The following is a 108204-nucleotide window of genomic DNA, read 5'->3' as shown; positions in this document are numbered from 1 at the left end:
TTGTGTCGCTGGACTTTGAGAATTGTTCTGTAATATAAAAGGGAACCCGTTCTTTAATACAGGCTGAAGGATTTAAGGGTAAAGCCACATAATGTCTTCAACTAAAATCATTCTGGGAAAAAAAAAACGTGCGTAGGAGAAAGAATGATAAGGTGCCACGAGTGAATCGGTGTAAAAGGACATACAGGGATTCTTTGTGCTATGTTAGGGGCAATTTTTCTGTAAGTTCAAAATCAAAAATCATCGTCCTACTGCTGAGCAGGCTTCTGGGCCTCTGCATGTTGAGGCCTGCTCGTGGGGCAGTTAAGATCCCAGCTGGCCAGCCCCTGGGCCACACTTGCACCAGCACCTCTCAGAGCCTGGGACCACTGAAATGCTTCCATTGGGATCACTTACGCTAAGCCCTACATCACCACAGGGGAACTTAACCACAGTCTCAGCTCTCCCAGAGATGGAATTTCAAACCAGTTCATCAGGAATGACCTGATCATCCCTGGTTAGGCCACCTGTCTGATAGACCCCTGCCGTCCCCTGAAGGAAAGTGACCCTGCCATAACCCATCTGCTTTTCTGCCTCATAGAACGTCCTCATTCCTGCTCCCTCTGCCTATAAAAGCCTTTCATTCTGTACAGCAACTCAGAGCTCCTTTCTGTCTGTTACATGGGATGCTGCCTGATTAGAACTGATTTTTGCTCACAGAAACTTTTACAATTTTTAATGTGTCTCAGTTTATCTTTTCACATGACCCAAACCAGACCTCGTGGGATTTTTGTTGAAATCTTCGGCTTGTCGCTCTGGGAGGCCCTGGGAGGATGTAAGCCTGGAGCTACTGCTGTGGGCCATGTGAGGAGACTCTGCCTGATGATAAAGCCAGCGCGAGGGAGAGAGGGCAGAAGGATGGAAAAACACGGAGCCCAGGCTGATGTCACTTGAATCCCTGGACCCAGCCCAGGAGGCAGGAGATGCCTTTCTAATTTTTTTGCTGTTCGGCTTCTGCTTTGGTTACTTACAACCAGAGGATCCTGGTGCAGAGCTCCCACTGCAGAGAGCCGCAGTCCCCTGGCCCCATGCCACCCCCAGCCCTGCTTCTCCAGCTCCTCTCCCTGCAGTCTCACTGCGGAGATGTGTCCTCCCTCCAGAAAGCCCCTGAACCTGGCTCTATTAGCCGTCCCCTGCACCCCCCACAGCCCCACAGCCTCTGCTTACCACTTTCCAAGTGGGACTGAGGAAGCCCATGACTTCATCAAAACCCAAACCCCATGTAGCTGCTTTTCCTGTGGGAGGAGCAATGAGCCACGTATAATTTTATCCGTAGAGAAATAGATCTTCATGCGGGGAGGTGAGCCTGGAGCTGGCTAGCAGCCCAGCTGAGGCCTCTGCAAATGGAAAGGGGCCTGCAGTTGAGGTTAGTTAGCATCAAAGGCTGGAGGGAGTCAAATTGTTCCAAGAAAGCGGGAGGCAAAATGCCGGTGAAAAGGCCTGGGGCCGGGGGTGAGCCACGTGGCTGCTGATGGCAGAGCTGGTAGAAGTGGGGAATGGAATAGTCGGTCTTCACTGGTGTGTGGCTGTGAGATACACCCCCTCCGGCCTCCCGAAGCCTTCTGGAAGGTTGGCTCTGTGTCCTGACACCGTGTGCAGGTGTTCTGTGGTGAGTGGGGAAGAGTTCCACCTTGAACTTGGCAGGAACAGAGGGAGAGGAAGGTTCTGGGAAGGCAGGAGACAGGTGTGGAGGGCTGGCAGGGGTGCGGTCAGGGTCCCCTGTGGCCGTGGGACCAGAAGCCCCGTGAGGGGGCAGACGTCTTGGGGAAGCACGTGCAGTGGGCTTCAGCTGACATCTGTGTTACAGCAGCTTTTGTCGCACTGAAGAGTGTTGATGTGTCTGCCCAGTGTCAGCTCTCTGAGGGCAGGACCGGGGTGGGTTGTACCCTTTCCTCCCCTGCCCCAGAGCCCCCAGGAACCGCAGTGTGGCTTGAGCGGCCTTTTGATTTCACAGCTTCCTGCCTTCAGAAATGGTCAGTCACAATGATGTCCACTCTCAGCTTCTTACCTTCAGATATGGTCAGTCACAATGACGTCCACAATAAGGACGTCTCTACGTGCATTATTCACTACACGCATTGTTGTAAACCCTTCCCGCATGTCACCTTGTTTAATGCTCCTGCTGCTCTCCCCCTTGTACAGGTCTGGACACTGAGGCGCAGAGAGGCAAAGAGGTCACCCATGCTCACACAGGGAGGGCTTCCACTGGGGTTTTGACCCAGGCAGGCTGACTCCAAGCCGAAGCCCTTTGCCACTTTCTAGATTGCTTTCCCTTTGGCTAATCCTGCTGGTCCGTGGGTTTTGTTCAGATGGACAGCGGTGGGGAGGCCTGCCCTGCCCTCCTGTTTGATGTCCCTCTCCCTCACTAGACGGGAAGTTGCACAAAGGCAGGACCCTCCCTGCCTGGTTCATCTCTGTGTTCCCTGCTACCTGCCTTGTGCCACATTCACTAGTCGAATGTAGCAAACACATTAACGAACGGAAAACTGTCCTGACGTTTGTTCCTCCAGCCTGCTTTCCTGAGCATTTGGCACCAGCCTGTGAGGCCCACCCTGCTGTCCTGTTAGTGGCAGGCATCTGAGTCTTGGCTGGTGGCATTGGGCACCTTGGAGTTGCTGCTTCCCAAGCAGAATTTGAGCTCAGCTGGTGAGCTCCCACAATTCAGAGCTGTCCACAGTGGAAAAAGCTTTATAAGAGGCTCAGCTGCTGCCAGCGTGGCCATGAGTCACCTCTAATTGAGCAGCTCAATAGGGATTGGGACAATGAAGGTGCTGGGACTAAAAATGAAAACTAAACACCCTGGGCCTGCTCTTGGACTCAAGTCCCAGCTCCCCCACTTCATGCTGAGTGACCTGGTGATCAGTTCCCCTCTCTGAGCCTTGGTTCCCCACTTGCCAAAGGGGGGTGATGACCCGTCCCTCCCTCTGATGGAACAGCTGATGAGGGGGCACATCCCTGCCTGATGCATCTGGCTTCCACCCTGGAGCCTTGCTGAAACAGCTCATGCCAGTCACATCCTACTGCAAAGTCCTGTGGGCCCTTTCCATAACGTTCTTCAGGTCATAGGACCTCCAGGTCATGAGGGATGCTGGGGAACACACTCCTCTTGACACTGCCTGGTGTTCCTTCTGCTCCCAGCTGCTCCTATTCAGTTTGTGCCTTAAATGTTGGTGTGAGCAAGGGTGCGAAGCCGGAGGAGCAGTGAGCAGGGAGGTGGAGATGGGGCGCCTAAGGCTTTGAAAACCAGGCGCAAGTCCCAAGCCTTTGCTGCAAGGGTGGTGGGAAATACAGGAGAGTTTGAAACTGGGAAGCAATACACCTGGTTAGACTTGCACTTTCGGAAGATCAGTTGGCTTCAGAGTGGTGCTCTGATGGACCAGAGAAAGGGTATCTGAGAATCTGACAGAATCTGAGAAGTTCTTGACACAGTGTGACAGTCAAGGAGAGGCGCCGACAGTCAGCATGGCAGAAGAGCCAAAGAATCCAGAGAAGGCTTCTGTGGCCCCAGCACAGAGGGATGCAGGCAAGCAGGTGGGATGAGGGGAGGATGGAGGGAGGGGCCAGCTCTGAGAGGGCCTTTGGGACCACAGGAAAGACCTGGGGTTTCATCCTAAAGGCCACAGGAACTGTTTGAAAGAGACGAATGACAGTTATGTTTGCATTATTCAGAAACTCACTTGGCCGCTGTGTGGAGAGTGACTAGGGCTCAGGAGGCCAGTTAAGAAGCCTCTGTAGTTGACCAAGCGAAAGGTGGTAGTGGCTACACTGGGCATGTGGCAGTGTGGGCAGATTCTAGAGAAATTTGGGAGGTAGAAGCTAAAGACTTGGCAATTGTGTGGATGTGAGGAGGAACAGAAGTCCAGGACAAGTCCTAGGATAACCTTGGACAAGTGGATGGTGTCCTTCCCCACAGGGGAAGCTGAGGCAGTTTAGGATGGGGCTTGGCCAATTTTTTCTTTAAGGGCAGGAAGGTAAATATTTTAGGATTTGCAGGCCATATGGTCTCTGCTGTGGTGCAGAAGAAGCCCTAGAAAATGCATACACAAATGCGCTTGGTTGCATTCCAATAAAACTTCATTTACAGAAACAGGTGACAGGTCGGTTTGCTGACCTGTGAGTGACTGCTCACCAACTGGTCAGAGGTCAGGCCTTCGAGACCCATGTCTGGAGAGTGGTGGGCTCTTTACAGCCTGAGATTTTACTGCAAGACTGGGAAGCGTCTGTGCAGTGCCCGCCCCCCCCGCCAAAATTCACATCTACTTGTTATCTCAGAATATGACCTTATTGGGAAACAGGGTTTCCCAGAAGTGAGGATCAAGATGAGATCACCCTGGATTTAGGGTTCACCCTAAATCCAATGCCCGGTGCCCTTAGATGAAGAGGAGAGGACCATGTGAAGATGGAGGTAGAGTTTGGAGAGATGACGTCAAGGAGTGCCAAGGATGCCAGGAGCCCCCTGGAGCTGGCAGAGGCAAGGAGGGGTTCTTCCCTGGAGCATTCAGGGGGAACCCTACTGACACTTTGATTTCAGCCCTCTGGCCTCCAGAACTGTGAGGATATAAATTTCTGTTGTTTAAAGCTACCCCAGAGAGGGGCGGAAGATGGCGGCGTGAGTAGAGCAGCGGAAATCTCCTCCCAAAACCACATATATCTATGAAAATATAACAAAGACAACCCTTCCTAGAATAAAGACCAGAGGACACAGGACAATATCCAGACCACATCCGCACCTGAGAGAACCCAGCGCCTCGTGAAGGGGGTAAGATACAAGCCCCGGCCCCGCGGGAGCCGAGCGCCCCTCCCCCCAGCTCCCGGCGGGAGAAGAGCAGGCAGAGCGGGAGGGAGACGGAGCCCAGGACTGCCGAACACCCAGCCCCCGCCATCCGGGCCAGAGTGCAGGGCGCTAGATACTAGGAAAACAGGGCAGCAAGAACAGTGAGCGGGCACTGGAGGCCGGGCGCCAGAGGACATAAGAAAAGCGCACGACCATTTTTTTTTTGCTTTTTTGCTGTTTTGTTTTGGCGAGCGCTTTTTGGAAGTCTTAAAGGGATAGGGACCCCAATACTAGGGAAACAGGGTAGAAAGACCGGTGAGCAGAGGCCTGAGGCTGGCACGGGAGAATAAAGAAAAACGAACAACCACCTTTTTTTTTTTTTAATTAAAAACTTTTTTTTTTTTTTAATTAAAAAAATTTCTTTTTCTTTTTTTTTTTTGGTGGTCATTGTTTTGTTTTGGCGGGTGCTTTTTGGAAGTCTTAAAGGGGCAGGGCGGGTCACTTAATCCAGAGGTAGGGAATCCGGGATCTCTGGGCACCCTAACCCCTGGGCTGCAGGGAGCAGGGAGGCCCCTTACGGAGATAAATAGCCACCTGGAAGCTCTTGCTCCAACGCGACTCCACCTTTTTGGAGTAGCTGCCCGAGCCAGGCCATGCCCACAGCAACAGCGGAGATTAACTCCATAGCAGCCGGGCAGGAAGCAGAAACCCTGTCTGCGCGCAGCTGCCCAGCACAAGCCACTAGAGGTCGCTGTTCTCCCAGGAGAGGAGTGCCACAAACCAAAAAGAAAGGAAGTCCTTCCAGCCATCACTCGTCCCAGTTCTGCAGACTATTCCTATCACCATGAAAAGGCAAAGCTACAGGCAGACAAAGATCACAGAGACAACACCAGAGAAGGAGACAGACCTAACCAGTCTTCCTGAAAAAGAATTCAAAATAAGAATCATAAACATGCTGACAGAGATGCAGAGAAATACACAAGAGAAATGGGATGAAGTCCGGAAGGAGATCACAGATGCCAGAAAGGAGATCGCAGAAATGAAACAAACTCTGGAAGGGTTTATAAGCAGAATGGATAGAATGCAAGAGGCCATTGATGGAATTGAAATCAGAGAACAGGAACGCATAGAAGCTGACATAGAGAGAGACAAAAGGATCTCCAGGAATGAAACAATATTAAGAGAACTGTGTGACCAATCCAAAAGGAACAATATCCGTATTATAGGGGTCCCAGAAGAAGAAGAGAGAGGAAAAGAGATGGAAAGTATCTTAGAAGAAATAATTGCTGAACACTTCCCCACACTGGGGGAGGAAGTAATCGAACAGACCACGGAAATACACAGAACCCCCAACAGAAAGGATCCAAGAAGGGCAACACCAAGACACATAATAATTAAAATGGAAAAGATCAAGGACAAGGAAAGAGTGTTAAAGGCAGCTAGAGAGAAAAAGCTCACCTATAAAGGGAAACCCATCAGGCTAACGTCAGATTTCTCAACAGAAACCCTACAGGCCAGAAGAGAATGGCATGATATATTTAATACAATGAAACAGAAGGGCCCTGAACCAAGGATACTGTATCCAGCACGACTATCATTCAAATATGACGGTGGGATTAAACAATTCCCAGACAAACAAAAGCTGAGGGAATTTGCTTTCCACAAACCACCTCTACAGAACATCTTACAGGGACTGCTCTAGATGGGAGCACTCCTAGAAAGAGCACAGCACAAAACACCCAACATATGAAGAATCGAGGAGGAGGAACAAGAAGGGAGAGAAGAAAAGAATCTCCAGACAGTGTATATAACAGCTCAATAAGCGAGCTAAGTTAGGCAGTAAGATACTAAAGAGGCTAACCTTGAACCTTTGGTAACCACGAATTTAAAGCCTGCAATGGCAATAAGTACATATCTTTCAATAGTCACCCTAAATGTTAATGGGTTGAATGCACCAATCAAAAGACACAGAGTAACAGAATGGATAAAAAAGCAAGACCCATCTATATGCTGCTTACAAGAAACTCACCTCAAACCCAAAGACATGTACAGACTAAAAGTCAAGGGATGGAAAAACATATTTCAAGCAAACAACAGCGAGAAGAAAGCAGGGGTTGCAGTACTAATATCAGACAAAATAGACATCAAAACAAAGAAAGTAACAAGAGATAAAGAAGGACACTACATAATGATAAAGGGCTCAGTCCAACAAGAGGATATAACCATTCTAAATATATATGCACCCAACACAGGAGCACCAGCATATGTGAAACAAATACTAACAGAACTAAAGGGGGATATAGACTGCAATGCATTCATTCTAGGAGACTTCAACACACCACTCACCCCAAAGGATAGATCCACTGGGCAGAAAATAAGTAAGGACACAGAAGCACTGAACAACACAGTAGAGCAGATGGACCTAATAGACATCTATAGAACTCTACATCCAAAAGCAGCGGGATATACATTCTTCTCAAGTGCACATGGAACATTCTCCAGAATAGACCACATACTAGGCCACAAAAAGAGCCTCAGAAAATTCCAAAAGATTGAAATCCTACCAACCAACTTTTCAGACCACAAAGGCATAAAACTAGAAATAAACTGTACAAAGAAAGCAAAGACGCTCACAAACACATGGAGGCTTAACAACACGCTCCTAAATAATCAATGGATCAATGACCAAATCAAAATGGAGATCCAGCAATATATGGAAACAAATGACAACAACAACACTAAGCCCCAACTTCTGTGGGACACAGCAAAAGCAGTCTTAAGAGGAAAGTATATAGCAATCCAAGCATATTTAAAAAAGGAAGAACAATCCCAAATGAATGGTCTAATGTCACAATTATCGAAATTGGAAAAAGAAGAACAGATGAGGCCTAAGGTCAGCAGAAGGAGGGACATAATAAAGATCAGAGAAGAAATAAATAAAATTGAGAAGAATAAAACAATAGCAAAAATCAATGAAACCAAGAGCTGGTTCTTCGAGAAAATAAACAAAATAGATAAGCCTCTAGCCAGACTTAATAAGAAGAAAAGAGAGTCAACACAAATCAACAGTATCAGAAACGAGAAAGGAAAAATCACGACGGACCCCACGGAAATGCAAAGAATTATTGGAGAATACTATGAAAACCTATATGCTAACAAGCTGGGAAACCTAGGAAAATGGACAACTTCCTAGAAAAATATAACCTTCCAAGATTGACCCAGGAAGAAACAGAAAATCTAAACAGACCAATTACCAGCAACGAAATTGAAGCGGTAATCAAAAAACTACCTAAGAACAAAACCCCCGGGCCAGATGGATTTACCTCGGAATTTTATCAGACATACAGGGAAGACATAATACCCATTCTCCTTAAAGTTTTCCAAAAAATAGAGGAGGAGGGGATACTCCCAAACTCATTCTATGAAGCTAACATCACCCTAATACCAAAACCAGGCAAAGACCCCACCAAAAAAGAAAACTACAGACCAATATCCCTGATGAACGTAGATGCAAAAATACTCAACAAAATATTAGCAAACCGAATTCAAAAATACATCAAAAGGATCATACACCATGACCAAGTGGGATTCATCCCAGGGATGCAAGGATGGTACAACATTCGAAAGTCCATCAACATCATCCACCACATCAACAAAAAGAAAGACAAAAACCACATGATCATCTCCATAGATGCTGAAAAAGCATTTGACAAAGTTCAACATCCATTCATGTTAAAAACTCTCAGCAAAATGGGAATAGAGGGCAAGTACCTCAACATAATAAAGGCCAACTATGATAAACCCACAGCCAACATTATATTGAACAGCGAAAAGCTGAAAGCATTTCCTCTGAGATCGGGAACTAGACAGGGATGCCCACTCTCTCCACTGTTATTTAACATAGTACTGGAGGTCCTAGCCACGGCAATCAGACAAAATAAAGAAATGCAAGGAATCCAGATTGGTAAAGAAGAAGTTAAACTGTCACTATTTGCAGATGACATGATACTGTACATAAAAAACCCTAAAGACTCCACCCCAAAACTACTAGAACTGATATCGGAATACAGCAAAGTTGCAGGATACAAAATCAACACACAGAAATCTGTGGCTTTCCTATATACTAACAATGAACCAACAGAAAGAGAAATCAGGAAAACAACTCCATTCACAATTGCATCAAAAAAAATAAAATACCTAGGAATAAACCTAACCAAGGAAGTGAAAGACTTGTACTCTGAAAACTACAAGTCACTCTTAAGAGAAATTAAAGGGGACACTAACAGATGGAAACTCATCCGATGCTCATGGCTAGGAAGAATTAATATCGTCAAAATGGCCATCCTGCCCAAAGCAATATACAGATTTGATGCAATCCCTATGAAACTACCAGCAACATTCTTCAATGAACTGGAACAAATAATTCAAAAATTCATATGGAAACACCAAAGACCCCGAATAGCCAAAGCAATCCTGAGAAAGAAGAATAAAGTAGGGGGGATCTCACTCCCCAACTTCAAGCTCTACTATAAAGCTATAGTAATCAAGACAATTTGGTACTGGCACAAGAACAGAGCCACAGACCAATGGAACAGACTAGACAATCCAGACATTAACCCAGACATATATGGTCAATTAATATTTGATAAAGGAGCCATGGACATACAATGGTGAAATGACAGTCTCTTCAACAGGTGGTGCTGGCAAAACTGGACAGCTACATGTAGGAGAATGAAACTGGACCATTGTCTAACTCCATATACAAAAGTAAACTCAAAATGGATCAAAGACCTGAATGTAAGCCATGAAACCATTAAACTCTTGGAAGAAAACATAGGCAAAAACCTCTTAGACATAAACATGAGTGACCTCTTCTTGAACATATCTCCCCGGGCAAGGAAAACAACAGCAAAAATGAGTAAGTGGGACTATATTAAGCTGAAAAGCTTCTGTACAGCAAAAGACACCATCAATAGAACAAGAAGGATCCCTACAGTATGGGAGAATATATTTGAAAATGACACATCCGATAAAGGCTTGACGTCCAGAATATATAAAGAGCTCACACGCCTCAACAAACAAAAAACAAATAACCCAATTAAAAAATGGGCAGAGGAATTGAACAGACAGTTCTCCAAAAAAGAAATACAGATGGCCAACAGACACATGAAAAGATGCTCCACATCGCTAATTATCAGAGAAATGCAAATTAAAACTACAATGAGGTATCACCTCACACCAGTAAGGATGGCCACCATCCAAAACACAAACAACAACAAATGTTGGCGAGGCTGTGGAGAAAGGGGAACCCTCCTACACTGCTGGTGGGAATGTAAGTTAGTTCAACCATTATGGAAAGCAGTATGGAGGTATATCAAAATGCTCAAAACAGACTTACCATTTGACCCAGGAATTCCACTCCTAGGAATTTACCCTAAGAACGCAGCAATCAAGTTTGAGAAAGACAGATGCACCCCTATGTTTATTGCAGCACTATTTACAATAGCTAAGAATTGGAAGCAACCTAAATGTCCATCGATAGATGAATGGATAAAGAAGATGTGGTACATATACACAATGGAATACTACTCAGCCATAAGAAAAGGGCAAATCCAATCATTTGCAGCAACATGGATGGAGCTGGAGGGTATTATGCTCAGTGAAACAAGCCAAGCAGAGAAAGAGAAATACCAAATGATTTCACTTATCTGTGAAATATAAGAACAAAGGAAAAACTGGAGGAACAAAACAGCAGCAGAATCACAGAACTCAAGAATGGACTAACAGGTACCAAAGGGAAAGGGACTGGGGAGGATGGGTGGGTAGGGAGGGATAAGGGGGGGAGTAGTAGGGGGGTATTAAGATTAACATGCATGGGGGGGTAGGAGAAAAGGGAGGGCTATACAACACAGAGAAGGCAAGTAGTGATTCTACAACATTTTGCTATGCTGATGGACAGTGACTGTAAAGGGGTTTATAGGGGTGACCTGGTATAGGGGAGAGCCTAGTAAACATAATATTCGTCATGTAAGTGTAGATTAGTGATACCAAAAACAAAGCAAAAAAAAAAAAAAGGGCAGTTCCTGTGTGGTAACCTCCAACGAGTTCTACACAAGGGTATAAAGGGCATATAAAAGTGTAGGCAAAGGGTCTGTTTGTGTTTATACAGAGGATCAAAGCCTAATTGGGCTACCCCGAAAATGAACTAAGATACGATATGAAATATAACTTCCAACATCAGCACTCTCAGGAAGACTCATGCCAGAAGATGATCATCAAAAAACCCCAACAAAGATCCACGCACTGCTACAGCTGTAGATGCACTCATCCCACCAGTTCCTGGACTTGCCATGGGAATGAGGAAGGAGATATCTAAGCTGACCTGTGCATACAGTAAAACAACAAATTTGACTGGATCTATACTGTTGGAACTCAACCAAGAATTAGGAGAAGTGCAAATTGTAGCGCTCCAAAGTCTTACAACTACAGACTATTTACTGTTAAAAGAACATATGGCATGTGAACAGTTCCCAGGAATGGGTTGTTTTAATTTGTCTGATTTCTCTCAGACTGTTCAAGTTCAGTTGGACAATATCCACCATATCATAGATAAGTTTTCACAAATGCCTAAGGTGCCTAACTGGTTTTCTTGGTTTCACTGGAGATGGCTGGTAATTACAGATATGCTTTGGTTATGTAACTATACTCCTATTATGTTAATGTGTTTTTTTTAAGTAGTAGCTTAAAACCTATACATGCTGAAGTTACTCTACAAGAAGATATGTCAAAGAAATAATCCATCTTCCCATGTTTTCTTCCGCCTGCTACTTCTATAGCTTTTCTTCTTCCTTCCTAATTACAACCCTTAAATAGAATTCGTGCCTCATATCAAATTTACCGAGTATCATAACTCCTCCAAGTGGTAAAGATACCTCAAGACAAATGCTGGGCATAGAAGCCACAGGGCATAAATATGCAAAGAAGTAAAAAGCTAACCTTTTCAAACAATATGGCTTCTCTCTCACTTACCAACTTTACATTTCCCTGTATGGCCCCGGAAGATGACTGGTTAGCCAGAGACGGGTAAGATTCCTCAAGGGAGGAACAACCTAAGACAGGCACAGTCGCAGGGGGGCCATCAGGTGAGAAATTGGGGATCAACAGAGGTGAGGCTTAGAACCTCGCCCCCCCATTTTGAGAGAAATCTTCTGCATACGTGGATGTTTTATTGCCCTGGTCTAGCTTGGATTAACACATAGTCTACAGGCACGCACCTGATCATCTACATTTGCTCTCTTACAACACTAAACTATGTTTTCTACCTTTATCTTGTATCTACCTACCACTTCAGCATTTTATTAAAAATAATAATAATAAAGAGAGAAATGTGGTATCCACATATAAATCAAGTATAAAAACCAAATGAGTATTCATATTTGAACTGACTGTTTAGAGTTCATAATGCATGAGCAAAACCGAAAGTTTCTGTGATGACTGCCCTTGTACTGTTCACTATGTAACTTATTCATTATGTAAGAATTTGTTCTACATGTAAAAACTTGTTTGTTATGCCTCAGAAGATTGGAGACTGACAAAAATTAGGCTTGGGGTGGAATAATGATTGTGCATTGAGCATTGACTCCCCTATACAGAATTTTATTGTCGTTAACAACCATTTGATCAATAAATATGAGAGATGCCCTCACAAAAAAAAAAAAAAGGACAGACCTCCAATGGTAAAATAAATAAGTAACCGGGATGTAATGTATAGCATAAGGAATATAGTCAAGATATTGTAACAGCTTGGTAGGGTGATAGCTGGAACCTAGAATTATGTATATAAATGTTTTACCACTGTGTTGTACACTTGAAACTAATGTAATGTAATACTGTGCGTCAACTACCCTTCAATAAAAAATAATTATTTAAAAAAAAAAAAAAAAAAAAGCTACCCCGGTTGAAGTACTGTGTTACGGCAGCTCCAGGAAGCTCATAGTCTGGCGTCATGCTTTGTCTAGGCAGCGAAGGAGAACACAGCAGCCCCTGAGGCCATAGTGGTGGCGCTGGCAGTGGCCTAAGGGAGCCTCTTCAGTTTCGGGGTGGCAGGAAGCAGAGCATCGGTCAAAGCTTGGACAGAAGCAGAAACAAGTCTGAGATGAGTGGGAGGGGCTGTCGAACCCAAGACTCTGGGGTCCTCGGAGATATTTGTGTCAACTCCAAAGCTGCTGTGACTTGAGAGGCACTCAGATTAACTTCTGACTTAGAATGTTTTGAAAAATGCAACCCAATAATGGCCCAAGAACTTTACTTCTAGGAGTTTGTCATAAGGAAAAATCATAAATTTAATCACAGTTCTATCCCCCAGGATGTTTATCATGACGTTATTTATAATCCTGAAAAACTAGAAACAGCCTAAATGTCCAATAATGAGGAAATGATTAGATAAATTAAGATATATCCAGAAGATGGATTCCTAGGCAACCATTGTATATATTTACAAAGAGTGTTTAATGTTACAAAGAACTTTTAATGATGTGCGAGGATGATATTGATATAATAGTATGTGGGTAAAAAAACTGGTTATAAAATGGTACAATCTGATGCCAATCATGAGGAGGAAATGTGTTAAAAAAAAAAAAGACTGAAGGGAAATATGCCAAAATGTCAGGGTGGTCCCTAGTTGGAGGAATTATGTAGTTAAAAACAAAAAACCTTCCTTACACTCTTTATACTTTTTAAGTGATTTACTATGTAAGTGGATTACTTCCATCATCCAGAAAAAAGTGAAAACTTTAAAAATGTTGTGTACATGGTTTCCATTTTTATTTTCTCTGATGGGTGACTGCACATCAGTGAATCTCGAGTTATGCTAACTACTTAGGACGGTCACAACACACACACGTTCAGAGAGGTCACATGGGCTGTGCTGAGCTGGCTGTAGCAAATATACATCAAGTTACACACTTGGGATTGTTAGGCTGGTTCAAATACACCACCGAATAATGGGGACACGGTTGGGTCAGGCTGCCTCTCCCGCCAGCCACTGCTGTTAACCAGGTCTGTGTGATAGGCTGGTGAGCGGCGGCTTGTTGGCTCTCCCTCCAGAGCCCCCTGTGGGTGGAGCACACCTAGGTCAGCATCTGCTGTGCACCCGCTTGTCGTCTGCCTTGTCTCAGTGTTGGAGCCTCTGGCTCTGTGCTACCTCCTCCGAGCATGGGGTATGCTCCGGTCGCAGCACCAGCCCCAACTCTGCTTCATGCACGTGGTGCAAGGGAAGGAAGAGCCGAGAGCGAATGGAATCACCCCTGATGTGAACCGTGCCCAGACACAGGAAGGGAGAAAGCAGATGTGAGCATGACACCACATACAAGTTCAATCTTTACAGATGGGCCCTCTGTGTCTCCAAGACACATGGGCTGTGTGGGGCCCTCCAGGGCACAGACCCTGCAGGAGGACAAATGGGGGATATGGCTGTGCCCACGGGGGCAGGTCTAACAGCAGAGCTAGGAGAGTGGATGGGGGTGTGTCCAACATGGTGCTAGAGTATTGAAAAGTCACAAGTATACACACCTGGGTATCATGCCCCTCTCCCAGTTCATTCACACCGTGGGTTAGATACAGATAGATAGACGTGGAGATATACTTTTTTGAGGGAGGACCTTTCCTGGTAGTTGGATAAACAGTGAAACAGACTCCTGGGTTCGGCATGCTCTGGGGAGGGCCATGCGCCAGTGAGGAACTTCCTATTGCTACACTCTGTACAGGGCAGCTGGGCCCGCCTGCCGCACCCATAGCCCCTGGCAGCAGTCATGGGCTTGCCTTCAACCCCTTCTGCCTTGGAGAGCTCTTGGGCCCCAGTGAAAAGGGGGCTATGCAGACAAGAGGGCGGGAGGGGGCTCCCCATGGCCCCAGGGGCACCACACATGGGGGCTACATGATATTGCACTGGGTGGCCCCGCAGCAATCCTTGATGAGTGCCAGCCCAGTCTTGGCCACCATGGGCTTGCTAGGTGGGGGCTCTGCTTTCTTCTCTGCTCGGGAACCTGCAGCAAAGTAGGAGTATAGAGAGAGCAAGGGGAGAAAAGGAGAGAGGGAGAGGTGAGGTGAGGAGAGCCCTGATCATCTGCAGCCCCAGTCCCATCCCAGGGCTTGCTTCAGTTCCACAGATCACATGGTGAGCTGGCATGCATTTTTACGGTTCTAGTGACTGTGGGTCAATGACTTTCTGTCCTCAGCTTCCAAACACAGCTTTTAGCCTTTATCCTATTCATTTCTGTTTGCTATTGTATTTGCCAAGCCTAGCACAGGACCTGGCATTCAAGAAGTATTTGGTGGATGGATAAATGGGAAATTTTGTTCAAGTCACTTCAGTCTGAGGGTTCATGTCTTTCTGTCCTGGAAAATGCTCGTACATTACCTTTTCAGATACCACCACCTATAATTCTGTTTTCCTTCTGGAATGCCTATTAGAAGTAAGTTGGCCCTTCTCATTTTGTGCTCCGTGTTTCATAACTTCTCTCTTTTATTTTCCATCTCTCATCTCTGTGCTGCCTTCTGGATAATTTCCTCAGCTCTGTCTTCTAATTTATTAATACTTCCTTCAGCTGTGTCTCTGTGTTTAATCCACTGCATTTTTACTTCAGTGACAATCATTCTTTTAGAAGTCTAATTGTTTGCAAATCTACCTTTCCTTTTTTCATGGCATCCTGCTATTTCATTTTGGATTTTATTCCTGCTCTTATCTTTCCTCACTTTAAATATACTTATTGTCTCTTTTAGATAGTCTGTTATTTCTAGTTCTTGGGAGGAAATTCTCTTTGTTGTCTCTACTTACTGTGCTTGTGGTGGTTCAGTTCTTTATGGGTTTTAAATTTTTACTGAGAGCTCATCTTCATGGAGGTTGATTTATCTGTGGACTGCATAATGTGGAACACTGAAGTTTTGCATTTGCTTTGCTGGGGTCCCAGAGAGTTTATTGGTTCTAGATTAGTTTTAATTTTTTAATTTGGGACTGTAGATGAGTGGCTTAAATTTGGATACCATACTTGGCCCTTGAATATGGTGCAGGCTTGATGTTTGGATTTCTTGTCAGAATTTTTTGCTATCTGTAACCCAGAAGCAAAGTTTCCTTGCTCTTTCTCCATGCTGTTAGGTGGAGTTTTTCTAATCTGTCTTCCATGGAAGAGAAAGTCCAGTGTGGTTTAGGCAGAGACTATGTGCCTTGTGATTTAAGGGCCAGCAGAAGGGATTGTGGCCTTTTTCTTTTTTTATTCTCCCACATTCTACAACAATGTTTTCATGGAATATTCATGGACAGTCAGGGAAAACTGAATTTGCAGCTGTAGTAGGTAGTGGCATCTTTGGGGTTTTGCCTTTCTAGCAAGATTTCCTGTCCCTTCTCTAATAACAGCTCATGTCCCTGTTGCTACACGAGTGGGCTTATGACACAGACCTGGCCAATTATAGTGTCCCTGCCTCTTGATGACAGTGATGGGCCTACTAGGTGGGAACATGATCCAAGAAAAGGCCAATCAGAATCTTTCCCTGAGATTTACATATTTAGATATCAGGAGAGAGAACCTGGTGTTGTCCTGCTGCTGCAAAGCTTTATGGTTCTCTGGCCCCATGAAGAAGGCCTGTGCAATAGGAGAAAATGAAGCCAACATACAAAGAGGGGCAGAGATGAGAAATGAAGGGAAAGCAAGGGTGTTCTAACAGTGTCCAGTTCCTGAAGCTCTGGTTCTTGTTGCTCTTTATCCAACAAATCCCCCTTATTGCTACGGCCAGTTTGAATTGGGCATCCATTTCTTATAACTGAAAGTAGCCTCACTGGGTCGACAAAGACAGTTCCTTGACAGCAGACCCTGTTATCACTTTAATATGTGAATAGACCTTCCAAATAGAGTCCCTCCTAATAGAAGGACCCTCTTAATAGAGGGTCAAATATGCAGCATTTTCTAATGCAACCCTTATTTCACCTGGAACCCTTTTTGCTCTGAATTGAAGGAAGAGAAGGAATAATGTATGCACTCACTGACTGGAGATTTGGCTACTTTATCTAGAGGTTTTAACTTGACTCTCAGGAAATTGGCCATTTCCTTGTCTTCTTCTTGCTCCCTGTGAAGACAGATGTATAAAGACAAGAGGAATGTACAGTAAGCAAGGAAAGCATCAAGGAACCTACAAAATCAGGCAAGCAGCTAAGTGCCTGGGACCACGGATCAGGCTTTGGGGATGGTGCATGTATGCTGTTGTATGCTATGTGTGAGTAGCACATGTGCGTTGTGTGTTAGGTATGGGTGGTGTGCATATATTGTTGCACATTATGTGTGTCCATTGTGCTGTATGATCCCACTCTGAAGCAGAGACACATATCAATGATGCAGTAAATGTCTTCCTGGGGCTAGGGAGAGACCCCAGGGCAGAAAGCAGGCCATTACATGACTCAGCCTCTGCTGGTTCACTGAGCTGGGAAACACCTGATCCTGTACCTTTAAGTCACCCTAGACACCTGTGCTTCCACAAGGTACATGGCAGATGTCAGAAAACAAGTCACCTGAGCTCTGCCTAGGGTCACCAGAGGCAAAATTGTGGGGACACGCAGCCTACTCACCTTAACCGTTCCACCTCTGCATCGTCCACCAGGAAGTCTCTTTTCTGCACCAGTTTGTGGATCTTCTGGATTAGCTCATCCTCTCTCTGCTTCTGTGACTTGGATTTTTCTTTTTCTGGGAAGAAGAAAACATCAACAAAGAAACAGTTGAGTGGAACTGTTGAAAGCCCTTGAGTCTGAGGGGTCAGGGTTGGAATCCTAGCTCTACCATTTTACTCGCTTGGTGAACTTGGAGAAGCAACTTGACCTCTTTGAGCCTCAGTTCCTTCTTCCATAAAATACACACGGTGAGGCTTAAAGGTCATGATATTAGTAAATGGCTTAGCATAGAGCTTGGCCTGTGGCCAGCGCTCAGCAAAATGGTAATGATGCAGCCCGGGGGTCAGAATACCAAAGAGAAAACAAGAGAGCCAGGGCTGGACATAAGGATTGAGAAAATGAGGAGGGCCAAAACAAACCCACTTTGGGCAGACCCCTCTGCTCAGACCACTGATAAAGATAGCAAATGTGGGGCATATTGTCTACAGGCACCACCCACCCACCTCCAGGCTATACACACCTGTGTGTATGTACCACCACTTGCTTGATGAGCTGACTCCTTTGCTTGCCAATATCACCCACCTACTTGTCAATGAGAGTTGCCAGTTTTCCAGCTTTACCCCTGCTTGCTCCCATCACACGTCTGATTCCTAAAATCTCCACGTGCTTGCCAGTGTAACCCTCCAACTTGTTTCTCATGTCCTCCAGGACACCTCCATAGCCCAGGCCATCTCTGCTATGGCCTCCTGATGGTCTTCCTGGCCGATGGCCCCCTGTCACACTGTCAGTCCTCGCTGTAGAATCGGACAATCGTGCTTTGATGCCCCAGCCTCTCCTCTCCCTAGCTGTGTGGTTCTGGACACATTCATCAGCCTCTCTGAGCACGTGATCTCCCAGCACATAACATGAGGCTGTTGCAAGTTTTCAGCCAAGTAAAATACTAGGCTCATTGCCCGGCACATAGTAATGGCTCATGAATAGTCAGCTGCTCTTATTATAATGCCCTCCAAATTAAATATTCACAGAAACATGTACAAAAGAAAGAAATAGTAATAAAGGAAAAGCAAATCTCATAGCATAAGTGTGTAAACAGTAAGTGTTTCATAGGTGGCCATTGTTATGGTTATATTTGTATTCCCACGAGCTTTGCATTTTCCTTTATTTGAGGTTTCTCAACCTTGGCACTATTGGTATTTGAGACTGGATGGTTCTTTGTGGTGGCGGCCATCCTGTGCACTGTGGGAGGTTTAGCAGCATCCCTGGCTTCTACCCACTAGATACGAGTAGCCCCCCACCCAAGCTGTGACAACCAAAAATGCCTTGACATTGCCCAATATCCCCTGGGGCACAAAGCCAACCCTGGTTGAGAACCACTAGGTTAATCCTTTCCCACAACACTAGGAGGACAGCACTATTTTTATATCCAAGGAGTGGGTGCGACAACCTCTGCAGCCAGGTCTCGGCATCCCGGCTCTGAGGTGGGGGTGGTGGCAGTGGAGGTGGCATGTGACATCTGGGCTTGTCCTTGAGAAGCCCTTGGGGCAGAGAAGGTCCCACACCTCCTCTCTGATCACACTGACCATCGGGGAGCCTGTAGGTTATTTTCTGACCCTGGCTGGAGAAACAAGATTCTCTTGATTTTCTTCAGTGTTGTCTTTCCTTAATATTTTTATTGATGTGTTGCTGGAAGCATCATTTTTTTACCCTAAACTCAGCTAAATCCATCCAGAAACCTGGCCCAGGGGTTACACAAAAAGACTCCCAACAAGGTGGGAGAGGCAAGTAGGAACACAGAAGAAAGAAAATTGAAATACCTGATTTTCTGCACCAAGGTGATTGAGGTGAAGTGGTTTCCAGGGAATCAGTGTGACTGGTGTTAAGGACCCAGGCTTTGCTGCTAACTGGCCCTATGACCTGTGGGAACCCAGTTTCTCAACAGGACAGTCAATGGCATTTTGGGCAGGACACCTTCCCTAGGACTGTCCCCACACTGCAGCTTTAGCATCCCTTGCTTCTGCCCATTAAGTATCAGTACTGATCTTGTCTTTATTTAAACTTTGGGTATTTTGTTCATTGCAGATTTTTTTTGCATCCATTTTGATATTTTGAATATTGCACTGAAATATTGTTTATCCTGATGACTGAATTTTCTATGTTTCCGCCGAGTGCCTTGTTTTTCTCCTCACCGTCATCCCAGTCCTGGTCAGTCATGCAGCCCAGTGACTGTGCCAACCTCAGACCTACTCCCACCCATTTCCACCAGTGCTCTAGAGGCTGCTGAACATCCCAGTGCATAGGACAGCCCCCACAACAGAATGACCCAGCCCCAAATGTTTCTGGTGTCCCTGTTCTAAAGCATACTGTGTTGTATTTGCAGCTCAGTAAGAGCTACCACTTACCAGAACCCACTGTGTGCCAGGCCATCTCCTTCTACCACCTGTGAGCACCTTAGAATAGGGAATCAGTTCCCTTCATCACTGTATGCCCAGCACCTAGCTCAGGCCTTGCAGTAGCGCAGCTGCTTGGAACGTACTTATTGAAAGGGTAGAATGGCAAAAAATGTTCAAGTAAAGGCCAGCGGGGGTGCTTGTCTCGCCTGTGTTGTTCTTTGCTAAGGCCAAGGCAATATTCTTGAGATGGAGTTGTGGGTGTTCATTAATAAACCTTCCCTTAGCACCTACCAGGCCCTCATTCCTGCCCTCAGGGAGCATGGAGTCTACAGAGGAATCCAAATGAGTCAAAATTATTTGGTAAGTAATTGATAAGAGTGAGCCCCCCCAGAGGGTACCTAACCCAGCCTGGATGGGCAGGGAAGGCTTGCTTAGGAGAAAGGACCAATAAACGACCACCTGAAGGGTGGGTAGAAATTGGTTTGGTTAATGATAACAATAAGAATACCAATAATCAATGAAGCACTTCCTATAGGAGGGGAGCTGTGCTAAGCACTTACATGTTTTCCCCTCATCAACCCTGCAACCACCTTGTGAGGCAGATACCACTACTGTCCCAGCTGACAGATGAAGAAATTGAGTTTTAATGAAGTAACTAGCCCAAGGTCATGTCATTAGTAAGCAACGGATCTAGGTTTGACTCCAAAGTCATAGTCAAAACTCTGTAAGCACCATACTCTGTATGTTCCCAAACAGGGTAATAATAGTGATAATTGGTAATATTTACTGGACTCTCACTTTGGACCAGATATCAAGCTAAGTACATAGCTTGCGTTGTTCCCTTTATCACAATGAGATTTACACCTAGTAGTACTATTTCTATGACTACTCCACGCTTAGAGGAGGGGAATTGAGGCCCAGGGAAATAAAGTGACTTGCCTGAGATCAAGGAGGTGGCCGGATTAAGGACTTGAACCTGGGTCTGCCTGACTGGAGTTGTATTTGAACTACGTGATCAGAGAGCGCCATATTGCAAGAATGAGGCCACATTAGAAGAGATGGACTCTGCCGTCCAGACCTAAGGAGTACATCCGGGCCAGCTGGAGGCTCTGAGCAGCTGCCTAACTGAGGTGGAGACCCAAATGGTTACCTGGGATGGCCACCAAGTTCTGGAGCTCCTGCTTCAGGTCCATGATGTCATTGCAAAGCTGGATGTCATCCATCCTGGGGAAACAGGACACCGCACAACAGCAGGTTACACTGATGGAACATTCTATACCCTGAGTGCCACCCCACTTTAAACCAAGAGTTTGTAGGACTGGCTGTCTTTGGTGAAGGTCACACATGCTCCTTATAGAAGTTTTCCCTTGAAGGAAGAAAAACCAAAACTCCCCATTATCCCACTACGTAGAAATGATCAATCAGTATTAATCAGTCCTTGATAGAGTCCCTCCAGGCTTCACATCCTAGCTTCTGTTTGCTCATATGAGCGAGCTCATGTTTCAGGGTCTGTGTTTTATCAGCTATATTAAAAAATGTTAGACATTACAGAAATTCACATCAGCTATGTTAAAAAATGTTAGACATTACAGAAATAGACATTACAGAGAATATCCCCCTCCATCCTTTAGAGAAAACCATTGTGAATGGTTTGGCATATAATCAGCCAGAATTTTAAAAATGTTTATGCTTATACTAGCATATATGACATCATTGTTACACAAAAACATTTTTGCAATTTTTTTTAACTTAATGATATACTTGGACATCTTTCCACATTGGTACCTGTGAATCTCATTTTGAATGGCTGCATAGTATTCCATGATTATGATATACACTGTATATGTTGATCACAGATTAACTATTCCTCTATTGTTAAACATCTGGATTGTTTCCTAATGCATTTCTGGGATAAATTCCTAGAAATAAATCCCTAGAAATGCAATCACAGGGTCAAGTGACATGAACACTTGCATTTTAATAGGAACTTCCAAATTGCCCTCTGGAAGGGCTGTGCATGATATTCCCACTAACCATGGGAAAGGCTGTTCATCACTATAATCTCAGTAATTGGGCTGCATGTACAATTTTGCATTATGTACTATAGTTTAATGTGTATGTGCTTCAATATTAACTCATCTTACTGTAACCAATATTTGCAATTGCTGCCTGGAATTTCACCAAGTCAATTTATCAAGGCTGTTTTAATTATGCCCTTGATTACCTAAGTGGGTTTTTCAGACTGTTTTAGCCTCTGCAGGATGAATATGGATTCATAATAAGGCTTTTTCTTCATGTGGGATTATTTGGGATGAGGGGCTATAAATTCTCAGAAGTGGAACCACTGAGTACACAGGGCTTGACATGCCTGTAGCCATTGAAACATAGTTTCAAATTGCTTCCCCATGGGGGCAGTGTGTGTGTGTGTGTGTGTGTGTGTGTGTGTGTGTGTGTGTGTGGTGTGTGTGTGTGCAAGGGCATGTGTGTGCCTTCATTTTGCACATGTTTATTGAGCATTTATGTCCATCACTTTCTGCTCTCATGAGCTGAAATTTAGGTTAGGGGTGGGGACACAGGTGAACACGAATACAATAGAATGTCAAGAAGCTCTGAATGCAGGCTGGGGATGGAGCAGTCAGTCACTTCCCAGGAAGTAACACAGGGAAGCATTCATATTTTCAAAGGACCCTACTGAGTCCACACAGCAAGTGGGAGGAGGACCAGGACTAGAAACTGACTTAGATCTGAGTCCACTGACCTTTCTGCCTCCTTCTGCAGCGTCCTCATCAAGAGCCTGGTCTGCTGCCTCCGTTCAGATGTGCCACCCACAGACCAGCTTGGGGCCGCCTGCCATTTGCTGGCCAAGAGCTACCCATGTTACCCACTCCAATGCCAGCATCCCAGCTCCAGGACAAGCAGCGGAACTCAAAGCAATTGTCAAGCCCTGCCCTGGAATGTCCTAGCAGGTGGCACCTGCCTCCAGTGAGATTGGGGGCCTTGCCAGAAGGGCACAAACTGTTCCCATGGGTTCCTATCTGCAATCATTCAACTGGAGAGGCTCTGGAATCCTTTTCCACATCTAGCACAGAAATGAGGCCACACCAGTGGCTCTTAACAAGGGCAGTTTTGTTCCCCAGGTACCTCTGGCAACCCCATAGTTGGTTGTCACCACTGGGTGTTGGGGTGAGTGCTACTGGCATCGACCAGGTGGAGGCCAGGAATGCTGCTGAACATCTTGAAATGCACAGGGCAGCCCCCCTCCTTAGCGAATTATCTGGTTCACAATGTCAATCATGCTGAAGCGGAGAAATCTTGGGTTATAGCCACCGAACTGATCCAAGTACCTGATTGATTAATGTCAATAATTTTTGAAAGGTGAAAGAAGGAAAGATGGCGAAAGGAATAAAAGAGAGGCAGGGAGTGGTTAGAAACAAGAATATTGGCATGGAACTGCTCTAATTCAAAGGGGCCACATGCTGGGGTTTTAACTTCTCTGAGTCCCATTTTCCTCATCTTTAAAATGGGAATGATGATGGCACTACTTCCTAGGATTATCGCATTCCAGTGATGAGCACATGCCTGGGACATACACAGTAAGATGCTCAGCAAATGGTATCTCCTATGATCACTAGCTGTAAGGAAGAAGCAGGGAGAAAAAGAAAGAGAAAATGCCACTGGGCAAGCAGTTGATCTGACAAGTGGACCTAATGTGTTCAACCTTAAATAAATAAAAACACACACACCTTTATCAATTACATGCCTCTTGATAAAAGTGTTAAAATAACATGCTTATTGGATTGTAGAACACACCCCAGATCACTGCAGACATTTTGGAAAATACAAACAAGTATGGAGAAGGAACTGAAAATTAAGCACACATGACCTTGCCTGGAGGGCTGTGGTACAGTTCATGCCAGTCCTCTTCATGTAATTCAGATGTGGTGGGCTTGCCCTGGGGGGCCTTGGCCGTCACCCTCTGTCCATCTCAAAACTGTGCTCAGCATGATTTTGAGTCCTGGGACTGTCCGGTTTTAGCCCTGAAAGTCTTATGTCCTAGAAAACCCCTCAGTCCCAGGCAAATAGAAGCCATTGGTCCAGCTAGATTCAAGGCACTATGAATCAGATGTCCTGTTACTTGCCACTGAAGACATCTTTGTAGATACATGTGCATGGGTATGTGCATTTTTAATAAAAGCAGGAGCAAACATATATACACCCTGCTCATGGCGAGCATTATGTCGTGATGAATCTCCAGTGCCACAAATAATATTGCTCGGAAAACATTTAAATAGTTCACGAAGCGCACTTTTGAAGCTCAGCTGGAACTTCGAATAAGCGACATTCATCCAGTTCTCTGCATGTGTAGTGCTGAACCCTGGAAAGCAAACAACCGCTGCCAGCTGGTTCTGGAGAGAGGTGGCATCTCCAAGAACTGGATTAAATGCAGGAAGGGGAGGAAAGACAGCCCGCGTCATTCTGCATCTCAGCCTTTCACACTGGGACGATGGGTAAAATTGGTCATTTTACCGGCTTGGGCGGGGAGAGGTGATCAGGCTGTGTCAGAACAATGGCGCTGCTGCTTTACAAATTTCTTTGAAAATGACATGGTCCTGGAGCCTAATGGAAACCCAGCAGAGACCACAGTGTGGAGGCAGAAGCAGATTGACAGGGGAAAGGGTTGACTCGTTAAAATAATATTTACTTGGTTCCTTCTGTAAGTCATGGAGGAGGAGCGCTGATCTGGGATGTAGAGCCTGGATCTGAATCCTCTGTGACTAAGAAAAACTGTTTTTCTATGTGCTCTATGCTGCCATCACCAAATGTGTTGGTTTTTCAAGCAATTCTCCAATTCTTGGTGGACACCAACTGGGTGTCCTAATGAGACAGGGACCATGGGTTTAGACAGACTAGGGTGAGGGCCTCCAGAAAAGGCAAGGCAAGATAATTACAGTCAGAGCAGTGTAACAATATGCAAGGAAACTCCCTGCCGAAACTCCGGGTTAAGCATTAAGCTCTAGAGTCTTTCTTCAGTGATATCTGTTAACATTCCCCAGATAAAGGAAAGTATCTCAGCATAGCCCATGTTTTTATTATGCTAATCATTTATAATCATGTGTAAGATTCACTTTAGCATGCTAAAAGGCCCAGGCCTTTGTGCTGTTTTTCCTCCTTTAGACCTGATCAGGTGATTTGCAACCTGGGCAATTAATAATGGCCAACAAGCCCAGCCATAAACAACATAGCAAAAGCGAGAAAGAGTCCATCTTAGATTGCCCTTAAATTCTTGGCAAACAGACAGTAACTCAGCCCACCTTGAGGGCAGGGCAGGCAGTCTTGATTGATGATTGATATGCTCCCAGACTGAAAAGCTATTATTCCGGGAAAGAAATCTGCAATAAATTTCTTAAGTTAATTTTGCAAAATTATCAGGAAGACTGATAAGAAAAAAGGCTTAATGTCTCCTCAAGGATGAACATTTTAAGACCACTTAACATGTCCACACCCCCAGCCCTTTATCACATTATAAAACCCCTAGACAGTACACAACCACGGACTCTCTTGTCCCCTCCCGACTTAAGCCAGGAGCTCTTTCCTCTTACTTTATCTCTAAATAAAAACCTCTCACTTGCTATCCCACTTTGAGTGTTCACGAAGTTCAGTCTTCCACTCTGTGAACAAGAACCCCAGCATCACTACCGTTTAACTCACTTTGATACTTACTGCCTGGAGTTAGCACAGACATCATGGGTTAAGGCCTCGGTCCCATGCTTCAGACACCAATTGCAAGTTCAGACCACCTGTACTTCTAGCCAACTGTCTATAAATCAGAGATTCCCATGATCTCCTCTTCAGTTCAATAGTTTGCTAGAACTACTCATAAAACTCAGGAAAACATTTGCTGGCTCATCATAAAAGACACAGATGAGCAGCCGGATGAAAAGTTACATGGGGCAAGGTATGGGGAAGGGGTCTGGAGCTTCTGTGCCCTGTCCAGACCTGTCACCTTGCAGCACCTCCATGCGTCCACCAATCTGGACGTTTCCCAAACATACTTTAGGGCTTTTTATGAGGCTTCATCAACTAACCTCCAGCTTCTCTCCCCTCCCCATAGAATTGGGGTGGGGGTGGCTAACACTGAAAGTTGCAAGCTTCTAACTCTTATCATGCTGGAAAGCCATGTTATTAGAAGCTCTTGTGTCCAGAACCAGGGTCCAGGACCAAAGAGTAGGACAAAAAAGTTCCCAGCACACCTATCAGGAAATTACAAGAGTTTAGCAGCTCTGTGCCATAATATATTTATTACACCACAGTGACTTTGGGCAAATCATTCCTCAACCCAGACCTGTTTCCTCAAGTATAAAATGAGGGGTTTCCATGATCCCTGGAGCCCTTTCTGCTAGCACATAGAGGAAACCACACGCTAGTCCAGCCAGATGTGGGTGCAGATCTCAGCTCCTCTCTTTACTGGCTGTACGATGTCGGCAAGTCCCCCCTCTGAGACTGTTTTAGGTCTCAGTGCCTTCACTTTTGAGAAGGAGTAATTCCTTTGTCTTGAGGTGGGGTAGGGATCCCAGTGCTTGGCACATGCACAGCAGATGCTTGGGAAAGGCTACTTCTATTCCCCCTTCCACCTTGGGTAGGAGGTGAACAGCTAGCTGACAGCTGGCAGAAACTCCTGAAAAATCTTAGCCAACATTCCTGCATCAAAGAATGAGCCTCACTTTTCACGTGCTACTTCAAGTTCCTCAAGTCTAATGGTGCCGAGAGTGTGTGCATTTGTTTAGCGTTCTTGGATTAATGAGCTCAAGTGCTATCCCTGGGCAGAATAAATATTGAGCCATTTGCAGTGAGCCCCTGAGCTCAGCCATCTCTCAGCATCATGCTGGGGACCAAGGGACCAGAGAGGTTCCTGCCACCAGTTCAGGTGACACATCTATGTGGGACAAGGGATGCCTTTGTGACACATCACTGAGGATCCCACTGCCTGTTCTCTCCCTGTGGCACCATTAATGGCCTGCATGTTACCTGGCTTCTCCCTTGGTTAAAACCATACTCTCATTCCTGGATGTGATGCTCTGCGCCCTAAAAAATGTCACCTCCCTCAAGCACAGATTACTCTTCTCTCCCCCAGGGGTTTTCTAGAATGTCTCTTTCAATTTAAAGATCAGTAATACTGAAAAGCTCATCAAGCTGAACGCTCGGGGTCTGTGTCCTTTCTGTGTGTATGTGACATGTCAATTAAAAGTCTACCTGAAAAATTACTAACAATATTGTTTCGTTTTGTTTCAGACCTAAAGGGGTACCTTTGGTCTTCTTTAAAAAAAAAGAGAGAAAAGAAATATATATTTTTTCCCTAAAGACAGTCTCCTGGTAAAAAATGTCAAGCAATACAGAAGTATAATTGTAGCAGCTGACATTATTAATGTGTTTGTAAGTATTGGTGCCTGGCTCTAGGCTAAGAATTTTCCACAAATCATCTCAATGAACTCTTGCAGCAACTCTGTGAGCTGAGTATTATTATTATCATCCCTCAGAAGGTGTCAGGAACTTGCTCAAGGTCATAGAGCAAGTGATAGGCAGTCTGATCTCGCAACTGGGAATATGAAAATCCCACCCCACGTGGAGGATCGAGTTCAGATAAGACAGAGCTCAAAGTAGTTTGAGGGAAAGCTTCTCAGCTTGAGATGTCACAAGACAGAACAACTCGGACGGTCCAGGAGAGGGGTGCCAGGCACTCAGGCAAAGGGGGCAGCTCAGTCAAATGTTGATGCTAGAAAGGGGTGTGGTGTCCCTGGGTATGTGACAGGGAAGCGTGGGCCTGAATGGGACATATGGGTGACATACAAATTGTGGGTTGTGAAGGACTTGACATGGGAGCCATCTTAGGCTCTAGAGTGAGAGCATGGCTCGGCACTGAAGGACAGTGTGGCAGACGTGGTGATGAGTATGTGCACAGCAAGAGGGAAGAGCACCCTCACTGTGCCCTTTCTGTGTAATGTGTTCAAGAGACTTCCTGGAAGATGTGTTTACTCATGAATATTCAGCACAGTCGACAGACAGCCCATGGGCCCAATCTCCCCCACTGTCTGCTTTGGTACAACTCATGGGTAAGAATGGTCTTTACATTTTTAAATGGTTGGGGAAAAAAATCAAAAGAGGAAGAATATTTCTGGACACATGAAAATTGAATGAAATCCAAAGTTTAGTGTCTGTCGATAGCTTTATTAGAACACAGCCATGCCCACTCATTTTTGTATTGTCCATGACTGCTTTTGCGCTCTAACGGCAGAGTTAACGGTAACAGAGATGGTGTTAAGGCCCGCAAAGTCTAAAATGTTTACCAGTTGGCCCTTTGTAGAAAAATGTTGTTGGGTTCTGATCTTCAGAAAGAACCATGGGAAGTTATCAGAGACGAACCACCGGGAACTGGGCTGCTCCCAGCGCCTGTAAGGTGGGCCAACAGATTCCTGCAGGCGCCTGCTAAGGCGACCTGGCAGTGTCTGTGAGAGCGTTTGTCCTTTCTTACATCCTTTGCTTTGCTGAAGGAGGTATTCAGTTTTCTGATTTCATTTCTTATTTTCTACTTTTATCCCCCAAACTCTTGCCACGTTACTGCCTAGACTGAGACACATAAATTGTCCCCGTGAGTGGTGAAGCAAGCTATGAAGGGAAGACAGGTTCTGGCCCTGGGTTTCCCCTAATTCTCGCCCTGACGCCCTTGGTCCAGTGGCCCACAAAGAATTAAACATTTGGACAAAGATTAAGCTCCAAACCCTAGGAATGGGGGTAAGATGGAGGAGGAGGGGGAAGGAAAAAGAAGAGAGGGGATAAAAAGAAACACCACGAATGCCCAATAACAGGACATTGGTTACATATATAATTTTCACACTCCACAAGGAAAACTCAGCAGCCATTTAGAATTTTTTTTCTCAAGAAGACCCCTTGAGGGCACCCAGTTATATTTGAATTTCAGATAAATACCAAGTAATTTTTAGTCTAAGGATCCCCCATGCAATATTTGGATCCACTGTTTATCTGAACTTCAGATCTAGCCATGTGCCCTGTGTTTTCTCTGGCACTCCTATAAGAAGAGGGAGGCCGATACTAATCAGCCCTTAGCCCAGGGGGCTGAGTTTGGGCTGGGGGAGGAGGGAAGTCCTCTGCAGCCTGCAGTACTTAGAATAATGGTCATGTCTCCCAGCCTGAGCCCTCTCCACTCCCACTGGAGAGCGCTCTGCAGACAAGTTTCTCCGGGTCACCCATAAAAATAAAAGTTTATTTACTAGCAAACTGAATTTATTTGGGGGTAGGCCGAGGAATTACAATTTGGGGCAAGCAAACGACGTCTAACCATAGACTTTTATTAGGTTTTTAGGAGGAGGTGTGAAGAGTGTAATTTTGTACAAAGCTTCATTGGAAAAGAACAGGAGTTCAAGGTTGCAGAGGTTTCTCATTGGCTGCAAGCAGGGGTTGGTGCCTTATTGCTTGGGGCAGGGACGGACCTTCCTCCTTTTTCTTAAAAGCATTAGATAAAATTCCTACGTGAAAAGTGTCCTCCCTTGTCAACATAAGAACCATCTCCCTTCTTCCTGCTGAATTAAAGGGCCGCAGCGACGGAACGTGCGTGAGAGCGCCCCCTGCAGGGCTTCCCAAGTCCGTTTTAAATGAAGTTAACTCCTTCAACTCATTTTCACGCCAGCGATACGGGGCTTTGAGAAGCCAGAATCGAAAAGCCCCAAGGAGAAATACTTGGCCAATGGACTGATGGGAATAGAAAATTGGAGACAATTTGGAAACATATGTGAAGGGCCCTGCAAACATTTAAACCCTTTAATTTAGTGCTTCCATTTCTAGGATGTCATCCTCAGGAGATAGTGAAGGGTAACACAAAGACTTAGCTGTGATTATGTGCAATACAGCCTTGTTTGCAACAGCAAATAAAACTGAAAGCAGCTGAAATGTCCAATAGTAACAGGACCGGCATAAATAAATTATGGGACATATACAGAACGGCATTCTACACAGGCATTAAAAACGATGCTCATAAGAGATGTTATTTGTAAAAGAGAATAGACCATACTTAAAAAACGGTTATTAAGGAATGTCAGGATCCAATTTTGTGAAGTACAGATGCATAGAAAAAAGGAAGACTCCATACAGAATGTCAGAATGATTTTATTTGAAGGAATTTCTATTTCCTTTATTTGCTTCTTTAATTAATTAATTAATCAATTAATTTTTACCATATGCATGTATTTGTCTGATACGGATGTGGTCATAGGAGACCCTTGGTATGATAGCTGAATGCTATTTAAAGTTTTTTGCTTTTTGTTTTAAATTACTGGGGGCCACCTCATTCTTTGGAGGTGAACATGGCCAACCTTGGGTCACTAGAGCTACAGCAGAAGCCCCTGTAGCCCCTTACTCATCAGTCGCATCTCTAGCCATAGAGCTCCCATTCCACGCTAGCAGGCCATCTCCACGCCTGTGTGAATCCTGACCTGCATCCTTCAAGCCTTTTGCCCCCTTCAAGTCTTTCCCTGCTCAGAAGATCTTTGTCTCAGACTAATTCCCATGCAGCCTTCAAGACAGCCCAGCTTCTCCTTCTGGAACCTTCCTGATGCTCCCAGGCTGAATCAGGTCCTCTTCCTTCCTGCCTGCCACAGCCCCCTTGTCATAACACAGCTCATCACCCTAACAGCCATCTACGCACTCCCCTAAATAGATTCGGTGCCCATTAAGGGGCTTTGCCTCTTCCCTCTGTGGTTCTAAGCGCATCACCCACGCCTGACACATCACAGTAAATGAGTGATGAGGAAGGGAAGGCAAGCTGGCAGGCAGGCGCAGAGGAATACACACCAGCCTGGATTTTTATTGAAACAAGGCCTCAAGTCTGCAAGTGCCAGTGGAAAATTTTCAAATCCCATGATAGAGACCCGGTGAGGGCAACAGCATCTATCAAAGGCAGTGAGTCACCCCAGGGAAATCCAATTAAAAATGCGCATTTCAAGTGATCCTGCTTTGCATTCTGTTTTCAATACGTTTCTATTCTGAGTCCTCTCAGCATTTGGACCCTCCAGGGCCTTCCATTCTCTGATACCTGCTGAGCTCTGGCACTCCTCTCCCAACCCTTCCCTCCTGCCCCCCACGTCCATCCCTCTCTCAGGCTAATACAGTACTAACTGAAGTTAACACTCATTTGAGGACTTGACCTTCGTCAGGGACTGGACCCATCACCATCTGGTTTAATCCTCACAAGTTGTAGTCTAGGTATTATCATTCTCAACTTGATAGAAGGCTCAGAGAGGTTAAGTAAATCACCCAAGATCACACAGCTGGCAAGGGATGAAGGCTAGATTTGAAAGAAGACAGTCTGACTCCAGAGCCCTAAAAACTGCCACTGTAACAAACTGACTAGAAATGCCACCCACAGACACCCAGCTGTCCCCTTCTGCCCCAGTACCTCCATGCTCTGCCCCATCCTTGCAGTCAGGAGCCTTCCAAAATGCTTTCAACCAGTGACAGTTCCAAGATGTGGGCTTTCTTGGGGGCCCCTTCCCATAAGCCCACAAAATCACCTTGATGTTTTAAACATGTGTTTGAGATGAGCAATAGAACATTTCCCTCAATTTTTTGTGAATAAAAGTAAAAACCCTGGTAGGAAACCATGCTATTTTTATTGATCTGTGCCACTCAACCTCAGTAAAAACCGTGGGCCTGTCACTGCCAATGCAGCTTTCAGATAAATCCCCTGATCCCTCCTTCTGACTAGATGGCTGGCCCTGGGCCCCTCCTGTACAAGAATTCCACAGCTGTCATTCCTTTCAGCTGAAGATCTAAAGACTGAAGGGGGAAAAAACCCTTAGAAACCATCTCCAAGCCCCAAACCCAGGAAAGGCCCTGCCCCCCACTCCCTGCCAGTTTCTGTCCACTCTCCTGCCCTGCAGCCTTGCTCCTACCCAAACACCAACTGTCCTGCTCAGAGCACTGCATTCTCTACAACCACCACGCACAATTCTCTTTCAACTCACTGCACCATCAGAAGCGGATCTGCTTTTGATGATAAAGACACTAACATTTAAACCAACCTCATGTTTATTCAGCACCGGCGTTTAGTGGCCTCCTTTATAGGAAAGCAGGATCCTAGGGTTTGGTTGACCCACAAAGAAACAGCAAGTATCCTCTGCTGGAGGCTCCAAAGCCGGCAGGGTAGGGTTATAATTAGTAGTGCTGCTGGCAAATGCTCACCAACTGGCTGGGAATCAGGAAGGGGGGTTGTACTACTGGTTTGTATCATTTGCCAATTTCCATGGTGTAAATACTCCCACCATGGCAGATTTCGAGCTACCAACAGTTTAATGGCAGGTTGGCAAGATTCCTGAAAATTCAGCATCACTGGTTGGAATCAGCAGGTGGGCAAATTTGGGGAGTTCCTCTTGGACAGTCCTTAAACATGCATCCAACGTTTCTTTAGAAGAGAAGCTGAGTGCTGTGTGGGGAAAAGATTATCAGTGGTGGTGATGATGCTAACAATGATTTCAGCTACCATTTATTCAGAATTTAGCATTACTTGGCACTATGCCCTCTATACAGATTATCTGAGTTAATCCTTTTAAAGGTTACAGCGAACCATCAAGGTGAATGCTATGGGACCATCTCTTACAGATGAAAACCTTGCAGCTCAGTGAGGCTCAAACAGAGTCACACAGCTAGTTAAATGGTGGAACCAGGGTGCTAAATCTAAAGTAGTCTGATTTGGGTGCCCACCACTATAAGGCAAGGAGAAGCCTCCCCCTTCTTTTTCCAAAAAATTTAGCTGTGACCCCAATTCAGCATGAAACACCCCCCCAGAAAAATCCTACAGATAGCAGGACTCACCATACTTAGAAAGCTGTTTAGAGACCATCTATTGTTTTTATTGCTCCTGTAATGGACAAAAGTTGCAAGTTTTGGTTGCTCAGTATCCAAACTCTAGCTTTGGGAGAACTGTTCAATGTGTCAGACCTCATTAGAGAAGTTAAAAAACAGAGCACCCCCTGCTCCCCAGGTTCAGCCAACCAGAAGATCCTGCCCATGACCACTGAGCAGGTGACACAGAGATGGAAGGATTGTTGTGGATCAGGTTTTCCCTCCTTGGTTCACGTCCCCTCCAAAACAAAGACCCGAAAGGCAGAGACACAATAACAAAGCAGAGCTGAAGTTTTATTTGAGTACACTCCAAAGGAGGAGCAGGCCAGATTCAAGGCAGACAATGGCCTCCATCCATTAGGTGGCCTATATACTGCATTCTGGCTAGGAGGCGCCACTTTGATTGACAGGGTGGGCCTATGTGATTGACGGGTCCACCTGTGCAGCCATCCCTCAGTGCGCAGGTCCTTTCCCACGATGAGGTGTGGTTTGGGAGGGTCTGTTTTGTTCGATTGCCCCTAAGCTGGGATCAGCTTGGGATCAGCTTGGCCTGGTCCCGATAAGCAGAGAAGTTACCTCCCTGCCAAGCCTCTGTTGTCTTCACGTGGGACCCCCTACCTGGGCTCTTTGGACAGGGTTTTCCCCTGGATCCTATCTTCCCCTTCCCTGGCTGCTCATGTCTACATTTCTACCTAACAGTTTTCTCCATCTTACATCATTTAAAGTTTCTGTAGCTAAATTGTACCAATCTGTGGATTGGTACCTGGCTAGCTTGCCCTTTCATTCATTTCTGAACAGAAAGCGATCAGTAAGATGGTGCTAGAAAGGACTTATTCTAAGACTTGGACTTGCGTTCGGTGTTTTGGGGGAAGGTTTAAAGGAAGCCGGGTTGTCAGTGAGTGGTGGTGATTAATTCTCTGATAAGTTTTCTTAATTATTACCTGTCGGTGAGAAGAGCAGAGCAAAGGTAAAGCTGGATTTAAAGATAAAACCAGAGCAAAGGATTGGTGAGGAAGCAGCAGTCACTCAGATGAGCCAGCGTGTGGAGGTGTTTGGTTATTTTTGTGGTTTGGACAATGTTCACGTCTTTATTTGCTTTCAGATAACACTTGTGAAGTTTGTCTTATTTTTGTCTTGCTTTCCTGGTCTCAGGGTGGCCCTCTCGATTTGATGTTGGCCATTTGCAACAAAGTTTATGTTCAACAGGAGGACACGTCAGCCTAGCTGTCAGTGCCCAGCCAGCTCCTGGCTGCCTGGGGCTGCTTCTCTCTTCCTCACGGTGAAAGAATTAATTTATATACTTCCGATCTCTACATAAGTAATTATGAAATCCTTGATTCTGGGGACCACTCTTACCCATTTTCCTCTTCCCTGCAGTGACCAGCCTTGCACACAGAATGCTCTCTGTGAATGCTTGCTGAACTATATTATGGGCACAGGGGACTCGCTGGGGCCTAGTGCACTGACGATCACACTCGAGCATAGTTTCAGAATTTGTAAACATGACTCATACAAATACAGAGTGAACACTTGTTAAAAATTTATCTAACTCATTAATCAGGGAACAAGTAAGATGGTAAAGCTCATTCTCGGAGCATTTAAAGACCTGGATTCATAGGTAAGTTTCAGCAACAATCTTTGAATAAAGCTGGTTATCAGCCTCTAGGACAACAAAACCATAAACTTCAGGGTTATTTTCCTACTAGATCAAATCTACAAGCTGATGTGAGATTTCAGTGTTGGTGCTCCAATCAAATAGTAAATAACAAAGTCAAATATGTGTACACCCTCCCAGATAATTAAATAATTCTCAGACAGGCCTTTAAACAACGCCCCACTATGCATGGTAGGGAAGTGCTTTCCCCAACTCCCTCCCTTATTTCCAATTTTTAGTTAATTTTTATTTCAAAAGTATAACAAAAGACTCTGTGGCTCCCTAGGAACACCTTCAGGGGACACTGTTTTACTCCTTCGTATGTGGTGATTTCTCATGAAACAGCAGCATCACGGTTCGATTTATCGAGCAGTAACTGTAGGTTGGCTACTCTGATAACTTTTCTACAGAGCTTGTCTCATCTGCTCTTCACAAAAAAAACCCCATGCCATAACTGGTTCTGAGGAAAACAAGTGTGGTGTAATAAAATAAGCAGTCCCCCCATTAACCGCAGTTCCGCTTTCCGCGGCTTCAGTTACCCGCAGTCACCCTTGGTCCAGAAGCAGATGGTCCTCTTTCTGGCTTCGGATCAGGTCAGTAGCGGCCTAACACTTGGTCACGATGCCTGCGTCATTCACCTCACTCCGTCTCATCACGTAGGCATTTTATCATCTCACATCATCACAAGAAGGGTGAGTGTAAGGCTGGAGGCTCCAGGAGAAGGGGTGAGCCTGCTGGACAAGCTCAGGTCCCACCAAACAAGGCGAAGAGACCAACAGATTCTAGTCTGGCAACATTCCAGAGACTGATCAGATAAACATTCCTAACTAGAGCCCTCCCCCAAGCTAGAAGAGTAGTGGTAACTTTCTAATACTTGGCTAAAGGCCAATGAGAGACCCCCCACATACCCTAAGTGAGCCAATCCTCAAGCCACTGTATACCTTTGCTCTCCCTCCCCCTACCTTCTTTAAAAACTTGCTGCCTGCCCTGCTGGGTGTGACTTCCCCAGCCTCCATTTCTGTAGACTGGGAAACCTCACCCAGGAATTGCATTCAAATAAACTACCTTGCCCTTTGTTGCCTCTCTTCACCTGCTTATTTCGGCTAGAATTTATCTTACAGTGAGGATAGTACAGTGAGTTATTTTGAGAGAGACAGAGGGACCACATTCACATAAATTTATACAGTATATTGTTATAATTGTTCTATTTCATTATTATTGTTGTTAATCTCTTACTGTGCCTAATTTATAATTTAAGCATTATCATAGCTAAGTATGTATAGGAAAAGCATAGTGTGGAGATATATATATATATATGTTTTATACTATGTTTATATACTATCTGCAGTCTAGGCATCCCCTGGGGTCTTGGACCATATGCCATGCTGATAAGTTGGGGATACTGTATATCCATTTGGTTCCCCTCCTTGCTTCTGAGCACAAAGTTCCTAAAACCCCTGGTGAAATTTCCTGAGGGATAGAAGTGTCTTTTATTATTCATAATGATCCCCTCAGGCACAAACACCTGGGTTCATACCAATGAGGTGATGTGGTGGAGCCCCCAGATAGCTTCAGGTGGGGGCTGCTCCCCCAAAGTCATGATTAGAAGGTGGGAACTTTCAGCCCTACTTCCCACCTCTGGAGAGAGGAGTAGGGATGTGACTGAGTCAAAAACTCTTAAATACTGAGGTCTGAGGAGTTTCTGTGTTGATGAACACTTTGATGGCCTGGGAAGGTACGTGCCGGGGAGGTTTCAGAAGCTCTGCATCACCCCAGCCTCTAGGCCGTGCCCTATGCATCTCTTCCAGTTGGCTCTTCCTGGGCCGTATGCTTTATAATAAACCAGTGAATGCAGGTAAAATGCTTCCCTGAGTTCTGTGAGTCAGGACAGAAAATCTTCCAACCTTTGCGGGAAGGGTTGTGGAAACCCCAAATCTGTGTTTGGCTGGGCAGAATTACAGGTGGCCCAGGAGGTAGGACCAACATCACCAAGGGTCTGAGCCTCTTCACTTGTGGGCCAAGAATCCAGAGTCAGAATGGAATTGAATTGTGGGATACCCAGGTGGTGATGGAGAGTCAGAGAACTGGTGTGAAAAAATGATGCATATTTGGTGTCAGAAAACACCAAACGAGAGTCACTGAGAAGTTAAGCAACTTGCGCAAGATCACACAGCTGGTGAAAGTAACTGAGTGGGGATACCCACCTGCACCCAGTAAAACTCTTGACCTTCCTACCTGTGCTGCCGCTCCTGTGCTGACTTTCTCAACCACATAAGCAATATTCTTGTGTCCCGGGCTCCATGTAGCTAAGTCAGTGTTTCCCAAACATCAGTCGTTTGAGTATCACCATGGCAGCATCTGCCAAGTCTCCGGCTCCCTCCACTAGTTGTTATTCAGTATTTTCTTTTACATTGATTCACTTTTTATATGAAAGAAATTTCAGTCTAAAGGTTGAAACCAAAGGAAACCAGTATTTTTCCTTAAAAGACACGAACATACGTTTTTGATGAACATTTCCAAATACTACCTCAAAGTGCACCCTACTTGGTGAAACACTAGACCAGCTGAGTCCCACAACGTCACACAGCCAAGATCTCACAAGTCTTGTCTCCAAATCCAGTGCTCTTTCAGCCATGACTCAGATCACTTGACCGTCCTCGCCAGGCTTCTCAGACCAAATTCAGTGATAGCAGACAGCAGATAGCCAGAGGCCCGACTCCTCCAGGCAGTTAATGTTGCCCTGGGCAAAGCTCCCTGAATATCATCACCAGAGCACATCACGGCCTGCAGCAGACCTACTCTACATTGTTCTAGCTTACAGCCGGCTCTCCTGGGCCTGAGAGGCAGTGGGAGCACTTTCAGGTGTGAAACAGTGGATCATCTCCAAGGGGAAGGAGGGTGCTGAGTTCTGTTAACGGTTTGGTACAGCTCCCCAGATGCCCTCATTGGGGAAAACCTCATGTGAAGCCAACATGTCAGTTTATTCGAGAGTGTTCTAAAGGGTTGCTTTCAGAGTGACATTTAGATCTCATTATATAAATGGATAGTTTTTGTCTTGCACCGAACTCCGGCCCCCAAACTCATTTATAAGTTGCAGAATGTCTTACCCAAGCATTATTGTGGTTCCTATATAGGGTGCTTTTATAGGGCTGGGCTTTGTACTACGTTCTTTTCATGCATTATTTCATTTACTCCTCAATTCAACTCTATGAAGTGTGAACTGCTATTGTGCCAGTGTTACGGATGAGGGACCTGACGCTTAAAGTTTGAGCAGTTAGTGGTAAAGCTGGGAGTGAATTTCTGCGCTGTCCGGCTCCAGAATCTACCTTTATCATTATTGCACTCCGAGCCCCAACTCCTTCTGCAGTTCAGGGAAGAAGCGCAGACATTCCCTGTCTTCCAACTCTAGGCTGGCTACTTCCTTTCTTTAAAAAACAAAAACAAAAAAGGTGACTGTGGGTTGGTTTTTTTTTTTTAATGCACAATCTTTAATCCACCCCAAGCCTAATTCTCATCAGTCTCCAATCTTCTGAAGCACAATGAACAAGTTCTTACATGGTGAACAAATTCTTACATAGTGAATAAGTTCTTACATGGTGAACAGTATAAGGGCACTCAGCACAGAAACTTTCGGTTTTGATCACGCATTATGAACTGTAAACAATCAGGTCAAATATGAATATTCATTTGATTTTTATACTTGATTTATATGTGAATCCCACATTTCTCCCTTATTATTATTATTATTTTTTTTTAATACAATGCTGAAGTGGTAGGTAAATGCAAGATAAAGGTAGAAAACATAGGTTAGTGCTGTAAGAAAGCAAATGTAGATGATCAGGTGTGTGCCTATAGGCTAAGTATTAATCCAAGCTAGACAAGGGCAACAAAACATCCACGGATGCAGAAGATTTCTCTCAAAACGGGGTGGTGAGGTTCTAAGCCTCACCTCTGTTGATCCCCAATTTCTCACCTGATGGCCCCCCTGCGACTGTGCCTGTCTTAGGTTGTTCCTCCCTTGAGGAATCTTACCCGTCTCTGGCTAACCAGTCATCTTCCGGGGCCATACAGGGAAATGTAAAGTTGGTAAGTGAGAGAGAAGCCATATTGTTTGAAAAGGTTAGCTTTTTACTTCTTTGCAGATTTATGCCCTGTGAGTTTTATGCCCAGCATTTGTCTTGAGGTATCTTTACCACTTGGAAGAATTATGATACTCGGTAAATTCGATATGAGGCACGAATTCTATTTAAGGGTTGTAATTAGGAAGGAAGAAGAAAAGCTATAGAAGTAGCAGGCGGAAGAAAACATGGGAAGATTAGTTATTTCTTTGACATATCTTCTTGTAGAGTAACTTAAGCATGTATAGGTTTTAAACTACTAATTAAATTGCACACACACATTAACATAATAGGAATACAGTTACATAACCAAAGCAGACCTACAATTACCAGCCATCTCCAGTGAAACCAAGAAAACCAGTTAGGCACCCTAAGCATTTGTGAAAACTTATCTATGATATGATGGATATTGTCTCACTGAATTTGAATAGTTTGAGAAAAATCAGACAAATTAAAACAACACATTCCTGGGAACTGTTCACATCCCATATGTTCTTTTAACAGTAGATAGTCTGTAGTCGCAAGATTTTGGAGCACTGCAACTTGCACTTCTCCTAATTCTTGGTTGAGTTCCAACAGTATAGATCCAGTCAAATTTGTTATTTTACTGTATGCACAGACCAGCTTAGGTATCTCCTTCTTCATTCCAATGGCAATTCCAGGAACCAGTGGGATGAATGCAGCTACAACTGCAACAGCGCCAGGATCTTTGTTGACGTTTTTTGATGATCATCTTCTGGAATGACTCTTCCAGAGTATGTTGATGTTGGAACTTCTTCATATAGTATCTTATTTTGTTATCTGGGTAGCCAAATTGGGCTTTGATCCTCGGTATAAATACAAACAGACCCTTTGCCCACACTTTGATATGCCCTTTATACCATTGTGAAGAACTTATTGGAGGTCACCACACAGAAACTGCTTTTTTTATTTTAAGAGAAAGGAATATTATCAGAACAATGTACTTCCATAGCTGATCATCTGACACCCTTTAAATGATCAAAATTAAGGATATTTAAAGCATGCATTAATCTTTGATTTACAGTTAGTTTTATCCTATCAGGGAGTAATCCCCCTTTCTTTTTTTTTTTTTGTTATCATTAATCTACAATTACATGAAGAATATTATGTTTACTAGGCTCTCCCCTATACCAGGTCCCCCCTATCGTGGATTGGTTTTTAGAGGCCAGAAATAGGTGGGCAATGGAGTTAATTGAGAGTGATCATTGATGAATGATTATTAATTCCACTGTTGGTTATAAGCTTTTAGAAAGCCTCCATTGTAATTTTCTTGATAAATATAGCACCGGATTCAATTAGAGGCTTAATCAATGTATTTCAATAGCCGATGTGATGATGAAAACAACAGGTGGCACTGGGACTTTCAGACACCCTGGGAGATTACAAACAAGCATTTTATTCTGATTCTGATCACGATTCTAAGCTACTGGAGAGAAAGGTAGCTACTGCTGTGCTAAAGAGTCACACTAGCGTAGGGCAGATTTTATACCTTCAGTCTGAGGCCAATTTTCATCCAAAAAATAACTGTGGAAAGAAAGCAGGATGAGTCTTCTTCAGGCAGCTGATGGACCCCAGAATCCTAGTTCATCTAGAGAAGAGGTGAAGGGACATCTGAATGGCGGGAGGTGGGATGGGGATGGCAGGGAATCACAACTACTTTTCAAACTCCTGATGTCTGGACCAGTTTAAATCAGACTCTGGGAGTAAGATCCAGACGCCAGCATTTTCGCTAAAGCTTTCCAGGTGATTCCATTGTGATTCACTCCCTCCAGCCTCTGGATGCTTCTGTGAAGGCCCTTGCTTGTGTATCGGTCAGGTCTTCAGGGAAGTCCATCAGTTCTTCAGGGAAGCAGAACCACCATGAGTTATGGGATGAGGGGTGCACTATAGAAATTAGACCTTCCACAATCAGGGGAAGAGCTGAGGAGGCAGAGGTCTGTAAGGGGGAAAAGACAGAGGACTCACCAGCCAGCCCATCTAAGTCAGGCACATCCAGTTGGCAAGGTGGGGTTGCAGGCAGAAAGGTCTACAGGTGGCTACTGCCATATCTGCCAAGTGTCTAGAAGACACGGGGTTGCTGTTGGTCAACAGAGCTGGCAGTCAGGCAGACCAGCTGATGGGAAACAGCAGAGGGTGAGAATGGGCTGAAACCTCTGTGGCCCTCTCTGATTCTCCTCCTTTTCTAACCATGGCGGCTCTCAATGAGTAAACACTTCTGCCTCCCTGATCTCCCACCTTTAACCTGGAACCAGACAAGGAAAGGGGTTCTGGGAAGCAGAGTTCTCAGCATTGCTGAGTTTTCTAATAAAACATTCCAGCATGAACTAGAAGGAATAGAAATGGACTCAAGAAGATAATTTAGTAAACATGTAAGAAAATGGGGGGAGATGTTATTACCTCAAGAGCTGGTACCCAGATTTATCTCAGGGAGGAAACAGGATTTGCACAGAATCATACCATGACAGACGCCTGGGGTCTTGTTCCCAAGAGCCCAACACGTTCTGGTGTCGTGGCTTCTTACACTCTGTGAAAGATGGGAGGAGGAACGTTTCTCACTTGGGTGGAGAGAGCAAGGAAGGTGCAGAGAGTGGGTCCTGTGTGTGGAAAGGGCCAAGACAAAGGAGCTGCCTTGGTTCAGGGCAGTGACAAGGGCCTTGTCAGCCAGGAATGTCAAACGCAGGTTTTTTAAATTGCCATAGAGAGCTCAGGACTACCCCTTTCCGTGATCCTTAGTTCTTCTCAAAAGACCTGTGGGAGTAGCAGAGGGCTTTGTTTTTGTTGTTATGGAAACTAGTGAAGCATCTGAATTTCATACCCTCATGGATGGGGGACAGGATCCAGGAAACCAAGCCTAGGAGAGGAGAAGAGCAGAGAATGGAAACCCTGGAAATTCACAGACATCAGAGCAATGGATTTTGGATTTCCCTGGGCTGTGGTGACACAAGGGGGAGGCATTTCTCCAAGGGTCTGGAGAGTGGATGCCCAGGGTGCAAGAAGATGCAGCATCGTATGGACGGGCCCAGTTCAGCTGTGCTGCCTGGGGACGGGAATGGGCATGTCACGGCCTGGTTCATTCCCTGCTTTCAGGGACCACAGTCTCTCATTTGCTACTCCTGAGGCACCTATACTATCCTCCTTTCCTCCAAAGATGGGTTTTCTCTGCTCACCCACAGTCTTTGGTTTGCAAATCTCCCATCACCTAATTGGCTCTGTCTGTCTGTATCCCAGGAGTAAGGCTCTGACTGGCTGAGACTAAGCCCATCTGGACCAATCAGCTCTGGCCTGGATGAGGAGAGAGAGGAGAGGCCAGAGACCCCCACTCCCTCCTGAAGCTGGTTCTCCAAGGAAGGGCAGTGGGCTGGAAGGCAGTGAGGGGCTCTGTGGTCAGGATGCTGGAGCTAGAATCCCAACACTACTAATTGGTGATCTTGGGAAAATCTCTTAACTTTTGTGAAACTATTTGCTCATCTATAACATGTGGCTCATGAAAGCATCTGCCTCATCAGGTTGCTATAAAGATGACATCAGATGATCCATCTGCAAAGTTGTTAGCCGTCTGTGTGGTAAGTACATGTAAGTACTCAAGAGATGTTAGATAAATTAATAATAAGGTAACCTTACAAATTGCCCACGTCATTTCAGCACCCACTATCCCATCAGTCACCCATTGGAAACTTTCAACTACCATGCAGGTACCATCCATCCCACTTTTGTCTCCTCTCCTGGACTCCATAAGGGCAGAGCCCTCATCTGTACTGTTCATCACTACATTCCCTCGGCCTGGACATCATGGTTAAACAACAGATGCTTGTAGCATGAAGGAAGGAATGAAGAAATGCTTGAATCACCCCAGGTGTGGAAATCCATTACCTCTCAAGGTTCCAGCTTTTTATAGCTCCAAGTACTTAGGGAGGCCCCTCTCATGCTGAGACAGTATCCTGATTCAATGAAGCCACTGCTGGTTCCACATAGAAGAAACAAACTCTGTCTTCCACAGGACAGTTTTTCAGATGTTTCGGGACAGATCTCAGATGCTCCTGAGCCTCTCTAGTCTGTATATCCTTGTCATTGAAGAGATCTTCACTCCACCCTCCAAACTCCTACCTTCTCTTGCGTGCTCTATTCAAAATTAATAATAACCTACTCCTAAAAACTAAGGGCGTTGGGCCCAACATCTGCTCTTATGAACGCATCTGTTCATTTCCAAGCTCAATTTCTTCCTGAAGGAAAGTAACATTTAATGAACACTTATATGTGGCAGGCACTGGGCTGGGCACTTCATATACATGATCTCTTTTACTCCCTGTAACCACACCATGAGATGTACCCCCATTTGACAGATGAAGCAACTAAGGCTCACAGAGGTTAAGGTGTTTGCCCAAGATTGCACAGTGTAGGTGGCAGAGCTAGAATCCAAACGGAGGAGTGATCTACTGGGTGGAGTAAGTGTAGGTCTCTCTTTTTGTCAGAATGCATTCCTGGCAAAGACCAGGACATCCCGTAAGGAAAAAACAGGCTGCCCTATCTTTGGCAGAACCCAACCAGGAGTATCGTAGCTTGACTTAATCTAATTTGAAACCCCTGAGGAGTTCAGGGGACTGAGGACAGAAGGACCAAGAATGGGCCAGAATTCCAGGTGAAAAGTTCTACATACCTGATCAGTGAATCAATAGCAGCCAATGAAATAAAGGGAACAATGTCAACCAGGATATTGTCTAATGAGTGACTGGGGCCCATTATGCTAGTGTAGACACAAAACACCAAGGCGAATCTGCTAAGCCATTTGTACTTTTCCTCCTCCCATTTCTCTCTGAGTATCCTGTCCTGGAAATAACAAAAGAGGGCTGGGGTTTACTTGAAAAGGAATGTGGAAATGAGGCCAAGTCAAGCCTTATCTGATTCTGGAGTAGGCACAGAACCAAGAGCCGAGCCCTCCTTTGAGACCATTAAGCATTTCTCAACCTCTGCTGCCGCTCAAATCAGCAATGTTCGAATACCAAGCGAGGAGAGTGGGAAACCCCTTAATTGTCAGCGTTTAGTACTCAGTGCATTACTGAGCTCTCTCTCTCCCTCTCTTTCTCTCTCATGAGATGCTTTTTCTTGGGGATATTTCAAAGCATTATGAGAACTCAGCATAAGATGAAGCCATGCGGATGCTCCACACGGGGTGTGCTGCCTTGCCCTCCACTCCACCTGGCCATGGCCATCTCTGTCAGGGTCCCTGCCACACTGGAGCCCAGCTCTGCCCTTAGCCCTGAAACAAACAGCTGCAATCATTTAATGCAGTTAGCTGAATAATGTCCCTCAAAGATGCCCACAACCTGATTCCTGGAACCTGTGAACATGTTATCTTATGTGGCAAAAGGGACTTTGCAGCTGTGGTTAAATTAAGGATTTTCAGATGAGGAGATGGTCCTGGATTATCCAGGTGGGCCCTAAAAGCAATCATGAAGATCCTTACAAGAGGGAGGCCGAGAAAGATTTGACACAAGATTCCACTCGGCTATCTCTGAAGATGAGAAAGGGACCGAGAGCCAGGGAATGTAAGAAATGTAGCCCTAGAAGCTGGAAAAGGCTAGGAAAAGGATTCTCCCCTGTGGCCCAGTGAAGCCCATTTCAGACTTCCAGCCTCCAGAACTATGAGAATAAGTGTGTACTGTTTTAAGACACTAAAATTGAGGTAGTTTGTTATAGCAGCCACAGGGAACTCATACATTTAGTGAAGTATCTACACTGCAAGCTGCTGCATAACACTGTCATGCTGTAGGAACACTGTGGACTGGACCCACAGTCGGCCCCAACCACCAGAGGGCCAGGCAGCTCTCTCCACCCAGATGTGCCAGCTTCAGGGGAGCCTTTGCAATGGGTCAGGTGCTGGGAAAAGCAGGAAGCTCATTGGGAACAGAAACAGCTCAGCCTCTGCCTTCCTCAAGGCCAGCATCTAGCAGAAGAGAGACATTGAACATGTACTCACACCAACGAATGTGGACAAGGCTTCTGAGGAAAGGCTCCTGGTTACCGGGATAAGACCAGACACAGATGCGCAAGTGCTGGGAAGGCTTCCCTCAGAAGCCTGCCTGATTTGAGTCCTGGAGGCAGAGGGAGAGTTAAGCAGGCAAAGGGTGGAGGCAGGAAGAGGGGGTCCAGACAGAGGGAGCAGCGGGAACAGAAAGGCCCCTGGGGTGGGAAGGGAACTGCCCAGGGAAGGGAACTGAAGGAGGTCACTGGGGTGGAGAACAGGGGTGGGGGCTGTGGGTGGAGAATGGTTGGAGGAGAGAAGGGGCAACAGCCAGGACCTTGTAGGCCTTGTCATAATGACAAAGTCTGGAAAGAATTTAAAGCTGGGAGCTACGATCTGACTTGCATTTTGAGAAGATCCTGAGGCCCCGAGGGCAGCAGGGTGAAAGGCTGGGAGGCTGTCGAGAGCCAAGACGGACAGGAGAATCAGGGCTTGGGTGGCGGCCACGGAGGGGAGGAAAGTGGGCAGTGAAAACTATTTTAGGAGGTAAAACTGACACAATGTGGTGATGGATTGAATGTGCAAGGTGGCAAGTTGGGAGGGGCAAGGATGGCATCTAACTTGGGAATTTAAGGTTTCCATGGGCAGATACAGGTGCTGGTTTGAAGTAGGCTTGGCAAGGATGGAGTGGAGGGCAGGAAGATCATGAATTTGGACTTGAACATAATGAGTTTGATGTACCTTTCAGACATGTAAATGAAGAGATCAGATATCCTACACTTTCTCCACTTTCTGAGCAATTTTCCTTTAGATATGTGTGTGTCCAGAAGACATGGTATGGTTCCACTTATTTGAGGTACTAAGAGAGTCAAAAATCATAGAGAAAGAAACTAGAATGGTGGTTGCCAAGGGCTGGGGGAGAGGGAAATGGGGAGTTATTGTTTAATGGGGACAGAGTTTCAGTTTTGCAAGATGGAGGTTCTCAGATGGTGATGAGGGTGCACAACAATGTGAATGTACTTAATACCACTAACAGTACACTTAAAAATGGTCTAATGATGCATAATCTCCCACAATAAAAATTTAGGGAAAAAATGAGTGTGTAGGAGGGAATACTTCCAAACTCATTCTATCAGGCCAGCGTCACTGTGATATCAAAACCAGGCAAAGACATCACACACAAAAAAGAAAATTACAGACCAATATCCCTGATGAACACAGATGCAAAAATACCCCACAAAATCTTAGCAAACCGAATACAAAACTACATGAAAAAGATCATCCATCATGATCAAGTGTGATTTATTCCAGGGCTGCAAGGATGGTACAATATTCAAAAATTCATCAACATCATACTCCACATCAACAAAAAGAAGGACAAAAATTATTACATGATCATCTCCATAGATGCCAAAAAACATTCAACAAAACTCAACATCCATTCATTATAAAAACTCTCAAGAAAATGGGTATAGAGAGCAAGTACCTCAACATAATAAAAGCCATATATAACAAACACACAGCCAACATCATACCATCATACTTAACAGTGAAAAGCTAAATGCTTTTCCTCTAAGATTGGGAACAAGACAAGGATGCCCACTCTCCCCACTTTTATTCAACATAGTATTGGAGGTCCTAGCCATGGCAATCAGACAACATAAAGCAATAAAAGGCATCCAGATTGGTAAGGAAGAAGTTAAACTATCACTTTTGCAGATGACATGATATCATAATTAAAAAACCCTAAAGAATCTACCATAAAACTATTAGAATAACTGAATTCAGCAAGGTTGCAGGATACAAAATTAATACACCAAAATCTGTTGCATTCCTATTTACTAATGATGAACTAGCAGAAAGAGAAATCAGGAAAACAATTCCATTTACAAGTGCATCAAAAAGAATAAAATACCTAGGAATAAACCTAACAAAGGAGGTGAAAAACCTATACCCTGAAAACTACAAGACACTCATGAGAGAAATTAAAGAAGACACTAATAAGTGGAAATATATTCCATGCTAGGGATGTCTTAATCATTAATAGGAAGAATTAATATTGTCAAAATGGCCATTCTGCCTAAAGCAATATACAGATTCAATGCAATCCCTATCAAAATACCAACAGCATTCTTCAATGAACTAGAACAAATACTTCTAAAATTCATATGGAACCACAAAAGACCCCGAATAACCAAAGCAATTCTGAGAAGGAAGAATAAAGCCGGGGGGATTACGCTCCCCAACTTCAAGCTATACTGCAAAGCCACAGTAATCAAAACAATTTGGTACTGGCACAAGAACAGACCCATAGATAATGGAACAGTATAAAGAGCCCAGATATAAAACCACACATATATGGCCAATTAATATATGATAAAAGGGCCATGGATATACAATGGGGAAATGACAGCCTCTTCAGCAACTGGTGTTGGCAAAACTGGACAGCTACATGTAAGATAATGAAAATGGATTATTGTCTAACTCCATACACAGAAGTAAACTTGAAATGGATCAAAGACCTGAATGTAAGATATGAAACCATAAAACTCTTAGAAGAAAAGATTAGGCAAAAATCTCTTGGACATAAACATGAGCAACTTCTTCATGAACATATCTCTCCAGACAAGGGAAACAAAAGCAAAAATGAACAAGTGGGACTATATCAAACTAAAAGGCTTCTGTAAAGCATAGGACACCATCAGTAGAACAAAAAGACATCTTACAGTATGGGAGAATATATTTGTAAACAACATATCCAATAAGGGGTTAACATCCAAAATATATAAAGAACTCACACACATCAACACCCAGAAAGCAAGTAACCCTGTATCCTTGAGAAAATTTGATTTATTCAAGTGTCTACTCTTGACATTTGTCCCTAAGTGGTCAGACTCATGGGCATGAGGGGGAAATTCAGTGAGGTCACAAGTCAAGAGCTTAGTGTAGGGCTTAGCCCAGAGGTAGCAATTACATGTTAGCTATTTTTGTCATTGAGCATTTACTGTGTGCCAGAAGCCACACACACACACACACACACACGCTTGATGCAAAGGACAGTAAATGCCAAGTGGCAGGTATTGTCCCCACACTAGCAGAAGCAACCTCTGGCCCCTCTTGAGCACCTTTAAGCTGAAGGAGCTCATGTTCTGTGTCTTCCTTCCTTTTAAAACATGGGGAGGATATTGTAAATGCCAGTCACATGTTTGTAGTGCTAGAAACATTCTATACATAAGAACAGAGGCTTAATTATAGTTTTAGAACCGAAGTACTTCACTCTTTGAGAATGGTAAAAGTAAAACTTGGAAGTATAAAAATAGAAATAGATTGGAAAGTAAGACCCAGGCACTCATTGAATCATCTTTTACGGGGCAGGGGGTGGGGAGGTAGTTAGTACGTCCCAACTAACAGTTACATATTAAGAAATACAAGAGTACTCTTAAAACTATACACTAGAAGTAATGAAAACCAATACCACTAACAGAAGTCACCTTTCTGAGTTGGGATCAAAGATAAACCAGAGGAAGACAGACTTTTAATTTTCATGACTGTGATATGTATGTATTATTTATAGACTATAAACACCCCAAACTCTGTTGTAGCCACTGAACTCACAATTATCCATGCTTTTTCACCAAAAGCTTGAGAGCTGGCTTTCCCCTCTCCCCCCGACTCCTTCCTTAGGGAGGAGCTGCATGGAGATTTCAGCATTTCCTGGATCCAATACATGGATTGTTGATGTCTTTGTCTGTTCTTTTATTCAGGTTGACCACATCCATTCCTTTAATTCAGTAACTGCCTGCAAGTGGGTGAGCCCTGAGTGTCTACATCTAGTTCAGTGGTTCCCCCTACACTTCACACAAAAACACAGAACTACCAGTTGCTCATGTCTGCTTGGCAAACCTACGGGTGCCTCAAACTCATCATTTCCAGTCTTGGTTCTCTGTTATTGGAATCACCTGAGCTAATAGAATGGTCTTTGTTGATAACTTCTCCCACACGACCAATCCTTCATGGAGTTGTTTTGAAAAATAAACCCCCAAAAACATGGGGTGGGGAGGGATTGTTTCTGAGCACTCGTGCACTGGTATAGTTTATTCCCAGATGAAAGGGAGGAGGTTTCTGATCCACAGAAAATGGATGTTCTAGAACCTTCTTCTCAGAACTGTGCAAAGCGATCATGTGTGTGAAGAGAGCTGAATAAATGGCAGCTGTGAATATCACAGTCCCTTGCATGGGGAAGGTCCAAGAAAGTAGCAGTGAGAACATGGGTTTTGAAAGCAGAAGAGCTGGGTCGGACCAGGTTGTTCTGTTTCTCCGAGCCTCAGTCTTCCTTGTCTGCACAATGGGATAATCCCATGACAGGCTTCACGGAGTTGAGAGAAATTGGTGAAAGTGGGTGAAGGGTGCCGGCACGTGCGTGGAAAAGGCTCTGCTATGGCTCTTTTGGGTAGCACTGTGGGTTGGGAGGCCAGGTAGCGAGTCTCCCAGAAAGGCTGTCTCCTAACCCTCTGCTTTTGCTTTGTTTTGCTTTTAAACTCTTGCTGTTTAATTGCCGGAGCCCAATATCTCTGGGAAGACGACCTGTCATTCCTCGGGTATGCTCTGTGTTCTGTCGACAAAACATTTTCAAATCGTGTGACTCCGAGGCCGCTAACAACCAGAGGAGAGGTACTGGCATTTCCGCCCATGCTACACATGAGGGCCCTGCAGCTCAGAGAGACCCTGCCCAGCTCACCCGGCACTGTGGATCTCAGGCCTCTCTGAACCCGGAGCGTGCGCCTTTCCCGACACCACCATGGGCGGGTGCCACCTCCGGGTCCAGCCTCTCCTCTTGCCCCTTTCCTCTTCTCTAAGGGGTAACATAGAAAGAGACAGCCCACCTGAACTAAATCCAGGCCCCAGGGTCTCTGTTAGAGCGAGAGATTCCAAAGCCCACCTTCTCTAGGCGGTACAAGAATTAGATGAATTTTTAGAATAAGTGCACACAATGCCTTTATCCCAGTGCCTGGCCCACAGCAATAAATCATAAATGTTAGGCTCTGTGGGGTCCTCTCCCTCCACACCCCGTCCTTTGCTCGGCCGCTTCCCCGAGGCACTCACATAAACCTGAGCTCAGACTCCCGTCGGACCAAGACTTCCCGGAGCCGCTGAATTTTTACCATCTCCAGTTCTATCTCCTCCGGCATCATGCTGGTCTCCGCCATGGAGATGATGTCTAGCTGATCTGTGCGGAAGACATGAAATGCAGGCGTCAAGACCCGGAGGCTGCACCGGTTTCCAAGAACTCCCTAGGGACAGCCCTTGTCCTTGTTCCAGGGACCTTCACACACCGGAAGGCACACAGATCCCAGCCTGCACATCACATGTCTGTTTTGGAAACTGCGAAATGCATTTCCCGTGGCAACCCTGTGACGATGGGAAGAAGAGGCTCAGGCAGGCTCACCAAAACCTGCTCAAGGTTATAGATGTGGCCTTGACATCTCTGCCTGCTCCTGGCTCCAGAGCCTCTGCTCCCCTTGACTGTGGCCTCGTTGCCCTGTCGCAGCCTCCAAGACCCAGAGGAAAGCAGGCTTTCCTCTAAGCAGAAGAAAATTGTATAATAATTCTTATAGCAATGAATTAATTATAATCTTATAGGAATACATATTAATAGTAATATGAAGCCAAACAGGTTTGCTGTGTAGAAAATTCAGATAATGTAGGTAGGCAGGAAAGATCAAAGTCAGAAGTCACCTGTAACCCCACTGCCTAGGGAGAACTGCTATCCACCTTCTGATGGACATTCTTCCAGTCTTCTCTTTGTAGTTAGTTATATATATATTGTCATATGCATAAAGCCATATAAATAACTATATATATTGTCATATATAGGGAAGGCACCACATAAGTATGCATATATGTATGTATATGCATGTGTATTAGTTCACTTGGGCTGCCATAACAAAATACTAGAGGCTGGGCAACTTTGTGCACATTTATTTTCTCACAGCTCTGGAGGCTGGAAGTCCCAGATCAAGGTCTGGCAGGCAGGCTCTCTTCCTGGCTTGTAGACGGGCACCTTCTCGCTGTGTGACCACATGGCCTCTTTCTGTGACCAGAGAGCCCTCTCATGTCTCTTCTTATAAGGATGCTAATCCTATCAGTTCAGGGCTCCACCTTTATGACCTCATCTGACCTGTTACTTCCTCAAAGTCTCTATCTCCAAATCAGCCACACTAAGGGCTAGGGCTTCGAAATATGAATTCAGGGGGGTCATAAATAGTCAATCCACAACACTATGTATATATATGTATATTTGTGTGTATACATATTGCTACATATAATGCCATTAACATTTTGGTGTACATTCCTCTGATGTATTTATGTGGTAATTTATATGATTATATATTATATATGTGGTGTACATACATAGGGTAATATGTATGGTTTTACATATGTGCTTTATTTGTATAATATTATACATACACAGGTATTTTTTAATTGGATATATTTGACATATAATTTTGTGCAAATTTATGCACACCCATGTTTATCACAGCATTATTCAAAATAACCAAGATATAGAAACATCTTAAATGCCCATTAATGGATGAATGGGTAAAAAAATATTTAGTATATGTACAATGTAGTATTATTCAGCCATGAGAAAGGAAGCTATTCTGTCATTTGCTCAACATGGATGGACCCAGAGCATATTAAGTGAAGTGAAAGACCTCAGACAGAGAAAGACAAGTACTGCATGATATCACTTTATGTGGAATCTAAAAAGGTCAAATTCATGAAAAAGAGAGCAAAATGGTGGTTACCAGGGGTTGGGCCTTGGGGGCATAACGTATGTTATTTAAAGGTACAAACTTGCAACAAGTGGTGAATACACACACATATTTTTTTAAGGATTGGAAAGACCCAATGTTAGTAGTTAAAAATGTTGATACATGCATACATATTAATATACATGAGTATGCACATATCCCATTATCTGTACCATTTTATATAGGTCCGGTGTTTGTAATATAAAGTCAGGGTCTCACATTTTATTACTTGCTCTTTTCACTTACCAACCTTTCATGAGCATTTTCGCACATTCTGGCATGTTCCTCCCACCAGGAGTGTGAAAGGCTGTGTAGTCTTCTATTTGTGGCTGTATCGTGAATCACTTCACCGACCCCCAGACATTAAGGCCATTTTCCATTTTCCCCATGATAAACAGCCCTGTGATTAACATTCTCAGAGCTCAATCTCTGCATGCATGTAAGAGGTGACTTTAGGCCACATTTCCAGAGTGAATGTCTGGGTTTTAAAGGATGCAGTACTCTAGGGGCTTTCACAGGTAAAGAAGGAGACGTAGGGGAGGGGACCTTTGCTTTCTCTGAGGCCAACAACTCCGGCAATGTGAGTATCTCCAATTTAACGTTTTCTCCCCACCTTTCTTCTCTTCCTCCCCATGACCCATCTAGACAATTGTTCACCACCCTCCTCCTGTCACCTACATCTGCTGACTCCTTCCACACCCAACCCGCTGGTTCAGCTACATGGCATTTGTCTTTTCCCTTACCTCCAAGTCAGCTGTTTGGAAAACTGCCTTATCTCCACCTGTCCCCTTCCTGCGACCTGGAGCCCTGGCCTGGCACACCTGCCCAGGGTCTGAGGTGTTGCGATTTGCACACTTTCCTTAAGTCAACTCCTGCCTGCTTGAATCTCAGAATAACACCTCCTCCCAGAAGCCCACATGACTGCTTTCTCACCTGTGGGATAGTCCTACCGTGAGTCCTTCGCTAGACATCAGATTTTGGTAAACTGCCTATCCCCTAACACATCCTTTCCATAAGCCAAAATTTCCCACCTCCCCTCCACCACTCATTTTGCTGAGGAATCAGGAGGAAGGCAGTTAGCTGTGATTGATTCTCCCATTGAAATAAATGGCCTCCCTAATTCTCTCTGAGATCATCCACAATTTTGTAAGAGATAAACAAGAGCAGAGGCAATGGAAAAGGCCAAGAAATTACTCAGCGAGAAGAAATTGTGGCATGACAGCTTTAGGCCTGTTGGAGATTTTCTCGCCTCTGGGTTCAGCTTCTTGGAGCAATGTCTGCTTTTTATTTTCAGAGAGCTCCCAGATTTCACAACCTAGACAGTGCAGAGTCTGGAATTGAGCCAGGGAGGAGGGTGGTGAAAAATTGTCTAGATGGGTCATGGGGAGGAAGAGAGGAGAGGTGGGGGAAAGGGAGAAAATGTTAAATTGGAGATACTCACACTGCCTCCTCCTGCTTTCTAACAATGGTGGTCCTGAAGAAGATCCTGCTGTCAGGCTGCACCTGGTGCCCAAGGAGGGTGAAGGGGAGACAGGAGGGAGGGGTGAGCATCAGAATGAGAATGGACATCAGATGAGCTGTCTCAGGACTGGCACTTGAGAAGGGGGAGAGATGTCTACAGAGGCTTTTAAGGAAATTGTCTCTGTGACATGCTCAAGGCCTCTGGAATCAGATTTGGGGTCCTATGGCCCCTGACACCAGGCTGAAGTGGCTCATGATGGAATATTGAGTCCTGACTTGAAGAAGGAGGGAAGAAGGAAGGGACAGGATAAAAATATTAATATTGACTGAGTATTACTGGGTGCCGGCTCCAACCAGGCTAGAGGGCCAATGCATGCAGACTCTGGGGACAGGGCCGTTTAGGATTGTGGTGGCTAGGAGTGGGGCATCGGGGGCATTCCAGAGTCAGATGGAGTCCCAGCTCTGCCCCTCACTAGCTGTGTGGACTTGGAGGTTCAGTTTGTCGCTTGTGACTCATTTTCTCCTCTGTAAAGTGTGTATAGTAAGGGGACACACCATCCCGGGAAGTTACGAGGATTGAATTATCCAAGGCATGTCATACTCTGTGCGTGGATATGATTTCCATTGTTATTTCTGCGGGGCCCGCTGTACCATGCCATCTCTTCTAATCCTCATCAGAAACCATCAAGATTGGGATGTCTTCTTTTTTAACAAATAAGGAGCAAAGCTGAGCCTGTGTCTGCCTCCAAAACACATGTACTTCACCCCATCACTGCTGCCCCCTGCCATGCAGGCCTTCTAAACCCCACACACCTGTCCATTCACATCTCAGAGTCAAGGGTGGTGTCTTCCTTTCCTGGGGCTGCCGTAAGAAGTCACCACAAACTGAGGATTTTCTTCTTTCACAGTTTTGGAGGTTGCAAGTCCCAAATCAAGGTATCCATAGGGCCGAGCTCTATCCAAAGCCTCCAGGGACGATCCCCCTTGCCTCTGCCAGACCCTCAGGGGTTTGTCACAGCATCGCTCCAAAGCCCCTTTGTTTCTTCCCTGTAGCTCTGTGTGTCCTTCTCTGTCTCACTGGACTCAGTAACATCCAAATCCAGTAGCATCTCATTTCCATCTTCATCTTAATTACCTCTGCAAAGAAGACCTATTTCCACATAAGGTCACATTCTGAAGTTCTGGGTGGATATGAATTTTGGAGGGCACTATTTAATCCACTACAGGCCATGTGCCCACAGGATCCCTGACAGCGGTGTCACTCTTTCCAAGAGCTTTAGTCACCTGGATGGAAGCAGTAGGGGTCTCAGCAAGTGGCCAGGGCATGGGACATAATGAAAACCAGCTTGGGTAGAGAGTTCTAGATCTGTGATCTGAGGTCAATCATCAACCACATAACTGTGAATAAGCCACTTTCCTCTTAGCATCACTTTCTTCCTTTGCAAAATAGGGTTCAAAGCCCTTATTGGAAAATCGATCATATTCATTTAAGAACCATTTCTCCACTTAAGAAGTACCATCATCATCTTAACAATAGAGAAAACTGAGTACATTCTATTGCATTAGGTCCATAGCTATTCTCAAACAGTTAGCAGGCATGGTGAGTATCTGGGAAGATTGTTAAAAAGGAAGATTCTCTTCCCCAGGGATTAGGATAAACCTGGGCTGAGGGGGGTGATGTCCAGGGACCTTCATGCAGGAGGTCTTCAGACCAGACTCTGAGAAGTGCTGGTACAGAACACAAGTAAATGAATCCCATGCATGGTTGGTTCCTTTCGGTCTGAGCTTGCATGATACAACTAGCATGATTGGAAACCTTCCCAACAATATTTCCCAGCTAGAAGGTAGGCATCCTTAGTTGCCAGGGAATATGTTCACAGGGAGGACAAATCCTGAGAGGAGACAGCCAAGTGTTTCAGGGTGGCTAGAGAAGATGGTCCCCCAGCTTCCAAACTGTGAGAAATAAGTGTTTGCTGGGTATGCTCCCCCATCTGTGGTATTTTGTTACAGCAGCTCAAGTGGACTAAGACACTATCTATATTACCATTTAATCAATATTTCTTGACCTTGACATTTTTTCTTTTTTTAGCTCAACTCCTTAAAAAAAAGTTCATATGCCATCTACTGGCTGCTGTGTAGAGAGCACGCAACACAGAAGTCCCCAGAGCCAAGTGCCATTGCTGTCACTGAACTTCCAGGAGCTGAGTCACTTCTGGGGGTCAAGGCAGCTAAATCCATGTTTTTATCCCATGCCACGCCCAGGAAGATGCCTGCCTCGTGAGCCCTGCAGCACCAGCAGGCAGGAGCTGAGCCCCCGGGCATGGCTGGGATGCACTGGCAGGCTTAACCACTTATCTGGAAAATTTAAAGCCAACAGCAAGGTGGTGGCAGCAGGGCTGGCAAGCTCTGAGAAGCTTGCAATTTAAATATAGTTAAGGAGGGTCAAACAGCTGGGAACCAAAGAGAAGTCTTTCCTTGACTGTCATTTCCAACCATGGGTCAGAGTAGGAATGTAAGCCCAGGGTCCCCTGGACAATCCCCACTTTTATTTCTGCCTCATAATTTTCATGCACCTGCTATATTCCCTGGAGCTCATTCATGTTAAGCTCATTTACTCTGAGTCCAGCACTAACTCATTATCCTCCTAAATACCTTGCCTGGTAGATGCTATCATTATCACTATCACCCTGCCTTTAAGACTGATAAGATGAGGCTCAGAGGGATCACAAGAGATTGAACAAATTACTCAATCAGCGAGTGTCAGGGCTGTGACTCAGACCCAGGTCTGTCTGATTTCAAAGCCCATGTGTAGGCCAGAGGGCTACAGCATGTTCCCCAAAACTTCAGTCACTGCACAGGAGTCACCACAGCTGTGTACATACAGTCTGTCATGGACCAAATACTTGGTGTTCTCTCCAAATTCATACACTGAAATCATACCCCCAGTGTGATATATTAGAAGGTGGGCCTTTGAGAGGTAATGAGGTTTAGATGAGGTCATGAGAGTGGGGCCCCAAGAAGGGATTAGTGCCCTTACAGTATGAGACACAAGAGCCTGCCTCCTCTCTCTGCTCTCTGCCACATGAGGACACTTGAGAAGACGGCCATGTGCAAATGAGGAAGTGAATTCTTATCAAACTCTGGGTCTGCCAGAGCCTTGATCTTGGACTCCCCAGCCTTCAGAACTATGAAAAATAAATATTTGGTGTTTAAGTTTGCCCCCCAGTCCATGGTATTTTATTCCAGCAGCCCAAGCAAACTAAGACACCATTTAATCAATATTTCTTGACCTTGACCTTTTTTGACTCAGCTGAGCTCCTTAAACGGAAGTTCATATCCCATCCATAAATAATAAGTCACTATCACTTAGCATAATTAGAAAAGAGCCATAAAAATAAACTCAATGGAAACAAAGCAACGCTACTAAATTCTGGCTAACTATTGTGGCCTGCTCAAGGCTCCAACTGAAGTCTAATTTTTGTTGCCTAACAAGGCAGGTTAGCAAGATACCGGAAAATTGGCAAGTACTAGTGAGGCATTAAAGACAAGCCACCAAGGTGAAGACTTCTTTTTTGCTAAACATAAAGGTTGATAATTAGAAAAAGAGAGTAGTTTTCTTGCAGTGTAATTCAATGCTGTTGGATGCTAGAAGCATCTGAGTACCACTGGGGATCCGGTTCCCAACCCTGGGAAGGTTGGAAGGGCCTTAGAGTTCATGTAGGTCAGCTTCAGGTACATGTCAGATGGGATGTGAAATGATGCAGTTCTGAGGGTTGGTCGACAAACAACAATGGGCCCAAACTCTGGAGTTCTTATTTAAAATGAACGGAGAACTGAGGCCTGAAGGAAAATTCTCAACCGTAGGTCAAGTTTTTCACCCGAAGTGCAATCAGTCATTTTGAGTCCTTATTTCAACCCAGCTCATATCCCAGAGGCAATAAATGAAGGTGGACCTATTCATTTCAGTCCCACACACATTTATTAGGCACCCAGCCTCCTTCAAACACCCTTAGAAGGGCACATGAGAGAAGGTCGCAGAGGGTGCCTTTGGAGGACGTGGGGTATGGGAGTCGGCATTGGTTGGGGAGAATCACTTTCCCCCTAGTATGTCCTTTTCTAAGGTTTGTCTTTTTAAACAAACTTTTTATTTTGGAATAATTTCATATTTATCAAAAAGTTGCAAAGATGCTACAGAGAGTTCCTGTATACCCTTCACCTCATTCCCACCATCGTTGACATCGCCAAGATGCTGATATTGGCGTATCACCCTGGGCAGGTGTTATCTATTCCAGACATATTTAAAAAGAAGAAAAGAAGAGAAAAGAAAAGAGTTGGTAGGTGCAGTGCCATAGGGGTCAAGTCAGCCCTCGAAGCCAGTAAGTGAAGGGGACGATTCTGGGCATGGGGCTCTGCTCTTATGCTGTCCTGGGTCTCATTGGTCCATGAGTCTGGGCCTCAGTTTATTTATCTGCAATATGGGGACAATCATACCTATCTCCTAGGTAATTTATGGAAGTTCCAGGCATATAGAAAGTTCTCTCTGTAATATTTGCTCTTATCCATTTAATCCACATATTTTGAAAACCCACTTTGTATCAGATACTGCTCTCAGCAATGGGGTTGGAGCAAAACAGACAAAATACTTGCCCTTGCTGAGCTGACTGACTAGAAAGGCGCTTACATGTTGGGGAGACAAGTCATCATCTCAGCAACAAGTTACCCCATCTTTCTCGATGGAAGATTTAGACAGATTCTTGTTCAACTCCTGGCTCTACCACTAAAACGGGGTGATCTGGACATGTTAATTAGTCTTCCCAAGTCTCAGTTTCCTCTTCTGTAAAATGAGATAATACCTGCTACATCCTGGAGTTGCTGCTATGGAGATGAAATAAAATGCATCAAGTGCTTGGTGCACTGCTGGGCATGATAAAGAGGGGTCAGCATCATTCTTACATGTCCTTTCTCTGGAAGAAACCAAGACTAAAGGGAAGGAAACAAAATCAGCTGCATCAGATCTGGAGAACAATAGATTTCTGGGCATTTGGCCATTCCTCTGTCCTTCCAGGTGAGACTGTGGTCCTCCACCTCTTAGAGGCCCATGTCTGCCCTGAAAGCTGGGTGCAGAGGGGACCTCACCACCGTCTGTCCAGGGGCCAGTCCCTTAGCTCAGCTCTCGGAGCACGCACAGCCACATCTTCCTGCTATCAATCCAAGAGAGAGTCTTAGGTACCAGAAATGTATCTGAGCTTCATTCCTGGGAAAGTGGATCTCCGGATGCGTTCCAGAGGCTCCTGGCGACACCCTAGACTTTTACTGCCATCAATCACTCATGTAGGAAAGAAGCTCATTTCAACTGCAAGCATCCTGTTATGGGATGTACCAAGCATCTTGCCTTCCTGCTATAATGTGAATACAATGGGAAACAGCCAGTTGCTTTTAATGAGTCACCATTTTCAAAAAAATGAAATAACTCCTTTTAATTCAGATACTCCTGGCTGCTCCATTCCCCTGGCCTGCCTTGTGAAGGATGCTGCTGGGTTCTGGGAGTAACCATACCCCCCCAGCTGCACAGTGCCTTCCCATTCTCAAGGTTTCTGTATTCACCATCACCCTGCAAGGAAGGTTTGGCTGCCAGGGAAACTGACTTGCCTCCAAATCTTGGCCATGGTTATAATTCTCTAAGGTGACTTTGGGCATGTTTTTTAACTTCTCCAAGTTTTTATGTTCTCGGCCATTCTGACTTGTCCAAGATCACAAAAATAAATAACTAGGAGAACGCCCGATCAGCAGTGTGGGTAAGAAACAGGCACTGGAGTCAAGCCAACTTGGGTTTAAATCCCCGCTCTGCCTCTTTCTAATTACTGACCTTGGGCAAAGAATTTAACCTTGCTAGGCCTCAGTGTCCTTATCTGCAAACTGGAGGTAAGGACGAGAATGTGAGACCACCTGAAGAAGCATTCTGAAAGCTCAGCAACCGAAGCTAAAGCAGGAATTGAGCTGACCTCTGCTCAGCAGCCTCTAAGCACTTTGCTCAGACCTGAGTTTCTCACCCTTGGCACTACTGACATTTGGGGCTGGAACAGTCTTTGCTGTGGGGCTGTCCCGTGCCTTGCAGGATGTTTGGCAGCACCTCAGGCCTCTACCCACTTAATGCCAGTAGCATCTTCCTACCAACCCAAAATGTCTTTGAGCATTTGCTAGTAGCCCCTGGGGGGACAAAATTGTCCCTCGTTAAGAATTACTCATTTAGACCCACTTTTTCAGTAGTGCTCCTGGGAACACCTTAATTCCTGTTTGCCTTAGAAGAAACATATTCACAATCTCCATGAATTTGGGTGTGGACATTCTTGGGAGGCCATTATTCAGCCTATCACAGTCTACATAATAGAGAAGGCCAAAGAAATCTACTATAGAGGGTTCCAGGATGGGTCATTATCAGCCTCGAGGGGAGGAACTATGACCTGTTGGGAGGAACTAGATCATTGAAGAAGAAAGGACAGCCAAGCAGTGAGGCTGGCCTCCTGCTTCCTGTGCATCGTCCACACCACCCAGCTCAGGGCCAGCAGCCATGACACGGCACCCCTGAGCTGACAGCATGACACATGTCAGAGTGTTGGCTCTGCTCCTTACTAGCTTGTGTCCCTGGACAAATTGTTTAAATTCTCCAAGTTTCCCCATTCTCACCTGTAAAGGGGTCAAATAATCCTTGCTTGCAATATTTGTTCATTCCATAATAACTATTTGCCTAGTTGTAAGTGGGTTATGCAACCTTCCCCACCCCCAGTATCTATCATCTGTTAAGGGGGGAGAATAATAGAAGCTACTCATTGGTTGTGGTGAAGGTTGAATGAGAGACTGTGTGTAAAACCAGTACAGCACAAGGACAGAGTGAGGTCTTGGTGTGTGTCAGTCATCATGATCACCATCACCAACAGCATCATCATCATCAAGAAGTACCGAACCTCAGACATCAACCATAGCCAGAGCTAGGGATGGGAAAGGCCACAGGAGATCAGCCCTAGGGGAGCCCCTGCCCCAACTTCAACTCCCTCCCTAGGATTAGGCCTGGGGGAAGGGAGAAAAGGGGAAGGAGAAACAGATATTACGGTAATGGAAATAAATTCTTTTTTAATAAGCAGTCTAGAATATTATCCTTCAAGGACTTCAAGGAATCATCTCGGAATGCTTTATGCTTCTGATAATACCAGCATTCCTCAAGCTTTTTTACAACTTATCTTACACTCTTATACAACTACGAAATCCTTTTGGGAATAAAGAGAGGTACCAATAAACAGACTCTTCTTTGATAACTGCTTCCAATTCAGTTTATAAGCCATTCAAGAAAAGTAGTTTAACACATTTATATTCATATCATTTAATTACCCTCTTTATTTGTACACCTTGACTCAGAAGGACTTTCGGTGGCTCCAAAAAATCAAACTCCCTCTCCAAAGCAAAGGTTTATCACCGTTGAGGATGTTCACTTCAACAGACTGGGACTGCAGTTCCCAAGGGGGATCTCTAGAAAGGTTTTCATTTCAAGAATGTGTGCGCCACCTCCAGAGTGGGGCTTTGAAGGAAATGACACATGCATTCTGGCTGATATATTTAACAATCTTTCATGTCATATTTCATTTCCTGACATCCTCATCTCAACACTTCTAAGTGACCTTCAGTGAGTCACCAAACCGTTTCATCATATTTCTCCCAACCACAAGTGGAAGGACTCCGATTGGTTTCTGAGGTATTTCAAGACCTTATGAGAGAATTAGTGTTCTTCCTAATTCAGAGAGAATTGTCAGGGATGTTGAATTAAAACTGGAAATTGATAACCCTGTAATTACAATAAGAAAATTGTCCAATTAAAATGGCAGAAGCAACTACAGGTTTTTCAACACATCTTCAGGTTCTTTCTATTTTTCAAGGTTTATTAAAAAAAAAAACCCTGCGATCTCAGAATGACTTCATGAATATAGACAATTATGAATCTATCCTGAGCTGTGGTTCATGCATCTCTACTAAGATTCCCTAACACTTCCAATTTACAAACCAATTTGGAAATAAGCAGAGGTTCCAGGGCGTGCAAGGATGGATAGAGAACCAGATGGTACTGCTTAAAATCATGCTTGGAGGGGTAAAATGATCAGAATCTAGAGGAAAATTAATTGGAACTGTCTGAAGTAATATTTCCATTTTTAAAAATTGCTTAGTTTGGAAATTATGCGGCTCATTGCATCCCTCACGAGCTGGAAACTTAACAGGGAAGATAAACTGCTTGGAGAACATTATTTTCATTCAGAAAGTTCGAGACTGGGGAATAAGATGGGATAAATCCTTGTCTGAATGGGGGTGGTTCAGGTGTGACTTGGAATGTTCAAGAGTCAGAGAAAACCAGCCAGGAAGCAGGGCAAGCTTGGGTGGGCCAGTGTCCCCAACACAGACTGCGGCTGTAAAGCCAGAGGGAGCCAGGTCATGGCAGGAGAAGGGAGGCAACCGTGGAAATGGAGATGCTGGATGGGAAGTCCAGCCGGGTAAATCAGAGGAGGCCTGAGTCAGAGAGATCCATCCCAAAGGCTAAAGCATTAGGACTGGAAATACATAGGGACTTTTTTCTTTTATTAACTGAAACCCATACTTTGTTCATATGCCCTTGGTTGGTACCTATTGTCTTTTTTCTGTTCCAGAATCCCATCCATGATCCCACTTGACTTAACCCATCATGTCTTCTTAGGCTCCTCTTGGCTGTGATAGTTTCTCAGACTTTCCTTGTTTTTGATGCTCTTCAGGTATTTCATAGCATGTCCCTCAATTGGGATTTGTCTCATGTTTTCCTGATTGGACTGGGGTGATGGGTTTGGAGGAGGAAGACCACAGAGGGAAAGGGCCCTTCTCATCACCTTCTATCAAGGGCACATGCTCTAAAGGTGACTTGTCCCTGTTGGTGTTGACCTTAATCACCTGGCTGAGGTGTGCTGCTTAGGCCTTCTCTCTGTGCTTGAACGTGTAGCGTGTTTCCATCTCAGTGAGTCTGTACTTGCAGTTCCAACTGCCTGCAACTTTCTTTCCTTCCACCTTCCCAAACCTGCGCCTCTTGTCACTGAATGTCAGCTCAAATGCCATTTCTCAGAGAGATCTTCCCCTACCCCACTGTCTGAAGGAGCCCCCCATCATAACCTCAGTTTATTCTCTGCATAGGCTTGTCAACTTAACAGACAAGTTTATCTTTCTACTTGCCACCCACCTTCTCCATGATGATGGACATTTCATTTCTCCATACCTTGCTTCTAGAACATCGCCTGAAGTATGGTAGCTTTGTTGAATAAACAGCCCTAAAATGACATATGTGGCCACATCATTTGTCCAAGGTCACTCAGAGGAAGAGCCACCTAGGAAAGCAGACCCCTGACCATCAAAAGGGAGGTTGGAAACCTAAGTGTCCATCAATAGATGACTGGATAAAGCAGATGTGGTTCATATACACAATGGAATATTATTCAGCCATAAAAATAAAAGAAATCCTGCCATTTGCAACAACATGGATGAATCCAGAGGGTATTATACTCAGTGAAATAAGCCAGGTAGAGAAAGACAAATACCAAGTGATTTCATTTATTTGTGGAGTATAACAACAAAGCAAAACAGAAGGAACAAAATAGCAGCAGACTCACAGCCACCAAGAAGGGACTAGCGGTTAGCAAAAAGAAGGGGCTTGGGAGGGTTTGTGGGGAGGGAGAAGGGGATTAAGGGGCACAGTAATTAGCAATCACAATATAGGTTGGTCACAGGGATGGTAGTACAGCACGGAGAAGACTGTTAATGATTCTGTAACATCTGACTATGTTGATGGACAGTGACCGCACTGGAGGGGGTGAGGACTTGATGATATAGGTGAACGTTGAACCACTGTGTTGTGTATCTGAAACCAACATAAGACTGTATATCAATGATACTTCAATAATAATAATAAAAACAAAGGGATGCTGGAGAGAATGAAAACCAAAGTCTGTAAGAAGCATCTGAACAGGCTGAATGATGGCCTGGCTTTTGTTTTTGATTTTTGGTGTCAGCTTTTTTGAAGCTGTTGACCCTTGGGCTTGAATACTCAGGTTTTGCACCTCTTGCAGCACTGGTGGGCAGCTGGCCCTTGCCACACTTCCAGTCCTACCTGGGATAGGCAAGAAGTTATGGGTTTTTGCTCTACAGGAATGCAGTCCTCTTTATCCTTCATGTGGGACCATTTTTTCTAATTATAAAAATAAGACAATAATAATAATAATAATAATATCATGCAGCCACTGTGGAAAGTAGTATGGAGGTTCCTTAAAAAAGTGAAAATAGAAATACCATACAACCCAGTAACTCTACTTCTAGGAATTTACCTAAAGAAAACAAAATCTCTGATTTGAAAAGATATGTGCACCCCTATGTTTACTGCCACATTATTTACAATAGCCAAGTATGGAAGCAATCAAAGTGTCCATCAATAGATGAATGGAAAAAGATGTGGTACATATACACAATGGAATATTATTCAGCCACAAAAAAGAAATCCTGCCATTTGCAACAACATAGATGGGCCTAGAGGGTATTATGCTAAATGAAATAAGCCAAGTGGAGAAAGACAAATGCCCTATGATTTCACTTATTTACAGAACCTACAAATAAAACAAAACAACAGTAGACTCACAGACACTGAGAAGTGACTGTGGTTATCATGGAGGAGGGCTTAGGGTGGATGGATGAAATAGGTGAAGGGGATAAGGGGGCACAAAAATCTCAAACATAATATAAATTAGTCACAGGGATGAAAGTACAGCATAGATAATATAGTCAATAGTTCTGTAACATCTTCCTGTGCTGACAGATCATAACTGCACCAGTTGGGGTGAGGATTTAATAGGTTGTGCAACTGTTGAATCACTATGTTGTATACTTGAAACCAATATAATACTGTACGTGAACTATATACTTCAATATAAATAATAAATAATGATTTATTTAAAAAATAATAATATCATAGTCTGTCTTCAAGGAAGTGCATTTAACTCCCCACCCATAAGGGTGGGCTGTACTTAGTGGCTTCCTTCCAAAGAGGACAGGGAGAAGGAAAGAATGCTGCAGGCAGACGGAACTGCAAGTACAGACTCCCTGAGATGGAAACATGCTGCATATTCAAGGACAGAGAGAAGGCCAGTGTGGGTGGAGCAACAGGAGAAAGGGGAGGCATGTTACAGGGTAGAGACAGGCAGGGACCAGATGATGCAAAGCATGGGCCATGGTGGAAGATTTGGATTTTATTCCCAATGGTTGTCCTACAGGAGGATTTTAAGCAGGGGAGTGATGAGATCCAATGGTGTTTTTAAAAGTCACTGTCTCCCGTGAAAGAGTGCCCTGTTGAGGGAGCCACATAGAAGGAGGAAGATCAGCCTCCTGCTATTGCCTCTGAAGGTTGGCGTAGGATTAAATGCATCATAACATGTGCAAAGTGCTTAGTCCAAGGTCCGGTCACAGCAAGTGATCAATAAAGGCAATAGAATAAAATAAAATACATGCTAACAATGAATGCACTACTGCAGCTAAGCAGAGATGCTTGCTACTTCTTCCCTCTTAGCCACAGCTCTCTGCAGCTCCCACTGTCCATGGATCTCTGCAGAGGGTGGGGCAGCCCTGAGGTCGCTGGCTATCCTGCTGCCACATTCAGGGCTGACTAGCTGGGGTATGGCAGACGTCTCAGGGAGGCAGAGTGTCTGCAGGCACACGCACCCAGGCACACAAGGCGGGGTCTGAAACACCAGCCCAAGACTCAGTCAGCCCTGGACTGTGTCCTGAGGGTTCCCTGAAAAGCTAACAGAATATGTCATCCCCAAATTTGCCACTTTGACATGGAAATTATTTTGAGCTGAAGGTATTTGAGAAAAAACATGTAAGAAAAGCTCTCTGCCCTCCCCCTATTTGCCTAAAGCAGGACAGAAATTTGTAAAGGTGACTGCTCACCCCTCTCTGTCAGGAAAGATACAACTTTAGATCCTCATCAGCTTGGAGATGGCACCAGAGCAATCTACATAACACAACACTAACTTGCCCTTATCTTCCATTAGTGTTCCACATACATTTACCTTCCTATAAGAAACCAAGTTCTTTTCCTTGGTCTTACCCCTTTTCTAAAAATGTATTGTTCTTTTGTTAAGATGCTATGTAAGCCCAAGTTCTAACCACCATCATAAGTTACTCATCACTGGGTACTCCCATGTGTAGGCATGATGCACACGTTAATAAACTTCTGTTTGTTTTTCTCATGTTAATCTGCCCTTTTTCAGTCTAATTTATAGGGCCTCAGCCAGGGAGTCTAAGAAGGGCAGAGGAAAAAGACATTCCCCACACACACACCTGCTTGGCATCTCTTAAGGTGGGTGTAGATAATCAAGCGCCACAGTCTTGGTCTGGCAGAGGATGCAGGAAAAGCTGCTCAGTCTGAAATGGGTCATTGAGAGTTAAAAAAAAAAAAAAGAGCAAGGTTTGTAATAAATTATATTTGGTGAAAGGTAGGACCAGCTAGGCTCTGTGGTGGGGCGGGAGTGGGGAGCAGAGCAAACTGTCAACAGTACCCCCCGAGCCTGGAAATCTCCAACATGAAATCATTGACAGCCCACATCAGAACACAGCTATTTTGAGCCCAGCTAGAAAACTGGGCTCTGTCTGCCTTTACTGAGAGTGGTGAATGGCTGAGCCAAGCGGTTAGCTATTCAAGTGACTGCTTCCCCTACAGAGAATTTCAACCAACTGAGTGGTCTGAGTCTAGGCCCCCACCCACACGATTTCAAGGAAAATGAAAAATAAGCCTTTCTGTAGCTCCGGGTTTGCCAAGTCCAGAAAGCCTGCGCCCAGAGAAGCTAGACCCTGCACAGAGAATTTTGCCCACGGGAAGACAAGCGATTCCTTCGAGAAGAATGGGTGTGAAGGGCAATTTCCTGCTTCTGGTAGCTCCCTCAGTCATTGTGTTCAGGACATTTAGGTTCTAAATGTCACAGTATGATGTCTTGGATGTGGAGAGGACATGTGTTGACTCTGCCTCCCAGCAGCCATTCACCTTTCCTTGGTCACAGGACCCCTATTCCTGTTGGAGAACCAACATGGGCAGCACTGCCAGGTCTTGGGGGCTGTGGGTTGTTCCTTTGCCTCAGCCCACTGCGGCTGGTTCAGAAGGGCGTGGGGCCCAATAATGAAACGGAAGTAATCCGACACAAAAGTTTTGTGTGAACTCTTGGAGGAAGAGAGATCCTGTCCGACTGCTAGCTGGACATGAACCTGCCATTACAGGGATACTGATGGCAAAGCCTTCGTGGAGGGGGAGGAGCCAAGAGATGGAGAGAAATAGATGAGGTACTTTGAACCCCCACCGTAAAGTCACGCAGTGCATTCCCTAGTTGCTCAAACAGCTTGAGTTTTCTGTTGCATGCAACCAATAGTCACAGAAACACTCAGCATCTTCTAAGAGGAATGTGTAAGGAGGAGCAGGGAGTGAAAATGCCCCTGGGCCATTAGGGCTGTGGGGAGTCCTCTGGCTCCCACCCGCCTACAGTCAGAATGCCAACACAGCCATCTCCTAAAGCAGGCACCCCGGTCTGCAGCCCGAGGGCCAGATCCAGCCCACTACGGTTTTTGTACAGAGACTGAGCCAAGCGTGGTTTTTACATTTTTATATTGTTGGAAAAAAAATCAAAAGAAAGATAACAGATGATGACATATGAGAATTACACAAAATTTGAATTTCAGTGTCCACAAATAAAGCTTTATTGAAACATAGCCATGCCCATTTATTTACATATGTTTAATATATGCTGCTTTCACACAACAAAGTTGAATGTTCGGAATAGAGGCCATATGGCCTTAAAGACAAAAATATTTACTATTAGCTCTTTCAGAAAAGGTTTGCAGACCCTTATCCTAAAGGGTCCTTTAGACATCTAGGAAAAGAGATTCTGTAACTTGCCTTTCATAAAGTAGGACATCGAGGGCCTTAAGTTCCAAACTTAAGATGCTGATAAACTTGGTAGAACAATTGGTTTTTCTTTCCAGGTAAAATGAGCAGAACTACTAATTATTTATGTAAGCTTGTTTAAGAGAAATGTTTAAGCTTTAAAGGCTATAAACTGAAAGTACCTTCTAGAATTTAAATCACAATCCTAATGATATATTCAATTTTAGTCATGGTTGTTTAGCCCTATTATTCCATGATCATCAAAATTCTCTTTCTAGCATCTTCTATTCTTTTGCATAATCTGAGAAATACTCTAAGCCTTAATTGAAATGAACTATCCAGTAAGAATAATAATAGCTATTATTTGTTAACCTTTTACTCTTTGCCAGGCAGAGTTCTGAGCATTTTACTTATATTAACACATTTAATGGTCCCAATAACTCTATCAAGTAGGTAATATTATCATACCCATTTGGTAAACAAGAAAACTAAAGTATAGAGACAGGTTAAGTAATTCACCTCAGGTCACACAGCCAGCAAATACTGGGGCCAGGATTCAACCCCAGTAATCTGGCCCCCTAAGTGGACCACACTGTCAGGTAGACCATCTCAGCTCTATTTAAAAGGGTTGAGGGTAACAAAATTTCACTACTATTTGAATTTTAATTAGTAGCATAATAAAACATATGCTTTTTTTTTTACTTCTTAAAATGCCATGTTTTCTGGAAAATATCTTTTCTCTGAACCATCTATGTGGTCAAGTTCATACCACATAGATCCCACCCCTCTCCAGTCTCCCACATCTGACTGGACCACATGGGAGCCATCTGAACCACGTGGGCCAATGGGCTCCTTCCCTGAGACTTTGGCACTGAGATTCAGATTCCAGCCTCAAACTGCTATCTTAAAACAGAAACCTAGCAACTGTTAGTCACAAGTGCTGAAAACCCAGAGAAAGCCACTCTTCCATGTGAGAGCAGAATGATGGAGAAATGAGAAAAACACAGATAAGAAATGGAGGTGGAGGAAGGAAACCTCTGGTTCACAACATGCTCTAGTCCCTTCCTGAATTCAAAGGGAGCTCTACCCCCGGGTCCCATGAGACACCACCCCACCGCACCCCCCGCGATGGTTTCTAATATCTTAGGGAACCGGAACTGAGATCTGTGTGTGGGTGTGCTTACAGCTGCAAGAAGGGTCCTACCCTAGAGGAGCTCCAAAGAGCCATCATAAGCTGGGCAATGGGGTGGGCAGGGGTGGGTGAGATAAAAGTGGAAAGTTTTGTACTACAATTGAGGAGAATCGTTAAGAGGATCTAGAACTGTGCACTTATGGCTCTTTAAATTAATTAAAACTAAATGTTTCAATTAAAAATTCAGTTTCTTGGTCATAGCCACCTTTCAAGTGCTTAATAGCCACAACGTGGCTAAGTGACAGTCATATCACAGCACAGAAACAGAACATTTCCATCATTGCAGAAGCTTGTATTGGACAGAATTTTGTCACAATGTTTCTCACTTCAAGGTAGCGTAAGACACTTGTGACTTTTGCGACAGCACTGAAGTTTTTATTCATTAATAATGAACACCATTTAGCCAACAGGACTAAGAAATTTAAGTAGGATGACTTTTGCATATTGTTGTTTTGTGTGTAAAGAGATGAAAGATTAGTTTTATACATATAAAGCAGTACACATTTAAGTTGCTGATTTATGGACTATGTGGGTTAAGCAATTTAAGAATTGGCCAGACTTTTATATTTAAAATATAACTTGAATTGAAACCTGGTTTTCACAGCCCACCACGAGTGTGGCCTTCACTGTACCCATGATCTGGCCAAGTAAGATCTCCGTGTTAAAGTCCTTTGATCCATAATCAAATCTTTAAAAAAATTGTATTTTTAAAAATTGAGGTGAAATCCATATGACATGAAATTAACCATTTGAAAGTGAACAGTTTGGTGGCATTTGGTACATTCACAGTGCTGTGCAGCTTACTACCTCAAGGTTCCAAACAGTCTCATCGCCTCCAAAGGAAATCATACTTTTCAAGCAATTGTTTAACACTCCCCTTTTCCCAGCTTTTGGCAACCACCAAGCTACTTTCTGTGTGTATGAATGTACCTATTCTGAATATTTCATGTGAATGGAATTGTACCTGTGATCTGTTGTGTCTGGCTTATTGCACCATTATCAAATTTTAACTAGTTTTAAGATTCACAGTATCATCTTTGTTAAACCATAGGCAGTACTGTTGCCTGACTGTCTTTTGGTAAAATCTTTCACTTCTTGTTTTAAAATTTTGGGTAATATACCTTTTATCACAGCCAGTTCATTAATCTTCCTTTACCATAAAGGATAGCATTCGTTTCTTTTAATTTGAGGTATGGCAGTTTTATTAACTAGTACACTTCTGATAAACTTTCCCACCTAATTAGAATTGTTCTTTTTTGAATACTTGATGAGGGTGTGTACTTGATGAGGATGTATCTTCTGAACATGGAGATACCATTAGGAAATATGAAACTGATTTCATTCCTTGGGAGGTTGACTAACTTCTCTTCGACTAGCAGATATGAAGTGTGCAGGACTTGGAAATCAAGCCCCAATGGTTATGTTTGCCAGCCATGAACAAGTGACTTTGGAGCTGGTAGAATTACAAGCCTATGCTCATTAGTAGCGAGTAAATCTGGATGTGATGTATATTATGAATAATAGGAGTAGAATGAGAAAGGGTTGGAGATGTGTGTGAGAGAAGAGACTGGGTACAAATACACTGACAAGTTTAAATGTAAAGAACATGTTGCTGTATCTGTGATTTTTCTGGTTCATTGCTCCAAAAACATCAGTTCGCAGATGTTGCCACCATTGCCATTTGAATTGTAACGTGATCCGTGGTCTGAATGCAAGGATAAGCTTTTTTTCTTCCATCCTGGGGAAACTATTGTCAGCTTCTTATTTTGAGGCCCTTTAATGTCATCATTACGTGTATATTAATAACTTAATTGCTGTTTGTACTTGACCCTGTCCCTGCCTCTGTAAGCTGTACAAACTCAAGACAAATGCATTATAAATGTAGGGTGTTTTGAAAAATGAAACCATGAACAGATTTTTATTATGCTGCGTTATGCAGCCATGGAGGTAGTCTTATGACTGATGTCACTGTCCTGAGAGGTGCCTTACAGCCTTAGGCATGTATTGTATATTTGTAAATCTAAGAGTTGGTTGTAGAACCAGGTGTTGAGGTGTGTGTACTGTTGGGTCTTATAAAGCCCATTTGCAGTTTGGGATGTCTTATAAGTGATGAGAGAGCCCCCCATACTGATTGTCTCCGTCTTCCTTGCCTTACAATGCTTGACCATCCTAACTGTGTCATCACTTACTCGGTTTACTTTTACTGAGGGATTTTCAGCAGGGGCTGTCTGAGGAAGGGCAAGGTGGCATTTGTGTAACTTGGAGAAGCCCATTCGAATATGTCAGAATGTTTGGTAAGTTACCGCTTACTTCATAGGGTTTGGGGGGAGCTTAAATAAGATAGCAATCAGCACATGAGGGCTCAATAAAAATTTAAAGGGATTTAGGGTAATTTGCCACAACCTCCAACCCTGCCTCCAGCACTGTGGATTTGTGAGTGTTTCTATCCCTGTCTGGCCCATAATAGATGTGCAGTACATGTTAGTTGAGAGAATTGAACTGATGGCTCATTACATATTAGGGAGTGGGGAGTCACTTGTTGAATATCTCTTAGGTGCGAGGAGTTCTTTAATTGAAACTAAACAAATGCTTATTCTCATTCAGTGCTCTAAGCAGTTCTCTCAGGCAGATGACATGCCATTTCCATGATTCAGTGAAATAATTGCCTCTCACAACTTGTACATGACACTGTAGGCTTTAAAGCCAGGAGTCAGCCCAGTGCTGGCCTCTCAGCACCAGCGTCTGCTGCCTCCTCCATCCTGAGGTTCGCACGTCAGCCTGATCACCTAGCACTGCCTGACTTTCTCTGGAAGTTGAGTGATTTTTCCTTACTATACCTGTAAACTTTTCTTTTAAATAGGAAGTGAAAAAAAAATCTTTTGTGAAGTACAATTCCTCTTCCTTCCAAACCTAGTTCAAATGCTTTTTCCATTTCTGTTAACATCCTGCTAATCGCATAGGTTGGGGTGTCTTAGACCCTTCACTCTTCCTTCCTGCACCTGTCCGGTGTCACCCCTGTTACCTCTGTGTTTAGCCTCTCCTCTCCAGCTGCACTGCGCCGCGGTGGGAGCCATGCTGATGTTGCTGGCTGAGGTGTCTTTCCATTCAAAGGTCATCCAAATACCACTGTGTAGGATCATCTGCAGCTGCGACGCTCAGCATGTCACTTCTCAAAAGATCTTGGTTGCCCTTTACCTTTCAGGGGCAAGAAACTCCTTTCTTCACTACTTCATATTATGGAAGATTGGGCCCAAAACTTTTCTTGACTTACAGGTCTTAACACTCCAGGGGAGTGAGTTTAAATGTAACTTTGAGAGATTATGAATTCACTGTTTATTGGTGTGCAGGATTCATGTGACTTCAAATTCTTCAATGTCTTTTTTGCATCTTGGAGATTCTTTAAAGCAAGGGCACTTTCATACCGGAGTATCATTAGGCTTTCAGATATAAAAATAAACTTAAACATTTAAGTATCAGTATATATTTCTCATACATCTCTTTCAGTAATATCATAAGTAGATTTTCAGCGTGACAATTGTGGAAACTGGATTGTTTCTTGATCTTAGAATTCTAATAGAGGGACAAAAACAGTGTCATTTTAATCATCATTTCTGAGATGTCATAAGGGCCCATACACATTTCAGGGACTTTATATGAATGTCCTTTGTACTTTCTTGGTATCAAATAGAACTTATTCCAGGATCTTGATGATAAAATATGTATGATTATAGAATTTTTAAAAGGGCTAATCATAGCCTTCTTTGACTACAGCTACCAAGAGAAACTAGAGAAGTAATGTGTCTTTGTTGAGCAAAATCTTACTAATCTGATCTGTGTATGCTGTTGATTACTCTTTAAATATCTGTGACAGAAAAGTTTTTGAAGCAAAATACGAGAACAAGCATACTTTTATGAGTACATTTCCATTACTGAAAAGGTTTCAAAATTGGCTGTGATTGGCAGATTTTTAGAAGTAGGTTAAACAGACTTATAGTTTGAAAACCTGAGTTAGTTGCCATTAGTTAGGTCTGGATTGTTGAGATTTTTGTTGGGTTATTGAATTTATGTTTTTACTGTATTTTAGAACATAAATAAAATGGATGTGTAATTTCAATTTTTAATAGAACTTATTTCTATTAAATAGCACCTGTGGAACTTTCTCAAGAGGAACAATTGTTGTGTGAAGGTAAGCATCTACAAGATGACTCTTTGAATATCTAATTGAAAAAACATTTAAGTTGTCTGTAGTGTATAAAGCTAAATATTGTTTTGTAAATATATATTATATCTCAATTTCTTGTCCAGGTTCAAATTCAGCTGTTAGCATGGAACTTTCAGAACCTGTTGGTAAGAAAATTTCTGACCATATGAATACAGTATTATGAAACTCTTTCACTCTCAAGATTTAAGGTGCACATGTAAGTGTCATGATTATTGTAATGCCTACATTTAACACTGACATTGAATCTTTGTGTTTGGATTGACAATGCCGTGATACATTTAGTAGTTGTCAATATAGAAGAATTGGGTGGAAGAATGGTAAAGTCAGTTTAAATAGTTATACTTGTTCCATTTACTTTGTGAAAAATTTCCTTCCTTTTTGTAACTTTCTTATTTTTAAGGGTTTTATATTTCCAAAAAGTTGATACCAAAGATATTACTTGTAGAGGAAAAAGAAAAGAGCCCCTAAATCCTGTGTCCTGGTTTTAAACTTTCCCTTTTTTCCACTGTCAGGGCATTTTGACGCTGGAGTTACTGGGCTGTTACAGATGATACATCTCCTGTTCACACTTTGTTTGTCCTTATGAAATGAAGCTTTATAAAAATAGCAATCTCTTGTAGTCTCTGAGTCAGAGCTCTGATGTCAGCAGTGAGGCCAGCTTGAAAGCTATTATCCATTTCTGTTGTGAAAGATACTTTCCTATGTGTCACTAGACATTGGAAAGTGGAACTAAATATGCAAAGTTCTATTTGTTGTTTGAAAGCATCTGTGTTTTAAAGTATAGACTATAAATATTTTACCAGAATACTGAGTTAAAATACCTTATTTCAGTAGAAAATGGGGAGACAGAAATGTCCCCAGAAGAATCATGGGAGCACAAAGAAGACATCAGTGAAGCAGAGCCAGTGGGTGGCTCCTTTGGAGGTGGAAGGCCCCCAGAGGAAAGTGCCCAGGAGATGATGGAGGAGGAAGAGGAGGTACCAGAACCCAAATCTGTGGATACACCGCCAGGTGCTCCTAAGAAGGAACATGTAAATGTAGTATTCATGGGGCATGTGGGTAAGTTGCATTCACAGCAATAAGAAATGACCAAAGTTACTGCGTACAACAAACAGAACATCTTCGCTACTTGGAGATGTTTAGTGAAACTGAATGGAATTGATCTAAAATGTCTTGACTTTTAACTTGAATTTTTGGCTGGCAAAAAATTGTCAGCACTTTATTCTTGAAGGTTGGACCGATTGACAGTTGTATAATGGAATAGAAGCTGGAAGAAAATAAGCTACAGTATATTTCTATGATGCATAATTGGTCTCTACACCACCGATGATGGCTCAGCATATTATGACATTTATTAATTAACATTCTAGAAAATGTGCCTATTTTTTTATGTGAACTTCAGTTATTCTGTTAACTTTATAGGATTGACTTTACTATGTAGTTTGATTTTGCGTAATGTAAGAAATTAATTGGAGTGAGTTCTGGATGCTAGTCAGGTTGCTGGTTTAGCACAAAACAAAACCCTATTTTATTTATTCAGGTGTTCTCTGTCTGACTTACTCCCAAAATTGTGAAAGGAAAATACAGGATTATGTGTCCTTTTTCCTTCTCTTTATCTCTGGCTTCCCCTATTCTTTTTCAGTAGCGAGAACCCTTTTGAAATTTGTAAAGGCACACCGACCACCTAAATGGAGCTCTCAGTCCTGGTCTGCTCTTGCTGTCCACTGAGGCTCCACTGCGGTAATTTATATTCTGTTGTTGCTGTGCTCTAAGCTAACGGTCAGGGAGGAATCTGTCCAAAAATTCATTTCTTTATCAGTAAAGTAGTTCTCAGTCATTGTTGAGCTGCAGGAGATCTTAGCAGCTTCATTTTACAAAGAGGAAGGTAACCAGCCAGAGCGTGTGCCCCAAATTCCTATCATTTCAGTTGCTGTTGCAAGATGTAATTATATCAGCTGAATGATGCCTTCAGTTGTTGGTGTTTTTAATTGTTGGTATTTGGGGGTTTTGTCTTTTACACCTGGTTTACACATTGTTGATGATTACTTTTAGATGCTGGCAAGTCAACCATTGGAGGACAAATAATGTAAGTATTTTCTGTTAAATAATAGTTAATTTAATGGAATGTTTTGGGCATTGCAAACATTCACACAAAGGGGGATAAAACAGATTACCCCAACTTAAGAAAAATTAATAATAAAATGACATTACTTGTAGGGAAAGCTGATGTTAAGTAGTTTTTGCAGTATGATCGTTGTTAGAATTTTCTGATGGAATTTAGGTCTTCTCTAAAATCTTCTGTCATCACCACCAGGAGCATAAATGGATTTATGAAAGCTGCGTTTTAGATTTTTTTATAAAAACTAATACAGAATCCTAGATTATGGGAAATGTCAGTCTGCTTTGAATATAATTTTCTTGGGAGTAATGAAAAGCAGTACTTGAATTAGGTGCATGGGGGAAAGTTTTTTCTAATCCATCAACTCCTTAAATTTATAATCAAAGATAGGTGGTTGGCTAACATGCTAAGATTAGAAGATATGAAAACACCATGGTTGAACTTTGGTGATGTATTCTAATATTGAAAATCTTTTTAATTAAAAGGCTTTTCTTTTTTTTAAATTGAAGTATCATTGATTTACAGTGTTTTAGTTTCAAACGTACAACACAATGGTTCAACAGTTACGCATATTATTAAATCCTCATCCTCTCTAGTGTGATTACTGTTGATCAACGTAGAAATATGTTACAGAATCATTGACTATGTTCTCCATGCTTTACTATTCTGACCAAATTATACTGTGATTGTGAATTATTGTGTCCTTTTATCCCCCTCAGCCTCTTTCCCCACCAGCTTGGTAACCATTGGTCACTTCTCAGTGTCTGAGTCTACTGCTGTTTTGTTCCTTCTGTTTTGCTTTGTTTTTATATTCCACAAATAAGTGAAATCATATGGTATTTGTCTTTGTCTGGCTTGTTTCCCTGAGCATAATACCTTCTAGATCCATCCATGTTGTTGGAAATGGCAGTATTTCTTTTCTTTCTATGGCTGAATAATATTCCATTATGTATATGTACCACATCTTTATCCTTTAGATAAATTTATCTATCCTTCATTCTATTGAAATTTATCTATCTTTTATTTTATTGATGGACATTTAGGTTGCTTCCATACCTTGGTTATTGCAAATAGTGCAGCAATAAACATAGGGGTGCATATGACTTTCAAAATCAGGGATTTTGTGTTTTTTGGGGGGGTAAATTACTGGGTCAAATGGTATTTCTATTTTTAGTTTTTTGAGGAACCTCCATACCGTTTACCACAGCAATTGCACCAATTTACATTCCCACCAAAGTGTAGGAGGGTTCTCCTTTCTCCACATCCTCAGCAGCATTTGTTATTTCTTGTCTTCAGAGAGTGGCCATCCTGACTGGTGTGAGGGGATACCTCAGTGTGGTTTTAATTTGCATTTCCCTTATGATTAGCGATGTGGATCTTTGCATGTGCCTGCTGGTCCTTTGTATTTCTTCTTTGGAGAAGTGTCTGTTCATGTCCTTCCCCCAGTTTTTAATTGGGTTATTGTTTTTTGGGTGTTGAGGCACATGAGTTCTTCATATATTTTGGATGTTAACACTTTATCAGATGGGTTGTTTACAAATATATTCTCCCCTACTGTAGGATAAGGCCTTTCATTTTTAATCCCTCCTAAATCAGACCCATTTCTTTAAACTATATCATCAGAGGATTCAGAGGGCTTATCTTCATGGTTTTGCTTTAAATAGTCTTAGTTGGTAATCTTGCCAGTTACTTGTGAAAATTTCCACAACAGACCCTAAAAGAAGCTATTAAAAAGGAATCCTTACCTAAGGCTCTATGGATGGACATGTTGGGCCCACTTTATGTATTTTAGAAGAATATATTTTTTGCTTATTGGCTGTAATTTTGGTTGGCATTTTCCTGGGCTTCTATGGTTGGTTGGAAGCATGCTCTGTAGATGACTGCAGAGCACACATAGAGATGAAGGCCAGAACAGGAAGGCTTTGATTTGGATAGATTGTGGCAAGGGAATGGTTAGTTATTACTAAGGAATTATTTTAAAATTATAATCTCTTTTTGACAAATATTTATAAAATATTAAATATTGAAATGTATTAGGCCTAATTTCTTGGACAACACTGTTGGAATTAATTTTGTTTAGTATTTACATTTGCTTTTTAAAAAAATTTTTATTCTGAAATAATTTGGCTTGGAGAAATGTTGCAAAAACAGTATAGGCTTCCTATTTGTCTTTCATTCAGCATACCTTAACGTTAACATTAAATAACTATAGTACAGTCATCAAAACTAGGAAGTTAACATTGGTGCAAAATTAACTAAACTATGTAGGTCTGATTTGAATTTTACCAGTTTCTCCACTAATGTAGTTTTTCTGTTCTAGAAGGGTGCACTGCATTTATTTGTTAAGTCTCCTTATTCTCCTCTCACTTGTGACATTTACTCAGTCTTGTCTTTCATGACCATCATCATTTGAAGAGTGCTATTCAGTGGCTTTATATGTTCTTGTATTGGGTTTGAGTGATGCTTTTTACAAAAAAATTGAGTATATAGATTTTGGGCAAAATATCACCGAAGATACATTGTACTCTTATCAGAGCATTCAGTCAGGGGTACATAATGTCAGTATTCGGCATGTTTTGTTGATTACTGGTGATATTAGTCATGATTACTTGGTTAAGGTGATGTCTGCTGGGATTCTCCAATGTAAAGTTATTTTTTCCCTGTTATCCTGGGGAAGATAATTTGAGACTATGTAAATGTCTTTTCCACAGAGATTTTCTGTGATTGCACCATCTATCCAGTGGTACCTTTACTTTAAAATAGTTGGTTTCTGAAGTTGGAATTCCCTGCAAGGGCTTTAAATTTCCTTAACTTCATTGAATAATTTGTGAGTAATTAAGTGCTTCTTTTGTCTTCAAATGTTTTCAGGTATTTGACTGTAATGGTTGACAAAAGGACACTTGAGAAATATGAAAGAGAAGCTAAAGAGAAAAAGAGAGACTTCGTATAATAAACTTTTATGATAATGATAAATACCTTTTAGGGAAATGCTGCCTGCTTAATGCTTTTGCAGTCTACTAAGATGTAAGTTCATGAAGTCTAAAATTGTGTCGTAACAAAGGAAAAGCTTCCCTTCCCCTCACAGCACACAGCAGATCAGTTCGTCATGACTTTATAACTTACACAGACAAAACTTGGAAACATCCAAACAACCTGTTGAGTAATAGACTTGTTCAGTAAATTATAAAACACTTATTTAATTGGGTCATTACCTGACAACTAAATGCATTTATAGAATTTATAATAAGCAGTAGTAGAACTTAGATTGCACTGGAATTCGGGGAGAAAGCAGGTGACATGATAGTACTTCAGATATGATCATTCATTATGTAAATACTGGGAAGAAGAAAAGCATATGGACAGAATGGAAAAAATCTATTGAATACACAGCATCAGGTAGCAGTGTAACTCATGACCGGAGGAGCTATTTAGGTAGATAGTGGCAGCCTTTCAGAGACAGTAGAAAACGGAGGCCACGGCTGCAGTTCCAGAGTTGGGAGCAGGGACAGCGACTGGGGGTGAGAACCTTGTAGGCACAGGAGCAAAGGCCCAAAGGCAGAGGCGAGCTTATGTGTTCATGAGCAGAGAAGAGTCAGGTTTGGCTAGAGGTTTAAAAAGGAAAGTGAGATAAAAATGACATTAAGAGACAGGCAGAAAGGAAGATCATTTCCGGCATGTAAAAAAAAATTTCTTTTTGGTATCAATCTACAATTACCATAAGAACATTATGTTTATTTGGCTCCCCCCTTCACCAAGTACCCCGCACAAGCCCCATTAGAGTCACTGTCTGTCAGCGTAGTGAGATGGTGTAGAATCACTACTTGTCTTCTCTGTGTAGCCTAGCCCTCCCCATAAACCCCCACATTATACATGCTAATCATAATGCCGCCTTTCTTTTACCCTGCCCTTATCCCTCCCTTCCCCCCCATCCTCCTCAGTCCCTTTCCCTTTGTAACTGTTAGTCCATTCTCGGGTTCTGTGATTCTGCTGCCGTTTTGTTCCTTCAGTTTTTCCTTTGTTCTTATACTCCACATATGAGTGAAATCATTTGGTACTTGTCTTTCTCCACCTGGCTTATTTCACTGAGCATAATACCCTGTAGCTCTATCCATATTGTTGCAAATGGTAGGATTTGTTTTCTTCTTATGGCTGAATTATATTCCATTGTGCATATGTACCACATATTTTTTATCCATTCATCTACTGATGGACACGTAGGTTGTTTCCATTTCTTGGCTGCTGTAAATAGTACTGCGATAAACATAGGGGTGCATATGTCATTTTCAAGATGGGCTGCTGTATTCTTAGGGTAAATTCCTAGAAGTGGAATTCCTGGGTCAAATGGTATTTCTATTTTGAGCTTTTTGAGGAAATTCCATATAGCTTTCCACAATGGTTGAACGATTTTACATTCCCACCAGCAGTGTAGGAGGGTTCCCCTTTCTCCACATCCTCGCCAACATTTGTTGTTGTTTGTGTTTTGGATGGTGGCCATCCTTACTGGTGTGAAGTGATATCTCATTGTGGTTTTAATTTGCATTTCTCTGATGACAAGTGATGTGGCGCATCTTTTCATGTGTCTATTTGCCATCTGAATTTCTTCTTTGGAGAACTGCCTGTTCAGCTCCCCTGCCCATTTTTTAATTGGATTATTTGGTTTTTGTTTGTTGAGCTGTGTTAGCTCTTTATATATTTTGGATGTCAACCCTTTATCAGATCTTTCATTTATGAATATATTCTCCCTTACTGTAGGATGTCCTTTTGTTCTGTTAATGGTGTTCTTTACTGTACAGAAGCTTTTAAGCTTGATATAGTCCCATTTGTACATTTTTGTTTTTGTTTCCCTTGCCTGGGTAGATATGTTCATGAAGAAGTCACTCATGTTTATGTCCAAGAGATTTTTGCCTGTTTTTGTCTAAGACTTTTATGGTTTCATGACTTACATTCAGGTCTTTGACCCATTTTGAATTTACTTTTGTGTATGGGGTTAGACAGTGATCCATGTTTCCTCCTTTTTTGCAGTCATCACCTCAGCCTTTGGAGCTATGACCCTGACCACCAGCAGCGGGACCAGTAGCTCAGTCTTTGGCAGCACCACCTCATCGCCCTTGACGTCCAGCGTGTGAGCAGGTCCCGCTGGCAGAGGGCACTTTCGGATGAGCATGGATGCCCCCCACAGCAGCTCCACCACTGGGATATTTGGCTTTGGGTCAGGACGGAGTGGGAGAACTGGTCTCAAGAACCCTTTCTGGGGAGGGTTGAATCCGAACTCCCTGGGTGCAGCTGGCCAGAGCACACCCTCTACCTTCCACATGGCCAGCACACCTCAGGACACGTCTGGGATTGCAGGTAAGATTTGGAGTGGACTCGGTCTGCAGTGCAAGGCACTGTTTTAAGTGCTGACCCAGTCTTTGCTTTTAGAGCTGTACGCTGTGGTGAAGATTTAGATGTTATCACAGAAGTTATCTGTAAACAGCATCAGGTACCATTGTAACTCATGACCGGAGTTGCTATTTAGGTAGAAAGCAGCAGCCTTTCCGAGACAGTAGAAAACTGAGGCAATCACCGCAATTCCAGAGTTGGGAGCAGGGACAGCGGCTGGGGTTCAGGACATTGCAGGCACAGTAGCAAAGGACCAAAGGCAGAGACAAGCTTATGTTTTCATGAACAGAGAAGAGCCAGGTGTGGCTAGAGGTTTAAAAAGGAAAGTGGGATAAAATGACATTAAGAGACATGCAGAAAGGGAGATTATTCATGGCCCTTAAAATTTTTTTTTTGGTATCAATCTTCAATTACCTGAAGAACATTATATTTACTAGGCTCCCTCCTTCACCAAGTACCGCACACATACCCCATTATAGTCTCTGTCCATCAGCATAGTAAGATGCTGTAAAATCACTACTTGTCTTCTCTGTATAGCCTAGCCCTCCCCGTGTCCCCACACATTATACCTGCCAATCATAATGCCCGCTTTATTTTACCCGGTTCTCATCCCTCCCTTCCCCCCCATCCTCCTCAGTCCCTTTCCCTTTGGTGACTGTTAGTCCATTCTTGGGTTCTGTGATTCTGCTGCTGTTTTGTTCCTTCAGTTTTTCCTTTGTTCTTATACTCCAGAGAGGAGTGAAATCATTTGGTACTTGTCTTTCTCCACCTGGCTTGTTTCACTGAGCATAATACCCTCTAGCTCCATCCATGTTGTTGCAATTGGTGGTATTTGTTTTCTTCTTATGGCTGAATTATATTCCATGGTGCATTTGTATCACATCTTTTTTTATCCATTCATCTACTGATGGACATGCAGGTTGTTTCCATTTCTTGGCTGTTGTAAATAGTGCTGTGATAAACATAGGGGTACATCTGTCTTTTTCACACGGGGCTGCTGTATTCTTAGAGTAGATTCCGAGGAGTGGAATTCCTGGGTCAAATGGTACTTCTATTTTGAGCTTTTTGAGGAACTTCCATATTGCTTTCCACAATGGTTGAACTATTTTACATTCCCACGAACATGGTAGGAGGGTTCCCCTTTCTCCACAGCCTCGCCAACATTTGTTGTTTGTGTTTTGGATGGCGGCGGGCCTTATTGGTGTGAGGTGATAACTCATTGTGGTTTTAATTTGCATTTCTCTGATGACAAGCAATGTGGCACATCTTCTCATGTGTCTGTTTGCCATCTGAATTTCTTCTTTGGAGAACTGTCTGTTCAGCTCCCCTGCCCATTTTTTAATTGGATTATTTGCTTTTTGTTTGTGGAGCTCTGTTAGCTCTTTATATATTTTGGATATCAACCCTTTATCAGGTCTGTCATTTATGAATATATTCTCCCTTACTGTAGGATGTCCTTTTGTTCTGTTGATGGTGTTCTTTACTCTACAGAAGGTTTTAAGATTGATATAGTCCCATTTGTTCATTTTTGCTTTTGTTTCCCTTGCCTGGGCAGATACGTTCATGAAGAAGTCACTCATGTTTATGTCCAAGAGATTTTTGCCTGTTTTTGTCTAAGACTTTTATGGTTTCATGACTTACATTCAGGTCTGTGATCCACTTCGAACATACTTTTGTGTATGGGGTTAGACAATGATCCATGTTTCCTCCTGTTTTGCAGCCACCACCTCGGGCTTTGGAGCTACGACCCAGATCACCCGCAGCAGGACCAGTTCCTTAGTGTATGGCAGTACCACCCCATCACCCTTCATGTCCTGGGTGCCAGCAGGCCCCGCTGGCAGTGGGGGCTTTGGGATGAGCGTGGCTGCCCCCAACAGCAGCTCCACCACAAGGATGTTCCACTTTGCGGCAAGGTGGAGTCGGAAAACTGGTGGTACAGCACCTTTCGAAGGAGGCTTGATTTAGAAATCCCAGGGTGCTGCTGGACAGAATACATCCTCTGTCTGCCACGTGGCCAGCACGCCTCAGAACACATCTGTGTTTGCAGGTGAGATTTGGAATCGGCTCGGTCTCCAGTGCCAGGTGCTGTTTTAAGTGCCGACACAGTCTCCGCTCTTGGAGCTGTACGCTGTGGTGAAGAGACAGATGTTATCACAGTTGTTATCTGTGAACAGCATTAGGTAGCAGTGTAACTCATGACTGGAGGAGCTACTTAGGTAGTCAGCAGCAGCCTTTCTGACACAATAGGAAACAGGCCAGGGCCACAGTTCCAGAGTTGGGAGCAGGGACAGCAGCTGTGTGTGTGTTGCAGGCACAGGAGTAAAGGCCTGAAGGCAGAGATGCGCTCATGTTTTCATGAGCAGAGAAGAGCCAGGTGTGGCTAGAGGTTTAAAAAGGAAAGTGGGATAAAATGACATTGAGACAGGCAGAAAGGAAAATCATTCATGGCCTTTTAAAATGTATTTTTTTTTGTATCAGTCTACAATTACATGCAGAACATTATGTTTACTAGGCTTTCCCCTTCACCAATTGCCCCCCCATACTCCATTACAGTCACTGTCCATCAGTGTACTGAGGTACTGTAGAATCACTACTTGTCCTCTCTGTGTTGCTCAGCCCTTCCCGTGCACCCCCCCACATTAAACATGCCAATCATAAGGCCCCCTTTCTTTTTCCCTGCCGTTATCCCTCCCTTCCCACCCATCCTCCTCAGTCCCTTTCCCTTTGTAACTGTTAGTTCATTTTTGGGTTCTGTAATTCTGCTGCTCTTTTCTTCCTTCAGTTTTTCTTTGTTCTTATACTGCACATATGAGTGAAATCATTTGTTACTTGTCTTTCTCCACCTGGCTTATTTCACTGAGCATAGTACCCTCTAGCTCCATCCATGTTGTTGCAAATGGTAGGATTTGTTTTCTTCTTTTGGGTGAATAATATTCCATTGTGTATGTGTACCACATCTTTATCCATTCGTCTAATGATGGACTCTTAGGTTGCTTCCATTTCTTGGCTGTTGTAAATAGTACTGCCATAAACATATCGGTGCAGCTGTCTTTTTCAAACTGGGCTGCTGTATTCTTAGGGTAAATTTCTAGAAGTGGAATTCCTGGGTCAAATTGTATTTCTATTTTGAGTTTTTTGAGGAACCTCCATACTGCTTTCCACAATGGTTGATCTAATTTACATTCCCACCAGCAGTGTAGGAGGGTTCCCCTTTGTCTGCAAACTCACCAACATTCGTTGTTGTTTGTCTTTTGGATGGTAGCGATTCTTACTGGAGTAAGGTGATACTGTTTCCTCCTTTTTTGCAGCTACCACCTCGGGCTTTGGAGCTACGACCCAGACCACCAGCAGTGGGACCAGTAGCTCAGTGTTTGACAGCAGCACCTCATCACCCTTCATGTCTGGGGTATCAGCAGGCCCTGCTCACAGTTGGGGCTTTGGGGTGAGCGTGGCTGCCCCCCACAGCAGCTCCACCACTGGGGCATTCAGCTTTGGGGAGGACAGAGTGGGAGCAGTGGTGGCACAGCCCCTTTCTGGGGTGGCTTGAGTAAGAACTCCCTGGGTGCAGCTGGCCAGAGCACACCCTTTGCCTTCCACGTGGCCAGCAAGCCTCAGAAAACGTCTGTGTTTGCACATCAGATTTGGAATGGGCTCGGTGCCGGAGTCCAGCTCCAGCTGAGGTGTGGGTCACGAAGGAAAGGACAGCGTCAGCGAGTGAGATGAATGAGGAGACAAAACACACAATTAAAGTTGTAACATCTCCTGACATCAAGCGGCAGGGTCTTCATTTTTGTATCTTTCTACGGTTTTCATAATGTTGAACATTTTTTAAAATTATGAATAATACATTACTTTTTCTGTCAGTTTACATAATTTCAGCTTATTACCCTTAAGGAAATATCATTATTTCTTCTAATAGTAGCCATTTAAGATTTAATTTTTAACTTTCCCCTAGTCTATTTTGATTGGTAAATCATGTAAGCTACGTGTTAGGTGCTAAACAGAAAATGGCGTAAGACAGCGTGTGGGTTAAGCGTGTGGGCTATGATTTTTACTTTAAGCGTGTAAGATTATATAGACTTTTAGATATGTGTCTAAGGCTATATAAAGTTTAAGCAGGTTATATAAAATGCAATCTATATGTCTTTTGGTTATTAAGTGTAACTATATTATTAATTAAATCCTATCCTACACATGTGGGTTGAGGCTTACATCTGAAATCTAGGGACGGTACTCCTATCACCCATTCCTTAACATTCCTATGAATACAATAAAAACACCTTATTTTTTTATAATATTCATTCCACAATTTCAGATGTTTACACCTTTCTTCCTGCGTTTACAGGCACCAGGGCCTTGCAGTCCTCTTTATCCTTTATATAATAACACTAAATCTGCTCTTACTACCTTACTATTAATATAATAATATTTTATAAATTTATCATAAACTTTTATATATGGGATATTTGTCAATATAAATTTTATTTTGATCATAAATTCTTCCTATGAGAGGGTTACCAGAGGTGTCTTCTAATATTATAAGCAACATAAGGGGGGCCCTGGGCAGTGGGGACTATTAATCTTTATTACTTTGCTGTTTCATATAAGTTTCTTGGGAGAATGGGTTTTTCCATGGCCTAGGTTCCCATAACTCCTTCTCTGCCAATATTCTAAAGAAATCCTGGTTAGTCATGTTTGAATTGTTACAAAGGGGAGGACAAACTGCATCTAGTTTTAAGAGAGGCCTGGGCTGTTCTGCCTCACTTATTTGTGGCAGTACGCCTGGAACGGTTGGTCCCATAACACTGCTTTCATTTCCGGAATTGCTGCTTTGATCAATATTTTGGGTTATGTTATTTACTAAAAGTGAATAAATCTTAATTACATAAGATTTCCCATATATGAGCCCAATCACCAACATCATAACTGCAAAAATAAGTGCGGGAATTAGCAGGGGCCAGCTATGAGGTTTCCTGTTTTCAGGATTCCTCCTCGTGCCTGGACCTTGTCAAACAGCATGAGCAGCATGGCCTGCATCAGCTCGGTCTGCAGTGCCAGGTGCTGTTTTAAGTGCTGACACAGTCTCCGGTCTAGGAGCTGTACGCTGTGGTGAAGAGAGAGATGTTATCACAGATATTATCTGTAAACAGTGTCAGGAAGCGGTATAACTCATGACCAGAGGAGCTATTTAGGTGGTCAGTGGCAGCCTTTCTGAGACAACAGAAAACGGAGGCCATGGCGATAGTTCCAGAGTTGGGAGCAGGGACAGCGGCTGGGGGTGAGGACCTTGCAGGCACAGGAGCAAAGGCCCAAAGGCAGACACAAGCCTAATGTTTTCATGAGCAGAGAAGAGCCAGCTGTGGCCAGAGGTTTAAAAAGGAAAGTGGGATAAATTGACATTAAGAGACAGCAGAAAGGAAGATCTTTCATGGCCTTTTAAAATGTTTTTGTTAAAATACTAATGGAAGTCACTATAGAATTTCAGGCAGAAGGAAGTGATTTTATTTGCCATGTGGAAGATGCATGATAAGTAGTTTGGGCCCTGGTAGATTCCGTTTTCCTCACTGAATGAATATAAGTGCTCCTTGGCGCGGGTTAGAGGGAGTTGTGTACCAAGGAGGGCCTCTCTCAGTAGTCATTTTGGAGAGGGGGAGAAAACGACGTGTGAGAGCTGTGCCGGGCAGTTCTGAAGTCTGGGAAATTGTGGTTAGGAATTTGAAGCAAGGCCAGTCAGCACAGTTGTGTCTGTCCAGCAACATTCAGTCTTGAGGTGTGGACCTAAAATCAGTGGATAGAGAGTAAACCCAACCTGGTTAAATGGCACAGGGAACAGGAGGAGCAGGGGGCTGACTACAGGCCCTGATGAGGCAGACGATCCAGAGTGGGTGCGGTTGGCACGGGAGCAGGGACAGCACTGTGCTCGCAGCCGAGATCTAGGGGCAAGAGCAGTTCCGGGTTGTGATAAGGTGTGACCCCCTGAGGTTGGGTGTGGGGGAAGAGTACATTGCAAGGTCAGCACCTCGGGTGGCACCCTCCCCACCTCAGGCCTAGACAGATACAGTTACATGTGAGAGGACCTTCCCAGAGAGCTGCTGTGGAGGGTAGCCCAGCACTGGGCAGGAGACTCCATGAGGGCAAGCATGTGCAGGAGACCGAGTTCGAGTGGGCCTCTGGGAGGATGGGGGCTGACTGTGGGGTGGGGCTGCGGTGAAGTAGAGGAGAGGTGGCAGGCAAACGGGGAGGAGACATAACGTTAGTCCTGATAGAAGAGAGGTCCACTCAGTGTCCCCCTCAGCTGAGTTGTGGTGCCCAAGGGAGTGCAAAGGTTCTCCTCAGGTGGCCAAAGGACAGCTCGGGCTCTGCTGCAGTGGTGGGGGGGCAGGCTCACCTGGAGCACAGGGGTTAGGACCCAGTCACCCGTGTGCTTCCTTACCAAGGGGTGAGCTGGATAGTGGTGTGGGCTAAGGGATCCTGTGGGGATGCGTTTGCAAGCTCACCTCCCCCCAGTTCATTACCGCCTGCTTTGACACCTTTTGCTTGTGGGCCTAGTTTCCACTTCTTTGCAGTCTCTCCATTCTAGGCACATCCACACCCACCTTTGGTCAGAACACCCCTGGGGTAGGTGCATTGGGCAGCAGCCTCTCCTCTGTGGTGTCCTCAGCACCTGCCCAGGGCTTTGCTGGACCTGGAACCTTTGGTAAGCCACAAGTCTCTCTAGTCAGGGTGACCTGGATATTCCTTGAAGATGGGGTGGGGTTGTTGGGGTAGCATTGTCTATTTTCCTTGGTCCTTGTCTCCACCGCAAAAAAGAATCAAAAGGCAGAGACACAGCAGTGAAGCAGAGGAAAAGTTTTATTTAAAGTGCTTACAGAAAAAGTGCAGGCAACTTCAGAGAGAGACAGCACCCTGAAAGGTTGAAAAGAAAGTTTAAAGTGAAAAGGTTATGCACTTAGAAAGTGCAGGCGACATCAGGGAGAGGAGCGCCCTGAGAGCTTGGGGGTTCCCCCTTTTAAGGATTCTTCAGGAATGTGACTAAGGGCTGGTGTTGCAGACCTGTTGGGTGGTCTTTGAATAATACTTAGAACTAACTTAACACAAGCAACTTCCTGCTGTGATTTCTCCCTGGGAGCTGAGCCTTCTTGGTCTGGGAGCATATCAAACAAGACTGCCTGGGGGTGCGCCCCCAGGGTGGGCTGAGATATTGTCTGTTTGCTAAAGAGTAAGTTAAGAATCTTACTTCTTAACTTCCTGGGTATTAAAACACAATCTTATTTTTAAGATGAAATCCTTCCTGCCTGTGACTATGTTGTTTATGCTGGGCTGGCTTGCCATTATTAATCGCCCAGATTGCAAACTACTTGATTAGGGCCAAAGGAGAAAAAAAAAAAAACAGCATGTAGGTTAAGTCAAAAAAATAAGGTAGGCCTGCATGATTAACACAATAAAGCCATGGGTTATGCTGAGGTACTATCCTTTCTCTGGGGAATATTCAAACATTCCAGGACAACATTTTAAAATTCCATATCCAAATCTTACCTGCAATCCCAGAGGTGTCCTGACGTGTGCTGGCCATGTGAAAGATAGAGGGTGTGTGCTCTGGCCAACCACATCCACGGAGTTCGGATTCAACTTTCCCCAGAAAGGGTTCCTGAGACCAGTTCTCCCACTACGTACAGATCCAACGCCGAATGTCCCAGTGGTGGAGCTGCTGTGGGGGGTAGTCATGCTCATCCGAACGCCCCGAATGCCAGCAGGACCTGCTGACACCCTGGATGTAAAGGGCAATGAGGTGGTGCTGCCAAAGACTGACCTACAGGTCCCGCTGCTGGTGGTCAGGGTCATAGCTGCAAAGGCCAAGGTGATGGCTGCAAAAAAGGAGGAAACATGGATCATTGTCCAACCGCATACACAAAAGTAAATTCGAAATGGATCAAAGACCTGAATGTAAGTCATGAAACCATAAAACTCTTAGAAAAAAACATGCAAATATCTCTTGGACATAAACATGAGCAGCTTCTTCATGAACATATTTCCCCAGGGAAGTGAAACAAAAACAGAAAAGAAAAAATGGGACTACATTAAGCTTAAAAGCTTCTGTACAGTAAAGAACACCATCAACAGAACAAAAGGACATCCTACAATAAGGGAGAATATATTCATAAATGAAAGATCTGACAAAGGGTTGACAACCAAATATATAAAGAGTTAACACGGATCAACAAACAAAAAATAAATAATCCAATTAAAAAATGGGCAGAGGAGCTGAACAGACAGTTCTCCAAAGAAGAATTTCGATAGCCAATAGACACATGAAAATCTGCGCCACATCGCTTGTCATCAAAGAAATGCAAATTAAAACCACAATGAGGTATCACCTCACACCAGTAAGGATCGCCGCCATCCAAAACACAAACAACAACAAATGTTGGCGAGGATGTGGAGAAAGGGGAACCTCCTATGATGGTTGTGGTAATGTAAAATCGTTCAACCATTGTGGAAAGCAATATGAAGTTTCCTCAAAAACGTCAAAATGGAAATACCATTTGACACAGAAATACCGCTCCGTGGAATTTACTCTAGGAATACAGCAGCCCAGTATGAAAAAGACGTATGCACCACTATGTTTATCTCAGCACTACTTACAACAGCCAAGAAATGGAAACAACCTACATGTCCATCAGTAGATGAACGGATAAAAAAATGTGATACATATGCACAATGGAATATAATTCAGCCATAAGAAGAAAACAAATCCTACCATTTACAACAACACGGATGGAGCTAGAGGGGACTATGCTCATGAAATAACGCAGGAGGAAAAAGACAAATAACAAATGATTTCACTCACATGTGGAGCATAAGAACAAAGAAAAACTGAAGGAAGAAAAGAGCAGCAGAATTACAGAACCCAAAAATGAACTGACAGTTACCAAAGGGAAAGGTACTGAAGAGGATGGGAGGTAAGGGATGGATAAGGGTTGGGAAAAAGAAACGGGGCCTTAAGATTGGCATGTATAACTTAGGGGGGGCACGGGAAGGTCTGAGCAGCAAAGAGAAGAAAAGTAGTGATTCTACAGTACCTCAGTACACTGATGGACAGTGACTGTAATGGGGTATGGGGGGTTATTTGGTGAAGGGGAAGCCTAGTAAACATAATGACCTGCATGTCATTGTAGACTGACACCAGAAAAAATACATTCTAAAAGGCCATGAATGATCTTCTTTTCTGCCTGTCTCTTAATGTCATTTTATCCCACTTTCCTTTTGAAACCTCTAGCCACACCTGGCTCTTCTCTGCTCATGAAAACATGAGCGCATCTCTGCCTTCGGGCCTTTACTCCTGTGCCGGCAACACACTCACACACAGCCGCTGTCCCCGGTCCCAACTCTGGAACTGCGGCCATGGCCTCAGTTTGCTATTGTGTCAGAAACGCTGCCGCTGACAACCTAAATAGCTCTTCTGGTCTTGAGTTACACTGTTACCAGACGCCGTTTATGGATAACTTCGGTGATAACATCTAAATCTTCACCACAGCTTACAGCTCCAAAAGCAGAGACTGTGTCAGCACTTAAAACAGCACCTTGCACTGCAGACCGAGGCCATTCCAAACCTCACCTGCAATCCCAGACGTGTCCTGAGGTGTACTGGCCAGGTGGAAGGTAGAGGGTGTGCTCTGGCCAGCTGCATCCAGGGAGCTCGGTTTCAACGCTCCCCAGAAAGGGTTCTTGAGACCAGTTCTCCCACTCCGACCTGACCCAATGCCGAATGCCCCAGAGGTGGAGCTGCTGTGGGGTGCAGCCATGCTCATCCCAAAACCCCCACTGCCAGTGGGGCCTGCTGACGCCCTGGATGTGAAGGGCGAGGAGAGGGTGCTGCCGTTCACTGATGTATTGTTCCCACAGCTGGTGGTTTGGGTCACGGCTCCAAAGCCCGAGGTCATGGCTGTAAGAAAGGAGGAAACATGGATCATTGCCTAGCCCCACACACAAAAGTAAATTCAAAATGGATCGAACCCCTGAATGTAAGCCATGAAATCATAAAACTCTTAGAGAAAGACAGGCAGAAGTCCCTTGGACATATACATGAGTGACTTCCCATGAATATATCTCTCCAGGCAAGGGAAAGAAAAGCAAAAATGAACAAAGGGGACGATATCAAGCTTTAAAGCTTCTGTACAGTAAAGGGCACCACCAACAGAACAAAAGGGCATTCTCCAGTATGGGAGAATATATTCATAAATGACAGATCCGATTAAGGGTTGACGTCCAAAATATATAAAGAGCTAACACACCTCAACAAACAAAAAGCAAATATTGCAATAAAAAAATGGCCAGGGGAGCTGAACAGGCAGTTCTCCAAAGAAATTCTGATGGCAAATACACATGAAAGGATGCGCCACATCGCTTGCCATCAGAGAAATGCAAACTAAAAGCACAATGAGATATCACCTCACACCAGTAAGGATCACCGCCATCCAAAACACAAACAACAACAAATGTTGGCGAGGATGTGGAGAAAGGGGAAACTCCTATGACGGTCGTGGTAATGTAAGATCGTTCAACCATTGTGGAAAGCAATATGGAGGATCCTCAAAAAGCTCAAAATAGAAATACCATTTGACACAGAAATACCGCTCCGTGGAATTTAATCAAGGAATACAGCAGTCCAGTATGAAAAAGACGTATGCACCCCTATGTTTATCGCAGCACTATTTACAACACCCAAGAAATGGAAACAACCTACATGTCCATCAGCAGATGAATGTATGCACAATGGAATATAATTCAGCCATGTGAAGAAAACAAATCCTACCATTTGCAACAACATGGATGGAGCTAGAGGGAACTATGCTCAGTGAAATAAACCAGGTGGAGAAAGACAAGTAGCAAATGATATCACTCATATGTGGAGCATAAGAACAAAGAAAAACTGAAGGAAGAAAATAGCTGCAGAATTACAGAACCAAAAAATGAACTAACAGTTAGCAAAGGGAAAGTGACTGAGGAGTATGGGAGGGAAGGGAGGGATAAGGGATGGGGAAAAGAAACGGGGCCTTATGATTGGCATGTATAATGTAGGGGGGGCACGGGAAGGTCTGAGCAACACACAGAGGACAAGTAGTGATTCTACAGTACCTCAGTACACTGATGGACAGTGACTGTAATGGGGTATGGGGGGTCATTTGGGGAAGGGGGAAGCCTAGTAAACATAATGATCTGCATGTCATTGTAGACTGATACCAAAAAAAAGTACATTTTAAAAGGCCATGAACGATCTTCTTTTCTGCCTGTCTCTTAATGTCATTTTATTCCAATTTTCTTTTTAAACCTCCAGCCACACCTGGCTCTTCTCTGCTCATGAAAACATGCGCGCATCTCTGCCTTCGGGCCTTTACTCCTGTGCCGCCAACACACTCACACACAGCCGCTGTCCCTGCTACCAACTCTGGAACTGCGGCCATGGCCTCAGTTTGCTATTGTGTCAGAAAGGCTGCCACTGACTACATAAATAGCTCCTCCGGTTATGGGATTCACTGCTACCTAACGCTGTTTACAGATAATTCTGTGATAACATCTAAATCTTCACCACAGCATACAGCTCCAAAAGCGGAGACTGTGTCGGTTCCTAAGACAGCGCCTGGCACTGCAGACCGAGCCTATTCCAAATCTCACCTGAAAACCCGGGCGTGTTGTGATGCGTGCTGGCCACATGGAAACCAGAGCGTGTGCTCTGGCCAGCTGCATCCAGGGAGCTCGGTTTCAACGCTCCCCAGAAAGCGTTCATGAGACCAGTTCTCCCACTCCGACCTGACCCAACGCCGAATGCCCCAGAGGTGGAGCTGCTGTGGGGTGCAGCCATGCTCATCCCAAAACCCCCACTGCCAGTGGGGCCTGCTGACGCCCTGGATGTGAAGGGCGAGGAGAGGGTGCTGCCGGTCACTGATGTATTGTTCCCACAGCTGGTGGTTTGGGTCACGGCTCCAAAGCCCGAGGTCATGGCTGTAAGAAAGGAGGAAACATGGATCATTGCCTAGCCCCATACACAAAAGTAAATTCAAAATGGATCGAACCCCTGAATGTAAGACATGATACCATAAAACTCTTAGAGAAAGACAGGCAAAAGTCCCTTGGACATATACATGAGTGACTTCCCATGAATATATCTCTCCAGGCAAGGGAAAGAAAAGCAAAAATGAACAAAGGGGACGATATCAAGCTTTAAGGCTTCTGTACAGTAAAGGGCACCACCAACAGAACAAAAGGGCATCCTCCAGTATGGCAGAATATATTCATAAATGACAGATCCGATTAAGGGTTGACATCCAAAATATATAAAGAGCTAAAAGACCTCAACAAACAAAAAGCAAATATTGCAATAAAAAAATGGCCACGGGAGCTGAACAGGCAGTTCTCCAAAGAAATTCTGATGGCAAATACACAGAAAGGATGCGCCACATCGCTTGCCATCAGAGAAATGCAAACTAAAAGCACAATGAGGTATCACCTCACACCAGTAAGGATCACCGCCATCCAAAACACAAACAACAACAAATGTTGGCGAGGATGTGGAGAAAGGGGAAACTCCTATGACGGTCGTGGTAATGTAAGATCGTTCAACCATTGTGGAAAGCAATATGGAGGATCCTCAAAAAGCTCAAAATAGAAATACCATTTGACACAGAAATACCGCTCCGTGGAATTTAATCAAGGAATACAGCAGTCCAGTATGAAAAAGACGTATGCACCCCTATGTTTATCGCAGCACTATTTACAACACCCAAGAAATGGAAACAACCTACATGTCCATCAGCAGATGAATGTATGCACAATGGAATATAATTCAGCCATGTGAAGAAAACAAATCCTACCATTTGCAACAACATGGATGGAGCTAGAGGGAACTATGCTCAGTGAAATAAACCAGGTGGAGAAAGACAAGTAGCAAATGATATCACTCATATGTGGAGCATAAGAACAAAGAAAAACTGAAGGAAGAAAATAGCTGCAGAATTACAGAACCAAAAAAAGAAATAACAGCAAAGGGAAAGTGACTGAGGAGTATGGGAGGGAAGGGAGGGATAAGGGATGGGGAAAAGAAACGGGGCCTTATGATTGGCATGTATAATGTAGGGGGGGCACGGGAAGGTCTGAGCAACACACAGAGGACAAGTAGTGATTCTACAGTACCTCAGTACACTGATGGACAGTGACTGTAATGGGGTATGGGGGATCATTTGGTGAAGGGGGAAGCCTAGTAAACATAATGATCTGCATGTCATTGTAGACTGATACCAAAAGTCAGTACATTTTAAAAGGCCATGAATGATCTTCTTTTCTGCCTGTCTCTTAATGTCATTTTATCCCACTTTCCTTTCTAAACCTCCAGCCACACCTGGCTCTTCTCTGCTCATGAAAACATGAGCGCATCTCTGCCGTCGGGCCTTTACTCCTATGCCGCCAACACACTCACACACAGCCGCTGTCCCTACTCCCAACTCTGGAACTGCGGCCATGGCCTCAGTTTGCTATTGTGTCAGAAAGGCTGCCACTGACTACATAAATAGCTCCTCCGGTTATGGGATTCACTGCTACCTGACGCTGTTTACAGATAATTCTGTGATAACATCTAAATCTTCACCACAGCATACAGCTCCAAAAGTGGAGACTGTGTCGGTTCCTAAGACAGCGCCTGGCACTGCAGACCGAGCCTATTCCAAATCTCACCTGAAAACCCGGGCGTGTTGTGATGCGTGCTGGCCACATGGAAACCAGAGCGTGTGCTCTGGCCATCTGCACCCAGGGAGTTTGGATTCAAGGCTCCCAGAAAGGATTCTTGAGACCAGTTCTCCCACTCTGTTCTGACGGAGAGCCAAATGCCCCAGTGGTGGTGATGCTGTGGGGGGCAGCCACGCTTTTGCCAAAACCCCCACTGCCAGTGGGGCCTGCTGACACCCTGAATGTGAAGGGCACTGAGATGGTCCTGCCCAACCCTGAAGTACTGGTCCCACAGGTGGTGGTCTTGGTCACTGCTCCAAAGCCGGAGGTGATGGCTGCAAAAAAGGAGGAAACATGGATCATTGTCTAACTCCATACACAAAAGTAAATTCGAAATTCATCGAACTCCTGAATGGAAGCCATGAAACCATAAAACGCTTAGAGAAGGACAGGCGAAAATATCTTAGACATAAACATGAGCGACTTCTTCATGAGCATATCGCTCCAGGGAAAGAAAAGCAAAAATGAACAAATGGGACCATATCAAGCTTAAAAGCTTCTGTACAGTAAAGGGCACCACCAATAGAACAAAAGGGCATCCTCCAGCATGGGAGAATATATTCATAAATGACAGATCCGATTAAGGGTTGACATCCAAAATATATAAAGAGCTAACACACCTCAACAAACAAAAAGCAAATATTGCAATAAAAAAATGGCCAGGGGAGCTGAACAGGCAGTTCTCCAAAGAAGAAATTCTGATGGTAAACAGACACATGAAAGGATGCGCCACATCGCTTGCCACCAGCGAAATGCAAACTAAAAGCACAATGAGGTATCACCTCACACCAGTAAGGATCACCGCCATCCAAAACACAAACAACAACAAATGTTGGCGAGGATGTGAAGAAAGGGGAACCTCCTATGATGGTCGTGGTAATGTAAAATTGTTCAAGCATTGTGGAAAGCAATATGAAGTTTCCTCAAAAACCTAAAAATGGAAATACCGTTTGACACAGAAATATCGTTTCGTGGAATTTACGCTAGGAATACAGCAGCCCAGTATGGAAAAGACGTATGCACCCCTATGATTATCACAGCACTATTTACAACAGCCAAGAAATGGAAACAACCTACATGTCCATCAGTAGATGAATGTATGCACAATGGAATATAATTCAGCCATAAGAAGAAAACAAATCCTACCATTTGCAACAACATGGATGGAGCTAGAGGGAACTATGCTCAGTGAAAAAAGCCAGGTGGAGAAAGACAAGTAACAAATGATATCACTCATATGTGTGAGCATAAGAACAAATGATATCACTCATATGGGAGCATAAGAACAAAGAAAAACTGAAGGAAGGACAGAGCAGCAGAATTACACAACCCAAAAATGAACTAACAGTTACGAAAGTGAAAGGGACTGAGGTGTATGGGTGCGAAAGGAGGGATAAGGGTTGGGGGAAAGAAACGGGGCCTTATGACTGGCATGTATAATGTAGGGGGGGCACGGGAAGGTCTGAGCAACACACAGAGGACAAGTAGTGATTCTACAGTACCTCAGTACACTGATGGACAGTGATTGTAATGGGGTATGGGGAGTCATTTGGTGAAAGGGAAGCCTAGTAAACAATGATCTGCATGTCATTGTAGACTGATACCAAACGTCAGTACATTTTAAAAGGCCATGAATGATCTTCTTTTCTGCCTGTCTCTTAATGTCATTTAATCCCACGTTCCTTTTTAAACCTCTAGCCACACCTGGCTCTTCTCTGCTCATGAAAACATGCGCGCATCTCCGCCCTCGGGCCTTTACTCCTGTGCCGCCAACACACTCACACACAGCCGCTGTCCCTGCTCCCAACTCTGGAACTGCGGCCATGGCCTCAGTTTGCTATTGTGTCAGAAAGGCTGCCACTGACTACATAAATAGCTCCTCCGGTTATGGGATTCACTGCTACCTGACGCTGTTTACAGATAATTCTGTGATAACATCTAAATCTTCACCACAGCATACAGCTCCAAAAGCGGAGACTGTGTCGGTTCCTAAGACAGCGCCTGGCACTGCAGACCGAGCCCATTCCAAGTCTCACCTGAAAACCCGGGCGTGTTGTGATGCGTGCCGGCCACATGGAAACCAGAGGGTGTGCTCTGGCCAGCTGCACCCAGGGAGTTTGGATTCAAGGCTCCCCAGAAAGGATTCTTGAGACCAGTTCTCCCACTCCGTTCGGACGGAGAGCCAAATGCCCCATTGGTCGAGATGCTGTGGGGGGCAGCCACACTTGTCCCAAAACCCACACTGCCAGTGGGGCCTGCTGACACCCTGAATGTGAAGGGCACTGAGATGGTCCTGCCCAACCCTGAAGTACTGGTCCCACAGGTGGTGGTCTTGGTCACTGCTCCAAAGCCGGAGGTGATGGCTGCAAAAAAGGAGGAAACATGGATCATTGTCTAACTCCATACACAAAAGTAAATTCGAAATTGATCGAACCCCTGAATGGAAGCCATGAAAACATAAAACGCTTACAGAAGTACAGGCGAAAATATCTTGGACATAAACATGAGCGACTTCTTCTTGAGCATAGCGCCCCAGGGAAAGAAAAGCAAAAATGAACAAATGGGACGATATCAAGCTTTAAAGCTTCTGTACAGTAAAGGGCACGACCAACAGAACAAAAGGGCATCCTCCAGTATGGGAGAATATATTCATAAATGACAGATCCGATTAAGGGTTGACATCCAAAATATATAAAGAGCTAACATACCTCAACAAACAAAAAGCAAATATTGCAATAAAAAAATGGCCAGGGAAGCTGAACAGGCAGTTCTCCAAAGAAGAAATACTGATGGTAAACAGACACATGAAAGGATGCGCCACATCGCTTGCCACCAGCGAAATGCAAACTAAAACCACAATGAGGTATCACCTCACACCAGTAAGGATCACCGCCATCCAAAACACAAACAACAACAAATGTTGGCGAGGATGTAGAGAAAGGGGAACCTCCTATGATGGTCGTGGTAATGTAAAATTTTTCAACCATTGTGGAAAGCAATATCGAGGATCCTCAAAAAGCTCAAAATAGAAATACCATTTGACACAGGAATACCCCTATATGGAATTTACTCTAGGAATATGCAGCCCAGTATGCAAGAGACGTATGCACCCCTATGTTTATCGCAGCACTATTTACAACAGCCAAGAAATGGAAACAACCTACATGTCCATCAGTAGATGAATGTATGCACAATGGAATATAATTCAGCCATAAGAAGAAAACAAATCCTACCATTTGCAACAAAATGGATGGAGCTAGAGGGAACTATGCTCAGTGAAATAAGCCAGGTGGAGAAAGACAAGTAACAAATGATATCACTCATATGTGGAGCATAAGAGCAAAGAAAAACTGAAGGAAGAAAAGAGGTGCAGAATTGCAGAACTAAAAAATGAGCTAACAGTTACCAATGGGAAAGGGACTGAGGAGTATGGGAGGGAGGGGAGGAATAAGGGATGGGGAAAAGAAACGGGGTCTTATGATTGGTATTTATAATGTAGGTTGGGCACAGGAAGGTCTGAGCAACACAGAGAGGACAAGTAGTGATTCTACCGTACCTCAGTACACTGATGGACAGTGACTGTAATGGGCTATGGGGGGTCATTTGGGGATGGGGGAAGCCTAGTAAACATAATGATCTGCATGTCATTGTAGACTGATACCAAAAGTCAGTACATTTTAAAAGGCCATGAATGATCTTCTTTTCTGCCTGTCTCTTAATGCCATTTTATCCCACGTTTCTTTTTAAACCTCTAGCCACACCTGGCTCTTCTCTGCTCATGAAAACATGCGCGCATCTCTGCCTTCGGGCCTTTATACCTGGGCCGCCAACACACTCACACACAGCCGCTGTCCCTGCTCCCAACTCTGGAACTGCGGCCATGGCCACAGTTTGCTATTGTGTCAGAAAGGCTGCCACTGACTACATAAATAGCTCCTCCGTTTATGGGATTCACTGCTACCTGACGCTGTTTACAGATAATTCTGTGATAACATCTAAATCTTCACCACAGCATACAGCTCCAAAAGCGGAGACTGTGTCGGTTCCTAAGACAGCGACTCGCACTGCAGACCGAGCCCATTCCAAATCTCACCTGAAAATCCGGGCGTGTTTTGATGCGTGCTGGCCACATGGAAACCAGTGGGTGTGCTCTGGCCAGCTGCACCCAGGGAGTTTGGATTCAAGGCTCCCCAGAAAGGATCCTTGAGACCAGTTCTCCCACTGTGTTCTGACGGAGAGCCAAATGCCCCAGTGGTCGAGATGCTGTGGGGGGCAGCCACGCTTGTCCCAAATCCCCCACTGCCAGTGGGGCCTGCTGACACCCTGAATGTGAAGGGCACTGGGATGGTCCTGCCAAACCCTGAAGTACTGGTCCCACAGGTGGTGGTCTGGGTCACTGCTCCAAAGCCGGAGGTGATGGCTGCAAAAAGGAGGAAACATGGATCATTGTCTAACTCCATACACAAAAGTAAATTCGAAATTGATCGAACCCGTGAATGGAAGCCATGAAACCATAAAACGCTTACAGAAGGACAGGCGAAAATATCTTGGACATAAACATGAGCGACTTCGTGAGCATGTCGCTCCAGGGAAAGAAAAGCAAAAATGAACAAATGGGACCATATCAAGCTTAAAAGCTTCTGTACAGTAAAGGGCACCACCAACAGAACAAAAGGGCATCCTCCAGTATGGGAGAATATATTCATAAATGACAGATCCGATTAAGGGTTGACATCCAAAATATATAAAGAGCTAACACACCTCAACAAACAAAAAGCAAATATTGCAATAAAAAAATGGCCAGGGGAGCTGAACAGGCAGTTCTCCAAAGAAGAAATTCTGATGGTAAACAGACACATGAAAGGATGCGCCACATCGCTTGCCATCAGAGAAATGCAAACTAAAAGCACAATGAGGTATCACCTCACACCAGTAAAGATCCCCGCCATTCAAAACACAAACAACAAAAAATGTTGGCGAGGATGTGGAGAAAGAGGAACCTCCTATGATGGTCGTAGTAATGTAAAATCGTTCAACCATTGTGGAAAGCAATATGAAGGTTCCTCAAAACCGTGAAAGTGGAAATACCATTTGACACAGAAATACCGCTCCGTGGAATTTACTCTAGGAATACAGCAGCTCAGTATGGAAAAGACGTATGCACCCCTATGTTTATCGCAGCACTATTTACAACAGCCAAGAAATGGAAACAACCTACAAGTCCATCAATAGATGAATGTATGCACAATGGAATATAATTCAGCCATAAGAAGAAAACAAATCGTACCATTTGCAACAACATGGATGGAACTACCGGGAACTATGCTCAGTGAAATAAGCCAGGTGGAGAAAGACAAGTAACAAATGATATCACTCATATGTGGAGCATAAGAACAAAGAAAAACCGAAGGAAGGAAAGAGCAGCAGAATTACAGAACCCAAAAATGAACTAAGAGTTAGCAAAGGGAAAGGGACTGAGGAGTATGGGTGGGAAGGGAGGGATAAGGGTTGGGGGAAAGAAACGGGGCCTTATGATTGGCATGTATAATGTAGGGGGGGCACGGGAAGGTCTGAGCAACACAGAGAGGACAAGTAGTGATTCTACAGTACCTCAGTACACTGATGGACAGTGACTGTGATGGGGCATGGGGTGTCATTTGGTGAAGAGGGAAGCCTAGTAAACATAATGATCTGCATGTCATTGTAGACTGATACCAAAAATAAGTACATTTTAAAAGGCCATGAATGATCTTCCTTTCTGCCTGTCTCTTAATGTCATTTAATCCCATGTTCCTTTTTAAACCTCTAGCCACACCTGGCTCTTCTCTGCTCATGAAAACATGAGCGCATCTCTGCCTTCGGGCCTTTACTCCTTTGCTGCCAACACACTCACCCCCAGCCGCTGTCCCTGCTCCCAACTCTGGAACTGCGGCCATGGCCTCAGTTTGCTATTGTGTCAGAAAGGCTGCCACTGACTACATAAATAGCTCCTCCGGTTATGGGTTTCACTGCTACCTGACGCTATTTACGGATAACTTCTGTGTTAACATCTAAATCTTCACCACAGCTTACAGCTCCGAAAGCGGAGACTGTGTCAGCACTTAAGACAGCGGCTGGCACTGCAGACCGAGCCCATTCCAAATCTCACCTGAAAACCCGGGCGTGTTCTGATGCATGCTGTCCTCATGGAAACCAGAGGGTGTGCTCTGGCCAGCTGCACCCAGGGAGTTTGGATTCAAGGCTCCACTGAAAGGGTTCTTGAGACCAGTTCTCCCACTCTGTTCTGATGCAGAGCCAAGTGCCCCAGTGGTGGAGCTCCTGTGGGGGGCAGCCTCGCTTGTCCCAAAGCCCCCACTGCCAGTGGGTTCTGTTGACACCCTGGATGTGAAGGGCGCTGAGTTGGTGCTGCCAAACCCTGAAGTACTGTTCCCACAGCTGGTGGTCTGTGTCACAGCTCCAAAGCCGGAGGTGATGGCTGCAAAAAAGGAGGAAACATGGATCATTGTCTAACCCCATACACAAAAGTATATTCGAAATTGATCGAACCCCTGAATGGAAGCCATGAAACCATAAAACTCTTAGAGAAGGACAGGCGAAAATATCTTGGACATAAACATGAGCGACTTCTTCGTGAGCATATCGCTCCAGGGAAAGAAAAGCAAAAATGAATAAATGGGACTATATCCAGCTTAAAAGCTTCTGTACAGTAAAGGGCACCACCAACAGAACAAAAGGGCATCCTCCAGTATGGGAGAATATATTCATAAATGACAGATCCGATTAAGGGTTGACATCCAAAATATATAAAGACCTAACACACCTCAACAAACAAAAAGCAAATATTCCAATAAAAATGTGGGCAGGGGAGCTGAACAGGCACTTGTCCAAAGAATAAATTCAGGTGCCCAATAGACACAGGAAAAGAGGCACCACATCACTTGTCATCAGAGAAAAGCTAATTAAAACCACAATGAGATATCACCTCACACCAGTAAGGATCGCCACCATCCAAAAGACAAACCACAACAAATGTTGGCAAGGATGTGGAGAGAGGGGAACCCTCCTACAGTGTTGGTGGGAATGTAAATTCGTTCAACCACTGTGGGAAGCAATATGGAGGTTCCTCAAAAAGCTCAAAGTAGAAATATCATTTGACCCAGCAATACCGCTCCCAGGAATTTACCCTAGGAACACAGCAGCCCGTTTTGAAAAAGACAGATGTACCCCTTTGTTTATCGCAGCACTATTTACAACAGCCAAGAAATGGAAACAACCTATGTGTCCATCAGTAGAGGAATGTATGCACAATGGAATAAAATTCAGCCACAAGAAGAAAACAATTCCTACCATTTCCAAGAACATGCTTGGAGCTAGAGGATATTATGCTGAGTGAAATAAGCAAGGCGGAGAAAGACAAGTACCAAATGATTTCACTTATCTCTGGAGTATAAGAGCAAAGGAAAAACTGAAGGAACAAAACAGCAGCACAATCACAGAACCCAAGAATGGACTACCAGTTACCAAAGAGAAAGGGACTGAGGAGGATGGGTGGGAAGGGAGGTATAAGGGCAGCGAAAAAGAAAAGGTGCATTATGATTAGCGTGTATAATGTGGTTGGGCACGGGGAGTGCTAGGCTACACAGGAAGATGAGTAGTGATTCTACAGCATGTTACTACACTGATGGACAATGAATCCAATGGGGTTTGTGCGGGGTACTTGGTGAAGAGGGGAGCCAAATAAACATAACGTTCTTAAGGTAATTGTAGATAGATACCAAAAAGAATAAAACATTTTAAAAGGCCGTGAATGATCTTCCTTTCTGCCTGTCTCTTAATGTCATTTTATTCCACTTTCCTTTATAACCTCTAGCCACACCTGGCTCTTCTCTGCTCATGAAAACATAAGCTCATCTCTGCCTTCGGCCTTTGCTCCTGTGCCTGCAACGTCCTCACCCCCAGCCACTGTCCCTGCTCCCAACTCTGGAACCGTGGCCATGGCCTCAGTTTGCTATTGTCTCAGAAAGGCTGCCGCTGACTATATAAATAGCTCCTCCGGCTACAGGTTTCACTGCGACCTGACGCTGTTTACAGATAACTTCTGTGATAACATCTAAATCTTCACCACAGCATACAGCTCCGAAAGCGGAGACTGTGTCAGCACTTAAGACAGCGGCTGGCACTGCAGACCGAGCCCATTCCAAATCTCACCTGAAAACCCGGGCGTGTTCTGATGCATGCTGTCCTCATGGAAACCAGAGGGTGTGCTCTGGCCAGCTGCACCCAGGGAGTTTGGATTCAAGGCTCCACTGAAAGGGTTCTTGAGACCAGTTCTCCCACTCTGTTCTGATGCAGAGCCAAGTGCCCCAGTGGTGGAGCTCCTGTGGGGGGCAGCCTCGCTTGTCCCAAAGCCCCCACTGCCAGTGGGTTCTGTTGACACCCTGGATGTGAAGGGCGCTGAGTTGGTGCTGCCAAACCCTGAAGTACTGTTCCCACAGCTGGTGGTCTGTGTCACAGCTTCAAAGCCGGAGGTGATGGCTGCAGAAAAGGAGGAAACATGGATCACTGTCTAACCCCATACACAAAAGTAAATTTGAAATTGATCGAACCCCAGAATGGAAGCCATGAAACCATAAAACTCTTAGAGAAGGACAGGCGAAAATATCTTGGACATAAACATGAGCGACTTCTTCGTGAGCATATCGCTCCAGGGAAAGAAAAGCAAAAATGAATAAATGGGACTATATCCAGCTTAAAAGCTTCTGTACAGTAAAGGGCACCACCAACAGAACAAAAGGGCATCCTCCAGTATGGGAGAATATATTCATAAATGACAGATCCGATTAAGGGTTGACATCCAAAATATATAAAGACCTAACACACCTCAACAAACAAAAAGCAAATATTCCAATAAAAATGTGGGCAGGGGAGCTGAACAGGCACTTGTCCAAAGAATAAATTCAGGTGCCCAATAGACACAGGAAAAGAGGCACCACATCACTTGTCATCAGAGAAAAGCTAATTAAAACCACAATGAGATATCACCTCACACCAGTAAGGATCGCCACCATCCAAAAGACAAACCACAACCAATGTTGGCCAGGTTGTGGAGAAAGGGGAACCCTCCTAAACTGTTGGTAGGAATGCAAATTAGTTCAACCACTGTGGAAAGCAGTATGGAGCTTCCTTAAAAAGGTCAAAATAGAAATCCCATTTGACCCAGGAATCCCACTTGTAGGAATTTACCCTAAGGGAAGCAGCAGCCCGTTTTGAAAAAGGCAGATGCACCCCTATGTTTATCTCAGCACTATTTACAATAGCCAAGAAATGGAAGCAACCTAAATGTCCATCAGTAGATGAATGGATAAAGAAGATGAGGTACATATACACAATGGAATATTATTCAGCCAAAAGAAGAAAACAAATCCTACCATTTGCAACAACAGGGATGAAGCTGGAGGGTATTTTGCTCATTGAAATAAGCCAGGTGGAGAAAGGCAAGTACCAAATGATTTCACTCATATGTGGAGTATAAGAGCAAAGAAAAACTGAAGGAACAGAACAGCAGCAGAACACAGAACCCAAGAATGGACTACCTATTGAAATGGACTAAAGTGAAAGGGACTGAGCAGGATGGGTGAGAAGGGAGGGATAAAGGTAGGAAAAAGAAAGGAGGCATTACAAATCACATATATAATGTGGGCGGGGGGCAAAGGAGGGCTGGGCCACACAGAGAAGACAAGTGGTAATTCTACAGCATCTTACTACACTGATGGACAGTGACTATAACAGGGTTCGTGGGGGGACTTGTTGAAGGGGGAAGCCTAGTAAACATAATGTTCCTCATGTAATTGTAGATTAATACCAAAAAATAAAACATTTTAAAAGGCCGTGAATGATCTTCCTTACTGCCTGTCTCTTAACGTCATTTTATCCCACTTTCCTTTATAACCTCTAGCCACACCTGGCTCTTCTCTGCTCATGAAAACATAAGCTCATCTCTGCCTTCGGGCCTTTGCTCCTGTGCCTGCAACGTCCTCACCCCCAGCCGCTGTCCCTGCTCCCAACTCTGGAACCGCGGCCATGGCCTCAGTTTGCTATTGTCTCAGAAAGGCTGCCGCTGACTACATAAATAGCTCCTCCGGTTATGGGTTTCACTGCTACCTGACGCTGTTTACAGATAACTTCTGTGATAACATCTAAATCTTCACCACAGCATACAGCTCCGAAAGCGGAGACTGTGTCAGCACTTAAGACAGCGGCTGGCACGGCAGACCGAGCCCATTCCAAATCTCACCTGAAAACCCGGGCGTGTTCTGATGCATGCTGTCCTCATGGAAACCAGAGGGTGTGCTCTGGCCAGCTGCACCCAGGGAGTTTGGATTCAAGGCTCCACTGAAAGGGTTCTTGAGACCAGTTCTCCCACTCTGTTCTGATGCAGAGCCAAATGCCCCAGTGGTGGAGCTCCTGTGGGGGGCAGCCTCGCTTGTCCCAAAGCCCCCACTGCCAGTGGGTTCTGTTGACACCCTGGATGTGAAGGGCGCTGAGTTGGTGCTGCCAAACCCTGAAGTACTGTTCCCACAGCTGGTGGTCTGTGTCACAGCTTCAAAGCCGGAGGTGATGGCTGCAGAAAAGGAGGAAACATGGATCACTGTCTAACCCCATACACAAAAGTAAATTCGAAATTGATCGAACCCCTGAATGGAAGCCTTGAAACCATAAAACTCTTAGAGAAAGACAGGCGAAAATATGTTGTACACAAACATGAGCGACTTCTTCTTGAACATATCTCTCCAGGGAAAGGACAGAAAAGGAAAAATAAACAAATGGGAGCAGCCCAGTTTGAAAAAGACAGATGCACCCCTATATTTATCGCAGCATTACTTACAACCGCTAAGAAACTGAAGCAACCTAAGTGTCCATAAGTATATGAATGGATAAAGAAGAGGTGGTACATATACACAATGGAATATTATTCACCCATAAGAAGTAAACAAATGCTACCATTTGCAACAACATGGATGTGCTAGAGGGTATTCTGCTCAGTGAAATAAGCCAGGCAGAGAAAGAAAAATACCAAATGATTTTACTCATAGGTGGAGTATAAGAACAAAGAAAAACTGAAGGAACAAAACAGCACCGGAATCACAGAACCCAAGAATGGACTAACAGTTACCAAAGGGAAAGGGACTGGGGAAGATGGTAGGGATGGGAGGTGTAAGGGTCTGGAAAAAGAATAGCACATATAATGTAGGGGGGTGGCCATGGGGACGTCTGTGCAACACAGAGAAGACAAGTAGTGATTCTACAACATCTTACTATGATGATGGATAGTGACTGTAATGGGGTGTGTGGCGTGGACTTGGTGAAAGGGGGAGCCTAGTGAACATAATGTTCCTCATGTAATTGTAAATTAATGATAACAAAATTTTTTAAAAAATAAAAGAAACATACAGATCTTCATTTTGTTCAATAAATTAGAAATTGTTAATACATAAAAAAAAAAAAAAATGAGCAGAGTAGTTGAACAGTTCTCCAAAGAAGAAATTGCTCCACATCGTTAGTCATCAGAGAAATACAAATTAAAACCACAATGAGATATCCCTTCACACTAGGAAGGATCGCCACCATCCAAAAGACAAACAACAACCAATGTTGGCCAGGTTGTGGAGAAAGGGGAACCCTCCTAAACTGTTGGTAGGAATGCAAATTAGTTCAACCATTGTGGAAAGCAGTATGGAGCTTCCTTAAAAAGGTCAAAATAGAAATCCCATTTGACCCAGGAATCCCACTTGTAGGAATTTACCCTAAGGGAAGCAGCAGCCCGTTTTGAAAAAGGCAGATGCACCCCTATGTTTATCTCAGCACTATTTACAATAGCCAAGAAATGGAAGCAACCTAAATGTCCATCAGTAGATGAATGGATAAAGAAGATGAGGTACATATACACAATGGAATATTATTCAGCCAAAAGAAGAAAACAAATCCTACCATTTGCAACAACAGGGATGAAGCTGGAGGGTATTATGCTCAGTGAAATAAGCCAGGTGGAGAAAGGCAAGTACCAAATGATTTCACTCATATGTGGAGTATAAGAGCAAAGAAAAACTGAAGGAACAAAACAGCAGCAGAATCACAGAACCCAAGAATGGACTACCTATTGAAATGGACTAAAGGGAAAGGGACTGAGCAGGATGGGTGTGAAGGGAGGGATAAAGGCAGGAAAAAGAAAGGGAGCATTACAAATTGCATATATAATGTGGGCGGGGGGCAAAGGAGGGCTGGGCCACACAGAGAAGACAAGTGGTAATTCTACAGCATCTTACTACACTGATGGACAGTGACTATAATAGGGTTCGTGGGGGGACTTGTTGAAGGGGGAAGCCTAGTAAACATAATGTTCTTCATGTGATTGTAGATTAATACCAAAAAATAAAACATTTTAAAAGGCCGTGAATGATCTTCCTTACTGCCTGTCTCTTAACGTCATTTTATCCCACTTTCCTTTTTAAACCTCTAGCCACACCTGACTCTTCTCTGCTCATGAAAACATAAGCTCATCTCTGACTTCGGGCCTTTGCTCCTGTGCCTGGAATGCCCCCAACCCCAGCCGCTGTCCCTGCTCCCAACTCTGGAACCGCGGCCATGGCCTCCGTTTACTATTGTCTCAGAAAGGCTCCCACTCCCTACCTACAAAGCTCCTCCGGACATGAGTTACACTGCTACCTGACGCTGTTTACCGATAACATCTGTCTCTTCACTACAGCGTAGAGTTCCAAGAGTGTAGACTATGTTGGTACTTAAAACAGCACCTTGGCTCTGCAGACCGAGCCCATTCCAGATCTCACCTGCAAGCACAGATGTGTTCGTAGGTGTGCTGGCCACATAGATGGCAAATAGTGTGCTCTGGCCAGCTGCACCAAGGGAGTTCTGACTCAGGCATCCCCAGAAAGGGGCCGTGCCACCAGTTCTCCCACTCCATCCTGCCACAAAGTCGAATACCCCAGGGGTGGAGCTGCTGTGGGGGGCTGACACGCTCATCCCAAAGTCCCCAGTGCCAGCGGGGCCTGCTGACACCCCGGATGTGACGTGGGATGAGGGTGTGCTGCCACCGCTGATGGTGGTCTGGGTCGTAGATTCAAAGTCCGAGGTGGTGGCTGCAAAAGAGAAGGAAATGAGGATCACTGTCTAACCCTATACACAAAAGTATATTCGAAATGGATCAAAGACCTGAATGTAAGCCATGAAACCATAATACTCTTAGAAAAAACATAAGCAAAAGTCTCTTGGACATAAACATGAGTGACTTCTTCATGAACATATCTCCCCCAGCAAGTGAAACAAAAGCAAAAATGAACATATAGGACTATATCGTGCTGAAAAGCTTCTGTACAGGGAAGGACACCATCAATAGAACAAAAAGGCATCCTACAGTATGGGAGAATATATTCATAAATGACAGATCTAATAAAGGGTTGACATCAACAATGTATAAAGAGCTCACACACCTCAACAAACAAAAAGCAAATAATCCAATTAAAAAATGGGCAGAGGAGCTGAACAGACAGTTCTCCAAAGAAGAAATTCAGATGGCCAACAGACACATGAAAAGATGCTCCACATCGCTAGTCATCAGAGAATTGCAAATTAAAACCGCAATGAGATATCACCTCACACCAGTAAGGACTGCCACCATCAAAAAGACAAACAACAAAAAATGCTGGCTAGGATGCAGAGAAAGAGGAACCCTCCTCCCCTGCTGGTGGGAATGTAACTTAGTTCAATCACTGTGGAAAGCAGCATGGAGGTTCCTCAAAAAATTCAAAATAGAACTACCATTTGACCCAGGAATACCACCTCTAGGAATTTACCCTAAGAATGCAGCAGCCCAATTTTAAAAAGATAGATGCACCCCTATGTTTATCGCAGCACTATTTACAATAGCCAAGAAATGGAAGGAACCTAAGTGTCCATCAGTAGGTGAATGGATAAAGAAGATGTGATACATATACACAATGGAATATTAATCAGCCATAAGAAGAAAACAAATCCTACCATTTTCGTCAACATGGATGGAGCTAGAGGGTATTATGGTCAGTGAAATAAGCCAGATGGAGAAAGACAAGTACCAGATGATTTCACTCATCTCTGGAGTATAAGAACAAAGGAAAAACAGAAGGAATAAAACAGCAGCAGAATCACAGAACACAAGAAAGGACTCACAATTACCAAATAGAAAGGGACTGGGGAAGATAGGTGGAAAGGGAGGGAGAAGGGGTGGAAGAAGAAAGGGGGCCTTATGATTAACATGTATAATTTGGGGGGGGCATGGGGAGTGCTGTGCAACACATAGTAGACAAGTAGTGATTTTGCAGCATCTTACTACGCTGATGAACAGTGACTAATGGGGTATGTGGGGGGGACTTGGTGAACGGGGGAGTCTAGTAAACATAATGTTCCTCAAATAATTGTAGATTAATGATACCACAAAATAAAAAAATTGGAGGAAACAGCTGTGGTGCTGCCAAAGGCTGACAGGGTGCTGGAGATGGTGCCAAAAAGAGAGGCTGCGGGTTTCAATCCACAAAAACCTGACCACACGGTGCTGCCAAAGGTGGGCTGGGGTGGGGCCAGGGCTGCTGAGCTTCCCCCACCTAGGCTTACCTTACCCCAAACCCCCCAGGTGGCCTGGGTTATGCTATACGAGTCTGGGCCACCTTTCTCCCTTACCAGACCATAAACTCCG

General features: G+C 44.1%; 2 protein-coding genes and 2 long non-coding RNA genes across 4 annotated transcripts; 2 read left to right on the top strand and 2 right to left on the bottom strand.

Moving 5' to 3' along the window:
* Window positions 1-14042: 14042 nt before the first annotated feature.
* On the bottom strand, window positions 14043-51594 carry LOC130679369 (bMERB domain-containing protein 1-like). Its single transcript, XM_057487972.1, has 6 exons — window positions 51578-51594; window positions 49620-49784; window positions 21006-21079; window positions 17427-17541; window positions 16848-16930; window positions 14043-14856 (listed from the first exon to the last, which is right to left on the bottom strand). The coding sequence occupies exons 1-6, from the start codon at window positions 51592-51594 to the stop codon at window positions 14744-14746; spliced, it is 567 nt and encodes a 188-aa protein (XP_057343955.1). The 3' UTR covers window positions 14043-14743.
* Window positions 51595-68132: 16538 nt separating this feature from the next.
* LOC130679125 (uncharacterized) lies at window positions 68133-77461 on the top strand. The gene is made up of 5 exons (XR_008992116.1): window positions 68133-72148; window positions 72268-72380; window positions 73016-73243; window positions 74237-74270; window positions 77172-77461. It is a non-coding gene; the product is annotated as an uncharacterized LOC130679125 (long non-coding RNA).
* A 139-nt stretch (window positions 77462-77600) lies between these two features.
* Window positions 77601-83953, top strand: LOC130679368 (uncharacterized). Its single transcript, XM_057487971.1, has 4 exons — window positions 77601-77606; window positions 79381-79652; window positions 81406-81732; window positions 82994-83953. The coding sequence occupies exons 1-4, from the start codon at window positions 77601-77603 to the stop codon at window positions 83046-83048; spliced, it is 660 nt and encodes a 219-aa protein (XP_057343954.1). The 3' UTR covers window positions 83049-83953.
* Window positions 83954-86989: 3036 nt separating this feature from the next.
* LOC130679126 (uncharacterized) lies at window positions 86990-89423 on the bottom strand. The gene is made up of 2 exons (XR_008992117.1): window positions 89302-89423; window positions 86990-87550 (listed from the first exon to the last, which is right to left on the bottom strand). It is a non-coding gene; the product is annotated as an uncharacterized LOC130679126 (long non-coding RNA).
* Window positions 89424-108204: the final 18781 nt, after the last annotated feature.

The sequence above is a fragment of the Manis pentadactyla genome, chromosome 10 (assembly GCF_030020395.1).
Source record: "Manis pentadactyla isolate mManPen7 chromosome 10, mManPen7.hap1, whole genome shotgun sequence".
Lineage (NCBI taxonomy): Eukaryota > Metazoa > Chordata > Mammalia > Pholidota > Manidae > Manis > Manis pentadactyla.
This window is presented reverse-complemented; position numbering and strand designations above follow the sequence as displayed.

Coding starts and splice junctions, on each gene's coding strand:
- LOC130679369 (XM_057487972.1), bottom strand. Junction 17,542..21,005: donor GAACTTGGTGGCCATCCCAG/GTAACCATTTGG, acceptor TCTTCTTCCCAG/AAAAAGAAAAATCCAAGTCA. Junction 16,931..17,426: donor GCAGAGGTGGAACGGTTAAG/GTGAGTAGGCTG, acceptor CTGTCTTCACAG/GGAGCAAGAAGAAGACAAGG.
- LOC130679368 (XM_057487971.1), top strand. Junction 79,653..81,405: donor GGACACGTCTGGGATTGCAG/GTAAGATTTGGA, acceptor CCTGTTTTGCAG/CCACCACCTCGGGCTTTGGA. Junction 81,733..82,993: donor GAACACATCTGTGTTTGCAG/GTGAGATTTGGA, acceptor CCTTTTTTGCAG/CTACCACCTCGGGCTTTGGA.